We start from the raw sequence: 144,179 nt of genomic DNA, 5'->3' as shown, positions 1-144,179 counted from the left end.
AAGGGTCCTGAGGAAGATAAGGAAGAATAAAAGCAGCAGAGGGAAGATGTTTGTAGAAGGTAGGAGTCTGGAATGTCTATGATTTGTATGGCCAGTGAAAAAAGAACGCAAAGCTTATATTTTTTTTTAACTGTACACTCTTGAAGAAAACTAATTAATTTGTTAGAATCCAAATTATACATATTCAAGTTTTTGGATATAATATTAACTAAAATTATTATTGCTGTTGGTAAAAATAAGATCACGTATTAGGAAAAACACTTCAAGGTCTCTGATCTTTAAAGACTGTATTAATGAACTATATATTTATTATAGTTGTTTTATTTCACCTTGCCTGTATATGATGTGATCTAGCAACTCAGAGGGGTCTTTAAAAAAGATGTTTTTCTCTAAATTTATTAAACTGTTATTTGTGGCTCTAACTCACTATGTGAAATGGTCTAGATGTTGGAGGAAGGGCCTGGTGGGAGGTGCATGGATCATGGGGGCAGATTTCTCCCTTGCTGTTCTCATGATAGTGAGTTCTCACAAGATCTAGTTAAAAGTGCATGGAACCTCCCCCTTCACTCCCTTCCTCCTTTTCAAGCCATGTAAGACATACCTCCTTTCTCTTATCCTTTATCCATGATTGTAAGTTTCCTGAGGCCTCCCCAGCCATGCTTCTTGTTCAGCCTGTGGAACCATGAGCCAGTTAAACCTCTTTTCTTTATAAATTACCCAGTCTCAGGTGGTCCTTCACAGCAACAGAAGAATGCACTAATACACTGTGCTTAGCAAACAACATGAACTTCAAGAAAAGTTAAGTACAGATGACCTAAGATGCCTCATATGTTACTTTTTCACAATTGAAGCAGGGTATTTTTTTTTTTTTTTTTTTTTTTTTTTTTTTTTTGCATATATTTGTAGTGTCAGCTGAAGAATGATAGGGGTCATAAATTTGGAAAAGAGAGCTCTATTTCTCATACATGTTACAACCTGCAGGGTGGCCACTCTGGCAGGCTGGGAAGTGCACCCTCTGGTCAGAAACCAGAAACTGGCCCTTACAATCACAAGCCCACCCCTTTGGTGGTAGTCTCTGGGAGCATGCTTGGATAGTTTTAGCAGCACAGCATCGGCAATGAAAAGCAGATTGGGACCAGTGGGATTCCAAATTAGGGAGATATACAGGCCTTAGGTGAATCATCTCTAGTCTTCAGGGTATCATGATTCCAGTTTATTTGGAAGAAGTAAAACAAGAGATTAAGTAACATTAATAATTTGAACATTAGAAGAGAATTTGTGTGTCAGAATAGAAAATGGAACCGATTTTATTAGGTAGCTAAGTAAAAATGTTATGAAAATTTTAACCTGTTTCTGCTTTAAAGACTTTTTTTTTTTTTTTTTTTTTGTGACGGAGTCTCGCTCTATCGCCGGGGCTGGAGTGCAGTGGCCGGATCTCAGCTCACACTGCAAGCTCCCCCTCCTGGGTTCCCACCATTCTCCTGCCTCAGCCTCTGGAGTAGCTGGGACTACCGGCGGCCGCCACCTCGCCCGGCTAGATTTTTGTATTTTTTTAGTAGAGACAGGGTTTCACCGTGTTAGCCAGAATGGTCTCGATCTCCTGACCTCGTGATCCGCCCGTCTCGGCCTCCCAAAGTGCTGGGATTACAGGCTTGAGCCACCGCGCCCGGCCTTAAAGACTTATTGTAGCAAATAGTAAGAACTCAAAACCAAAGATTGGGCTGAAATCTAGTATCAGGTGTGTTACAATTTTCCTTTGAAAGAAAATTCTCTCTTCCTAGTAATCTTTCTCAACCGAGGAGAAATAATAATAAGATCAATTTATGTACAAAATAAGTTTTAGGCTTATTATATTAGGCCTCACTATTTGCATAATGTGCAGCAAGAATAGTCATTGGCCATGTAGGCTCTTTTTAAGTTAGTTTTGCTGGAAATTTGCCTGAAAATATGTTACTCTGGTCAAAACCTTGATAAAATACCAGCATCTCCAATTGTGACCTGTTTCAAAAGAAAACACATTCTTACTGAATGTATGCAAGTAACTATATTGCCATAAAATAAGAATACTCACAAATAATTTCCACGTTTTGGAGAACTCAGAGAGAAAGGTAAATTCTGTTCGCAAAAGTACACTTTACAATTAGAGTAGCAGCCTTCTAAATAGGATGTTGTACATTCACCTTGGAACTGCCATCCACAAACCAAGCAACTCTTTGTCAGTCAGGTGAGAGCTGTTTATCAGGCACTGTAGGAGCCAGCAGCTCCTCCCACAGTTCCAGAGTCAGACCTAGAGAAAAAGAGGCTCCCTGCTCATGAGTATCTCCTTTTGAATTCCCCAGGCAGTATGATCCTATATAACCATTACCATTTTAAGGTGGAACCCTCTGGACACTGCTATCCCCCTTACAGTGTTTCTCTGACATCATCCCAGACAGCATGGGTATTTCAGATGTCAGATCATTGTATGTCCTCCAGTAACAGGGATGGGTTCAGTTAATGTCCCATAGCAAGACAGTAAATGTCTCTCAAGCGGAAATTCTCTAGTTCAAAGTCCCGGTAGTTGCCTTTGGGGAGTACTCACAGGGTTTTGCCATAAGCCCTAGTAAACATTCCTCAAAGCACTATTCAGTGGAGAATTTTTCCCTACCAGCAGTTCAGCTTCTACTCTACGCCCTGTGAGCCTGGAAAATCTTACTGGTTCTCATTTAGCAAGTCTAATTAATATTGCTTGAAGGGCAGATTTATATATCTTCTCTTTTATAGTATCAGGTAAGTGAAACATCCTCCAGTCAAATACAATACCTATTTTCCTAAAACCTTTAGGTAAAGGAGTCATAACTACTTTATATAAAGCTTGTGTAAACATTCCAACTTCAATAATCCTATCACCCTTTACATTTTTATGTTCTGGTCCCAGGAAGCTTTTTCTTTTCCACCCCCAGACCATCTTATCCTCTCTGGTGAAAAAGGATTTGGCTTCCCAGGAGGGGGCTGAGCTGAGACTTTGGCCCTTTTGTGAATCTTTATCATCTTTATCTGGATTAACCTGCCTCAATATTGCCTCAGGCAATTTTTGGTCCGCTTTCTCATTGCAATCTTTGCCTTCTGATTTTTAAAAAAATAACAACTATCTGGGGTAAAGACAGAAAACTGGTTTGGAGTCCTTTAATGTTGGGAGACCAGCAGGGTCTCCCTTTTGTCCACCCAACCGTCAATGGTGTTACATTAAAAGCTTTGTTTTAACCTTATAAATTTCCATTTTATTTATGTCATTTTTTAATATCCCTCTAAAGATTTTCATTGTCCCAGGACAAGTCCCATGACTCTCCTCTTTCTTTTCCATTTTTGTGTTAATTACCCTAATGTTTTACTAGCATCTGTAAGACCTATGGGGGAAGCTGAGACAGCAAATTTGATAAGCCTTCCCAAACTGTTGTGCCATGTAGAAGGGGCCCCCTGGACCCAGGCATTTATCATCACCTGGTAACAGGCATATTTAATGGGCTAATATCCCAGTCATTATAAAGCCAGTCCCCCATGGTTTGTATATGAAGCCTTATCAGCTGCCTCATCTGGGGTGCTCCACTTGGCATTTATAAGGGAGTTGGTAGTCCCCCTTCTCAGGATAAATAGATATCACAGTGGCTTTTATCCAGTTCACCCACCTGGCTGTCCCCTCAGGATTAACCTCCTGTGTGTCTCAATTACGTATACCTGTCCACAATTGTTCGATAGTGAGCTGTGGGTTCTGCATCAACTCAAACATGTTTTTCCACTCTGCAGCATTTAAAACCAAAGACATTGCCCCCAAGTTAGCTACACTCACAGTCCATTTTCGTAAAGATTCCTTAGGAAGCCGGTGATAAACTGGTGATCTGTAACATAAAATGGGACAATTCCTTAACATTACACCCTTTGGTTTCAATACTGTTTTGCCCTTTTCCCACACTGACTACATTCTTGGTAACCACAGGTCTCAGAGGTACTTTCTATTGCCCTGGCATAATTTTCCCCTTTGTGGGTAGCTTTGAGGCTAGTGATCTGAGCTCAGGCAGATCCACATCTGAGCTTGGTCCAGTCTCAAGGCCCAACCCAGCACTCTTTTTACTTTCATTTTAGCTATTGTAGATAACAATAACCAAGGGATTAAATATTTTGCCTTTTCCTTATTAGTCCACATTTCCTTATGCATCCAGTGAACCAGCTCCCCAGGAGTTGGACCCATCTCTAAATTTTTCTGGTGCTCTTTACCTTTTGTAACTGAATGCAGCCCAGCTGCAGCTCCATACCATGGGTGACCACGCAGCCACCCAGTAATCAAAGGTTCCTAATTCCCCGCACTTTTATCCTTTCTCTTTCTAGCCATTTAATTTTATTTATGTTATTTTTCCCTTTATTTTGAGGCAACCTTTAAATAGCTTCTCAACTAGACAAAATTACTTTTCCTTCAGCAAAAACCACATCCTCATGTTTTTTTTTTTTAAATTAAACGTCACCAAAAACACATCTTACTTTCTTTAGACACTCTGTGTGTAGAACTGTTTCTCTTATATTTAGTAGTTTTAATTACACATAGTAATGATCAGTAACTCTTAGTAACTTTTATTTCCCATGAAAAAACAAGGATTTCTTCATTAAACATAAAATAACATTAAGTTTTTTGTTGTTGTTGTTTTTGTTTTGAGGTGGAGTCTTCCTCTGTCACCCAGGCTGGAGTGCAGTGGGGCGATCTAGGCTCATTGAAAGCTCTGCCTCTCAGGTTCACTCCATTCTCCTGCCTCAGCCTCCCAAGTAACTGTGACTGCAGGCACCCACCACCATGGCCGGCTAATTTTTTGTATTTTTAGTAGAGACGAGGTTTCACCATGTTAGCCAGGATGGTCTCGATCTCCTGACCTCGTGATCTACCCACCTCGATCTCCCAAAGTGCTGGGATTACAGGCGTGAGCCATCCACCGTGCCCAGCCGACTTAAAGATTTTAAATTACTAAAGAGAATTTAGAAACTATTGTATTCACCCAAAGATTACTAAAGTCACATGAACTAGAAAGCATTTGAGCTAGATTCTATTATGTAAAATATTTGATTTAAGCACTTACTTTTCTTTAAGCCAATTGATTAGAGTTTTTCTTCATGTAATTTGGTAGTGAAATATCACATATACATGACACAAACACACAGACATTCAGACACACAGGCAGGGCAGATATTATAGATTCATAATATTTTTCATTTGTCAGTTTTTAAATCATTTCTCTAACTTTAGAATATTAATCTCCTGGTTATCTGTTCCATGCCCCAAACAATTGTTAGCAAGGCAACTCAATTTGCATCTCCAAAGACATGCTCTTTGGTGAAACAAGGTAGAAAACGTACAACTCAGAGGCACAGAACTTGAATCTAAACAAAGACGAGGTATGTCATATAAATGTAAAGCCATTGTATTCCTCATAAAGTACTATACCAGACATACCAGACAAGAATTAGCATGATTATATACTTATTTACTCAATAAAATTTTAGCAGATGTGAGATGAAATCACTTTGCATAATCTGTAAAACCATATTAAATACGTACTGGTATGATAAACATTCTTGTACTCAGTTCAAGCTGCTATAACAGAATACCATAGACTGGGTGGCTTCAACAACAGAAATTAGTTACAGGGGATGGAAAGTCCAACATCAAAGGCACAGGAAGCCTAGGCACGGTGGCTCACGCCTGTAATCCCAGCACTTTGGGAGACTGAGGTGGAGGATCACTTGAGGCCAGGAGTTCAAGACCCACCTGGCCATCATGGCAAAACCCCATCTCTACCAGAAATAAGAAAATTAACTGGGTGTGGTGGCACACACCTGTAGCCCCAGCCACTCAAGAGGCTGAGGCACAAGAATTGCTCGAACCTGGGAGGCAGAGGTTGCAGTGAGCCAAGATCGCATCACTACTCTTCAACCTGGGCAACACAGTGAGACTCTCTCTCTCTCTTTTTTTCTCTCTCTCTCTCAAAATAAATAAATAAATAAATAAATAAATAAATAAATAAAGGCACATGCAGATCCAGTGTCTCGTTTTTGTTGAAATTCAAGCAAATCGTAATCTTCCCCAGTGTTCATCAGTTTTTCTTGTAATCGAATCAGGTGTTAATTAGCTTTAAACAATGCTTCAGAACCTAACGAAAGCCTTTTGAAGACTTTTTATCAAGGCAGAAAATTTGGTTTCTATGTTTTTAAGTTTGTAGACTTTCAGCAACAAAATTATATAATGATGAAAACATCCATTTTCAAAATGCTCTTTCCACAGCCTGTGTTTCTTTCAGGAAATAATTATTTTCTTTTTATTGATCAACTTGTTGTAAGATCTTAGTAGATTATTTCTCTTAATAAGATTGGGAAAGAGTTTGTACTGAGATTAAACAATTTGTCAGCTCTTCGTTTTCAGGTAGCTCACTTGTGGTTGCATTATTTGTAGTATTTCGATTCAATCGAAGTTCTTTTTAAGCCACTAGTTCATTTTTGAAGGCTTAGGTAAGTGGAATCTAGGGAAAAAAAATCCATAAGCTCACCTAAATGAGTCCAATGAACTCCTGTGTGTTCTAATAATACTGAAATGAAAGCTTTACTGTCAACCCTTTCTCCAACTTGAAGGCCCACCCTTCCCTTCCACAGAAGGTGACATGTGACTGCCCCGACTATGGACTCAATGTGAGAGCCAGTGTATGAGTAAATCTTAATGCTTTTCTTAGTTTTCAGATAAAAAACTTTAAAAATATTTCCAGAAATTTCTTCCTCCACCTTCAATAGATGTCTTGAACATCTCACTTTGATGACTGTTTGTGATCATATTCACCAAGTCCTGGTGATATTTTATAAACTTTCAAACTGCTGGGTCATCCAGACCTACTGATTCTGAGTAGCTGGGGCAATGATGAGAATTGCCAAACAAACTTCACAGGTGATTATTGTACACCACAAAGTCATAATATGCTTCAATTAGTGGTTCTCAAACAAAGTAGAGGAACATGCTTGCATCTGAATCAACTTGGGATGCTGGTTAAAAATATCCAGGCATGGAGTTCAATCCAAGACCAGCTAAAACTAAATCTCTAGAGATGAAACCTGGAATTTTGTATTTTAGAAGTGCTTTCTCAGGCAGGGCCAGGTTTAAAAACCACTGAAGTCTCTATCTTTGAAATGAGCTTTGTAATAAGACCTGACATTTTTCTTACTCCTTTCAAGATTTTATTGCTAGCAAGCTTTTAGAATTCTTTGAGGTTCTTGGTGTAAATCTGTGGCTCTCAAAATGTGGTTAATGGACTGGCAGCAACCTGAGAACTTTAGAAATACAAATTCTCAGACCCCACTCCAACCTACTTTGGAGGTAGGGCCCAGCAATCTGTATTTTAACACACCCTGACATAAGTTTCAGTTTGAGACAATTGGTTTGGGTCAAATCATGAAAATAATTGCCCTACTTTGGAGAGGGAAGTATAAAGAGAGAGTTTATAATAAATAATTTCATGTTTAAGGACTAAATTCCTCAATAGATGCAACATTGGCAATGAAAAAAGTCACCTTTTCTCTCTGTGTTTTCCTTTATGTTGTGTGCTGCAGAAATTGGCAAGAATAGCAACATTTTACATGTTTGCAGTAAGAGAGTCTGAGATCAAAATTGAGGAAATTTTTTAAGGTTAAATTCTCTCAAATACTTCCTCCAAAGACCTTGTGCCAGCTTGTGATTTCCAGGCAGATGTTTTCCATTATACTGCTACTGGGTCATGACAGAATCTCACAGTTTGCAGTTGCCATGACAACCTCACTTTTTTTTGTCTGCAGAGAATAATACACAGCTCAGAGGTATACGTTTTCTCTTAGTAATGGAAATGTTGATCCATCAAAGGAATTGATTAGGTTGACAACTGTACATTTGATAGATCAGCAGTAAATTTGAAGGATTACATTTATTATCCATGTTTTATCTGGTGGACAGTGGCTTATTTCCACTAAATTTTCTGGACAAATAAAGATCCAGTAGTAAGCATATCAGTCTTTAAAACTATAAAAAAACTAGGAAAAATGTTTTATTATTAGTATAAGTTGTATTTTTCAAGTACGAGGAAAATATTCTAGGGAAAAATAGTCGTAAATTTTAGTGACATGTATTTACTGTTTGATATTCATTTTGAGCCTATTTTCCTCTTGATCACTTACAAAGATGAAAGCAAATATTAATTTGCAAGGCAATAATAATTTAATAATATTGTAGACTTGCAAACGGCATACATGGCATCTAGTTGTAATTTCATTTGAGAACTTACCTAGGCTATCATTAGGTTTTACATACACAAATATGCTATAGCAAAACATTTTCAGAATTAAGGTCCTTTGAAAAATAAACTAATTACCATTTTTAAATTAAATCACAAGAATTTTTTTCCTCTGCAAGTATATATTTAGACATGATAATATTTCTGTCAGGTGAGCTGCGGAGTCTCCCACATGTAATCCCAGCACTTTGAGAAGACAAGGTGGAAGGATTGTTTGAGCCCAGAAGTTTGAGACCAGTCTGTGAAACATGTGAGACCCCACCTTTACCAAAAGTTTTTTAAAAATTAATGGGGCATGGTGGCATGCACCTGTTGTCCTAGCTACTTGGAAGGCTTAGGCAGGAGGATTGCTTGAGCTCAGGAGTTTGAGGCTACAGTGACCTATGATCCCACCACTGTACTCCAGCCTGGAAGACAGAGCAAGACCCTGTCTCTAAAAAAGGTGGGAGGGTCACCTGAGGCCAGGAGTGCGAGACCAGCCTGAGCAACATAGTGAGATCACATCTCTATTTAAAAAAATAAATTTTAAAAACAAAAATAAAATAAAATTTAGTAACTTTTTCTGCTTTGGTATTATTTTTGATTCCACATCATCTGGTAAATGTGATGGTGGGGTTTGTATGTTTTCTCACCTTCCACCCCTCTGAAATTATGGATCGAAACAAATTATGGATCAAAAACAAAAAAATTATTTCAAGTATTATTCATAACATACTGAAATGTTCTGGTTGATTTATGATCTATGGGAGAATAAAAATCTTTCAAACAGAGGTATTTTAAATTATGGTAACTACTTTCAGTGCTAGGCCCCATGAAGTCTGGGAGAAAGTACAATGTTCATCCAGTAAGCTATGAAACCTCGCTTCATTTCCTTTATGCAAACAGTGAGTAGGCAGGGGCTCTATTTTCTACTTGTCTTCACAATACTTAATTTTTTATGTTAGAATAATTTTGATTAATTATAATCATACACATGCATTTCAATAATAGGCATTTTTTTCATTTTAATCGATATTTTTATTTTTTGAATTGTGCTATTTGGCATAATGGTGAAAATTTGAATTTCTTTAAAACTGGAAAGTAATTTTTTTTTTACATTATTTCATTGGCAAGCCTCTGCGAATTACAGACCTGAAATTATTGCATTTGGGAATTTTCTTTTTGCCTCCTTTTGCTTTGCATTAGTGGTATGTGTACTTGTATTATTTTCCCATCATAGATTTTGTGCCTTCGGAAGCCCAATATTATTTTCTTGGTTTGTCATTGTATCCCTTCTAGTACCTTGTAAGTGTGTATTAATGCTTGTTATAACCAATTGAATAAAACCACTTTATCCCCTGTAAATTCAATTCAAACTATAGTACCACAATTTGTAAGTCTAATGCTTAAACCATAGCTTGCAGGTTTAAGCTATACATATTATATATATACACACATAAATATGATATATAATGTCCTTAGGATTTGAATTGAAGGGATGCTAATCTGGTACTATTTTATACATTTTTGAATTTCCAAATATTCTAAAATTAATATGGATGAGTTTTTATAATTTGAAAGAGAACAAATCTAAATTTAAAAAATAACTGGGTATGCTGGTGCATACCTGTAACCCCAGCACTTCGGGAGGCTGAGGTGGGAAGATCACTTGAGCCCAGGAGTTTGAGACCTGCCTGGGCAACAGAGTGAGACCACATGCCTATTAAAAAAAATTTTAAAATAACAAAAATAAAATGTAGTAGCTATTTTTCTGCTTTGATGTTATTTTCAATTCTATATCATCTGGCAAATATGATGGCAGTGTTTGTATGTTTTCTCACCCTCCACCCCCTCTGAAATTATGGATCACATTTTGAAAGGATTAAGTCTGCTTATTCAAGAGAGATTTTATATCCATACCCTGTCAGAGAGTCAGAGAGGAAGCCTAGAATTCCCCTCTTTCTTTATTCTGTTCTATCCCTTTACATCCACCTCCACTTATCTCAGCAGTATGTGTTAGGCTTTTAGGAAAAAGAGAATCATATTTCAGAATTGGAAGAGACAGAAAAGGTTATTAGATTACAGATTACAATTGCTAGTGCTCCTGGGGCCAGACAACACTACAATGCATGGACTTGCTGTGGCTTCTGATGTCTTAGAGAACACAATCCCTGTCTAAAGAGGATGGGCAGTGAAGACTCAGCTCCAGCTAACTGTTGCCAAGGGAGAATGTAGGCCAGATCTACCAGTGTTTAAAAGAGAATCCAGAAATGGGCTTTTATGTACACATTCTAATTTTTAAATGTTGACAATAGATGCACACAGAAAAGCACTGCCAGTCAAATAAAACATATCTGCAGGCCAAAATTAGCCAATGAGATGACAGTTTTGAAAAAATGGTTTGACCAAACTCTTATTTCACAGATGAGGGAACTAAAGTTCAAACTGACATAAAATCTTGCCTAAAATCATCCTGGATATCAAACGAACACTTCAGTGCTCTTCGATCTCAGATATTTGTGATTTGATGTAGATATTTCCCTAACAAGTCAGGAAGGAAGTTTGAAAGCACATCCTGTGTGAGGATGAAGTGACTGGGAGTTGTTTCACACCTTTAATCATGTAAAGAAAGCGTTTATGTTTGTGGATCAGGAAGTGACAAGGTTTTGTTTGAGTCTGTGGTAAGGTCTGACACCTGAGAGGCAGGTAGTGTAATAACATCTAAATTGTAATACAATATTCAGCTTTCAGGTAGGGTTTTGCTGATGGAAGAGAATTGGTATATTCTATATTACTTCTACCAGATTATTATCTGATTAATGCCTTAGAGACTACCCATAATTCAGAGAGAAAGAAAATTACATAAGCAAATTGCAAGAATAATCTCTTTCTTTTTGCTTCTATTATTACCTCGCATTTGACTTTCTGCATTTAAAGCACCCTTTTTCTAAAGACTCAAGAAACTTTTAATAGACCTTTGTTAGTATGAACCAGACCATTCTTATGAGAAGTAAACTTTCTATAGGCTTACTTCATTTTATTGTGTTTCATTTATATGACTTTTTTTTTTTTTTTTTTTTTTTTTTAACAAATTGAAGGTTTGTGGTAACGAACAGCATATGCTCACTTCGGGTTTCTGTGTCACATTTTGGTGTTTCTGGCAATATTTAGACTCTTTCATTATTACTATATCTGTTATGGTGATCTGTGGTCGTTGATCTATGAAGTTACTATTGTAATTGTTTTGGACGGCACAAACCATACCCATGGAAGACAGCAAAGTGAATCCAGAAATGTGTGTGTTTTTACTGCTCCACTGACTGGCCCTTCTCCCATTTCTCTTCCTCTCCTCAGCCTCCCTGTTCTCTGAGACACAATAATGGTGAAATGAGGCCACAATGACTTATAAGTATTCCAGTGAAAGGAAGAGTTGCACGTCTCTTACGTTAAATCAAAAGCTAGAAATGATGAAGCTTAGTGAGGACAGCAGTGTGGAAAGCCAAGATGCACCAAAAGCTAGGCCTCTTGTGCCAAACAGTTAGCCAAGTTGCGAATGCAAAGGAAAAGTTCTTGAAGGTAATTAAAAGTACTACTCCAGTGAACACATGAATAATAACAAAGTGAAACAGCTTTATTGCTGATACGGAGGAAGTTGTAGTGGTCTAGACTGAAGGCTGAGAGAGGTGAGGAAGCTGCAGAAGAAAAGTTGAAGCTAGCAGAAGTGGGTTCATGAGGTTTAAGGAAAGAAGCTGTCTCTATAACATAGGAATGCAAGGAGAAGCAGCAAGTGCTGGTGGAGGAGCTGCAGCAAGTTATCCAGAAGATCTGACTAAGACCACTGATAAAGGTGCCTACACTAAACAATAGATTTTCAATGTAGATGAAACAGCCTTCTGCTGGAAGAAGATGCCATCTAGGACTTTCATAGCCAGAGAGAAGTCAATGCCTGGCTTCAAAGCTTCAAAGGACAGGTTGACTCTCTTACTAGGAGTTAGTGTAGCTGGTGACTTTAAGATGAAATTAGTGCTCATTTGTCATTTTCCAAACCTAGGGCCCTTAATAATTATGCTAAATTTACTCTACCCGAACTCTATAGTTTGGGACAACAAAGCCTGAATGATAACACATCTGTTTACACATGTTTTACTGAATATTTTAAGTTCATATTGAGACCTACTGCTCAGAAAAAAAAGATCTCTTTCAAATATTGCTGCTCATTAACAATGCACATAGTCACTCAAGAGCTCTGATGGAGATGAACAAGATTAATGTTGTTTCATGACTGCTAACACAACATCCATTCTGCAGCTCATGAATCAAGAAGTAATTTTGACATTCAAGTGTTATTATTAAGGAAACACAGTTTGTAAGGCTACAGCTGCCATAAATAGTGATTCCTCTAATAGATCTGGGGTAAACAAATTGAAAGTCTTCTGGAAAAAATTTCACCATTCTATAGGCCATTAAGAACATTTGTGATTCATGGGAGGAAGTCAAAATATCAACATTAACAGGAGTCTGGAGGAAGGTGATTCCAAACTTTCAGAGGCGACTTTAGATCAACAGATGACTTTAAGGGGCTCAAGACTTCAGTAGAGGAAGTAACTGCAGATGTACTGAAACAGAAAAAGAACTAGATTTAGAGGTGGAGCCTAAAGTGTGACAAAATTGTTGCAATCTCAGATATAACTTGAACAGATGAGGAACTGCTTCTTATGGATGAGCAAACAAAGTGGTTTTCTCATATGGAGACTACTCCTGGTGCAGATGCTGTGAACACTGTTGAAATGACAACAAATGACTTAAAATTTTACAGAAGCTTAAGTTTGTAAAGCAGCGGCAGAGTTTGAGATGACTGACTCCAAATTTGAGAGAAGTTCCACTGTGGGCAATGCTATAAAATAGCATCACATTTGATAGCATTGCAGAGAAGAGAAGAGCTTATCAAGGTGGCAAACTTCATTGTTTTCTTATCATAAGAAATTGCCACAGCCACCAAAACCTTCCCCCACCACCACCCTCATCAGTCAGCAGTCACCAACACTGAAGCAAGACCTTCTACCAGTGAAAAGTTTAAGACTTGCTGAAGGCTTAGGTAATCATAAGCGTATTTTTTAGCAAGAAAGTATTTTCAATTAAGGTATGTACATTGATTTTTTAGACATAATGTTATTGCATATTTAGTAGACTACAGTGAGGTATAGATGTAGCTTTTATAGGCATTAAGAAACAAATTCATGTGATTTGCCTTATTGTGATATTTGCTTTGTAGCAGTAGTCTGGAACAGAACACACAATATCTCTGAAGTGTTTCTATATTTCCTCAGTGAATGTTTTGGCCACTGATGAGATTTTATATTCTGATGATCCAGCAGGCATTGCTCCTTATTTCAGAAACTGCACAATATTGGAAACAGAATCAACCAGGCAAAAGATGACTAAAATCTGCAGAGGGAAGTATGGCTGCTAAGATTAGAGAGGACCCAAAGCATAAAATACATCACAAGGCACACTTCAAGGGTGTAATAAAGATGACTCTCTACATAGGTGATTCTTAGCCCAGATCATCTAGGAAACGGAAAAAAATACCAGTGCTCAGTCAATGGCCAGAGATTTCTACTGAATTACCCTGGGAGGTGGGCACATAGACACCTTAGCCAGTTTATCTCCACATAGTGGTAATAACACATGATGAAAATAGGGTGGAAATAGTAAAGGTCCAGAAGTGGACTAAGTCCTCATCTAAATCCCTACACCAGGCCCTTTAATGCATTACAGGATATCCAGAATCAAGATCTCATGAAGAATAACCAGTGCATCTCAGTCCCGTATTGCCATGCTGACAACTGAAGAGGGAATCTAAAGCCTTAGCTAATTGCATTCTAAGTGCCAAAGATGGTTTAGTTCATAACCACCATTCAGGTGTCAATTTTCCTTGTTCTGTGGCAGGGCTGCCAGATAAAGTGGACTGTGTCTCTAAAACTAGAGATTCTTCAATTTTCTCAAAGCTCAGACGTATGAAGTAGAGGAGATAAGAGCATTAATGGAACCAGGCACCACTTGCTGGAGACATGCTGAGAAAGATGGTCAGAGTAGAGCCCAATGTAAGATCATTCCAGAGACAGCACCAGAATTTGTACATGGTGGGAATGGGAAGAGTCCTTCAAAAACTGTCTTAATGTTATAATTGCATAGCAAAAAACCCCACTATTTTTACCTAGACAAAGCTTTTTTTGCAATACAAGAAATTATGGAGGCATGAGAGGTTGATACAGATTATGGGATTAACCACATATCCGAGCCATCTATTTGTGATACCTTGTGATGGCTTCAGAATTGGCTTTCTGTAAATGCAATGTTTGAACCCAAAGGTCAGGAACAGAGAGAAAGGATGGATCCCCTAGTATGGTCACTGCCACAGGTCTTGAAGTAATGCCTTTGGGAAAAACAGCAGTTCTCTAACCAGAGGGCTATATTTCTTAGTGTTTACTTCTTTACATTTACCAACACAATCACCTCTCAAGGTGTTGGATTAGTATTGGTTTCAGAAAGTGCCACCTCATGGACTCAGAATCCTCATCCTCTACTTTTTCCTCATTGTCCACTTTGATAGCTAATTTTCTGACCTTGAAAGCATCAAAATTGTTATTATCCTTATCTACAGGACAGCTTGCCATGCACTTGCTCCTCTAAGGGAGACTAACTCCAGGGATTCCATGGTAATTTTCTGTCTTAATATTTAGAGTTGCCACTTATCACTCTAAAGTTAAAAGAAAATATGGATATATAGATTTATTTACATTTGAGTTCTGAGCAATTCCATAATTTGCATTTAATCCTCTGAGCACCTTCAGATAGAGGTTTATATACACGGTAGGGATAATTAACTTCAATAAATGTAGATGCTTTAATATTTAAACTCAAAAGAATATATCTAGTGAGGACAACACTTTAAATCAGTGTCTCCCAAACTGTTCTGCAGAACTAGGAACAAACAGTTGCCACATATACTCCTGTGTGTGTATTAACACGCACAGGCACACAGGATTTACTGGTTTGGGAAATGCTGTCATAAACAAATGTAGACTGGCTTATTTACTTTAAGACTGCAAAAGTTTGTGCCAATTAACATTAGGAGGATATATTTTAACACACTTTTCAAATGTATTCAACCAATCAATCCATTTTGAATGATCATGAGATGAGACTAATGTTTTTTAAAAAGAATTTCAGAAAATGCGTTCAAACATAACGAACTGGGAAGCCATGAACTTCTAAATCCCAGACACAGTTCTCATTCTAGCTCCATCACTTTCCCAGCTGCGTGACCATGGTCAAATTACTTGGTTTCTTGAGGAGAAACAGGATAAATAAAATCTGTCTCACAAAGTTGCTCAGAGATTAAAAGAGATGAATTATGTAAAGACTTGGAACACAGAGGTCCTCAAGATATTAATAAATCTGTATTCCCTCCCTCCCCTCACTTCCTAGTCTCGTCATGCACATGCATGTGTATTTATTACTCTAACCAGGTTTCCCATATGGATCTTGTTCTTATTTCACTTAATAATTTACTGTGAATATACATCTGTATTGACAAAGTCCATACGACTTAATAAACCAGCTAGTATACCATGGTATCAAACATAAGTTTCACCGGACAATCGCTTATTATTGTACATTTGAGTTCTTTTCAAATTTTCCTTTTTTAAACAGCTTTGTATGAACAGCTTGGAACAAATTACTTGTTTGCTTTAAGATTATTTTCTGGGAATGCATTCCCCAAAGTGAAATTACTAGGTCAAAGAAAAAAAAAAAACCATTATATGGCTTTTTGTCACAAATAGCTTTGCAGAAAATTTGAATCAATTTACAATGGAATTTAAAATATATGCCTACCTTTTTACCGTAACCTGTCACCAATGGATTCTTATAGCTCTTGCTCGTTTAATGGATGTGTAATAGTACCTTAACTTTTTCTTAAGGCAATTTTATTAATGCTGTGGATTTTTTAGTATGCTAGTTTAATATCTTATTTTTATATGTTCAACCTGTTTCTTTTACTCCTTTGGTATTTATTAACTAGAATCTGAATTTGATGACTACAGAATCTACAGACAACTTTATGTTTTAGGGCAAATGTTGTAACATATAATAACTGCTTCTTTAGGACAACTAGCAAGCTCTGTCATGTGACTGCCATCCTTCTCTGTCTCACCACTTCCCCTCACCCATCCCACTATCTGAGGTTGATAGAGCTTCATGGATCTTACTTTTATTTAGTACAAGAATGATACTACAGCATATTTGGTGCTTAAATCTCTATTATGGCTGGCCAAGAGTGTTTGTGATGTCAAAATTTCTTTTAAAATCCAGAAGAGTCATGATCCCCAAACTTACATCAATAACTCATAACTATGGGCATGCTGTTAAATGAAACTCTGACAATTTAAACATTAACATGGAGAGGGACTAGACTAAATTCTGTAAGATAATTCCAAAGGACTATCTAGTTCCACATATTGTCAAGCTCTGCCTATGGTATGTTTTTCCTATTTCCAAGGCAACTTCACTTCTACCTGACCTATTCTTTAGGAGCAATCCTGACTATAAACAACAGGTTCCATTTCATAGCTAAGTCACTGGTCTTACTCATTCAGTCTTGATCTGTAATTTCAGTATTGATTATTAGTCTATCTATCTGAAACCAGAGGACTAAGGGCCCCTATTGGCCCCTCTCAGGAATAGTTGACTGTTCCCCAAAACTGAAGCATATTAGTAGGGATGGTGTCGGTCTTTAACCTGTTGACTGACTATAGATACTGACTTCCTATCTGTCTTAAACCTTAGCAACTATGATGCTACCTTATTATTTACTAAAAGATGAAAAGCTAGGTGAATCATAATCCAAAATTTGAGGCTCTACCATTGTTTTCCAGAGGAAAAAACTGTATGTTATTTAAATGGCACACAGAAAAGCTCTCTCTTACCAAGGTGCACAAAATAAGGACTCTCTTATATGCATATGCATGTTTTAAATACTGCCTTCTTTAGGTTGGGGAAACATGCATGCTTTGTAAAGGAACAGGCATATTAAGGACTGTATACTGAAAGAAAAGAGGCAAGAGAAAGAACCATGATGATAATAACCAGCAATCATCTGTAGAAACACTTCACTAGATGTCACCCCACACTGAAGTCAAGATTAATGTTTTTCTGACAGAACGCACTAGCAGGAAGGTGCTGTCTGTTTCCTGCCAAAGACTCTTACTTCTCTCTGAGCTTAAATTGGTGGAATATATGTGTGCAGAAAATGATTCCAAGTCATAAAGCTAACTTTTGGCTTTAAGAAAAGGATTTTAATGTTCATGAAGTTTTGACATTTGAGCAATGATGTATTATGCTAATTATTAAGTAATTTTATATAGTGCATACTTATTATACAAAACTTTAAAAATGCAAATAGGCAAAAGAAAATTTTTAAACATTACCTTATCTCCAGAAATAAAATTTTCAACATTTCGATATATTATTCTAGAACTTTCTCTACACACACACACACAAACGTTACTTTATATGTACTCTTTCAATGTCAATAAATAGGTTTTTACTATGAATATACAATGCCATTTACATGGCACAATAGTGTTCTAGTATTTGTTAACCAGTTCCATACAATCATTGATCCTAGAAGCTTGAGATTCTACTGTGTTGAAAAAAGATGTGAGCCTCAATGCACTTTACTCATATGTTTTATATTTATGTGTATGGCATCATCAAGTCTTACTTCAACCATTTTAGCATTTTCCTTTGAAGTTATGCAAATCTTAAAAACAATCTGATAGTAAGCTGTCTATATACACGTACTTAATTTAAAAATCTCTTGTTCACTACTAAGATTTTAATTCTAGGGAAGAAAAATGTTTGCTTGGGGTGAGCATTCACTCTGAGGAAGTGAGATATGACCGAGGATCTTATCTGACTGTAGGTGGGATTGGTCAGTGGGGGGAATCTATGGACGGGTTTTGTGTGTAAAGTATTGTGTGTATGTCTTTTACTGGGAAAAGACTCATTCTTCATGGTTTTTCAAAGGGATTAGTGAAATATTTTTGAGAGCCAGATGTTTCTGTGTTAAATTCCTAATGGGGTTAGTTCAGACAAATTATCTAATTTCTCTGATCTCATTTTCCCAGCTGTAAATTTGAGGTCATAGTACCTATCTCGAAGTGCCATTGGAATTAAACGAGCTCATGCCTTTAAAGTTCTTGTTCATAAATGCACCAGGAGTTTATTTCTTATTCTATAAATGCATCTTTCCTTTTTTCAGAAATATAATTCAGGATTACTCCCATCAGTTGAGTGAAGGAGTAAATAATACATGATTAACTCTGGAAAATGCTTAAACATATTTTATTTAACTGCACAGCAATGAGTAAACAATACTGCTGCCGTTATTTCCATGTGGCTGTTATCAATATGCTTTTGATCTGTTTGTTATAAGCACTATACATCCTTATGATTTTTATCTCTCTCTGATATTTTTTCCCTCTGTCTTTTAATTCTTTCCTACTTGGCAACCTAATGAAATCATTAAGACCATCATGAAGTAGGTCTTATTGGGTTATAAATCATTTCCATTTCTATTGATATTTGCCATGCATTTGTGGAATCCATTGTTTGGGTTTTGAAAGAAAATAATGAGGTGATCGCTCTGACAGCTCACCCTCCACACTGTTCCCACGATTGCTTGAGTAACAATAGGAAAGTGGTTGCTTTTCTTTGACAAAGCTTTGTTTATTAGCTGGCCCGGTTCAGCCTCATAGCTTTGGTTGCAACTACTCAGAAACTGAAGGAATAAAGTAAGAAAACTTCCTCTCTCCCTTCTCTCTAGAACACGTACACATCTTTTTAACAGTTTCCCCAAGTGGATATTGTGTTTAAGGACTGCTTTATTGATCTTTTGTAGTACCTTTATAAGAAATAGTCTCTTTTGCAGGCATGCTATTAAATAGAAAACACACCACTGGTCTTGACTTAGCATAGAAATAAATGAATAAAGTGTGTGTGCTTGGGGAGGAGGTGTGTGCATGTACTTGATTTTATGTATATACAATTTAGTTCTTTGTTCCTCCAAATTTATCCACCATATAAAAATAATAAGGGAAAAAACTCAGCGAGGTGGGAATTTGTTAATCTCTATTTGCCAGCCTTGCTATTATACAATTTCCTTCCTTCCTTCCTTCCTTCCTTCCTTCCTTCCTTCCTTCCTTCCTTCCTTCCTTCCTTCCTTCCTTCCTTCCTTCTTTCCTACCTCTGCCACCCTCCCCCCTTCCTTTCTTTCCTTCTTTCTTCCTTTCACCCCGAGATTGGCTTCTTTGAATGTTTCCAGAAGAAGTTATTAGGTGGCAACTTTCATGTGAGCCTTCAGTGCTAAGCATTTCTTGAGCTTTTATCTTTGGCACTGTGCAAATTGTGGCACCCAAGTTGTTTTACTATTTTAAGCTTCACTTGCTCAAACTGCTTTGCTATTCACTATTGCTACAACATCAAGACCTAAAAATTTAAAAGAGAGGTCAACATAAGCACATTGTTCCTTTATTCAGTGGGGTTTATGGAGTGTTTAATATGCACCAGATACTACTTTTGTGATGAAATGCTCATTTCTATTATTAAAGTCTTCCTAGTAAGTGTATTTATTCTCACTTCTGGAAGAAGAAAATCTTTTCTCAGACTATAGTATTACATATTATATTTAATATATACTCTAAAATAAATTTTCTGCTCATTGCATCAGGCATGAAACAAACCATTACCACATGCTAACAATATTTCTATAGTGGAATTGATACCAAGGGCAGTAGGGGCAGAGGGAAAGGAGACCCTGAAGCTCAGTGTTTCTGAAAGAAATAGGAAAGGCTTCAGCATCCTATCTGAATTTCTACAGCTAAGTGGAATTTTGCCAAGTTTTTTCAGTGTAAAGGGCTAGAAGAAAGAAAATGTATGAACACATGGGAGTGAGAGAGCATCACGTAATTACAAAATAATAATGAGTTTAGAATTTCAGAAAACAAAGTTGTGGCAGGTGATAAGGCAGAGCAGGTATGCTGTTTTTGAGACATCCAGAGGGAAGTGCCTAGTTTGCCAATTTTTGAAAAGAAATCTGATTTCACAGAGGTAGATCCGACGACCCATCATAACCAACAGAGGAACCAGTCTGGGTGAAATCATGAGACTATTTCTTAAGAATGGAAAGTTATTTGACTTTCATGTGGGAAATTACACAAAAATATTGTGATTGATATTGTTTAAGGGGAATGCACGTTGTTGAGACCACTCAAACTCTATTTTTATGGAAATTAGTAGTCAGGAAAAACACACAAAAAAGGAGATAATCAATATGTATGCACAGAGATTTGGCTCCAGATAAACACCCATATGATAACATCAGGTCTACTCAGCACATTAGTGAAATTTGGCAAGATTAATGATTTTCTTAGCAATCTCCCCAGGAAATGAAGTTTGGCTGATGCAATGCCATCTTAGGAAAGGCCAAATCTGCATATTATTAACATTTGTGTTGGTGGGTTCCCAAAAATGGGTGTAGTTTGACCCAAAATGAGTGTTAGAATAAAAACCCCACTTGCTATAAGGGTGTGAAACCATCTGAGGGAAGCCAAAAATTAGACATTTCTTCAAGCACAAATGGCTGGTGTCAAAACTAGTTGCAACAGTGCTATGTTCAGCAGCTGCGCCTGCCCGGTAACTAGGGAGCTATCTGGCTATGAATGTTTGTTTCACACATCAGAATTTAAAGGAGAGGGAAGAACACACTGGGCAACACCTCATGAAAATAAGGTGGGGTTTTCTTCCTCTCTCCATAACTTGAGTCTGAAGCCTTAAAACGCGGGCAAACCATGATATAATCATGTTTTCATCTTTGGAAAAATACGTATTTTTCTATCCTACCAATGACATTTTAAAAAGGAACATGCCTATTTCATCATTGGCCATTCCTACTTCATAGCTATCTTAGGTTTCCCTTTTAAACCATCTTTCCTAGAGACCAAGATTGGCCCAAGGCCAATTTGTTTACTCTATGCCAAAAAGTTAGTATTTCTCATTTCTCGGGCCCAATTATCTAGAAAGCTTATAAAATGTCTACCTTGGAAAGACCAAGAAATGAAGATTTTAAAAATAAGGTTTCTCAGAGGAATTCTCAGAATGTTCAATCCAAGATTCTTTTCTGGTTGGAGAAGGGTGCACAGATAGGAATCATAAAAAAGAAAAGTGAGGAGTATTGTCTGCTTTGCAGCCCTAGGTGTACTTATTTTGTCAGTTCCCTCTTGGTGTGAACCTGGTGTATTAAAAGGAAGAGATCTAGAAGTGAGGATCTCCTACAGCCTCCTTACACAACATGACCACAGTTATTTGGGTAACTTTAAGGAAAGGTCTAGAAGTTAGGGGCAGACCAAGGTCTCCTTTTGTAGCTGCTTGAGCCAGATGAGTATGTCAAAAGCAAAGAGGACCAGCAGGTGAGTCTGGGATCCATATAAGGTGGAAGTTCAGGAGACTGGTAACCACTGAACACTTAGCCTATTTATACGCTCAGCTATCAGACGAGACATAGAATTGCTAACCTTCCTTTATGATTCCTGTTGTTGTCCCTCATTATTGAGTGTTGTCTATCTGTAGGTATTTTCAAGTGACCTGGGCTTAAGTTAGACTTTGTGGAAATATTGAATAATATTTATGTATCCTTTAACAGTTTGGAAATATCTCATATAGATAAATTTGCCATCCAGGTTCAAAGAAAAACCCAAGGCTTTTGCAAGGCAGGTAAAAACAACTTTGCTTCTGGGACAAAAATCAGCTAAAACTAAATCACACAGAAACCCTAACAAAGTATGAGAGGAAAAATTTACCTTGGCAAAATTTTTATTTTCACAGGTATAAATGCTAATCTATGCAATTGTGTACTTGGGCCTGTAGATAAATGCCCCACAACTCTGAAGGTCTGAAAGAGGAAACATAAGAGAGACCTCTTGAACATCTCTTTCTGGGGCCTAAACTGTGTTGCCAAAGAGGGAAAAAAAAATCTTACAGGAAAATTATAGCATTCGCATTTGATAAAATAGGGAAGAAGACAAAAAAAAAGTAACTGCCATATCACATCCATATTGCACGTGAAATATTTTAAAATACTTAATTCTTTTCAACATGCTAAAAGGGATATTATCTAAAAGAATTTAATACACATATATTGTATTTTATGTATATGAACTGCCTATGAAAATAGTATATCTTCTTATCAGCAGTTGCAGAAACTAAACTTAAATCATATGTTGAAAAGCTGTAAATAAAATTAAAATGTTTCAGAACCTTTCGTAATTGTAGGAATTACTACTACCAGATCTAATTCCTAAATTTATCAATGTATTTCTTATAATAGATTTTCATACATTCAGCAGTGTTTTCTCTTGTAAAAGACAGATTTGAGTTCAAACCTTGACTTTTTCTCATTAAAAATGGAGGTACTAGTAAAAAAAATGAAGATATTTTACAGTTTAAGTAAAATTCTATAAATACTGTAGGTAGATAGGTAGCTAACTTCCTAGTAGAAACTTGGTACGCAATACAAGGAACTTGCTGCTAGTACTAATCTTAGCATATAGTATGAAGGATTACGGCATTGAGAAATGAATACAATTTCATTACTGTCCTCAGCATAAAATATAGGGTAACAGGCTTAAAAATCTCATCTTCTTGATGGGAAAAGGAGAATATAATTTAACATATTAACAGCAATATTTATTATTATTAACTTTTACATCTGTTTCAGTTATAAAATAATTTCTCGTATTGTCTTAAGATCAAACTATTCTTCATATTGTCTCTTAAGATCATTTGCCTCTTGAACCAAACTCTCAGTTCCAGACGCAATCGAGTGTCTTGCAGTGGATGATGTGCCTCCTGAGAATAACCAGGAAGAAACAGTTTTGTTTTTTTTTAATTAAAAAATTGTTTTAGGTCTGAGGAAATTGAAGAGCTGTCAAGACAGCCAGGACTTGTGGAACCAGATCCTGGAGAAAAGAGGAGACTGAATTGAACTGCAACTGAGTTGAGCCCAACTTTCTATGCACCATTTCTCCCCTTGGGACATCTGTTGACTCTCAGCATAGGACAAGGATCTGGAAAGCCTGGCAGGAAGCAGTCCTTAATCCACAAACCGAGGTTGCCAGAAAGAGATTTTAAAACCACTGTGACTAAAATGTACCTTAAAATAGATGAAAAGATAAAGAATTTCAATAGAAAATTGCAATCTATAAAAGAAAAGCAAATAAAAATTCTAGAATTAAAAAAAATGCTAAGTTTGAAAACTCAATAAATGAGTTTGGTAACAGACTGGATCTAGCTAAACAGAGAATTAATAGGGTGGAAGAAAAGTTAGAAGAAAATATCCAAACTAAAGTAAAGGGAAAAAATGATGGAAGATATACATAAGCAGACAGTCAATACATGTGACATAGTGAAATGGTCTAACATATGTGAAACTGAAGTAACAAAAGTGGAAGACAGAAAATGAGAAGAGAGAGAATATTCAAAGACTAAGAACTTTCCAAAGCTGATGAAAGAAACCAAAGATTTGAGGAGCACTACAATCCCAAAAAAGATAAATAGCACAAATTAATAAATAAAAAATAAATCACAGTAAAACTGCTTAAAATGAAAAATAAGAATATTGAAAGAAAGGATACTGAATTTATCATTAGATGACCTGCACCTATAGAAATATCAAAGAAATTTCTTTAGGCAACAGGAAAATGATTTCATGCAATAACATAAAAATGAAAAAAGAACAATAAAAATTATAAATATGTATATACACTAAATTGATATATATACTGTTTAAAATAATAATAAATTCCTATGAAGTTTAAATGTATGCAGAATTAAAATTAAAATCCATGAGAATAGTAGAACAAAAAGCTTAGAAAGAGAGACATAATTCTCACATTTTTGGGAAGAAGATAAAAGTACTTATTTATATTAAACTTTAATAAATGTTAGCTGTAGAATAATCACTATTTAAGTGGTAAAAGAATGTGTAAAGGAGAAAATGAAACAATAAAAATGCTTGGGCCAGGCACAGTGGCTCATACCTGTAATTCCAGCAATTTGGGAGGCCAAGGTGGGAGGATCACTTGAGCCCAGGAGTTCAAGATCAGCCTGGACAACGTGATGAAACCCCATCTCCACAAAAAGTACAAAAATTACCTGGATGTGGTGGTGCATGCTAGTAGCTTCAGTTACTCAGGATGCTGAAGTGGGAGGATCATTTGAGCCTGGGGAGTGGAGGCTTCAGTGAGTTGGGATTGCAATACTGCACCCCAGGCTGGGTGACAGAAAACATTTTTTTAATGTTTTATTTTTTTTCCTGCCTCAGAAAAAAAAAAAAAAAAAAAAAAAAAAAAAAAAAAAAAAAAAAAAAAAAAGCAAAACAACAAATACAAAAAAAAAAAAAAAAAAAAGGAAACAAAAGATAACTTCCATCCCAGTCTAATTAAAATCCTAGCATATATTTTTATCTTTTTCAGGAAAACATCCACAATATACTCTGTTGTCAAGTTTGTGATGAAACAAATACTCTCAAAGATGGTTGCTGGTGGTCATACGAAAGCACAGAACCTCATAAATAAGGAATTGGTAAATTCCGACAAAATTGAACATGCATATATTCTTTAGCCTATTGTATCTCATTCTTTCAACAGTGGCAAAGAAAGGGAAAAATGAGATTTTTTCTCTTTCCCCTATGAATTATTAACTCAGAATAAACAAAAAATGAAGAAAGTTTCTCAGTTTGCTATTAAATGTACAAGGAATAATAAGATTTGGTTATCATTAATTTTCAGCTTCAAATACAATTATAGATATGTTATGATTATGAATACCTAACGTCATAAAGAGAAAATCAACCCAACCTTGTACTAACCCTACATACACAATCTAGGAATAAAGTCTGAAGGTAACCAAACATATAGATTTAAGTACCAGAGGAACATGTTAAATAACACATTGGGAAAGCAATCAGCAAAATTGAGACCATGGCAAACTCTAAGGAGTAAAGGCTATGGCTTCATCAACAAATAAATTACAGCAGGAGAGAAAGAGAGAGAGAAAGGGAGGTGGGTCAGGGCAACCTGTAGATTAAAAGAGACCATTTGCAGTGTGCAATGTATGAATGGACTTTCTTCGGATGCTGATTTCAACAAAAATCTAGAAAAAACTCATGAGACATTTGAAGAAATGTGAACACTGTATATTTTTTTACATGGAATAAAGGTATTTTTAGAAGTTTCCTTATCTTTTAGATAATTAAAAATTTTTTTTTTTAGATTCAGGGGTTACATTTTTAGGCTTATTATAAGGGTGTATTGCGTAATTCTGGAGTTTGGCTTCTATTGAACCCATTACCTGAATAGTGAAAATAGTGCCCTACCCAATAGGTATTTTTTCAACCCCTTGTCCCTGTCCCTTTCTCCCCACTTTTAGAGTTCCCTGTATTTATTGATTCCATGTTAGTGCCCATATGTACCCATTGTTTAGTTCCCACTTATAAGTGAGAACATGTGGTAGTTGATTTTCTGTTTCCACATTAATTCACTTTAATTCACTTAGGGTAATGGCCTCCAGCTGCATCCATGTTGCTGCAAAGGACATGATTTCATTCTTATTTATGGCTGCATAGTATTCCATGATGTGTATCTACTGCATTTTCTTTATCCAATTCATGGTTGATGGACATGTAGGTTAATTCCATGACTTTGCCATTGTGAATAGTGCTGCAATAAACACATGAGTATAGCTGTCTTTTTGATAGGACAATTTATTTTCCTTTGAGTATATAGCCTGTAGTGGGATTGCTGGGTCAAATTGCAGTTCAATTCCAATTCTTTGAGAAATCGATATACTATTTTCTCCAGGTGTTGAACTAATTTACATTCCCACCAACAATGTATAAGCATTCCCTTTTGTCTGCATCCTCAAGAACATTTATTAATTTTTTACTTTTTAATAATAGCCATTCTGACTGGTGTGAGATAGTATCTCACTGTGGTTTTATTGTGTATTTCTCTGATGATTAGTGATGAGCATTTTTTCATGTTGGCCCCTTGTATATCTTCTTTTAAGAAGTGTCTGTTCATGTCCTTTGCCCACTTTTTAATGAGGTTTTTTTTTCTTATTGATTTGTTCTTTATAGATTCTAGATATTAGTCTTTTGTCAGATGCAGTTTGCAAATATTTTCTCCCATTATGTAGGTTGTTTGTTTAATATGTTTTTTTTTTTTTTTTTTTTTTTTTTTTTTGCAACGCAGAAGCTCTTTATTTTAATTAAGTCTCAATTGTCAATTTTTGTTTTTGTTGCATTTGCTTCTAAGGGCTTAGTCATAAATTCTTTGCCAAAATTCTTGTCAAAATTCTGGGCATTTTCCAATGTTCAGAAGAGATTTACTTCTAGAATTTTTTTAATAGTCTGAGGCCTTAATTTAAGTCTTTAATCCATCTTGTTAATTTTTGTATATGGTGAGAGGTAGAGGTCCAGTTTCGTTCTTCTTATGGCTAGCCAGCTTTCCCAGCACAATTTATTGAGTAGGGTGTCCTTTCTCCATTGTTTCTTTTTGTCAACTTTGTTGAAGATCAGTTGATTGCAGATGTGCAGCTTTATTTCTGTGTTCTCTATTCTGTTCCATTGATCTGTGTGTCTTTTTTTGTACTAGTACCATGCTGATTTGGTTACTTCAGCCTTGTAGTATAGTTTAAAGTCAGGCAATGTAATACCTCTGATTTTGTTCTTTTTGCTTAGGATTGCTTTGGCTATTTGGGCTCTTTTCATGGCTCCATGTGAATTTTAGAATACTTTTTTGTCACTCTGTGAAAGATGACATTGGTAATTTGATACAAATTCTATTGAATCTGTAGATTGCTTTGGACAGAATAGCCATTTTAATGACATTGATTCTTCTAATCTATGAATATGGAGTGTTTTTCCAGTTGTTTGTGTTATCTATGATTTCTTTCATCAGTTGTTTTTTGTAGTTCTTTTAGATAATGAATATTTATGGGTAAAATAATATGAAGCCCATAGTGTGCTTTAATATAATGGGGTAAAAGTGGATAGAGTCTGAAGGAAACACTAACAATCATGGGTTGATTATTACTGCAACTTGGTGAAGGACACATGGAAATTATTGTATCTAGTCTTTCTAAATTTGTATTTGTTTAAAATTATCATTAATAAACAGTTAAAATGTAATGTCCTCTACCTTATAAAAATACATATTTCTGAGACAGAACCGTCATGATTTTTATTTTACGGGTGTGAGGTAAGAACCAGGAATTTGATTTTAGCTGGGGTCCCAAATGTTTCTCATGTACATTATAAAAAATATATGCTTTTATGACTCTCCAGCACTTAAATTATAACATTTATGTTATAAAATAATAATTGGCATATCAATTTCTCATAATATTAAGGTTTATTTTTATCTTCACAATTAGACAATTGACATTATGTTCCTATTTTCTCTATTATTTCACTAGTACCATTTCTTTGTCATCATAGATGTTCAAGTATTTATTTCTCTTGAAGAGAGTGTATGTTTCTTAGTCCAGAAGAGTTTTCCCTAAAATCCACAAAACAAAGGTGAGATGCTAATTTTTCCTAAAATACAAAAGACAAAAGCTAATGATGTATACCTCTCATAGATCAACTGCTGTTTTGCTTCAAACACTTAAAGAAAATATCACAAAACACACCATATTTATTTATTCGTTTGTAAGCTTAAGAGTTTATTATTATTATTATTATTATTATTATTATTATTATTGATAGAGTCTTGCCCTTTTGCCTGTTGCTCAGGCTGAAGTGTCTGCGCCACCATGCCTAAGTGTTATTTTTTTATTTTTTTTTTTTTTTAGTAGAAACAAGGTCTCTCTATCTTGCCCAGCCTGGTCTTGAATTCCTGGCCCCAAGGGATCCTTCTTCCTCTTCTTCCCAAAATTCTGGGATTATGGGTGTGAACCACTACAGCTGGCCAAGAGTTTATCCCTAATCCTCTGCTTTAAATAAATTTACAACTGCAAACTGGACTTTATTAGAAAATAATAAATAAATGAATAACGGTAATGATAAATACCTCAGAGCATCTGCTTTGGCAAGATCAGAACTTAAAATCTTGTTATATTTTGTTCCTTCAAATGAAGATAGGAAGAAAAACTAGTAGGATGAAAAGGTTTCAAAATATGCATGTAAGAGTAGTAAGAGAAGGACAGAAAAATCAATCCAGGCATTTCATTATTCACCATGAATTGCTTTTTTTCATTTTTAAATTTTTCTGAGACAGAGTCTCACTCAGTCATCCAGACTGGAGTGCAGTGGCGCAATCTTGGCGCACTGTAAACTCTGCCTCCTGGGTTCAATCGATTCTTCTGCCCCAGCCTCCCAAGTAGCTGGGAGTATAGGCGTTTGCCACCACACCAGGTGGATTTTTTTATTTTTAGTAGAGTTTGGGTTTCGCCATGTTGGCCAGGCTGGCCTCGAACTCATGACCTCAAGTGATCCACCCATCTTGGCCTTCCAAAGTGCTGGGATTACAGGTGTGAGCCACTGCGCCTGGCCTATGGATTGTTTAAAAAAGTCAATTTGGGGTCTGCTGTGTACCAGAGCTACACCATAAACCATCTGCTGCTTTCCCTCACTTTAGGAAAGAGAAAAGCTAAAAACCATTCTTCAGAATTTAATGAAACATAGAAATAGCTATAAACTAATCAAGAGCACTTTTAAAAATTATATGAGGATTCTTAGTTTTTAAGGCCATTTTGGTGATTGTGAAGGAGAAAATTCACCTGAGTAATTTTTAGTTGCCAAGTCCATCAGCACACCTGCTGCCATTTTGAATATTTGAATTTTATAGACATCTTTGGCCAAACCTCACACTGTATAACCATGGAAAGATGTTCGTTGTTCTTTTTGCTGTTTTGCAAATGAAACTCTTCTGGTTGCAATGTGCAGCTGGATACACCATTTATTTTCTTCTTGTATGGATAATATAAAACAAATAAGTTTAAATATTTCATTTACACACTAGCATTTTTTTTTTTTTTTTTTTTTTTTTTTTTTTTTTTGAGACGGAGTCTCGCTCTGTCGCCCAGGCTGGAGTGCAGTGGCCGGTTCTCAGCTCACTGCAAGCTCCGCCTCCCGGGTTCACGCCATTCTCCTGCCTCAGCCTCCCGAGTAGCTGGGACTACAGGCGCCCACCACCTCGCCCGGCTAGTTTTTTGTATTTTTAGTAGAGACGGGGTTTCACCATGTTAGCCAGGATGGTCTCGATCTCCTGACCTCGTGATCCGCCCGTCTCGGCCTCCCAAAGTGCTGGGATTACAGGCTTGAGCCACCGCGCCCGGCAGCATTCTTAATTATGTTGTCACTTGTTTTATTTCCAAAAATTTGTATTTAAATATGATTTTTATAAATTCTTAGAAGTAATGTATTTGACCTCATTTTTGTCTTTAATATAAATAAATTTAAATGGCTAAAATTTCTTGCTATTATCATCCCAAAAGTGTTATATAATTATCAATTTATTGAAAACGAAAGAGTGCCTACCCATAATACTGTCTGGGAAAAATAACTCTATGGGGTTATGGCTCAGATCGATTTGGAGATAATGAAATGACGAAGCAGCTTTCGTTTCTATCATTCACTCTGGGATGACTACAGAAGAACAGGATGTGTAGTCCTGTAGTACCCATCATAAAGATTTACACAAATTGTTCCTTTCTTCCAGAGTGCTGTTACTTTCCTCAGTGTTACATACTGTCATTAAATTCTCCACCCTCACTATTACAGCTTCCATTACCACCCACATGGCACTACGGCTTTATCCATGGGTGGCAGATGTTATCACCATATGTCATCCGATCAATTTTCCATTCAAGGGTAATGTAATGTTTGGGGGAAAGCCAACTCACACTTTAGTAAAGGCTGTCTCTGTACGTAAATGTAAGCATCCTTTCAACTTACTGGCTCTGATATCTAACCAAAAATCAGCAGGGATCTTAGAGGCTCATTGCATGTTTCCATGTTAGTTGGGCTCTCTCTCACTATCACCTGCCAAATTGTTTCCTATTAAGGAGTTTGGCATTATTTTGTTTTCCTCTACTTTTATTTATCTCAGAATATTCTGGACAGAGTATCATTAGATAGATGAATACCAAAGGAAAGTATCAGTCTTAGGTCTGGTGTATGAGGCTGTTTTTTTCTAAGATCTATAGCTCATCTCCTTGCCCCAGGAGCTGGCATTACTCAGAGAGTTTGAAATTCTTATTCAATATAATTCTAAGGGGCAGCCAAAGTAAAGACAATATCAATTTATCCGTACAGTTCTGATTTACTCACGTGCTCTCTCTTTCTCTTTCTGTCTCAATCCTCCTTGCTTTCTTCTTTTTTCTCCATTTTCTCCCAACTCCATTCTTAGTCTTGTTGTGGATTTGTATCTTTCCAATAGGTATTATTGAACATCTATTATTTGCCAGTCTGTACCTTATGCTCTGCATAGTTAAGTATTAAATAAAGTGTAATTCATGTATGCTTTCCAAATCTTGAAGATAAACCTTCAATTATTTTGAAAGCAGTCTAGTCTAATCACTGCATTTAAATGTTGGGCAATTAAAATGTGGAATGTTAGGGAGATGAGGAAGTAGAAACAATTACGTATTTTTATTGTTTATGAGATTGCCTACGTTTCAAGTACTCAAGCTGCCTGCAGTTTGGTGAAGAAACTTCTGTTTACATCAGTAAAATGTAAATTTGCATTTAAATTTTTAAAACTTGGGTTGTGTCCTTTTTCCATGTTTGTCTTACCAGTTTCAGATCTAAATCTCATGGTCAAACTCATTCAAAACCCCTTAATTCCAATGATCACTTGATTTCTCTGTCTTTAGAGGTTTTCCGGTCATTATGTATCTTTCTTGACATGTGATAACCAATCATTACTATGGCATTTCAGGTATAGAAAATCTACATTTTTATATAAAATCAGCCTATCCTTATAAAATTTGCATTAATACCTTTCCAGAAGACAAGTTGGCTGAGGGGATTTTTTTGGACAATTTGAAATAATGTATTTAGGAACCAGTCTAAAGTCAACCTTTTTCTGAGTTACAATTGGTATTCAAACATCATCACAATTTAAAGTGTAAATTGCTTATTCTTAGCTTATAACTTGATATCTAATGAAAATCATCTACTATTTTATTGTTCAGTCATGCTAACTTCTAAAGCTATCCATAGTTTATTCTTGTTTACTTACAAATGTAGTAAGATCAGAAAACTTAGATATTCTACTGTTCTCTGGGAGGACACTGGTGCCTGCAATGCCAGCTACTCTAGAGGCTGAGGTGGAAGGATTGATGATTCCCCGGGGTTCAAGTCCAGCCTAGGCAACAGGATGAGACCTTGTCTCTTAAAAAAATTGTAAAAGAGAAGAACAGTTTGTTAACATTGTTTAATTTTTGTAAAATTAACAGCCTTATTTGGAGTAGTTTTTAGGTTCCAGTTGTTGCTATAGTCCACGATCCTCCTCCTTGTTAAGCATTTTGTTGGCATGCGTCTCCAGGGCAGGAAGTATAACTGCTGCTTAATTTGGTTCTCTACACATTGACCAATTCAGCACGCTACTTCCGTAGCATGTATGTATATATTATACTTTATATAGAATATATATTTTATGCATGTTATTATTTAAAATAGAATTTTCATTCATTAGAATGGTAGCTCCATAAAGTCAGAGACTTGGTCTTGTATACTGCAGTACCTTAGTACTGAGAACAGCGTCTTCACATAAAAATGCTCAATAAACATCTTTGAATTCATACTTTGGAAGTGCATTGTTATTTTTATAAGCAACTAGTGAATAAATTCTTACTAATTTGCATCAGTACTTAAGTTATTTTATGAAATATCTTTGAGCATCTCTTACTGTCTGATTATCATGGTCTTTGCACATGGACATAGGCCATACTGGTGGTTTATTAGTCTCTCAACACCTCTGGGAATTTATAGCAGCATGCAAAATATTTTGGCCAGTTGTACCGAATTTTATCCTTGAGTTCCTACAAACATTTGGATGGTTGCCAACAAGATTTGTTGATCTACTTACTCCTCTGTATTGATTAGGTCAAGAGTAGTCTTAGTGCTCTTTATCATGTTTGGATTTGATACTTCTGAATCTCAATTTCAAAAACCAATTTAGGAATCAGTTAATGACTTCCTCAAAGAAGACTGGAATAAAAAATGATTTTTCTCTATTTTGTTTATATCCCTTGATATGTTATGAGACTGGAGATATTAAATAGTTCCACTGACCCTTCAGCTTATTTTTTTAACATATTTGAAGGTCTTAACTTTTATTGCTTTGGTCTCTTGCAAGAGCCTTCTTGATTCTGAGTTACATAATTTTTGATGCATCTGTACTATTACTCCTTAAGATCTTTTCAATTCTACTCACTTGGCAAATTTCTGACTTTCAAAAATACAGGTTTTATTAAGATAGTCTCTTTGGACAGTTAGGTATGAAAAATTTTTATTTAATCATTTGGTCTGTGCCAAGCCTCATCTATTTTCTAAGTGGTCATTATATTATCCCAAAACTTTACTTCTACAGTTCAATGGAAGAAACTTCACTTTATTAATACATAAGATATTGAAACCCCTTCCTATTACAACCTGCTCTAATTTTGGAGTTTCTTAAAAGTTGGCCATTATTTTACTCTTTAGGCTTATTTCTATTTTCAGCTTTTTAAGAATATTTTATTATTTAATTTAGGGTATTTTAACCTTTAGAAATTTTGTAATATTTCTCTTGTTATGAAAGATTTTTAAAGCCACTCAGACACACTCAGACGGTCTATTTCCTTTGCTTCAGGCAAGTGAGGCAACATGCAGCTGAGCTCCTGTGGCCATCGAGGGCCTGACTGTCACTGCTCCTTAGGAAAGCATCTCCCTCTGCCAATATCAGCCTGTGATATTCCCATCATGTCAGGCCTGTCAGATGAATGGTGCTCAGGTAGAGACCTGCAGCAGCAAGCAAAGCTCACTTTCTGCCTCTGCTCCTATTCCGTTTATCTGAATTGAAAAGATGGTCTGGTAATGAGTGTGTTTGCTAGAAGACCCTTGTTCTGGGTATATATAAAGCAGTGTACCTGTCTCCATTTCTTTATTTTCCATCCATTTTTCCATCCACCACAGTCATCCTCCCTTACCCCAAACACTTCACTGAAACTGTTCACTGTCAATTCATCAAGAACCAAATTGCAAATTTCATGGGTGACAACAATGCTTCTAAAATTTGAGTGTGCTTGCGGATCTTGTCACAATGCAGATTGTGATTCAGTTTACTGGGGTGGGGCCTGAGATTCTGCATTAGAACCAGCTCCCATGGGATGTCTAACCTGGAATCAGTGGACTGCACTTTGAATAGCAAGGCATTAGCCCTCACCATAGCCTTTGATAGTTCACCTTCCTGAAATTCTCTACTCCTTTGGGTTTTGCTACACCATTCTCTCCTGGCTCTCCTCCTCGCTAACTGTTCCTCCTAAGCATCTTTTCTTCATTCTACTTTCTGCTTGTTCTTTAAAGGTAAGTAAATTCCCTGAGTTTCATTCTCAACTTACTTCTCCTCTTCCTAGAGTGATGATTCTCAAGTTTTAGTGTACAAAGGAAGTCAGCTGAAAAATGTTATCAAAATGGAGCTCCCTAAGCTTCATTCCAAAGATTCTGGTTCAGTAGGTATGGGGTAGAGTCTCTTAGTCTGCATTTTTAATCCTGCTAAAGATGTTTTCCTTTTAAAAAAAAAAATATATATATATAAAAATATGGCATACATAACCTCATATTGTCTTCATTAAACACAGTGTATGCCATAACCTCATATTGTCTTAAACACAGTATTTATATACATTAATTAGTAAAAAGTTTGCTATAGTGAAGCCAACTAACATAGCCATCATTTCATATAGCTATACTTTCTTGTTGTTTTTGTAGAAAGAGCAGCTGACATCTACTTATTTTGCATGAAACCCACAATACAATTTTATTACCTGTAGTTCTCATATTGTACATTAGATCTCTAGACTTGTTCATCATATATACTTATTTATGTATGTGTGTGTGTGTATATATGTGTGTGTGTGTGTGTGTGTGTGTGTGTATATATATATATATATATATATATATATATATATATATACGCTTCTTTGTATCCCCTAACCCACATCTCCCCATACCCCCAGTCCCTGCCTCTGGTAATCACTGTTTTGTTCTCTATCTCTATATATTTGATTTTTTAAAATAAGGATTCTGCATATAAGTGAGACCAGGCAATATTTTTGTGTCTGGATTATATCGCATAGCATAATGTCCTCCAGGCTTATCCACATAGTGGCAAAAAGCAAGATCTATTTTTTAGGACTGAATAATATTCCATTGTATATTTATACCACATTTTTATCCCATTGCCCATCAATGAATGCTTAAGTTGTTTCGATATGTTGGCTATTGTGAATAATGCTGCAATGAACATGGTAATACAGACATTTTTACAAAGTTGTGATTCCACTTCCTTCTGAGTATATGCCCAGAAGAGAGATTGCTAGATCATATGGTAGTTCTATTTTTAATTTTTTTACAATCATCCATACTGTTTTTCATAATGTTGTAGCAGTTGACATTCCCACCAACAGTGTACAAGAGTACTCTTTTCTCTACACTCTCTCCAACATTTATCTGCAGACATTTTGATAACAGCCATCCTAATAAATATGAGGTGGTATTTCTTAGTAATTTTGATTTACATTGCCCTGAGGATTGGTGATGCTGAGCACATTTTCATAAACCTGTTGTCCATTTTTACATCTTCTTTGGAGAAATGTCTATTCGGGTCTTTTGTTCACTTTGTATTGGGTTTATTTTTCCACTGTTAAATTGTGTGAGTTCTTTATAAAATTTTTGTATTAAACGCTTAGGGGGCTCATTTATTTTCATTACTTTAACCAAACTCTAGATGCTGGGGGTTCCAAACTGAACCTGCACCCCAGCCTTATTTATGAGTTTAACTGGACTATTTAATATTTTAATCTGGATATCCAAAAAGTTCAAAATGTCCAAACTAATTTTGTTATTTTGTTCCCAAATCTCTCTCTCTCTCTCTTTTTTTTTTTTTTTTTTTTCTATCTGAGATAATGGCACCATCATCTAAACAGAAGAATTCTGGTTAGAATTTGTGCCCAGCAAACATTTGCCTACAAGTCTCTGTCTACAATCATATTTGACATAGAAATCACCTGGGAGAGCTTGTTAAAAATTCTGAGTCAGAAACTCCTCAAATGCTTATTCATCAAATCTGGAGGAGGCCCATGAACCTGCATTTTTTATAAGTCTTCCCCCAGTGATTCTGATGAAGAAGGCCCTGAACAACCACTTCTAAAAATGCTGTCTGTCCTAGGGATTCCTCCAGTTATTCCTAGCAATAGGAACACAAAGGCTTTGAAAGCATTTTTCGCAATAGAGGACTTGGGGGTCGGAGTAAGAGATAGTTTAATCTTCCGCATAATCTTTAGCAGAGCCTCCCAAAGCTACTCCAAATAACAGTGCAAACTAAGTAAAATCAGTGCATTTCTATCTAAAGTTAGTGTCAGGTTAAGTCACCAGCATTCCCCTCCTAACAATACTGACACCCCTAAGCCCTTCCTGTACAGTTATTCCTGGACTAATGATTTGCCATCATGCCAGTAACTCTTAAAGAATACTTGCTTGCCCTCCCCTCTTATTTTACTCCCTTTGGCCTTATTCCCATGAGGACACATTACTGATTTAAGAAATTGAAGAGCAAGGCTTATAAATATCTCAGGTAGACAGTACATACCTCTATAGTGGTGATATCTACTGTTTATGTCTTCCTAAGGAAATTTTTCAGACCACCTCCACTAGAGGAAGCTCAGTTGAGAGAATTTTTATCATAAAGATCCCTGGCTTGTATTGCAGTATTTTAATAATTAACCTGTTTGAAACTGCAGATAAATTTGCTTTATTCCTTTAAAAAATCCTAATTTGGTGTTTTCTTCAATTGTCCTTTAATGCATGCTATGCCTCTAGGTTCAGAAGTGAAATTATTTTTGTTCAAGCTTATTAGAATAAAATTGGAGTTCAACTGGTCACTTTGAGGCACGGCAACTAAGTGACTGATCTCTTTTTAATCTTTAACCAGTTCTATTATTCACAAATTGATGGCATTTAAAGAATCTGAAGTAATGCAAACCACATAACTTTGAAATATTTGAATATTCTAATGCTCAGAATGAAATATTTTTCATACTGATTAGGCCTCGAAACTGGGTTTGAAAGAAAACATTGTCAAACAGAGGTCGTAGTGCAAATCATACAAAACATAAAAGTAAAGGGTGTTGATTCATTTTAATTTTATCTCTTTGCAAACTGAATATGCATAATGTCATCTTGATGTCCAGTCTCCCTCCTTTATCTGCATATCAAAATGTATAATGAGGAGGTACATTTTTTTCACTGAGAAAAATCAGTGGGAACTGAAAAACAGGCAATTTACCTAGGTTTTACTATGAGCATTTTGCTTTGATTTCAGGTAGGTGAGGCATTGATTAACTCTATTTTTCTAAATCCAAAGCAAGACTTTTTACTTCAGCTGAGGTCATCTGCAGACATTTTCCATAGTTAGGAGCTATTTTTTGAAACATCTTGCATCTCTGCTCTTCTCTCCATATTTCTTTTCTCCACTCCCTTCCTCTCTCCCAGCTGCAGGGATTCGTCCTCTAAAAGAGTGGAGGTGGGAGGGAACAAGGAATGGAAGCAAAGCAGGGAGCATGAGCTAGAGAATGCCAGGATCTGGCTTTTGTTATTGGTTGGCTGCCGCCTGATGGATAGACGAGGGAGGAGTGTACTCTCTTCAGTGTGTTCTGACGGAGCCGAAGTACAGAAACCATATTTACAGGTAAGAGCAAAAAATAAAAAAAAAAGAAAAGAAAATTCTTTTTTTCTTTAAAAGAGAATGCTTCTCAGTTTTTACTGAAACAATTTTATAATGGGAAAATTATTCTGAGGACATTTTCCGAAAGTGTGCCCTTTTATTACTTGAGGAAGCTTTGCAATGAGCTTGCTGTTCTTTCTCTCTGCAAAGCCCTTAGCTGATTAAAAACAAAACAAAACAATCACCAGAAGCATGTCTTATCCTAAATAACTTTCTATGCAAGTGTCATTGAAGCAAAATTAATAGATAAAATGAATCATCATGTGTCTCTTTAAAAATGTTTAATTCAAGCTTATGTTACTAGGAATCGCAGGAAGGATGAGAAAACCTCGGTAAATTCCACAGGTCCTGAGAAAATGGAGCCTTCTGTGAATATACAATATAAAATTTCATGTGGTGACTTTTAATATTGACAATACAGTAAAAGGCTTAGGAAAACTATTTTTGCAGTTTATAGACTCTTTTAGCACTAATTTAGAATGAATGATTTGTGTGCATTTAAGCCCTTTTATTTAACTTACTCCTCTTAATAAATCTCATGTTGTTCAATAGTTGCATTATTTTATTCGGTAAACTTTAAGCTTACGTGATGATTAAACAATGATTTGTCTCTTTGTTAACTTACATGGAGCCATTTTTATTTTAAAGCACAGAAACCTAATTTTGAAGGATTAAACATTGCTGTAAAAAATAGCATCTTAACGGGCATGTTTCATCGGTAGTTTAATTTATCAATCAAACACAACTAGATAAGAATTCCATCAGAGCATTTATATTGTTGATAATATCTCTAGGCAATACTTTTTTAACAACTTTACTAGTTGCTTATATCTCCTAACATGGTCCTTTATATTCCCTTAGGGAAAATAGGGACAAGTTCTAAGTATGTAGAATAAATAACATACTTGTAGTAAAAACATACAAAAAAATTGAACTCCCAGTCACTTAATTCTATAGTTACTTTAATTCATAAATATAGGTCATTTAACTGTGGTAGAATCTCATTAAAATTGAGCTTTCAAAAATTATTACTGACTTGAGTACACTGGCAATCAATTAATACCTGTTGATTATAATAATAAAAGTCTTTCAATAAGGTAAATAATTTGTTCATACATATTTTAATACCTTTTTGAATGACTCAAAACTAATAGGAATGACTATATAATTTCTAAGTATTTTTTACTATTGTTTTTCTTGTTTATTGTTTTTCAGATTTTTTTATTTATTGCACTTTTTTTTGTTTGAGACAGATTTTGTCTTTGAATAAACAGACACAAATATAATAGTTCTTGTAAAATTAAAATAAGAGTGAGAAAATTGCTGAATATTAGGTATGAATTATCTAAATGAGTGGAAAATTACCTTAAATTTCCTAAATGTACTAAATATAGTTAATAACATGCTTATATGGATAAGTGTCATAATGAACCAAGTAAGTATTCTGGTACGGTTTATTTTGAACTATTTCTGGATTTCAAAAATTATTACATAATACTGAAATTTTGGCATGTTTCTAATTATTGATGGATCTTTCTGATTTTTTTTTAAGCAAAACAATGGTTGAAATTAATCCACCCCTCACCCCAAGACTGAAATGCAAGGTGATATATAAAACCAGATATTCATCTCCTAAAATGTTTTAAAGGAAATAAATCAATGCAGCTATATTTTTTAGAAATTATAAATTCTGAGTAAAGCTACCTCCAGGAATGAAGGGGAATTGATGAAAATTAGAGAGCAGAGTTCCACATGGTTTTAAATTATTCTGTTTCCTTGGAAACCAGCTGCTGCAGATGCATTTTGCTTTCTTTGGCTAAAAATATCACCCTTTTAATAATCACTAAGGGAGAGGACTGAATAAAACTAGAGTATATTGTTGCTGCTTTTTATAATTTCCTTAATGGTTCACATATTTTGGATGAAAAGTAGATAAACCCTTTCTCAATCAGCATTTCCTATCAGCCACTGGCAGACGTCTGCAAGTCTTAGAAAAATGAGACAACTGGGGTAGCTTTTACTGCAGAATCCACAGGAAGAGAGAGAGAGATAGAGAGAGAGAGAGAGAGAGAGAGAGAGAGAGAATGTGTGCTGGAGTGGAGACAAGAGAGAAAAAAAAAGCATGAAAGAAAACAGTTAAGAGGTTACTGTCCAAGTGAAGGATGAAACAAGGCAAATGAAAACCATGTCAGGCTTTCAGTGAGAAATGGGAAGGCATCACCATTTTTTTTCCTTTGGTACAAACATTTTTAAGATTTAAATGTAGGTTTTTAATGGAGCTCACTATATATAACCTTCTGTCTTTTTCACAACACTCTTTCCTTTTTCTCTTTATGTTTGCAGTGGTTTGCGATATACTGAATAATACAATAAAAAAGAAATATTTTTTAATGTATCAATCACTTTAATCATAAAAAGAAAAGCTTGATATATGTCCGGGCTGTGGATAGTGAGGAGCTTTCGATACACATTTTGACATTAGAATAAGAATTTTTTAAACTTAATGCCCAAACCATGTTTTTTTAATGCAGTTATTTCCTTACCTTTGTAATCTATTTAATATATATGTAAAAATTACACATTCCAACAATCTAAAAGCTATTTGAGTTAATGTTAAGGTAATTAATTTAAAATTTAATATAAATTACTGTACATGCACATATATCCTTTTTGCTTTATTTGAAACATTTTTGCTTCCTTTGAAAATAAACATTACTTTTGTGTAGTTTTTCTCTATAAAAAAATCACAATTATCATCATATTCTATCCTAGGCAGTTCCTTAATTTAAGACATTTTTGTTATAAAATTATGTGCTTCAAAGGCAGCGCTGTCATCCCATACACATTTTTTCAAATCTCTTAGCTATTTGTTAAGAGGAAAAATCGTCATAAAACTGTTCCAGCTTTCCTATTATTTTTATTATAATTCAGATGAGATTCCTAACTTTATTTTCTCTTTACAACTCATTTAAATATTTGCGGCATATCATACTTTATTTTCATAGTATTCACCTTAGTCCCATATTAGATTTCGTGTTAGCAGTATAGCAAATAAAGCACCACATGTTTAAACTATGTCTTAAAATATTTAATATATAGCCAACATATTATTTAAAGTTAAATTAATTTGTCATGTCAGTATGTTGTTTTTCAAAAAAAGCTAGGATGGTGGGAAGTATTTCGTTTTTATCAATTAACATGAACAAAGCACTTCAGTGACAGCACTTTCAGCATAAACACTGATGACATTAAAGAGCACGCTAACAACAAATCAGATAGACTTGTAAATGGATTATGTGACCTGTGCAGATAACCCCTATTTAAGGCACAACCAAAATTATCAATGCATGTCAAGATCCTGAAGAGAATGCATTTCGTAGGCTACAGATAATTTAAAAATACAGCTTGTTAGTCATTTCTGCTTACTGCTTCATACTTCTTTCTTTGCTAAAAGTAGCTTGCCAGAATTGTGGGTGGGTTTTCATGGCCTCTTAAAGTCTCACAAAATATACTAAAGAAAACAAAATGCTTAATTACTTCCCCTATAATATAAGTAGACAACTTTACATCTGTAATGGAAATATGCTAGTTTGGCAAATAACCTCTTATTGCTGGAAATGGAGGGGTGGGATTTACAAGAAATGGAACTAACATGAGAGTAAGAAAGCTTGGGTGAGATTTCATAATGTTCAAATTGTGCTATATACATAAGGTAATCCAGTCAAATTAAAAAATTACGTTAACATTTGTACTGTACTACATTGCAACTTAAAGGTATTATTAATCAAATGTTATTTTTGACTAATATATTTAATGCTTGATAGTTTAATACAGGACTTACATAGCTATTAAAAGGGGGTTGGTTCAAAACAGCATTATTGCTTTTTAATTACAATTTTGTATGAAGAAGCAAGGAATGGATTTATCAAGCTAATTGTCACATTTGGATATTTCACATATCTCAATGAATCCGTTGGGCAGATCATTTGATTTCTCTGTCAATTGCTTAGATTTCAGTTATTATAATGGTCTAAATTGTTTGAGCTGAAAACTGTTGAATGTGCTTGCTCTGAGAAAACACTCAATATAACTTTTAAGGTATTTAATTCAAGATTATGACAATCTAGATAAATATCAGTGCTATTTCTAAGAATCACATATAGCAAGGAAATCACTTTGATATGAGATCAACTTCATGATCAACTTCGTGATCTCATATCATGGCCTAAAAAGTAGATAAGCATGCATGTGACTTATTTCCAATAAGCTCTTATACTTTACTTAGATCAAGAGCTTAATATATTATTTTCCAGTACCACAAAGGATGGTGCACACAACACATTTCTCCATATCTCCTGACTTGTGCATATTCATAAAAATGACATTATTTTAAACAAAAATCGCCAACACCATCAAATGTAGTTTTCAAATTTTTATATGTGTAGATATTATTTTACTTTATTTTATTTCATTTTGTTTTATTTTATTTTATTTTATTTTATTTTATTTTATATTTTAGAGATGCAGCTTTGCTATGCTGCCAGGCTTGAGTGCAGCAGGCTATTCACAGGCAAGATTATAGTGTACTGTAGCCTCAAACTCCTGGGCTCCAATGATTATTCTGCTGCAGCCTCACAAGTGGCTGGGGGATTGCAGGCTTATGCCACTGTGCCTGGCAAAAATAATTTGTATGCAAATGTTTATGTCTTTAAACAATATGTACTATAAATTCCTTGGCAAATACTCATTTAGTTCATGTATTGCCTTTTCATAGGTTAGTCTTCCATTGCCCTAGAAACATGGGATGGCCATATAGAGAGAACTTCTTCTTGGATTCTTCATTTTACCTATGGCAAAATTAAGGCACAGAGAGGACAATGATCATTTTCAGTGGGAAACTGAGCATTTGCTTATGCAAAATTACAACAGTCAGACACTATGGGTTTGTATTAAATATTGGATGTAGTGCATTAAACACTGGATGAAAGAAAAGCAGAACTTAGAAAGGCTTTGCATGGAGGTGAAAAAGCGTGGTGTGGCCAGATGGACTCTGATGCATAACAACACAGGGATTTTAGAGCTGCACAGAATTCTCCACTTCAGACCTGTCCCTGGTATCCAGTGAGCCTAATGGCTTTGACCTACTATCACAGTCTCCTTGACTTTTTTAGTTTGCTGTCATGGTCAAAATTCATTTCAGCTTTGTTTTCTAGCAAGTGTGGATACAGTTAGTTGCTGTCATGTTGTGGATGTATCACACTATATTTAATAATGAAACAAATAGTTTCCTAATCAGGAGCCCTGAATGTATTTATAAAGATTTTCATTTGCTTTTCTCTCCTCAGGTTAGGCTAGCCATAAAAAATCAATATTTGTCATCAATCATTACCCAGGTAATACTGGTTGTGATGGTGTCAGCATTTTAAAGCAGAAAGATTCTGGAAAGGATTTCAAAAGCGATTAAAAAAAAGACATCTTTGTTCTGTCTAATCAAAATTCCCTTCTCATTGCTCGTGAAGCTCATACTTAAAATTTTAAATGATTTACCCCCTGTACATCCAAATCAATAAGGGCCCCAAGGGGCTGCTCTCATGCTGCCCACTGAAGTTACCTAGAGCTGAGTGTTAAATGGAAAACTGAGCTTGGGGATGCCATTACAATCTTCTATTTTCAGAGATCTTCCCTCAACATACAGGTAGGGCCAAGGAGAGAAGCCGTCCTGTGCTAGCTGCCAGAGCTTCTTGGTGTGTGGTCATTACAGCCACTTTGTGATCTCTCAGTACCCTTTTACTCACTATCTAAATTATAGTTCTTGATGGCAAGGAGTTTCCTTCATCTCTGCATCAACGCCTAATACAATGCCTGATACACAGTATGTGCCCCCAAATTGTTTTGCCGACTGAATAGTTAAGCAAATTGTCTTGTCAGATAGTCATCTAGCCTCCTCTTACATCCTCTCAATGGCAGACATTCCTTACATTCTAAGATAGTCTCTTCCTTCCATGTTCTTCTCTGTTAACGTTATTCAGTGTGACAATGTCCATGTCACCTAAATGTCATTAAGCCATGCAAGGTTTTGTCTTGCAGACTTTTTATTGTCCAAACGCTATCTGTGCTCTCCTACATTAACAGGGGATTTTATCTGCGTGTAGTTCCCATTTCATGCTTCCCTGCTCTGTTTCATTATAATACTGCTCGGTTTCTGATACACACACACAGATTATCATATACTAAATCAATGGGTTAATTGTAAATTAATATAATTAACTGTAATTGTTATATTAATATATAATACAAGTGTTAATTAATGTTTGTGTAAGAAAATATAGTAGTATATATTTAACCAATCTCTGAGTGCTCTCATACATCCACTCTTAGGCAATGAATCCCCATTCTCTTGAGTTAAATTTGTTCAACAACATTTGATTAAAGTTAAAATTGTTCAGCAATATTTTTATGCTGCTCTGGGTTCACTTTCTGCCATTTGTGTTCTGTACTGGTGAACAATTCTAAGCCATAATGCCTGGTAAGTGACAATGCTGAATAAACTACAAAGAAAACAAGTGTGCATGCTTGTATGCTGTGTGTCACTGGGGTTTACTATACCTGAAGGTAAAGGTAAGCAGATAATATGGGACTGGTAGAAGTCCTTTGATATAAATATCACCACAACTAGGTAAAAATGACCAAAAGAATAACGAATGAAATATCCTGATGAATTTAATCTGAAGGAAAAGGAATACTTACCAATGTACCATAAACGTGTTCATTTACATGTAGCTATACCGTGGTATACATATAACCCTTAAATGTGTGATTCAGCCATGCAAGCAGCATGCCTATTTCTGGAAATGCATCCTTTGAGCTAATGGGGTACTGTGACTTTGGCTTATCTCTCTGGTTCTTTAGGTAGTGCAGGATAATCATTGATGGGCTTCCTGATTGATTGATTTTGCAATCAAACAGACATACCCTCTTATTGCCTGTGGAAATTTGGACCAGTTACTTAAACTATGTGAGCCTTAGTTTTCTTATCTGTAAAATTTGGTTATCTACCTGCGTAGTATAGTGAAGATTGGCAGGTGTACATAGAGAACTTTTCAGTGCAGAATTTGTAGTATAGTAAGCCATTGTGTGCAATTTTTAGTTGTTGTTGCTAGTCATGCTTTTCTGTTTATAAGTCAAGAATGGAAGGAGCGAAATTATCCTTAGTATTTGTAATGACTTCCTAAGTATTATTGCTTGCTGGTGGGTGAAAAAAAAAATCTCTCTTGATTGGCTAGATTTTCTAGTTTTTCCATATTAACTACAATTAAATTGCTGGGCGTCAACTGGTAAAGTTAGTATTGTATGAGAAAGTATAATTGTGAAAACAAATCCTAGAATTATTAAAGAAGAGCAAAGGTAGGACCTTCAAAATATTAATATCAAGCATTTTCAAGATTGGGGCATAGTTCTCAGAAATGTAATTGAAGATTTCATAAAAATGTTCTATGGTTAAATAAATTTAGGGAAATCTGGATGATATTTAAATAATATCCGTTCCTGTTAAGTCTTTTCTATGCTAACGCACACTAAGACTTTTACTGAAGGGTATGTAATATTAAGAACTTGTAGGCCAGGTGCAGTGGTTCACGCCTGTAATCTCAGCACTTTGGGAGGCCGAGGCAGGCAGATCACATGAGGGTAAGAAGTTCGAGACCAGCCTGACCAACATGGTGAAATCTTGTCTCTACTAAAAATACAAATATTTATATACATTATCCAGGTGTGGTGGCAGGCACCTGTAATCCCAGTTACTCAGGAGGCTGAGAAAGGAGAATCACTTGAACCCAGGAGGCGGAGGTTACAATCAGCCAAGATCATGCCACTGTACTCCAGCCTGGGCAACAGAGCCAGACTCCATCTCAAAAAAAAAAAAAAAAAAAAAAAAAAAAAATTAGACCTGTAGGCCAAGCATGGTGGCTCACACCTGTAATCCCAGCACTTTGGGAGGCAAAGGCAGGTGGATCACTGAGGCCAAGAATTTGACACCAGCCTGGCCAATGTGGTGAAACCCGGTAGCTGCAAAAGATACAAAATTTAGTCAGGCGTGGTGGTGAGTGCCTTTAGTCCCAGCAACCTGGGAGGCCAAGGCGGGAGAATTGCTTGAACTTGTGAGGTGGAGGTTGCAGTGAGCCGAGGTCACCTCTCGGCACTCCAGCCTGGGTGACAGAGTGAGATCCTGTAAAAAAAAAGAAGAAAGAAAGAAAGAAAGAAAATAAAGAAAAAGAAAAAGGAGGAAAGAAAGAAAAGTTAAAAAAAAAAAGGACACTGTTAGACCTACTTCATCATAGACCCCTTCCCAACACAAAAGTCTCCTACTAAAGTCTTGCAGATTTTATTTTGTATATGCTTGCTTCACTAAGCATTTTAAAGACAGATGTGTATCTACTGCGTTATTAAAGAGCCTCTAACTCAAAGGCTGAAACGTGGTCTACATTTTATAACTTCCAAACTATAAACATAGCTCCAATGTTCCTAATACAAAAACACTTCCAAAATTATTCAATTACATATGTGTTCATTCTTTATCGGAGTAATATATTCAGTTTTTTTAAATTTTCGCTTTTTTTCTCTCCCCCATATTGTGTTCTTAAACTTCAAAAAAGCAGCACGTGTACATATGTTTCAAAATATTTGCTGTCCAAAGAAGTTTTACTTCCAAAAGCGTGATTCCATTTTGTTTAAACTTCTTCTCTACAAGGAAAATCTGGAAACTACTCCTTTTCGCTCATGTCTTGTCTTCTATTTACCTTACTTTTCTTCTTCAAAAGTACGTGGCTATTTATTGAACATTTCTTGAATCTTTAAATAAGATCCCATTCTTCAGTTTCTCACAAGAAATTTATTAAGAAATTGAGTGGGAAACCTATGCCAAGTTTTATATAGAAGGGGTGTAGCATGACTATAAAGAGCACAGTCTATGGAGTCAGGCAAGGTAAGTTTTAATTCCAGCTCAGTTACTTAATTGCCTTTGTCAATGTACGTAAGTTACTTCTATCCTAAGCTTCATGTTGCTTCATGATAAAAAGGGAAGCATAGTGCTTAATTCAGAATCATTGTTAAGGGCAAACAAGATAACATGTTCACAGAATTTAGTTTCTAGCACCAAAAACTCAGGAACATTATTATCATCTGTTTATCCAAAAGTGAAGCTATTTATTAACTAAAAATAAATAGAACATTATGGACAATATGAAAAATATCCCAAAGAATTCTCATTAAACCCTCTGAAGGCACCTAGCTATAAAGAGTGTTCATAACCTACTTTTTCTGCAAAGACAATTGAAAAATGCCAAAAATCACAAATGAAGTATGTGTTTTTTATAGCTATTATGAATGTTTATAAACAATATTTATGTGTATTTTGCCAGGAAAAGGAAAATTAAGTAACGTAGGCACACACATACACACACAGAAACTCATTAAGAATAAAAAGAAAGTATGTGGTAGAAAAAATGTAATTCTAAGTATTCAAAAACAAAACAAAACAAAACAATATCAAGCAGTGAGATATAGAAAGTTATGAAAGTCTGTGATGATAAAATTATGATTTCAAGTCCCCAAATGCCTGGATTTGAACTCTGGCTCTAAAACTACCTGTGTGACCTTGGCCTCATCACCTAACCCCTGTATCCTTCAGTTTTTAATCTCTAAATGGTATTATTAATAATAATGCCTATCTTATATGGCTATGAAGATTAAATGAGTTGATATATATTATACTAATTTTCTATTAACATGTAATAAATCCCCACAAACTTAACAACTTAAAACCATTTATTTATCAGCTTATATTACTGTAGGTTAGAAGTCCTGCACAGGCACTTTGGGAGGCCAAGGCGGGAGGTTTGCTTGAGCTCAGGAGTTTAAGATGAGCCTGGGCAACATAGTGAGACCCCATCTCTACTAAAAATCAAAACAATTAGTGAGGCGTGGTGGTACATGCCTGTAGGCCTAGCTACTTGGAGACTGAGGCAGGAGGATCACTACTTGAACCCATGAGGTTGAAGCTGCACTGAGTCATGGTCATGCCACTGCCACTGCACTCCAGCCTGGGTGAGAGAGTGAGACCGGTCTCAAAAAAAAAAAAAAGAGTCCTGCACGATATGGGTAGGGTATTTGTTCAGGGCCTCACAAGGCTACAGTAAAGGTGTCACTTGGCTGAACTCTTATCTGGTTACTCTGGGGAAAAATCTACTTCCAAGCTTATTCTGGTTTTTGGCAGAATTCTGCTCCTTGAGCTGATAGAAATGAGGTTTCTCTTTCCTGCTTGCTGTCAGCTGGCTGAAGGCTGCTCTCAGCTCCTGGAAGCTGCACACATGTGCTGTCATGTGACTCTTTCCTATTTCATGTCAGCCACAGAGAATCTCTCTCTCACTGAATCCCTCTCATCCATAGTATCTGACCTCTAGACCTTGTTTCCAAGGGCTCATGTGATTAAGTCAAGCCCACCTGCATCATCTCTCTATCTGGTTTGGGTCTTTAATTCATATGCAAAATCCTTTTTGCTACGTAACATAAACATAGCAACATAAACATAACACAATCGCAGGAGTGGTATCTTACAGTATTCACATGTCTAGGGTTATACAGGCACAGGGTGTATATATTACATGGAGGGAATCTTAAGGGCCACTTTAGAATCCTACCTAGTACATATATGAAGTGCTAGAGCAGTGCTTGGCACATAGTGAGCACTATATGTGTGTTAACTATAATTATTATCTTGAGTAGCTGACAAGTTTATAAACAGTTTTAAAAAATAGCAATGCCACAGTATTGGCAAGAGTGAAGTAATATCCCAATGCACCCTTAAAGAAATGTAAATTGGCAGAACCTTACTGGAAGAACAAAATTGGCAATGTGTATGAAAGACTCAGTATTTCCACTTCTAGGAATTCATCCTTAAAGGTATAATAAGAGATAGATATATACGTGTATATAAAATGTTGGCTAGGTGCAGTGGCTTGCACCTGTAATCCCCACACTTTGAGAGGCTGAGGCAGGAAGATCGCTTGAGCCCAGGAATTCAAAACCAGCCTGGACAACATAGTGAGATCCTCTGTCTATAAAAATAAGAAAAAAAATTTAAATAAAAAAGGAAATGCTAATTATACTGTGATTTATAATAACAAATACTGAAAAATAAACCAAACATGTCCCTTTAGGGGTTTGGTTAAATATCATGACCTAATTATTCAATGAAATACAATGCATTAGACCCAAAACCAAAAATCAAATAAAACGAAAGCACATGGATTTGGAAAATATTGAATAAGAAGGTTATATGCTCATGTTATTAGTGGAGAAACTACAGGTGTAAAACTGCATGTACTGAGTTAATCAATGCACACTTCCTCCAGTAGTGTGAGTAGACTCTTGGCAAGATATGGTCACTTGACAAGGGAGGGAATATACCCTGACAAACCCCCTGAGATTACTGTAGTTCAAACCAGACTGCTGGTGACTGCTTAGGGAGCACCAGCATCTTTCCTGGAGTGTGAGGTGGGCTTTGACAAGACAGGATTACTTGACAAGGGAGACAACGTGCTCTGACACCAACTGATCATGCCTACCCACCAAATCAGCCAGGGCATCCTCAACAGGAAGACTTTGCACCATCTTTCCTAGTACTCTGTGCTGCCTCTGTTCATTCCTACCTCAAAGTGGAAATGGTGTGGTGTGAGCCCTGAGTCCTGATTTATAGTTCTCCTTTATGCTAAACTGGCTAGATTACACACCCAGACAAGATTTTAGAGTATGATTTTTGTTTTTAGCTCTAATACAAGGCATCCTGGAATACAAAATATGTACCAGTGGGGTGGGGAGTATGGAAATTAGAACACCTACAATGCACATTTTGGCATTATGAAATAGCTACGTGGAGGCCATTATCCTAAGCAAACTAACACAAGAACAGAAAACCAAATACCACATGTTCTCACTTATATAGTGGGAGCTAAATACTGAATACATATGGACACAGAGATGGGAACAGTAGACACTGGGGAGGGCTCGAGGTGACAGAGTGCAGGAAAGTGGACTGGAAGGCTACCTAGTGGGTACTATGCTCATTACCTCGGTGATGGGACCATGCGTACACCAAGCACCCGTGACACACAATTTACACATGTAACAAACCTGCACATGTACTCCCTGAACCTAAAATAAAAATAGAAGAATAAAGTAAAATAAAATAAAATAAAATAAAATAAAATAAAATAAAATAGCTACTATTAGCCCCATTTGACAGATAAGAAAACTTAGACTGAGAGAAATTAAATAACTTGCTCAAGAGATCCTATTCGGGAAATGGTGAAACTGGGTTTTGAAGCAACTGGTGTTTCACCATGCCAGGGATTCCTGGTGGTTTCTGAGATTCTGCATATATTTTTAAAAATCTCCCCAGGACATGTAATGATTTGCCCAGTGTAAGTATTATTGTAGTACACAGTACTGCTTCCCTATATACAGGAAGGCAAATTAGTAGTAACAGTGCAGATTCTTTTCTTTTTTTCTGCGAAGACTTTTTTCCAGCTCTAGCCTCTCAGATCTCAAATTTACGAGATGTGCTTTTTTTTTTTTTTTTTTTTTTTGAGATGGAGCCTTGCTCTGTTGCCCAGGCTGGAGTGCAGTGGAATGATCTTGACTCACTGCAACCTCCACTTCCTGGGTCCATACGATTCTTGTGCTTCAGTCTCCCTAGTAGCTGGGACTATAGGCATGCCCCACTACACTGGGCCCATTTTTGTATTTTTTGTAGAGACCAGGTTTCACCATGTTGCCCAGGCTGGTCTCAAACTCATGACCTCAGATGATCTGCCTGCCTTGGCTCCCAAATGCTGGGATTACAGATATGAGCCACCATGCTCACTTACTTATGCCCCCAAAGCTCCACCCCGTAATACCACCACCTTGGGGGTTAAAATTTCAACATATGAATTTCATGGGACTCAACCATTCAGACCATAGCATTCTATTGAATAAATATAGCAGTTGTAACAATTCTTATCTTAGGAATACTAGTAAGAAAATTGTATTTTATATACATCTTAAAATGAATTATTGTATATAGAATCAGTAATAATGCAACAATTCCCATTAGAGCTATTTTATTTTATTTTTGAGACAGAGTCCCACTGTCACCCAGGCTATCCTGGCTCACTGCAGCCTCCGCCTTCCAGGTTCAAGCAAATTTTCTTATGTCTCAGCCTCCCAAGTAGCTGGTGTTACAAGCATGCACCACCACATTTGGCTAATTTTTGTATTTTAGTAGAAATGGGGTTGACCAGGCTCGTCTCAAACTCCTGGCCTCAAGTGATGTATCTGCCTCAGCCTCCCAAAGTCCTGGGATTACAGAAGATCTATTTTAAAAACCTAATAAGGTATCATCTTTTTGGACCAACACAGGGCTTGTGAGGGGACCTTGGAGTAGAATTGAGGAACTTCTGACCTCTAACATACACAACAAATACCATTTTTCAGTGCTAGAAAATATAAATCAAGTCATCTGTACTTCCCTCTGTTTGCTAACAGTTTCTTCCAGCCATGTACTGTCAGAAAGAGCATTCTCTATTATAGGGTGTTTTTAAAATATTGTTTATGATCACTTTTGTTTGACTATGTAGATGGGACAAACTCAATAAAGAATGTTCATAATAACTGTCTTTTCCCATAGTTTTCCTCCTTCCCACCTATTACTGCAGACATCTGAATGGGAGTAGCATCCTATTCTCTCTCACAATTTAGCTTTCCCTGTATGATCTTGCTTCTATTGCCATGGAATCATTACAACGTCGCAATTTTGGTAGTACAACCAGAGTGTACTACAGAATTAGATTGGTGAAAACAAACTAGAATAAAACAATTCCTTTCTCTCTCACTCAATCTCTCTCTCTCTCTCTCGTGTGCTCTCGTTCTTTCTCTCCCTCTTTCTGAGTCTCCTAAGCTTTGTTTAAAATTACTATACTGCCATTTTGAATATGTTAATTCAAACTGTGGTTATTCTATGTCTTAATCAGTTCTGGTTACCACGACAAAATATCAGAGACTGGGAGAATTATAAACAACAGAAATTTATTTCTTACAGTTCTGGAGGATGGAAGTCTAAGATCAAGGTGCTTATAGATACTGTGTCTATCAGAAACTAAGGTGGAAAATATTTTTTTCCACCTTAGTTTTGTGTTTACTTAGATATATAATTGTACAATTCAATCTTTCTCTAATGACTTTGTGCAAGTATCTTCAGAGCTTCCAGGGCATAGAAGTATAAATGTGACCAAATATATCACATTGACAGAAATTATTTACATTGATTTTATATTAGATAAAGAAATCAATTAAACACCTATATAGTGCAACAATTTCCACATAGTTTCCTATAACTGATAAACATAAGGTACAACATTTTGTTGATTTTAAAAAATCAACAATAACTTTCAGTCCTTCAGAACTTTCCTGCAATATTTCTAAAACTGTCAAACATCACTGCAAGATGAGCGTCTGTCTAACCGAATAAAGGTTATGTTAGGTCTACAAGTGAGTTTTTAAGGTGCAGGCTGCTTGGCTTTCAAACAGGGTCAACCCAGATCCAGAGTCCTGTAGTCCCTATTATAGCAGGTAGTGGCGATTTGACTTTCAAAAATATTGAATAAATAACTTTAGGGCGAATGGTAGATAAAATAGTTATTAATTCCGTGCCTCCACTCTTTCCATCAATAAATACATCCTTGAGAATGATCACCATCCACATATTGCCTTTACTCTATTGAATTAAAAGAAATATTTCTTTAGAGTGATAAAAGAAAGCTTACATTTGTGTTGTTATTTTGCCACAGTAGCACCACAAGTGGTACAAAGTATCTGGATGATTCTTATTTTAAATCTAGTAGGTAAGGTGCCTCCACCATCATCAAATGATTAACAAAGCTAGAAACCAGAGATGGTCCTATGTGAAATTAAGTAACCAAATTCTTTTAGGAAACACTCTGACCTTCCCCCCACTTTAACTGCTTTCTAAATTCTTATTCCCCAACTCCCTCCCCAAAGGAACTACTGACCTCTTCAGCCCTGTGACTTGTCAGGTTTTCTGATTGTACCTGCTTATTGGAGCCACTAAATCCTCCCTACTAGGCTTTTCCTTTTTCCCATCAAAGCTACCTTCTTTATTGTAGACCCTCTGTTTTCTGATGAAATAAAAAGCTGATGAGTTGTCCCTTTAAAATGTAAGCCAGATCTTGGCACTATACTACTTAAACCCTATCTTTTTAAGTACCTTTAGTGGCTTTCATCTCACTTAGAGAAATAGCCAAAGTCCTTGAAGGCTCTACACAGTCAAGTCCTGAAGACCTGTCTGATCTTATCACCCACTGTGTCTCTCCTGGGCTTTGGCACATACCACTCCTTTGTCCTAGACTGCTTTTCCCTAAGAAGTCCAAATTGTTGGTTCCCTCACCTCCTCCATGTTATTACCTCTTGGTGAAGTGACATTAGTTCACTGATCAACTAAAAATGAAATGTTCTTGCTCAGTCAACCCTATAGTCACCATATCACTTAATGGCTTATTTTTCTCAATAGTATTTATCTCCATATGATGTTTATATATTTAATTTATTTTTTCTTCTTATTATTTGTCTACTCCTTTCCCTGATAACACCCAGTAATTTTCTTCTTATTATTTGTCTACTCCTTTCGCTAATAACACCCAGTAATAAGCACCATTAGAGTAAAAAAAAAAAAAAAAAAAAGAACAAAACAAAACTTAATGTTGTTGATGTTGCTTCTTTTTCACTCCCCAGCATCTAAAATAGTCATTGGAACATAATAAAAGCTCAGTAGATGTTTACTGAATAATGAATGGCCCGTAAACAAATGACAGACAATTAGATCTCTTTTCTATAGAATAGCATAAATGACCAAAGGATGATACTCAACCAAAGGATCAAAGGATGATACTCAAATTCCCTAAAAAAAAAAAAAAAAAAAAAAAGAAAAAAGGAGTCATTGGTGTTCAGCATAGAGGCCGACAGAATATGAGGATATATGATAAGGTAGAGGCAAGTCTGTCAGAAGCCAAAGCCATCTATAAGCTGAGGATATGAGGAAGCAGAAGATAAAGAAATGGAGGAAGTTGGTCAACAGAAAGACATGGAATAAATATGCCCCAGAGAATTTTACCTACCAAAATCAAGGGTGAGCATGATGTCCACGAGTGGCACAAGGAGGGTGGTCAGTCTCTAGTTTGCTACTTTCTTAAAAAAATAAAAAAAGTCCCTTCAGTTAGACTTGATTCTTACTACCAGAAAGGTATAGATAGGACCACCATGCTGATAGTTGATGGCTTAAGATGTCACCTCTCCTTGGTATCATATATTGTGCAGGTGTCTTTTGTAAAACAAGTTTGTTCCCCAAACTGATGCATCTCTAGTCAAGAGCATTTCAGATAGTGTGTTAAGCTGATGAGGAAGAGATGTTTTGATTCCCTAGTCTGTTAACCCTTCCAAGTTATTTATCCAAACCAATCATGAGCTATCTTATAGAGCCAGTTCAAGTTGGAATTTAATTTACAATGCAGTCTAAATATTGCTCCTTTGACTTTGTTAACAAAATTAGTAAGAGAAAGAAAAATGCAGAATCTGAATATGAATGGGGCATTGGCCAGAGTTAGAGGAGATTAAATAAGAAAAGCCTAGAACAAAATGACCTGGACCCAAGTAACAGCTTCAGCCGTTGGCCTGAGCATGCTTTCTCTGGCTCTCCACAGGTCACACTTCTTGCTACCTATTGTCTCCTTGAATAAGAGGTCGTTTACTATTGTACTTATGCTATCATTTTCATTCAGGTGAAGTATTTCTTGGTATCCTTGTTGCAAATAACGGGACAAAAGAGAAGACTAAGATGAGTATGATTCTATTACATATGACCCAACTTAGTTATCGAGGTTGCCTACCAGTGTAGGAATCTTTGTTTGCAACCCATGGTCACCTTCACTGTTTCTCTATATAGCTATGAAGAAATTGCTACTCTCAGGTTTAGTGATTCATCTAAATTGACATAAATAAATTTTAAGAAATGTATCAGGCTACATATGACTGGCTTTCACTGACCATGTTAATATGGAGAGTGAAGAGATTTAAATTAATATTTTATTCAATAAAAGATTTAAGGACTCTGGTTTACCATGTATAAAATCTATTCAGCCAAACTCCTTGACATAGGACTCAAGTATTCCCTGTAGCTCTGCTAAATTGACTGGAGACATGATAAGGCATCTAAATTCTGCAGGTATCGCCATTCCTAGCAACCAATTTGATTTTTGATGGACAAAGAGCCCCAGGAAAGTAGATGCCTTTATACCCGAGAAAAAAGAAATCCCAAGCAAGATAAACGTACCCTAATCAGTATGCTCTGGATATGACAGCATGCAAGTGAGTGATCTATTTTGTTCTGAACTCTGGCTCTGTCAATGACAATACACAATTTACTAGAACAAATCAAATAAGTGTATTTGACTCCCATTTTGACATTTCAAAACAGTAAGCCATATCTCCTTATGCAGCAAATATATTCGTATTTTTAATTTTTTCTTTTTCTTATAAGACACTGTTGTCAGAATGAGAATGAAAATGATGACTTAGGGTAGAATTGTTTTCAATGCTTTCTAACATTATGAGAAGAAGAATTTCTGCATGGATGTGATAATGTGGTATGTGTGGTTCAAAAATGTACAGCCCCCCAAATGACTTTGAGACTTTGACTATCCAATCAGCAGCTCCATTGCTCCTGTTCCCGTTACAGGTACATGTGACAGCGCTGCAGCTATGAGTGGAATTTTAAAGGGGAAGTTTGAAGAAGTCAACGGCTCCTCACCCTGCTCTTCAGTGCAGGAATCAGATGATGAAGTTTTCAGCTGTGACAGTGCTGAGAGTGTTGATAGTGTCAATCGTTCACTTTTAATGATTTTACCAGTGAGTATCTAAAGCTCTATTTCAGTTGTGCTCTAAATTGTGTTGCATGGGCCATTCTTGGGGGCTTTAGCTTAATTCACTGGCCTGTATCTGCTCTTAAGTTCTTCATCATACCAAAGTATTTGATATAATTTTGGTTAATTAAACTTCAGCAGTGTACTTCTACTCATTTCTATGGAGTGAGTATATAGGAGGCAGAAATGAGTCCAATCGGAGGTAAGCAGACAGCAACTGAAAATAATTTAATGAGTGTCTTCAGCTTGCTGAAATAAATCTATCTTTTGAAATCTAATCAGTTAAGCCATTTTGAACTTCTATAGATTGGTCAATGAGTTGCAGAATCTTTACAGTGCTGAGTGTAATACATTTACCTCCTAGATGAGAAAATGATGTTTGTTTTTAAAAAGATTGCTTATGTGAAATCAAGGCCTTGAAAACCTTGAGATCCTATAGTTATTTGGACACAGGTAAAACTCAGACTCAAGGCCAGGTTCATGCTCTTGAGTAAGGGCAGCTTTCTTCATGTATATACTTCTCCCAAGCAGTTCATGTGAATAATACCGTCTAACTTAGTATGATGTGTTCTAACTTAAAATTCTACCCATTTTCAAATTGCAGTCTTTGTAACAGATGCACATATGAAGGTTGTGAAATAGGTGATCCTTTTCCAACAGCTCTGTGCTCATTCAACCTCAATTATTAAGGGAAAAGAATCTCAAAATTATATTTTAGAAGTTAACATGCACAGCAAAACTAAATGAAGTGAAAGCCCCTTACCTTCACCAACCCCTCATGAAATGATAGGTGTAAACTTCCTTTTGACATTATATTCCATGAGTAAAGGTAAAAATTATTCAGCATAAAAGAGTATCATTAAAGAGAGGCTGTTTTCACAATAGTTTTTTTCTAGCATTATTTTTCTGGGGTATTTGTATTTGGGGAGTTTAAACTCACCAAAACAGCCTTAAAGGGTGTAGCAAGCCAACATGGCACAAATGGCACATGTATACCTATGTAACAAACCTGCACGTTGTGCACAGGTACCTCAGAACTTAAAGTATAATTAAAAAAATTACACTGAAGTTCATCCAATGTAGTTCTGCGACCTGAGATCCTATTTTAATCCTCTTCCCTCTCCCCCAGGATTCAAAATTTTATTTGATGTTCATAATTCTCCATCATTGTTAGAATCATTTGGATTAAAAACGTTTATCTCTTGACTGCAGTAGAACCTATTTTGTTTGGAACTTTTAGAAAGTGTAAAAATCTGAAGAGGAGATAAAAACACTTGGGAGAAGGGAGAATACAGGTGCTGTTCTGAGGATATGATTCTCCAGTTACGTGGAAAAGTTATAGCCAGAGAGTACAATTTCAGAGGATAAGTTTTGTTTGGGATTTATCTAAAGCCTTTTCACACCTCCCTCCAACTGAGTGTAACCTTGTGGATGGCATTGACATTGCCTTTCCCACTGAGCCATTACCTATGATGCTTAGAAGAGTACTGAGCACTAGATGATGCTTGCAGTTTTTTTATTGAGTGAATGAATTATTTTCTGACACATCTTAAAAGCTGGAGAAAATGAGTCCACTGGATATTCTTACCCTTAGATGAGCAATAGTACATATATACATTCAAGACCCTTAGGAACACTCTATTCATATCCTTTCTGTGTACTTGGGAGAACTCTTCTTTTTCCAGTCCTAGAGCACTGCAGGAGCTACCTACTATTTCTCAATCTTTTTCTTTTCCTTTAGCCACTCCTAAAAATCGTCATCAGTTTAAAACCCTATATCTTTGAGATACTTCCTCATCTAGCAGTGCAGTGCAGTGTTTTCCACACCCCTGTGATTTTTTTTTTTAAATTGCCAACATACTTACAACATCCTAGGTGTCTATGACTTTCCTAAAGTTACAAATTGGCTCTCTCCTGGAAAAATCAATTGTAGGATTTCTCTATGCAAGACACTTATTGATTTCTATAGCTTGTGAGTTCACAGAGTACCTATAATGTACATTTAAACACCATCAGGCCTTACAATTATGGCTCAAGATGCTTTCCAGATGAAAGTGATGTTCTGGTGGTTTAGGGAGGTTTGAAAAATTATAGGTCAGGCAGTTGTTGTGAGCACCTGAACAGTTCCCTGGAAGGTTAACAGTATAGTGGAGAGTGATTTTATTTTTTAATAACTATTTTGATGTGTGGTTACAACTGCTCCACTTCACCACCATTACTCTAGTCTAGAAAGGAGAAAGCACATACATATCCACTGTGGTCAGAGGAGAATACTTAGGCTATTAAAGAAGGCAACTGCAACTTTTGATAAGTTTTTTTTTTCTCCCTGTGGTGCTGTTCATGTACTTTTCTTTGTGAATTTTCAGGGGTTTTGAGGGAAGCATTTGTCAATATTCCTCTGGAAGGGAATGGTGATATGCATCATTGAACAACTTGTAATTGAATGTGTAATCAGAACCATGACTTGAGATAAACAGTGAGGAGGAAGGCTAAAGAATAAATGGCAATATGACCTACAGAGGACTATCTATCACTATGGGTTACTCTTAGCCTGATCGTAAATACAAAACTTTATTAATTATTTTATAAAGTTGGGCAAATTGAAGAAGAAAACCCATGTTAGTGTTTTTAAGAGGATTTAGTGCTCTGTATATAACTGAGAAAAAAAACTAATAGTGAAGAGTCAAACCTCATTTTGAATTCAAAGACTATGAGAACTAGTAGGACCTTTGAGAGTGTCTAGGCTGACTCTCTTATTTTGCAGATGTGGAGATTAAGGTCCAGGGAGAGTAATTTGACAAGAATCAAAATGTGAGCTGGTGGCAGAGGACTTTAATGTAGATCCCTAGAGTCTGCCTCTCTACCAGACTACACAGCTCTCTGATGGTTCAGTTACAAGCCTGGCTACTAAGTAGAGGGACACAAATCATCAAGTGAAAGACATGGCTGTATCTTTTATGCCAGCATCTCTTATATAGAATGAATCTATCTTTTGGTAAATGTAATTATCTTCTCATTTCTTCTTGCCTTTTTGTGACTTTAGGACAGTGCTAGTGATGAGTTTATGAACAAATTCAATGAGCTAAATGAAATAGTGGGCAGATAATTCAATTTGAGCATGAAAGAACATTTGCTTCCCCTTTCTGTAAGTAAGTGACAGGGCAGATTGTTGAGACTTTCCTTGTATGTCATTGACATTGATGGAAATATCTTACAGCAAATATGTTGTTTTACATTTACATGAAGGAAATTGGTTTGTCTTGGTGACATAATGCTACTTGTGATAACGTGAAAATGTTACAGTGAAAAGTGGGTGAGATGAAGTATGCAGTGTGAATCCTTAACAGCAGCAACAAATCAAGGGTTAATTCATTTACTTTAAAGGTAAAACCTTTGTATATTCCACTTTTGCCAGATGGATCAATGTATATCCTGGACTCCCTGAAAAAAAGATAATATCTTTCTATCTCTTGAACTCCAGGACCTTGCATTACTTGTTCAATAATTCAAGAATTCAGAAACCCACTTACCCTGCATTTCAATTGGACTCACTTAGTCACAGCTTCTGACTGAATGGAGTAATTATATTCAACTTTACTGGCTAGGGACAGAGTTGTATTTTATATTTGCTTGTTTGTTTTAATTCCCAACAAACTTCATTTAAATTTGGCTTTAAACTCAAAAGCACAATTGGACCAAATTTCAAATAAAATTTTATTTATCTGTAACAATGAATCTAGAAAAACAACAGCCACTGTGGTTTTAACTCTCAAATATCTGTCATGAAAAGCTAAATATAAAGGTAGTCCTGGTGATGTTAATGGTACTATCACTGACATCATTTGAAGGATATGGCATTATTAGCATGAAATGCAAAATACATCATAGAAAACCTCCAAATTTCCCACATCTATTATTTACTCAGGATGTTCTTAGGTGGAATTGATATTGGAGCTACATTTCATGAAGAGCACAAGAATTAAAGTTGCTATTAAATATTAAAGATACCATCTTCACATTAGTGATCAAAACATTTTTATCTGACAGTGTAATTTATTTACAAATAAATCTTAGAGTGTTTGTATTTTATAAACCTCTTGTTAGAGAATCACGCCCTTACTTTGGGGCCATCTAGGAGTGGTCACAGGCAATAAATAAATGATTGCCCAACTGCAAAATCTCATGGCTTGAAAAATGCATCCAAACAAATTTAGGTGATTAAAATTCTACTAACCATCTTCAAAGTACCATCATCTTCTAGCTTTGGTTTGAATACCAGAGATGGACTTGCTTTATACTTGGTGTTTATGATGGTGATGATGAAATCAGTGCCTGAAGCAAATGTCCTTGTGTTTCTCAAAAGATTTTGAAATTCACTGTGCAGATCAGGCAGTCTGATGCTTTCTGACAGCTTGGGGGAAGAGTATTTGTGTGCAAGTGAATGCAGGAAAGAATTAAATATGGTCCTGCTTAAAAAAAAAAAAAAAAAAGAGAGAGAGAGAGATGGTGCGATTTCTAAATGGGCTGCAATAATATTTAATCCTTTCACTCTGGGAAGTGCGTGTTTGTATATAAAAAGAAATCCTTCTTTTTTGTTTGAGGAATTTGTAAATAAGCTGGGAATGTTTTAGGGCCACAGACTTATTGTACCATGTTTTACATGTTCGGCTCCAGTGATCTTGGAGGAACTGGAATAGTTAAAGTCTCAAAAATACTGAACTCCATTGAGAATTGGACTAAGGTCAAAAGCATAGTTTTTAAATGTAAGGAAGAAAGAGCAACCAGAATAAATACAACAAAACAAAAAAGGTAACTTACTTTTCAACCAAAAACCAGCACATAAAAACTTGGAAAACCATCTTTTTAATGATATTTAATTTTCAGGTAGAAAAGTATTTGCAGTGAGTGAAAATTACAGTGGACTCTTAGTTTGTTGCATTTGCCTTTATCTCACAAATATTATAATAAGGGAGTAGTAGTAAAGACTGGGTTATATAATTTACAGTTCTAGACATTTGAATAAAATTTTATGAAACTTGATTTATATAATGAACTCTTAAGTCTCTTTACAATCCTTAATGTACAACTGCAACAGTCTTAGCATCACCAAAAAAAAAAAAAAAAAAGGAAAGAAATCATCAAAAACTCAAGCTGAATTAAAACAATTTTCAAAAGAAGCATGAAAACTGGTGAAGACTGCTAAATAGAGTGCTAAAAGCACTAGATATTTCCATAGTGAGACCCACTGTGTGCTGGGTCCCATTAATTGTGTCATGTAGATATGCAAAATATATAAACTGTTACATATTTTTATGCCATTGGATTGTAATGTTGGTGGAAATATCATGTGAGATGGAAAATGCACATATTTTACTTACAAATCATATAAAGAATATATACATATGTATATATATGTGTGTGTGTATATATTATATATATAATATATATACACACATACACACACACGTATATATATTTTGAGATGGAGACTCACTCTGTCATTCAGGCTGGAGTGCAGTGACGCAATCTTGCAGTCTTGGCTCACTTGCAACCTCCACCTCCCGGGCTCAAGCAATTCTCCTGCCTCAGCCTTCTGAGTAGCTGGGATTACAGGCAAGTGCCACCACGCCCGACTAATTTTTGTATTTTTAATATAGATGGGGTTTCACCATGTTAGCCAGGCTGGTCTTGAACTCTTGACCTCAGGCAATCCTCCCACCTAGGCCTCCCAAAGTGCTAGGATTACAGGTATGAGCCACTGTGCCTGGCCGCTATTTGTATTTGATCTTGAAATTTGTTCTAATGCCTACAACTCCCACAGTTTTGAAAATGTATATACTTTAAATTTATCAGAGGCTAGGGTATTTAATTCCATCTTTGAGAACCTTGGTTTGGAGGAAATCATGGCAATTATATTATATGTAATTTTTCCAACATAGCCTGTCCTATTTTATGATTTCCTCCAAAGATGCTGTCCATTATCTTCTTGCTATGTCAGATCCGACTTTCTGCTGTTTGCTGTTTCTATGACAACCATCATTTTGGCTTGGAGAGATTAGTACATATTCCGGATATATATATACATTTATAGATATATATTTCAAGAACTCTTTACGTGCCAAAAGAATTGATGATTAGGCTTCCCATTATAGTGGTCATTAATCAGTTATAATGAAATGCTATGCTAAGATCATGGTTACATAAGACCGATGTCATACTTTTGGCTTGGATTTTTATAAATAGGCATAAAGCTAGAGAGGCTGCAAAAGGAAACCTAGAGAGTTAAGTTAACTAAGTAATTCATGAACATTAATAAGAAACGTTATATGTTTTTTAAATGCCCTTCAATGTCTGATAAACAAATGTTTATTTGGAAAATTAAAGAATGGAGTACAAAAAGGATAAACACAGCCTACATTATTATTTTCAACAGAGTAGCTCTTCTGTAGTAGCTTTGAAGTGAGAGTATGGAAATGGTTGAAATTTATAATTACAATTATTTTAAGCTCCTTGATGGCAGGGCCTTTGTCTTATATTTCCCCCACATTGCTTAATGGGAGTAATCAGAATAGCGAGTGTTATTGAGCATTTTATCACTTGGCAGGCATTGTGCTCAATGCTTTAAACAAATTATCTCATTTAATTCTCCTTACTTTAGTTCCTAAATATGTTTATTTTTGATTGGTGTGTTCATGACTTTTTACTAAAAAGGATTCAACTGATGAAATGTTTTCTTCATCTTAAGCATAACGTGAGTCAACTGAAATAGGCCAATTGTATAGCAATTATTAAGATTGTTAAATACAATTAGGGTCTGCTTCAACAGGTTCAGTTTTATTGAAAAATAAGTTTTCATATCAGATATTCATGAAGATTTCAATTTATGCATACAGTACTGCCAGTATGAACTAGGTAACTTCCCAAACTCCTCATATAGTTTCGTTAACCTTTACATTTATTACTAAATCAGAATTCAGCGTTCTCATTTATTAGTAAATTAGAACATTGAAATATTTAGAACTGATTTATTTAACAGTTCTTTGTTTCTTTAAAAAGCTGAAATGTAGGAAAAAGTTTTAGTTTTAAGGATGATTTTTGCAGTATTTTTCCTTATGGTGAAAAAGTATGCAGAACCTACATACTATGCAATTTGTTGAATAATCTTTGGAAAATCCACGTAATTAAGTATGATATAATCAACAAAAACAGCTGAATAAATGTATCTATTGACATAAAATATATTCACATTTGTAAAGAAGTTTGCAAAATTATATTAATTTCATCAAGTTTTATAAAATCTTAAATTCGTGGTATAATAAGATCCAGAAGGAAAAAGAAAAACATGCATTTTCTATAGATGGTGATATTCAACAAGTAGTAGAATTCTGGGTGATTTTAAAAATCTATATATTTTTTCACAATTTATTTGTATATACTTTATCCTAACTAGATCTATTTCGGTATTATAATAGTTTTCTAGAATTTTCCACCAATATGATTACTTCTGTTTATGACTTGTAGATTAATCTTAGAGCAAATCTCTAAAGGTGGAAATCATAGTTAAAAGGTTATTGTTTTTAATTGCCTTCCAGAAAACTTTACCAATTTATATGCTCACTTCTAATATGTGAGTGCATATTTCCTCAACACCTTACCAAACACTTTACCAAAACTGGTTAGGTATTTTCTCTCTCTTATGTCTATCTGAATCTCTCTCTCTCTCTCCCCCTACCCACCCTGGCTCTCTCTCTTTCTCTTCCTCTGTCTCTCTCTTTCTGTGTATGTATATATACATTCATATATGCACACATTATAGACCCCCCCACACACACACAGACTAATATGATTAGTGAAAACATATACCAATGTTTGCACTTGAATTTCTCTGAATATTAGGAAGCTAATTATTTATGTATTTAATCATTTGCCGTGTGTGTGTGTGTGTGTGTGTGTGAATTGCCTATCCAGGTTTTTTATTACGATGGTGATTTTTTTTTCATTGTTTTATAATATTAAGGATTAGTTATTTGGTGAATGCATACACAATATCTTTCCTATTTTGTCACTTTTCTTCTAAATCTATGTTTGCTAGTGAAACGTATTTATACTGTCAAATATATTATGAATTTAGCATTAGGAACTGTGTAGCCAAACTTCTACTGCCAAGATCAATTGTACACAAATAATTGCTTCTATGATTTTCATAAATTTCTATATGTATTTAAACCTTTAGTCCATTTGAAAATTTTATTGGCATATTGTGTGACATTTAGAGATAATTTTCCAGTTTTTCTAAAATGATATATTGAATAATATATTATTTGTTATTTATTTGTAATTCTGTTCTTATGCTAAATTATCATGTATAATGTGATCAGTGTTTGTGGTTTTCTTTTTATTACATGCTCTGGTTATTTTAAAAGCAGCATTAGTGTTTTCTTATGGCTTTGTAGTAAATTTTATTATCTCAGATGAGAGTTCTCAATTTTCTGTAACCCACCACTATTAACAGAAAACCAGTACACTACCATACTCTTAAAGTTTAACGTTATCTCACATGATTATTATTTAAATTTCAGAAGAATATTTTTAAGCTACTAAACAAATTTGTTACGCCGTTGGAATTCCATTAAATATGTAGATTAATTTAGGCAACACATTAGATATCTTTTTGTATTTAACTATTATTTTATACACAGCAGAATTTTACATTTTTCTTTTTGCAATGCATATTCCCTGCTAAGTTTTTAACAATCGTTGTGTCTACTATGAATGGGATTTTGTAATTATATGTTCTAAAAAGTTATTTTGGGTACTAGAAAGGGTATAGTGCCTTAAAAATGGAAGTGCCTCCACCATTTCACCTTTAATTTAGTCATAGGATATACTTTGTCCTAAATTAAGGAGATATTCTTCCATTAATGCTTTCTAATTAATAATGAATATAAAGTTGTATCAGATTCCTAATAGTACATAGCCAGGTAATCCTATTTTGACCTATTAATATGATAAACTGAAAAATATCCTTCCTAATGTAAAACTATAATTGTCTTTGACTCTATTTCATTCTAAATTAATTTCTTTAATTTCACATGAGTATCTAATTAATCTGGCAATGTATGTGCATTAAGAGACCTTTAAAATGTTCAAGATTATCTTAAAATACATTTTTAAATACATTTCAAATTCACATAAAAAAGAGATAATAAGATGAAAGTTATACAAGACAGCACTACCAATAACCCTCTTGTGTCTAATCCTTCATTTTAATGTTGAATGCTTTGAAGCATCATATAATTTAATCCTCACAAAACAACATTTGAGGTGAGTAGGGATGGTAGTCCTAGCAGAGTTTATTCTTATGGAACAGATAAGGAAACTGAGATGCAAAGGGGATAAGTAGCTTATCTAAGTCCACACAGCTTATAAATGCTGGCATTAAAAACTTAAAACCAGCTCAAACTCCAGTGCTGGCACTGTTAACCACTATAGTATGCTATGCTTTCTACAAGAAAATAAAAATATTTTTATCATTTCCATGCCATGTAACAAATAAAACTGTTTTTAAAATCTTTAATTTAAAAAATTCTGCATTAAATACAAGCAGTCCTTTAGTTCTTATCGAAAGTATTATTAATTAGAATAAAATGACGGTACCACTGGAAGTGATAGAGATTGAGATTCTGATCAAGTTTAACCACCTATGCTGATTACCATTAAAATTAGTTTTGTAAAATGCTGAAACTCTCATGTCTCTGCTTTTAGTACCTCACGTGACTAAAAATATATAAAGTCTTTATATATCTCAAGAGTTTATTAAAATTCAATTTATATGAGGGCTAATGGAGCACACCGCATGTCAAAGACTACACTGAAGACGTATTGCTGCGTATGAGCAGACTGAAAAGCATGTTTCAATCCTAAGGAATTTATACTCTGCTTGAGAACTTCAGACTAATAGATATGACATTTTTTAGCATGCAACCATGCTAAAAAATATAATTGTCAACCAGTACATTGTATGGATTGGAGAAAAATTAACTCTTATTTCCAGAAAACTTCAACCTGGAAAAAGTACATCATTAAATGGAAGCAAATTTTGTGGGATTGGAATTATAAGTTCATTCTTCAGACAAAATGTTTATTGACAAGATCTGATTCTCAGTTTTAGGGAGTCAAAACGAACAAACAAGCAAGCAAAAACTACTAACCAACTTTGGGTTTCCAGTGATTTCTGTCCTATAAAGGAAAACCCATTTATTTATGTCTATTTTCCACTTAATTGGAGAGTAATAAAAGATAAAGGTATTGCTTGAAGTGGAAGAAGAAAAAACTCAAAACATTAGGTTTCAGGATGTAGATAGATAAAGAAGTTGACTGGGCCTCCTGTGCCTTTTTTTTTTTTTTTTTTTTTTTGCAAATGGGTTAAACAATAAATTATTTGCTTACTTTATTTTTAAAAAATCTTCAGTTATTGAGGTAGGATAAAATAGAACAACACTGCTTTGCTTAGCATCTCATATTCTATAGCTGTAGATGAGCTTCAGATTCATTTTTGTTTCTTTGTAGTGAATTTTTGTTTTGATAACCTTCATCTGGCATTAATCTGCATTCTTCTTGCTGATTACCAGACATGAATTGAGGAATACAACTGTCTCCTCTATCTTAAAAGGCTGAGGGGAATTACTTTTCTAACTTCAGGAGAGTTTTTTATTTAAATCATTTATTCAAGATAAAAGAGAGAGAATTCATTCAGTATTGTGGCAACAAAGGCCTGTCAACATAACCACATTCATTTAATTTGTCTTACTGGTAATACATAACCACAAGCATTCCTTAATTTCATTTATTTTACTGGTAATACAAGGCATTTGTCCTAGTACTTCTTTAAAATAGTCCAAGTTAATGATCATGGTTATATTAGTCAAGACTTTTTATTGCAAATGATGAAAGCCCTATACTATCTAGCTTAGATAAAACAGAGATATGCTAGCTCATGTAATCGAGAGTCAGGAGTAGGTCACATTAGGCCAAAGTGGATTGGGGGTTCAAATGATAACCTCAATACCTATCCTGTCCACCATGACTTGGATCTCTCTTCACTCTGCAAAGGACTCATTTTCTCCTACTGTATATGGGATTGTGGGTTCCCCAGATGATCTATGGAAAATGCCTCTGTACTTACAGACATACACATTGCTCTCTTCTTGAAGACAAGAAGGCATGTCTTCCACCCCTAGCTCCAACAGTTTAGATCTCCAGGATTATTTTAATGTGTCAAGTATGTGTCCATTTGTGCTCAGATAGGTTCTCTGGCAAATTGCATTTCCCAACTTCCGTGCCTACTCCCTTCCAGATGGGTTCAGCAAATAAGATGCACTGGTGGGACAATGGAGGGCAGGGGTAAGGGATACACCAGAATATTCTCACCCACCCATTCATGCCTCAGGTGGTCTATCCAGTGGCTTCCACATCTTCTCATGATTCAGGCCTTGTTGCAATGGACCAACTTTTATATTCCTAGTTCCCATGCAACAACCTCCCCAGGGATTCAGCTCCCAGAAGGCAGCACCCATTCTTGATCTCTGGTGACTTACATCACCTCTTCCTTTGTGCCTCCAGCCTGAGGGGTGGTGGCACCTAACCACTGTTGCTAATATCTGAGTTTCTTTTCCCTTTTTTTATTTGAGGTCTCAGCTCCCTCAAAACCACTGTAACTACTTCCTTGTATGAAATTTCTTCACACAGGAATCATTAGACCACCTGGCACGGACTCTATTTTCTAAACTGGAGCCTGACTGACAACCCTAGCATGGGCCTCATACCCTTCACTGAATCAAACACTGTCACCAGTGGATGAGGTCCTTTGATTGACTGTCTCATTCATTTCTCCATTGTAGTGCTAACAAGAAAGGAGACATGGAATATGTTACTAGAAAACATAGGAGGAAGAAAAATGTGTTGGGCCACTAATAACAATGGACCCCATATTAGTAATTCACTTTGATCTCATAGTTCATAAATGTGAAAAAAAACTAAACTAAATATTTTTTTCAAAACAACACTGCAGCAGTGAAATTATTTGTAAGTGAATAGTGGAAATTACTCATAGCCAGTTGCTAATTAAATTTATAAATATTCTATCACATTCTGTTTCATTTTTTAATTTTCTGATTAATAAAAAGAACTAATATATTGAGGATATGTTGTAAATCCCATGATATAAAAATAAGTAAAATGTTTTACTTATTTTCACTATATAGTATAAAATCGGAGTTCATATGCCCATATGAGAAATGAAGAGACTGATGTTAAGTAATTTGTTAAAAGTCACAGAGGTTAGAAATTTCCAAAATATGGCAACCTCTGTTTTTTGGTACTCCAGAACCTAAGCATCTTTTATTACATCATCTTGCCACTAATATTTCTCTCTTGAACAGTGTTGAATCTGAAGTTCTCTAATTATATTTTTTAAAAAATCTTCATTTAGGGCTCCTCTGTATTCACCCTATGGTAAAATCACTTTATCATAAAGGCATCTATTGTGATATCTATTTACAAAGAGACTTCTGTAATAAAATTCCCTCATATGATATCCAGAATGGATATCATACATTTTTTTCCTTTATTTACACTTTATATTTGACATTGGCATTATGTGCTCCATGTTGTTACAAACAGACCAATTTGGGGTCAGACTAATTACATGGTTATATGCCCCTTCTGTCTGCCACAACATGCAATGCTTCTGGGGTGTAATGAAAGTACTTAAACATGTATAAATACTTATTAGGTGCTCAGCACTTTCTACAGGGGACTATTTGGGATACTCCTAACATCTTATTGTGGCAGAAAAGATATGGACATGTTATTGTTAGAAAGGCTGTGGTTTGTTCCACGCATTTTAAGAGAATGAAACTTGTCAGGGCAGCCCTAGCAACCATTCAAGAGCTTATTTGGGCATTCTTGTTCTCCAGGACAAAAATCGCATGGTTTCCATGCAGGAACATATCCGTGATAATACTTAAGGTAGGTGCCATAGACTGCTTGATTAACTAAAAGCTGAGCTAACAAATTCTGTAAATGTCTCCCTCTTTTATTCCTATCAGTGGATATCAGTTTTTCTTTTTTTAGGATCGATTTCTATTTTCTGCAGCTGAACATGAAAGCGCACTGACTAACATAGTCTGCAGTTAAGCTGTGTTCTCAGGACCATCTGTAAGAATTTATGCATTTCCTGGGAATCTGATCAATTCTACCAGCAATTCTGTTTTCTTTGTAAGATTAAGTAACCCTGAAATTAATTTTATATTTAAAAGTTGATGTTTGTTTGAAAAAATTGTGAGCCCCATGTCCAAAAGCCATTTTGTACTTTAAAATTGACTTCTCTGAATAATTCTGTTTTATGCACACATACAAAGAATTTTATGTTAAAAGCATGGATATTATCATATCACAGACTTTGTTTACTATTTCTGTCTTTCTTTCTTCTTTTTTATTTTTTGGCTTGACTTCTCCATCTTCTTCCCCTATGTCCTTCATTCACATCTCTTGCCCCTGTGGGTAACTCTTATTGACAACCTAGTTTATATTCTTTCATGTGTTTTTAAAATATTTGAATAATCATAAACATTTACATATTCTAAGAGGAATTTTTAGTCAAAAAATGGACCATATTTTCTATGAGGGTTTTCTGTCAAAAAAAACCAGATCATAGCTATACATTTTTCTTCATCTTGGTTTTCTCATTGGATAGCACCTTATGGAAATTCCCCAAGTTATTTGTCATAGCTGTATTATAGTAACTTTTATTTGTCTAATAATTTCATAATATTACAAGGTATGGACATATAACAGTTTAGTCTGTCTTTTCCCTATGGGTGCTCATTTGTTTCAGGTTAGTTTTTATGCTACTATGAACAAGGCTGTAATATATGTTCTTTAAAAAATATCCTTATAGACTTGTACTTTACCTTTTATGAGACAGACATTTATGGACTAACACTGACTTAATAGATATTAGCATATTGCTTTTTCCAAAAGGAAGTAAAATACATACTCCTATCAGCTTTGGATAAGATTATGCTTTTTCCCGTAAATACCAAGTAATAGGTATTTGTTTATCCATTCAGAGAGAGAAAGCCCCTCCCCTCATGATGTCTACATTAGTCATCAAGATGGATAATAAATAAATAGCTCTATAATGTCACAAATATGCTGTGAGGAAAAATAAAGTAGGGTTAAGGAATAGGAATGGGGATGGCTATTTGAAATAAACATGTTTGTAAAAGGCCTCTCCAAAGAGAATATTTTGGGGGCTCAGTGCAGTGAGAGAGTAGGCCATGCAATATCTGGGGTAGGCGGAGGCTTCCAGGAGAAATAACAACAAATGTAAGATGTCAGAAAAGAGCTTGACTTGACACTTGTGTGAAGACTGGATACGAAGTTATTGTCAGGTAGTGGAAGTGAAAGATATGGGGACTTGGTCTAAGGTGGTAGTCGTGGAGATGCTAAGAAGTGGTCAGATTCAGGATGCATCTTGAAGGCAGAGCTGAAAGAAAACGCTGATTGGCTGTGGGGTGTGAGAGAAAGAGATGAACATGAATTTATTGATAGGCTTTTTAAAATAAGCGTCACAGAGAGTTCCCATGCACCCTTTGCCCAGCTTCCCCCAGTGTTAACCTCTTACATAACGATAACACACTTGTCAAAGAAAGAAACCATCACTGGGTATCATGCTATTAAACAAGGTACAGACTCTTCAGATTTCACATTTTACCCATGAATATTCTTTTTTTGATACAGGATCCAATCAAGGATACCACACTGAATTCTGTCATCATTGTGTGATGATCTGTGACAGTGCTTGTCTTTCCTTGTTTTTTATTATCCTGATTTTCGAAGAGCATGAATAGACTTTTTTTAGAATGTTCCCCAATCTTAGTTTTCTCTGATGTTTTCTAATGATTAGATTTTGGGTAAGGGTTTTTTGGAAGAACACCAGAGAAGTAAAGTACTCTTCATATTGAATCATATCAGGGATATATAATATCAGCATGATGTATCACTGGTAATATTCACATTAGTCAGTTGGTTGAGATAGTGTCTGCCAGATTTATCCACTGTAGCGTTACTGTTTTTATTTCTCATGCTCTGTTTTTTTGAAACAACTAACCAAACCCAGTTCACACTCAAGGTCGATGGTGGTGATGAAGCTTTACTTCTTAAATGGGGATGATCTGTATATGTTCTTTGGAAACCTTTTGTAAGGAACGGTTTTTCTCTTCTCTTTCATTTACTTGTTTACTCAGCCATTTATTTAGATCCATATAGACTCATATATATTTATTTTTTCCTTGGTATTATAATATAATACTACCATTAATATTTGTTGCCTAAACTGTTTGAACTCTGACCATTTAGAGCTCTTTCAGGTTTCCTGTTGTATCCTTCTGACATGCCCTGGTCTATCTTACTTTTCTTCTTCCTTACTTTCTGGTGTTATACAATGTTTCAGGCTCATCTTGTATTTCCTCTTTCCTGATCCTAAAATCAGCCATTTTCACTAAGGAGCTAGGTTTTAATAGAGCACTTTAGTAAATGATGATGCCATTTCCTGTCATGAGGAAGCCCAGAGAGGGTAGAAGCCTGGAGTATGCGTCTTCTGTCCTTTGTTCCTTATTACCTATTATTGCTATTTTTTGGACATACTATGTTTAAGAAGCCTATTGGCCATTCAAGTGGAGTTGCAGAATAGAGTAAACAGTAGATATGAGTCTAAAGCTCAGAGAAGAGGTTCAGGTTAGAGATCTAAATTTTAGATTCATCAATAAGTGGTGCTACTTAAAGACATGGGATTGGGTTTGATTTCCTTGGACAGCATCAGAGAAATCTCAGAACTGAATCTGCTAAAGGATGTAGAGTTCAAAAAGAATGGAAGAAATCAGGCAAAGAGGTTGAGAAAGATCAACAAATGAGGTAGGAAATAAGCTAGGAGTGTTTGCTATCCTAGAAGCCAAGTGAAGAAATACGTCACGAAAGGGAAAGTGATTATCAGAGTCAAGTTCTGTTGAAAGATTGAGGAAGATAATGACTGAACACTTACCATTGGATTTGGCAATATTCAAGTTCACTGCTGACCTCGATAAGTGTCATTTCAGTAGAGCTGTGGAAATGAAGCCTAATTGAGAGGAATTCAATGTAGAATTGCAGCTGAGGAATGGAGAATGCACTCTTTAAAAAAGTTTTGTTAAAAAACAGAGCAAAGAATTAGGGTGATAGTGAGATGGGGAGCTGATGAAAAAGAAAATAATGATTTTAAGATGGGAGACATTATAACATATTTGCATATAAATGGGCATAATCTAGTAAAATGGAGAAAAATGATGATGTGGAAGAGAGAGAGTATGATTGAAGTCGTGAAAACCTAAGTTGGTGCGAGGAAATGGAATCTAAGTCTTAAGAGAAGGGGTTGGCCTTAGGGAGGAGAAGGATGTTTCTTCCTCATAACATGATTGAAGACAGACTACATGATCACAAATGCTAAGTGTATAGAGGATACAGTGATAGAAAAGGGAGGAAGTTGAACTGTGGCTCTTTCCATTTTCTTAGAAGTGAACTGGGAGTGAGGAGGTGGGAAGGAATGTGGGATGGCTGAAGAGGCAAAGGTGCCTCTTTGAGTGATGTCATAGAGCCATGGCATGAATTACCAAGGAAAGTGTGATAAGATTGCCAGACACTACGGGGGACCCACTTTTGTTTGTGGTCATATACCAAAAGGTATGTCAATAACACAGTATCTTACATTTTCTCTAGTTGCAGTCATCTGTTTAACTTCTAGGGGACAGGTTCATAGCAGGAGGAGAACTGAATTTAATCAGGTGGGTTTTTTTGTCACACTAGTTTGAAAAGAGAGAGAGAAAGGCCTTGGAGGTGAGTGTGTGTGCAAGGGAGAGAATACCATGATGAATAATGGACTCTAAATTCAGTAAGTGAGGAAGTATGGACATTTGTGGAATGAGTGAAAAATGTGTTCAGGTCAAGAAAAGTTTTTATTAGTGAATATATGATTTAAGTAATGTGGAGACCTATGTTATAAAGCTTCTGTAAGGCTTTATACCCTGTTGATTTTATTTACCTTTTCCAGTGGTAGAACTTGAAACATGCTTTTCAATCCCTTCTATGGTAATCTGTCTAGTCTAGTTTGTACCTCTTCTAGGGCCAGTCTTACCAATTTATAATTTTCTGGAAGATCATCTATTTCCTTAAGTTTTATAATTTTTACCTAAATTGTCACCTAGATTCTCTTATAATTCTAGCAGATTTCCAGAAATTGTAATACCTTTTCCTATGCCTTTAAATAGAGAATTATTACCTGAACAATTTTAGAAAATTGTTTGCACATTTTTGAACACGGGTGATTGAATGGAAGAATCCCATGGTGACCACCTCATCTATAAATAGTCTAAGATTAATTTGGTTATCTTGTCCACTTTACTGAAATAGAATGACTAAGTACTATTATTCTTTTGGAAACATTTTTTGTCATGTAATAATGTTTCTTATATTTCAACATATGTGAAAACAATGGAAATTCATTTTTGTTGTTTGGTAGATGAATCAATTATGGACTGCATATATTTTTGTTAGTTGTACTTCAACATGTAGGTGAAGGTACAAAATTGGAGTGGTATTGATATTTTAAAAAGAATTATAAATATAATTAACATGACTGTCAGTGAAGTTTCTTCTCTTAAAAAGATAGGGTCAGCCGCACGTGGTGGCTCATGCCTGTAATCCCAGCACTTTGGGAGGCCAAGGTGGGTGGATCACGAGGTCAGGAGATCGAGACCATCCTGGCTGACACGGTGAAACACCATGTCTACTAAAAATACAAAAAAATTAGCTGGGCGTGGTGGCACGCACCTGTAGTCCCAGCTACTTGAGAGGCTGAGGTAGGAGAATTGCTTGCACCCGGGAGGCAGAGGTTGCAGTGAGCCGAGATCGCACCACTGCACTCCAGCCTGGGTGACAGAGCAAGACTCTGTCTCAAAAAGAAAAAAGAAAATTAGGGTCAACTCTACATAGAAGATTGCTCTCTCCTGCTAGATTTCTTTGCCCCAGGCCATTTGCTCTGTCAGGAAGCTGTCCTTCAGAGTAAATGACACTTGTGCTGGTTACAGACATATTAATTATGCAATGCTGTATTCTGAGATGCAGTTGCAGATGCAATTAAACTATTTCACTGAACTTAGAAGTTTTATTATCACTTGAGAACATCAGACAATTACTCCACTTGTGTTCATACACCATCATTCCCTTTTGACGTATTTAGGCTGTGATGTGTGCCAAGCTTCCAGACATGCAGAAGTCATCAACTTAGACGTCTCAAATTCTGTGATTCTGACAGGAACAGATATATTCTCAAAACCCCAGCATTGGCAAAAGAGATTTTTTAAAGGCAGGAACAAGATGACAGCCTTTCAAACAAGTTCTATTTCTTTATAGCTTATCATTGAATCACCTATTAAAAATATTACAAGCTGATTTTATAGGTTAGTCAGTGCTATCATTGGGATGTGACCTTCAGTGATCTCAGTGCAGGCTGGCTTGGCTTCTGATTGAAACATGCCAACAACAGCTATGTGCCTCACTGACCTATTAAAGGTACCCTTGTAGATAAAATGTTGAAAACATGGAAGAGTGCCTTGACCATTGCCAAACAAGATGGCAGCTGGGATTTGCAGGACAATTTGCAGTGATTTCCATGGGCAACCAGGAAACTTAAGAGGCTGGAACAAGGAGGTTGTCTTTACTTTCCCCACCAGCATTGCAATATTGAAGGAATTTCCACAAGTTAAAAAACTGGTTCTAGGTGGCTTTCTCAATTAAGCCCCAAATATTAGAAAAGAGCAGATGTGATTCATAAGTGTTAGATGCACATTTCTAAATGATGATATGGGTTTATGTCTGTCTTATTTTTCATAAAACTTACAATCAGATATCTGACCCTGGGCTTCTTTAAATGAGCATAACAAAGTTGTTTGAAGACAAATGATGTTATATTTATATAAGTATACATTTATTAGTCTTCTGTAAGTTTTGAACTCCTCAAGCATTTTTCATAATACCAGGAATGATTATATTTATCCTTGAATCAGCCATAGAGGACATTTGTCGCTGCTAAGCCCAACCATAGGGTGAGGATCCCACTCACAGGTGGTATGAAAAGGCAGTGTTGAGGCTATCCAATGTGCTTGTGATCACCTCATAAAGACAGGATTCCAGGAAAAATGGCAGTTCCCGTTGATCTTCTGTGATGTGCCCAGGGATCCTGCAAGGGAAGAGTAGCTGCCCCTTAATCTTCCTGAGGTACATTACGTCCCTGGATGATTCCTCTACAAAGTTGTCTCAGGGTGAGCACTGTCGATCTTAGCACAACTTTTAAAATTCTGTCACATGTGTGCACACATACTTTTGTTTTAACACAGTCTTACACAGCTGGTGTCCCCAAGTCACATCCACTCAGCACAGGGGCTAAACTGGAATGGTTGCCTGCATCGACTACTGTGCATTGTATACAGAACAGGCATTGAGCACCAGATCCCCAATACTTGGACCTTTGCATTGAATATGTCATTCTTCCCCAACTCCTCCTCCTCTTCCTCCTCCTTCTTCTTAAACATTTTTTTTTTAGAGGCTGGTCTTGGATTTCTGGGCTCAAGTGATCCTCCCATCTCAGTCTCCAGGGTACCTGAGGCTACAAGGCTTGCACCCCCACACACAGTTTTCCTTTTTGGTAGACTTCCCCATAGTGGCTTCACTGGCCTCAGTTAGGGTCAGTTTTATGCGTAAGATTTATTTTTATATCCTTTACTTTCAAACAGGTTAGAGTTTGAATCCTTTTCTTCTATAGGCCAGGGTACCTTTGTCTCTGTCTAAATTATAGGTTAATTACAGATATGTGGCCGGGCATTGTGGCTCACGCCTGTAATCCCAGCACTTTGGGAGGCCGATACGGGCGGATCATGAGGTCGGAGTTTGAGACCAGCCTAGCCAACATGGTGAAACCCTGTCTCTACTAAAGATACATAAAAAAATTATCAGCCAGGCATGGTGGCGCATGCCTGTAATCCCAGCTACTTGGGAGGCTGAGGCAGGAGAATCTCTTAAACCGGGAGGCAGAGGTTGCTGTGAGCGAAGATCACGCCATTGCACTCTAGCCTGGGTGACAGGGCAAGACTCCGTCTCAAAAAAAAAAAAAAAAAAAAAAAAAGATACGTAAATTTAGATCACTAGATTTCTCAATATTTTTTCTTTCCTCAATAGAATATCTTAATGCCTAAAGAAAGACTTTATTTATTTGGCTGTCAAATACAATTATGTTTCTGAATTTCAACTTTAATAATGGGTAGTCAAAAAACGTAATTTTCTTCTTAGATTTAGTTACAGATCACTAATATAGTCAGTTTTCTTATTTGTAAAATAGGGAGCTTGAATGAAATAGCATCTTCATTTTCTTTTTATGGCAGCAGAAACTTTTATTTTACTTCTAGGATGAAATTTTAAATTGTATCTTAATAAGAAATTACATTTAATAGGGAAGTTATTTTCACTAACAAGAAAAGTTGACTTTATGAATGCTATTTATAGACATATTCAACTCAACATCTAGTTTAATTATTTTGTTTTAGTTGCAAATATCTTTTCTTTTCTTTTCCTCCTCCTCCTCCTCCTCCTCCTCCTCCTCCTCCTCCTCCTCTTCCTCTTCCTCTTCCTCTTCCTCTTCCTCTTCCTCTTCCTCTTCCTCTTCCTCTTCCTCTTCCTCTTCCTCTTCTTCTTCTTCTTCTTCTTCTTCTTCTTCTTCTTCTTCTTCTTCTTCTTCTTCTTCTTCTTCTTCTTCTTTTTATTGAGACAGGATCTTGCTCTGTCACCCAGGCTGGAGTTCAGTGGCACGATCTTCGCTCACTGCAACCTCTGCATCCTGGATTCAAGAAATTCTTGTGCTTCAATTGCCCAAGTAGCTGGAATTATAGACATGTGCCACCATGCCCAGTTAATTTTTATATTTTTAGTAGACGAAGTTTCACCATGTTGGCCAGGCTGGTCTCAAACCCCTGAGCTGAAATGATCTGCCCGCCTTGCCCTCCTAAAGTTCTGGGGTTATAGGCATGAGCCACTGTGCCTGGCCACAAATATTTTCTAACTTTTTAAAGTCTATATTCAGTGGACACAAAGAGAGGTCTGTTTGTGTGCTTGCTTGCTGCTTACTTGTTGGTTTTTAATTTCTTGAATTGTAATCTCAGGATATGCATCTTTAACAGAGAAAACAGGAAAAGTTCCATTCTTAAATGTTCCTCAAAATAAGTGCAAAGGATGATTCAAGTTATATCTTCAGTGGTCTTCAGTATGTCACCATTTGAATGTGTAATGTTCTCAATAGAATTTTAAGATATTTAAAATTATACCTAAAATTGTACAGCAAGGTGACTGTAGTTAATGATGCCATATTGCATTTTTGAAAAGCGTAAACAGAGAGGTTGCTGTATACTCTCACCACAAAAATGATAACTATATGAGGTAGTATAATTTATTAATTAGCTAGAATTAGCTATTCCATAATGCATGTATACTTCAAAACATGTTGTAAATGATCAAAACATGCAATGTTATGTGTCAATTTTTTAAAAATCTAAAAATCATTAAAAATGACAAAATTGAATTTTGATTACATTTTTCTGAGGTTTCTTAAGTTCATCTACCAAATCTGGGGTTACTCAGAACCAAACTGACTCAATAACCTCTATTAGCACTGTAATTCCAATCACAATTTGATATTTCTGTGCTATTGTTATATCACAGATAATCCAGTTTATTCCAGATCTTAATCTCAGCATATCTATGTAGATATTGATAAAGTTTAAAGGAAAAAAGTGAATCCTGGAGGCACAATTTGCCTGAGACAAATTTTTTTCTTAAAGATTGTGGTATTTTGTTTGTTCAAATTACAGCAGCATAAGTTGCTTGTGTAGGGTATTTGTTCATTCAAGTAATATATTTGTAGAATTTCTACACTAGCTATTGTCATTGGCTATGATCAGTGATAGCTCTGTTCTGCCTACTATGGAAACACAATAAATGAACAAGTTTCTCTACCTCATTTTTAAAGAAAATTTTTACATTTTTATATGGACTTGGTAAAATTACCTTAACATACAAGAGTAGAAAATTCATTAGTGGTTTGGAAAAAGTGATTATATACATTTAGTCTGGGTAAATAAAAAGTATATATCATTACTGCCCGGGTTTCATCTCTCTAAATTGTTGCACTAATCACTTCTAATTATGGCACTATAATTTTAAAGAACAACATTTTTGTTAATGTATGTCATTTTAAAGAGTATTTTATATATTTTCTTAAAGTCTAAGTTATCTTAAATCATGAATATATAACTATTTGAGTTAATTTTATAATTAAATAGTTTCCATTAAGCAAATCAAACAAATCAAGAACTATAACAAATACTCATTGTGATTTTTATTGACTCTCAAAAGCTACAACATTTTGGTTGATTTCCCTGGATTTTTCTGTGTTTTGAAGATATGAATCTCCTAAAGACTAGAAAGTTGCTTAAGTCTAGTGTAATGCTGCTTAATAGAATGGATATATCTTTAACTTATTGTCCCAAATAATATTTGTTGATTGAAACCAGACAAATAAATGAGTTAAACCATGTATGGATCATTAGAAATTTATGACATTGTTCTAAGAAGAATATTCTTTGTTTGCTAAATTATATACTATATGATTATTCAGTTCTATATTTAAAGCTACGCATAGTTTAAGATTTCTATTGATTTTCTCCTATGTAATCATGATGTTGGCACCTTTAGTAAGTTTACTCTTTGAAAACATAAACTTGCGTGACATGCTGAAATGTATTTTCTTTTTCAAGGAAAAAATGAGGAAATATCAACAGACTGAAAATATGTTTTCAGAGGCATAGAATCTTCAGGAAAATACTGGAGTTCCTGAGATCTCAAGGTTAGCAGTTTATACATTATTATTCTCATGCTTTTACAGATTTGGGATATAATCTGTGCATCTGTTTCAAGTTTCTAATGTGCAATTGGATAATTAGGAAAAATGATCTTACTTAAATCTGACTTAAAGTACATGTTTTAAACAAAGTCTCCTCAAGATTTAAAAAAATCCATTTATATCAGACATACAGTATTTAGTTTCATTAGGCACAATAACAAGTTGTCTTAATGGAGAACTACTGGTTATTACAATTTGCTGCTGCTTCTTCTTTTTTTTAATTTTTTGAGACAGAGTCTCACTGTGTTGCCCAGGCTGGAGTGCAGTGGCCCGATCTCAACTCACTGCAAGCTCTGCCTCCCGGGTTCACATTATACCATTCTCCTGCCTCAGCCTCCTGAGTAGCTGGGACTACAGGCGTCCACCAGTACGCCCAGCCAATTTTTTTTTTTGTAGTTTTAGTAGAGACAGGGTTTCACCATGCTAGCCAGGATGGTCTCAATCTCCTGACCTCGTGATCTGCCTGCCTCGGCCTCCCAAATATTATTTGCTTCTTTTTAAAGGGTAGCACTATTAGCATAAAAATATTTGACATTTCTCTAAATTTTTCTTTCTGATTGTTAAATATAAACCTATTTAGTGAATATTTCATTTCTTTTGTGTCTTTGCCTGCAATATGCACACATATACACACAGTCTAGAAGGATAGCTAATCAGCAATCTTTCTGAAATTCCTTGAATTCCATTCCTTGACTTTCTTTAACTACAGCCAAATAAATAATGTTATCACTGGAAAATGTGGCTTCGATAAAATGACAATTAATGTGAAGGAACAGGAGGATCCTGGGAATATTTTCTAAGTTGTTTAGGATGATATAACTGGAAAAGAAGAATAAACCTACCCATTATTAAGCAGCTTATTATAATAGCAAATTAATGTACAATATTCGTTTAGAAGTTATAAAGGTAGGTTAAAGTGGTTTAGTCCAATTAGATACCTTGAAAAAGTAGATGATTTTTGATGTGCTTATATTGTGGGACCCAGTATCAAATATTCATAATTTTAAATTAAAAAAATGTGATCTTTTATTTTACTTGTCTTGGTCAGGCACGTCTTCAGTATCTCTATCTACTTCTCATTCTTCCAAAGGTTTATTCATTTATTTAGGACTTACCATATGCAAAGCAATGAACTAAACACTTTGGTTCTTTCTAAATGAATAAGATATGGCCCCTGTTCTCAAAAATTTCCCAACCAATGTCTTACCCAGAAATTAGTTTTACTATTAACTCAAGCAATATATAATTTAAAAAAGACAAGCCAGATTTTATAAGGGCATGTAATTAATTCTAAAGCTAAATGGCAATTATTTGGAGACTATTTGTATTTTCACATTATAGCTTCTATTAGCTAGAATGCTGACAGCTTATACCAGTGCGAATTTTGCTCCATTACAACCCACACTCAATGGATTTTTTTAATTAAAGTAGCTCTTGAAGTACAACACAAGTAAGAAATACGAAATTCTAGGAAAGAAAATCTCCTGACACAACTGCAAATTTAATGTTATGGAATATAGTTGTGTAATCACCTATGAAAAGAGCAAAGGTGGCCTTGCCTCCATTTTTTTAAAATTTAAATACATTGGATTTCTTTACTAAGCTCACCAGAGAATTAAATCGTTTCCCCAATGACCTGGAAAGACTCGTAGGTTTGAAAGGGATTGAATTCTGTAAATCCGTAAGGGATCATTTGCAAATAGTAGCTAGGTGAGTACAGGGATTTGAAATGGGTGGGAGTGCAGACTCAGCTTGAAATGAAGTTGCACAGCACTGTACTTCTCAATAAAACCTTTTTAAAAGGGTAATGTCTTAAGAAGTTAATGCAAGTAAAGTAATTTAAAATAGTAAACTTCTTTTTTGAAAAACCAGTGAAGAGATCCATTGCCTCATTATGCCGTTAGAGAAGTAGCCAAATTGATTTATATAACAACCATCATCATTCAACAAATATTTGTCAAGTGCCTACTATGTGCATGGGGGTATACGGTGGATTGCTGGGGAATGACAGCAGTGAATAAAATAAACTATTCTTGCCTGAGTGGAAATTACATTCTAGTGGATGGAAATAGGTGATTAAAAAGCAAAATTAATTATGCGTTATGTTTGATGGTTATAAGTACCATGGAGAAAAAGGAAAAAAGAAAGGGAATATAGAGTATAAGCAGAGGTAGAATTTTTAAATAAATCTAATGCTTTGCACTACATAATTTACACAAAAGAGATAGATGCCACTTTTGTTCACATAGTGCCAACTAAAAACAAGGATGATGAAATACAACACCTGATGGAAAGTTTTCTAAATCATTATTAAGATATATGTTGTAAATGTATATAAAATAAGTTTCAATATCATCAGAAAGAAAAAATATTATTTTTTAGAAATGATGCTATACTTACTACAAATATATGAAATGAGATAATATTAAAGAACATAGGTCTATCTATGTGCATTTTTATTAGAAAATATATAGAGTTGGAAATTAAATCAATTTTGTGCAATCATTAACAAATGAACAAATGAGTGATCAGGGTTTTTTTTGTGGTAATCTGATTGGAATATTTTCATTCAATGTTTGGTTCTGAGAACAGGAGTCTGGAAATATTGAAGGCCCAAATACTCCTGCCTGTTTTCTTGGAATCCATCTATAGTTTAGAACTCATCATATAAAGTGGTGCTATCTTAAAAGTCATTCAGTCTTGACTTTACTGGTTGGAGTTGAGAGATTTAGCTGATTTTGTATGCTGAAAAAGTAGTTATTTTGTTTTTATTGAAGATAAGTCAATGTGAAGTAAATATCTGGCCATGCAAAAAACCAAACAAAATTTGTATTAAGAGATTTTAAAATCTATTAAGTAATGTGTTTTTTTTCAGTCTTCCAAAAGGCAGGCATTGTAAACAGTATATCATCTAAAGGACATGTGTCCAGTATTAGATTATTAAAAGAAACACAAAGTAAAGCTCATGATTGTATAGAGGCTCTCTCTCTCTCTCTCTATATATATAGAATGAATAATGAATAAGATATGGTCCCTGTTCTCTCTCTCTCTCTCTCTCTCTCTCTCTCTCTCTCTCTCTCTATATATATATATATATATAGAGAGAGAGAGAGAGAGAGAGAGAGAGAGAGAGAGAGAAAGTATGTGTGTGTATATATATATACACATACTTTTTTTTTTTTTCTTTGAGACAAGGACTCCGTCTGTTACCCAGGCTGGAGCATAGTAGCAGGATCTTGGCTCACTGCAACCTCAACCTCCTGGGCTCAAGTGATTGTTCTGAGCCTCCCAAGTAGCTGAGACTATAGGCATGCACTACCACACCGGGGTAATTTTTTAAAAAGCTTTTTTTAAGAGACAAGGTCTTACTCGTAACTCAGGCTGGAAGAGGCTCTTTCTTAATTAAATCAAAGTAGAGAGTAGAGAGTGTTTATTACATGCCGTACTGTGGAAAGAATTAATGGTCAGCTCTGTAAGGTTAACCACAAAGAGACAGCTTGTGTTGTCTGTTATGGGAAAGCCAAAAAAAAAAAAAAAAGGGAAAAAAAAGAAAAGACAACTAGAGATGCAGAGGGCTGGTTGAAGATTATGGGGGAAACAAAGACTTCTCATGCAGTATTTCTCTGTTAGGGATAGATTATTTCCAAACCAATATTGACCTTTGTTGTACTCATCTGGAAACTTCAATGGAAAGAACTAGAAACTCTGGTTGAGGATAACTGAAACTTGACTTTTCAAAAGCAAGTAGAAAACAGCATATGCTTTCTTTAAATTCCCTTGCTTTCATCCTCCTTTCATTTGCTTTACAAAATTGCTAACCCAGGAATCATTTGCAACTCTGTACCACAAATCCAGTTCCCTAGGAATTTTTCCAAATAATGATTTTTCCATTCTCTCACAAACCAACACCCACATGAATTTCACATTACCTGGTATGCCCATGCTCTAGGTGGCTCTTTCATCTCTGACCCTGTCTTCAAGTTCTCCAAGTAATTTCCTAGCATTCTTATTCTTCCATCATTCTGACAAATAATTTAATCCAGTGTTTTCCAACTTTAGCACTGTTGAGATTTGGATCCAGATAATTCTTTTTTTTTTTTTTTTTTTTTTTGAGACGGAGTCTTGCTCTGCTGCCCAGGCTGGAGTGCAGTGGCCGGCTCTCAGCTCACTGCAAGCTCCGCCTCCCGGGTTCACGCCATTCTCCTGTCTCAGCCTCCCGAGTAGCTGGGACTACAGGCGCCCGCCTCGTCGCCCGGCTAGTTTTTTGTATTTTTTAGTAGAGACGGGGTTTCACCGTATTAGCCAGGATGGTCTCGATCTCCTGACCTCATGATCCGCCCGTCTTGGCCTCCCAAAGTGCTGGGATTACAGGCTTGAGCCACCGCGCCCGGCCCAGATAATTCTTTATTGTGGGAGAGGAGAGAGCTGTCCTTTGCATTGTAGGGCGTTTAGCAGCATTTCTGGTACTAGATGCCATTGGCACTTCGTCTTTAGTTATGACAAACAAAAATGTCTTCAGGTATTGACCAATGTCCCCTCAGAGCAAAATTAGCCCAGATTGAGAAGTGTTGAGCCAGCCCTGACTTCTACAATCTCAGTAAACTTCCATCCACTCTGCTACGTCAACCACAAAACCTCCTGAGCACCTCCAGCATCTTATTCTCAATTAAAACAGCTCAACAAGGCCAGGCATGGTGGCTCATGCCTGTAATCCCAGCACTTTGGGAGGTGGAGGTGGGTGAATCACTTGAGTCCAGGAGTTTGAGACCAGCTGGGCAACATGGCAAAGCCCTATCTCTACAAAAAATACAAAAAATTAGCTGGGCATAGTGGTGCGTGTCTGTAGTCCCAGCGATTCAAGTGGCTGAGGCATGAGAATCACTTGAACCTGGGAGGTGGAGGTTGTGGTGAGCTGGGATCATGCCACTGCACTCCAGCTCTCTAGCCTGGATGACAGAGTGAGACCTTGTCTCAAAAAAAGAACAAACAAACAAACAAACAAACAAACAAAAAACAGCTTAACAGATACACTTTAAATATCAGTTTCCCTTGCTAAAGTAAAACTCACCTCTATTTGATCATCTGTATGTTTTTATTTTTCTTTTATTTGCTTATACTTGGACTTGTATCTAAAACATGTTTTATAAAATAATAAGACAATATAAAATAAGAAGAAATAAGGTATAAACAGGTGAAGTGAAAGGAAAGGAGTTTATTACATATGTAACCTGACTTCACCCCTAATCATTGGGGTGATCACATTGACATTGAGCTAGCCCCTCAGTAGCATTCACCGATGTAATCAGCGGAGTGAGGTTAGGTTACAAATGTAATAAACTATTTTCCTTTCACTTCTTTTGCTTAGAATAAAATTAGACTTTTAGTGCCTTTAATCTTTCCATGTTCTGCTAGCTGTGCTTGGAAGTTTGCTTGGAAACTAGCAGCTTTCCTCCCACAGCTCTCTAGCCACTCCCTTCTTAAACAGTACCTGCAACCATGAACCCGAGCTATAGTGAATCCTTTCTTGTACTCACATTCATGAGTGCTACAGGAGCAATTATACCACTCTGCAGATTTATGGTGTTCTAATCGGAGGTAGCCCCTCGATAGCATTAACTAATCCTTTCATTCTGACTGTGGTCGGCCACTATTTCAAAAGTTCATTACCCCACTCAAGCCACACAATCTCTCCCCTTCACTCTTAGTGCACCTGCTATTTTAACAAGAAAATTGAGGTCATTGTGTGGAAACTACTTGTGAATCTTTGCAATCCCCTCCAGCATCGAACCGACTAGGTCTATAAACACTTTTTCTTTCCTCTAATCTCTAAGAAGTCTCAGGAGTCCTTCCTGCTATTCAAGGCAAAGCCTATGTTTGATTTTACTTCCCATCACTGAGGCTGAGACCTTTTGCCATTAATTATTTCTTTTTTGTCCTTTATCTTCAACTTTTTCTTCCTTGCTGGCCCTTTTCCTTCAGCCATTCATGTTCTTTACACTCCTATCCAAAAAGGCAAATTGACAAACAAAAACAAACTACCTCTTTCTTCACCACCATCCAATTTCTGTCCTCTTCAACTCATTCAAGCTCTCCAAGCAGTAGTCTACATTCATTATCTCCAGTCTCTAAGATTCAGTCACTCCTCAGCACTGTGCGATCTGATTTCTAAACCCATTTTACAGAGCGTGCTCTCTCTAAAGGCACAGATGACCCACAGCCCTTATCTTGACTGAATCTCTCAGGGGTATTTGACACTGTTAACTACATTTTTCTTATTTCAATCCCTAGGCTGTGGTTACACCGTTCCCTCTTGGTTTCCCTCATATCTCATATCTTGTGGATCTTTTTGTTAAGGTCCCTCTCACTGACTCTTCTATCTCTATTCTTCCATCCAGAAAGTCATGAACCACAAACTCAAACCCCAATAGGTGTCTATAGGTAATATAAATGAGTGAAGTTGTCTAACTGAAAACAGTAAACACCATAGAGGTCAAACAACATGCCCACAAAAGTTCTTGATATTTTACTCCTACTCAGATGACAGTCCTCCCTGGAGATCCATCGTCAATCTACTGCTCTGTAGTTCTTCTTGCTCTTCCTAATCAAGCAAAGCTGTTATTATGACTTTGTTAATGACATAGAGGTCAATGCCTCCAATCGTCTTCTTCAACTAAGCTATAGAATTACAAGTTATGCTACATGTTGGGGTGTCAATGACTAACAAGGACACACACAAAAGCAAACATCAGAGCAGTAAAATAGAATAAAGAGAAAACCAGACACTATATACATGCAGTCAGAAAATACACTGTCAAAATAATCATAAGTCAATGAAGAAACCCTCCAAGGAAAGTCTATTAACAAACCCAGGTACACATAATTAGTGTCTGACAAAAGAGACAATTCAAATAGGGGGGAGGAGGGAAGGACTATGGCTTATTGAGTAGATGGTACTAGAACAATTCTTTAACTACTTGGGGAAAGATAAGGTGTGACCTGTGCATTACGCAATATTAAAGTAAATTTAAATAAAGATTTAAAATAATATTTTAAAATATTATTGAACATTGAATAAATTCAATAGCTTATAGGTATTTATGTGACTTTGACCTAGAAAAGTATTTAAGCAATGCAAGAAAGCCAAGTCATTTATTCGTTTTTAAACTTACAAACAGTAAAATTCACACTTCTTGGTGTACAGTTTTGTGAGTTTTGACAGTTATACAGAGTCATGTAACTTTCACAACAATTAAAGTACAGAACAGTTCCATTACTGTTCCCTGCACTTCCCCGTGTCAACTTATCCTTACCTTCATCCCTGGCAACTAATCTGCTCTAGGTCACTACAGTTTTGCCTTTTCTAGAATGTCTTATCAGTGGAACACAGATAATGTAATCTTTACCATCTGACCTCTTTCATAATGCATTGACATTCATTCATACTCTTGCATGTATCCATACATTTTTCCTTAGTATTGTTAAGTAGTATTTATTTGTGTGAATGTACCATGGTTTGTTTATTCATCCATCCACTTAAAGATGTTTAGGTTGTTTAGTTTTTGGTGGTCTGAATATACTATAAATATCCACATAGAAATTTGCGTGAGAACTGAAGTTTTTATTTATTGTGGACAAATACCCCAGAGGGATTGTGTATCACATGATAAGTGTATGTTTAGCTTTCTCAGACTGCAAAATTGTTTCCCAAAATGACAAATCATCCTAAATTTCTACCAGCAATGCGTGAGTATTCCTGTTGCTCCACGCCTTCACCAACACTTGGTATTATCAGTTTTTATTTACTTCTTTTAACTAATCTAATTATTACTCTGGTTTTAATTTGCATATTCTTAATGAATAATAACATTGAACATGTTTTCTTCTGCTTTTTCACCATCTGTTTGTTTTCTTTTATGAAGTGTTTGTTCATATATTTTGCCCAAGTTATACTAAGTTGTTTTCTATTTTTGAGTTTTGAGAGTTCTTTATAAATATTCTGCATAAAAATCCTGTAGGAAATACGTGATTTGCAAACATTTTCTCTGTCTGTGGCATGCTTTTTCGTTTTCATGACCACGTCCTTTTAGAGTTTTAAATTTGATGAAGTCATGATATCAGTTTTTTTCTCCTGTGGATTATGATTTTGATGTTACATGTTTCTTTTTCTTCTTCTTTTTCTTTTTGGAGACAGAGTCTTGCTGTGTCATCCAAGCTGGAGTGCAGTGGTGCGATCTCGGCTCACTGCAAACTCTGCCTCCTGGGTTGAGCGATTCTCCTGCCTCAGCCTCCCGAGAAGGTGGGACTACAGGCATGTGACACCACGCCTGGCTAATTTTTGTATTTTTAGTAGAGATGCGGTTTCACCACTCGGCCAGGCTGGTCTTGAACTCCTGATCTCAAGGGGCTCACCCACCTCGGCCTCCCAAAGTGCTGGGATTACAGGCATGAGCCACCACCCCCAGCCTGATGTTATATCTAAGAGGTCTTTGATTAAACCAAGTTCACAATGATTTTCAACTATGTTTTCTTCTAAATATATTATAATTTTATGTTTTGTATTTAATCATATGATTTATTTGGAGTTAAATTTGCATATTGTGAGAGATTGAAGTTCACTATTTTACTTACTTATGTACTTACAGACATCCAATTTTTTTGTTTGTTTGTTCGTTTTTATTATACTTTAAGTTCTAGGGTACATGTGCACAATGTGCAGGTTTGTTACATATGTATACTTGTGCCATGTTGGTGTGCTGCACCCATCAACTTGTCAGCACCCATCAACTCGTCATTTACATCAGGTATAACTCCCAATGCCATCCCTCCCCCTTCCCCACTCCCCATATTAGGCCCCAGTGTGTGATGTTCCCCTTCCCGAGTCCAAGTGATCTCATTGTTCACTTCCCACCTATCAGTGAGAACATGTGGTGTTTGGTTTTCTGTTCTTGCGATAGTTTGCTGAGACTGATGATTTCCAGCTGCATCCATGTCCCTACAAACGACATGAACTCATCCTTTTTTATGGCTGCATAGTATTCTATGGTATATATGTGCCACATTTTCTTAATCCAGTCTGTCACTGATGGACATTTGGGTTGATTCTAAGTCTTTGCTATTGTGAATAGTGCTGCAATAAACATACGTGTGCATGTGTCTTTATAGCAGCATGATTTATCATCCTTTGGGTATATACCCAGTAATGGGATGGCTGGGTCATATGGTATTTCTAGTTCTAGATCATTGAGAAATCACCATACTGTTTTCCACAATGGTTGAACCAGTTTACAATTCCACCAATAGTGTAAAAGTGTTCCTATTTCTCCACATCCTCTCGAGCAACTGTTGTTTCCTGACTTTTTAATGATTGCATCTAACTGGTGTGAGATGGTATCTCATTGTGGTTTTGATTTGCATTTCTCTGATGGCCAGAGATGATGAGCATTTTTTCATGTGCCTGTTGGCTGTATGGATGTCTTCTTTTGAGAAATGTCTGTTCATATTCTTTGCCCACTTTTTGATGGGGTTGTTTGGTTTTTTTCTTGTAAGTTTGATTGAGTTCTTTGTAGGTTCTGGATATTAGCCCTTTGTCAGATGAGTAGACTGCAAAAATTTTCTCCCATTCTGTAGGTTGCCTGTTCACTCTGATGGTAGTTTCTTTTGCTATGCAGAAGTTCTTTAGTTTAATTAGATCCCATTTGTCAATTTTGGCTTTTGTTGCCGTTGCTTTTGGTGTTTTAGACATGAAGTCCTTGCCCATGCCTATGTCCTGAATGGTATTACCTAGGTTTTCTTCTAGGATTTTTATGGTATTAGGTCTAACATTTAAGTCTCTAATCCATCTTGAATTAGTCTTCGTATAAGGGGTAAGGAAAGGATCCAGTTTCAGCTTTCTGTTTATGGCTAGCCAATTTTCCCAGCACTATTTATTAAATAGGGAATCCTTTCCCATTTCTTGTTTTTCTCAGGTTTGTCAAAGATCAGATGGCTGTAGATGTGTGGTATTATTTCTGAGGCCTCAGATCTGTTCCATTGGTCTATATATCTGTTTTGATACCAGTACCATGCTGTTTTGGTTACTGTAGCCTTGTAGTATAGTTTGAAGTCAGGTAGCATGATGCCTCCAGCTTTGTTCTTTTGACTTCTTAGGATTGTCTTGGCAATGCGGGCTCTTTTTTGGTTCCATATGAACTTTAAAGCAGTTTTTGCCAATTCTGTGAAGAAAGTCATTGGTAGCTTGATGGGAGTGGCAATGAATCTATAAATGACCTTGGGCAGTATGGCCATTTTCACGATATTGATTCTTCGTATCCATGAGCATGGTACGTTCTTCCATTTGTTTGTGTCCTTTTTTATTTCACTGAGCAGTGGGTTTGTAGTTTTCCTTGAAGAGATCCTTTACATCCCTTGTAAGTTGGATTCCTAGGTATTTTATTCTCTTTGAAGCAATTGTGAATGGAAGTTCATTCATGATTTGGCTCTCTGTTTGTCTGTTACTGTTGTATAAGAATGCTTGTGATTTTTGCACATTAATTTTGTATCCTGAGACTTTGCTGAAGTTGCTTATCAGCTTAAGGAGATTTTGGGCTGAGACAATGGGGTTTTCTAAATATACAATCATGTCATCTGCAAACAGGGACAATTTGACTTCTTCTTTTCCTAACTGGATACCCTTGATTTCTTTCTCTTGCCTGATTGCCCTAGCCAGAACTTCCAAGACTATGTTGAATAGGAGTGGTGAGAGAGGGCATCCCTGTCTTGTGCCAGTTTTCAAAGGGAATTTTTCCAGTTTTTGCTCATTCAGTATGATATTAGCTGTGGGTTTGTCATAAATAGCTCTTATTATTTTGAGATACATTCCATCAATACCGAATTTGTTGAGAGATTTTATAATGAGGGGCTGTTGAATTTTGTCAAAGGCCTTTTCTGCATCTATTGAGATAATCATGTGGTTTCTGGTTTCTGTCTTCTGTTTATATGCTGGATTACGTTTATTGATTTGCGTATGTTGAACCAGCCTTGCATCCCAGGGATGAAGCCCACTTGATCGTGGTGGATGAGCTTTTTGATGTGCTGCTGGATTCGGTTTGCCAGTATTTTATTGAGGATTTTTGCATCGATGTTCATCACGGATATTGGTCTAAAATTCTCTTTTTTTGTTGTGTCTCTGCCAGGCTTTGGTATCAGGATGATGTTGGCCTCATAAAATGAGTTAGGGAGGATTCCCTCTTTTTCTATTGATTGGAATAGTTTCAGAAGGAATGGCACCAGCTCCTCCTTGTACCTCTGGTAGAATTCAGCTGTGAATCCATCTGGTCCTGGACTTTTATTGGTTGGTATGCTATTAATTATTGCCTCAATTTCAGAGCCTGCTATTGGTCTATTCAGGGATTCAACTTCTTCCTGGTTTAGTCTTGGGAGAGTGTAAGTGTCCAGGAAATTATCCATTTCTTCTAGGTTTTCTAGTTTATTTGCGTAGAGGTGTTTATAGTCTTCTCTGATGGCAGTTTGTATTTCTGTGGGGTCGGTGGTGATATCCCCTTTATCATTTTTTATTGCATCTATTTGATTCCTCTCTCTTTTCTTCTTTATTAGTCTTGCTAGTGGTCTATCAATTTTGTTGATCTTTTCAAAAAACCAGCACCTGGATTCATTGATTTTTTGGAGGGTTTTTTGTGTCTCTATCTCCTTCGGTTCCACTCTGATCTTAGTTATTTCTTGCCTTCTGCTAGCTTTTGAATGTGTTTCCTCTTGCTTCTCTAGTTCTGTTAATTGTGATGTTAGGGTGTCAATTTTAGATCTTTCCTGCTTTCTCTTGTGGGCATTTAGTGCTATAAATTTCCCTCTACACACTGCTTTAAGTGTGTCCCAGAGATTCTGGTATGTTGTATCTTTGTTCTCATTGGTTTCAAAGAACATCTTTATTTCTGCCTTTATTTCGTTATGTACCCAGTAGTCATTCAGGAGCAGGTTGTTCAGTTTCCATGTAGTTGAGTGGTTTTGATTAATTTTCTTAGTCCTGAGTTCTAGTTTGATTGCACTGTGGTCTGAGAGACAGTTTGTTATAATTTCTGTTCTTGTACATTTGCTGAGGAGTGCTTCCTTCCAACTATGTGGTCAATTTTGGAATAAGTGTGATGCGGTGCTGAGAAGAATGTATATTCTGTTGATTTGGGGTGGAGAGTTCTGTAGATATCTATGAGGCCCGCTTGGTGCAGAGATGAGTTCAATTCCTGGATATCCTTGTTAACTTTCTGTCTTGTTGATCTGTCTAATGTTGACAGTTGGGTGGTGAAGTCTCCCATTATTATTGTATGGGAGTCTAAGTCTCTTTGTAAGTCTCTAAGGACTTGCTTTATGAATCTGAATGCTCCTGTATTGGGCGCATATATATTTAGGATCGTTAGCTCTTCCTATTGAATTGATCCCTTTACCATTATGTGATGGCCTTGTCTCTTTTGATCTTTAATGGTTTAAAGTCTGTTTTATCAGAGACTAGGATTGCAGCCCCTGCTTTTTTTTTTTTGTTCTCCATTTGCTTGGTAGATCTTCCTCCATCCCTTTATTTAGAGCCTATGTGTGTCTCTGCATGTGAGATGGGTCTCCTGAATACAGCAAACTGATGGGTCTTGACTCTTTATCCAATTTGCCAGTCTGTATCTTTTAATTAGACCATTTAGTCCATTTACACTAAGGTTAATATTGTTATGCGTGAACTTGATCCTGTCATCGTGATAATAGCTGGTTATTTTGCTCGTTAGTTGATGCAGTTTCTTCCTAGCATCGATGGTCTTTACATTTTGGCATGTTTTTGCAATGGCTCGTACTGGTTGTTCCTTTCCATGTTTAGTGCTTCCTTCAGGATCTCTATACGGCACGCCTGGTGGTGACAAAATCTCTCAGCATTTGCTTGTCTGTAAAGGATTTTATTTCTCCTTCACTGATGAAACTTAGTTTGACTGGATATGAAATTCTGGGTTGAAAATTCTTTTCTTTAAGAATGTTGAATATTGTCTCCCATGCTCTTCTGGCTTAGAGAGGTTCTGCTGAGAGATCTGCTGTTAGTCTGATGGGCTTCCCTTTGTGGGTAACCCGACGTTTCTCTCTGGCTGCTCTTAACATTTTTTCCTTCATTTCAACTTTGGTGAATCTGACAATTATGTGCCTTGAAGTTGCTCTTCTCAAGGAGTATGTTTGTAGCATTCTTTGTACTTCCTGCATTTGAATGTTGGCCTGCCTTACTAGGTTGGGGAAGTTCTCCTGGATGATATCCTGACGAGTGTTTTCCAACTTGGTTCCATTTTCCCCCTCTCTTTCAGGCACACCAATCAGATGTAGGTTTGGTCTTTTCACATAATCCCATATTTCTTGGAGGCTTTGTTCATTTCTTTTTCCTTTTTTTTCTCTAGACTTCTCTTCTTGCTTCATTTCATTCATTTGATCCTCAATCATTTATACTCTTTCTTCCAGTTGATCAAGTCGGTTACTGAAGCTTGTGCATTTGTCACGTGTTTCTCGTGTCATGGTTTTTATTTCTGTCAGTTCGTTTATGGCCTTCTCTGCATTGATTATTCTAGTTATCCATTCTTCCATTCTTTTTTCAAGATTTTTAGTTTCTTTGCGCTGGGTGCGTAGTTCCTCCTTTAGCTCTGAGAAGTTTGATCGACTGAAGCCTTCTCCTCTCAACTCGTCAAAGTCATTCTCTGTCCAGCTTTGATCCATTGCTGGCGATGAGCTGCGTTCCTTTGGAGGGGGAGATGCGCTCTGATTTTTTGAATTTCCAGCTTTTCTGCCCTGCTTTTTCCCCATGTTTGTGGTTTTATCTGCCTTTGGTCTTTGATGCTGGTGACGTACTGATGGGGTTTTGGTGTGGGTGTCCTTTCTGTTTGTTAGTTTTCCTTCTAACAGTCAGGACCCTCAGCTGTAGGTCTGTTGGAGATTGCTTGAGGTCCACTCCAGACCCTGTTTGTCTGGGTATCAGCATCAGAGGCTGCAGAAGATAGCATATTGCTGAACAGCGAGTGCTGCAGTCTGATTCTTCCTCTGGAAGCTTCGTCTTAGGGGTGTACCCCGCTATGTGAGGTGTGAGGTGTACGGTCTGCACCTGTCTTCTCCGTCACTCATGCTGGGAGCTGGAGGCTGGAGCTGTTCCTATTCAGCCATCTTGCTGATCTAATTGTTTAATCACTTTTTAATAAAAGACTGTTTTTTATCCACTAAATTGACTTTTCATTTTTGTCCGAAAATCAGTCACATTTGTGCGGGTATATTTCTGGTCTCTCTATTGTGTTCAATTGATGTATGTATTTATATGTTTTCTATTATCACACTGTCTTTATTACAGTAGCTTTACAGTAAGTCTTGAAATCAGATAGTGTGAGTCCTCTTCTTTTACAAAGTTGCTTTGGTATTCTTATTCCTTTGTATTACACTGTGAATTTTAGAGTCAGCTTGTTGATATCTACAAAAAACCCTGCTGAGATTTTGATTGGAAAATTCATTTATGCACATTAGAAAATCCTCCGAATTCTATTTTCAAAATAAAACACTTGAAAAAATATTCACTGCATATATGATACAAATGGCCAATATTAGTAAAATATGGAGTACTATTAGATATCATTAAAAATAAATATGAATCTCATTAGGGTAATTAGCAAAGGCTTGTGAGAGCTTTTCACAGAAAAGTCCTAATGACCTCTGAACTTAAAAATTAAAAGACTCAACATAGTTAGGAATCAAAAACTTTTGCTTTATAATGGTCATCTGAAAATATAAAGCTTTGGGAAACAATATAGGATATTGACAGAGCATCACTGTTAAGGCCTTATTGAACTTTGAGTATACCCCACTGTCCAATTATCTGTGAGGATTTAGGCAAACTGCTGAAACTTTACTGATGTTCAGGTACTTCATCAACAAAATAGACATAGAGTCTGGCACATTGTAAACACTCAATGTAGGCTGTCATAAATACATTCAACACTGATGAGGATGTGGAGAAATGGACCATATCATACTACAGAGATGGGCCAAGAATTTGGTTCAACTTTTCTAGGTGACTATTTGTCATTATGTATCATAAAATCTTAAAAGTCTACATACTCTCTGACTTAGGAATTCCAAATATAAAAAAAAAATTAAGGCAATAATTATGAACACAAAGCAATGTGTACAAAGATGTTTATTGGGATAATATTTAAAGTAATAAAATGGGAAACATTTGCATGTCCAAAAATGAGGAAGTTATTAAATAAATTATTAAATATCTATGCAAACTAAACCTTCTGAAGTATTAAATAAAGGTGTTTTCACGGCGTATTTTATTATTAGGGAGCTATCTGAAATATACATATAAGTGAAAAATAAGTTTATGAAAATAGTATTTAAAGTATGATGCTATTTGTACTTTTTGTTTGTTTGTTTGTTTCTAGACAGAGGCTCCCTCTGTTGCCCAGGCTGGAGTACAGTGGCATGATCTCAGCTCACTGCAAGCTCCGCATCCCAGGTTCATGCCATTCCCCTGCCTCAGCCTCCCGAGTAGCTGGGACTACAGGTGCCCACCACCATGTCCAGCTAATTTTTTGTATTTTCAGTAGAGATGGGGTTTCACCGTGTTAGCCAGGAAGGTCTCGATCTCCTGACCTCATGATCCATCCTCCTCGGCCTCCCAAAGTGCTGGGATTACAGGCGTGAGCCACTATGCCCAGCCACTATTTGTACCTAAATGTTGTATATGCATGTATGAAAGGATGATTATATATGTACACACATATAAATGTCACACACACGTGCATAAATTAAAAGTGGTATGTCTGGATGGTTGGATATAGATTATTATTGCCTTCTTGGTATTTTTCAGTAGGCTCCAAATTTCCTGAAAACATATCTAATTATTATTTTTAAAAATATGTATAGAATATGAAGGGATGGACAATTGTAAACAACATAAAGAGATAAATGGCCAACTACTTAAAATATGTTTATTTCATAGATGACAGCAGAGTTTGTGTAGCCTTATTATTTAAGGACATCCACAGATTAATGAGAAGATCAACAAGACCCCAGTAGAAAAATGGGCTAAAAGAAATGATAGGGCAATAGAAAGAGAGAGAGAGAGAGAGAGAGAGAGAGAGATATTAGAGAGAGAAAAAAAAAAGAGAGAGAGAAAGGAGAGGGAGAGGAGGAAGAGCTAATAAACTATTTATACTGAACAATATCAAAGAAATGGAAATAAAATGATATAATATTATGTCTATCAAATTAGCAAAGTTTTTTTTTTTACATATTTGTTTCCCCATCATATACTGTTAATAGAAATGTTAAGTCCTTTGCCTATCTTTTAATCAGGTTATTTGTTTCTTAGCTATTGAGTTTTTTGAGTTCCTTGTATATTTTGAATATTAACTCACTATCAGATGTTTTGATTGCAAATATTTTCTCCTAATTTACAGATTGTTTCCTCATCCTATTAATTGCTTCCTTTGCTGTGCAAAACTTGTTAGTTTGATATAATTCCCTTTGTCTACTTTTGCTTTTGTTGCTTTATCTTTTAGAATGAAATCCAAAAAATCATTGCCCAGACCAGTGTCATATAGTGTTTTCCTATGCTTTCTTCTAGTACAGTTACTGTTTCAGGTCTTAGGTTTAAGTCTTTAATCCATTTTGAGTTGACTTTTGTAACTAATATGAGATAAAAGGATAAAGGTTGTTTCATGTTTCTGCGTGTGGATATCCAGTTTTCTCAACACCCTTTATTGAAGAGACTGTCTATTCCCCATTGTGTGCTCTTGGCAGCTTTGTGAAATATTAATTGATCACAGATTTTTAAATTCATTTCTCGTTTCTCTATTTTATTCCATTGGTCATTTTTTTCCATTTTTATATTAGTATCATACTGTTTTTACTATTATTTCTTTGTAATATACTTTGAAGTCAGGTAGTGATGGCAGCAGCGGGTCATCTGTAGTGGCCGCTGCTATCATGCCAGCTGCAGCAGGGAGGTGCAGCTGGGCCTGCATGCTCCATGGGTCCTGCAGGCGCTGGGGACAAATGCGAACCCCATTCCTTCCAAGCTGGGGCAGGAGCTCCCCGGGTGCCACTGCAGCTACTGAAGCCATAGCTGTGGACCCAGCCATCCCAGTGCTCTTGGGGCGAGAGCAGGCGAGAGCCCTGCTCTCCTGGATACAGCTGCAGCCGCCCAAACCACGGGTGTGGGCCCAAACGTCCCTGCACTCTTGGGGGCCTGGGAAGGCCTCCCCGCCCTCACAGGCTCAGAAGTGCCTGCTCCCACTGCTTGGCTTCTCCCTGTTGTCTCTGCCCACTCCAATCTTGGAGCAAAGTCGGGGCCGAGCTCAGGTGCTGTCACAGCCAATCCAGGTGTGTACATGCTTGGGCGGAGTTGACACACCAGTCCTCTGCTGCCTCGGTTCTCTCCAGACTTTGAGCACTGACAAGCAGAGGAGGGAAACTGATGAGGTGTTGAAGGCAGCTTGATGCTGTCCTGCAGGTGCCCATTAACACCTACAGCACCATGACACCCCAAGGATCCTGTTAGCAGTAGTGTGATGTCTCCAGCTTTGTTTTGTTTTGTTTTTGTTGTTCAAGATTGTCTTGGATATTTGTTTTTTGGGTGTGTGTGGTTCCTTATGAATTTTGGAATTTTTTTTCCTATTTCTGTGAAAAGTGACAGCAGCAGGAGGTAGACACATCCCTGGGCAGAAGAGGGTGGATCTCCAGTGAAGCCCCACCTTTAGGCCAGGGAGGCCTGAAGGCTGGGGGACAGGCTGCCAGTCCCATGGACCAGAGTGCCTTTTTCGTGCTGCCCTATGGCCTCCCATGGACCAGTCGGCATGCACTTCCCCCACTCTGAGGCCCATAAAGCCGAGGTCTCAGCCAGAGCTGAGCAGATGACAGAATGACCTGCCTGTAGAGAGAAGCAACCCACTCCAGGGCCTACTATCTGCTGAGAGCTGAACACTAGATGCAATGACCTGTCTGGCAGAGAGGAGCTATCCACTCCAGGGCCTCTTCTGAGCTATTCTATCACTCAGTAAAACTCCTTTTTGCCCTGTTTATGTTCCACTTGTCCATGCATCACATTCTTCCTGGACACAGGACAACAACTTAGGACCCACAGAATGGCGGGTCTGGAAGATCTGTAACACAAACAGGGATAAAACACACCCCTTCTTCACCATGTTGCAGGCAAAGAGAAGCAGAGAAGAACTGCAGCCCTTCAGGAAGCCTAGACCTGGGAGCTCACAGAGCCAGGACTGTGACTCCCTCTTTGGGGCTCTGTGGTTCCTGGAATCTCCAAGCTTCTGAGCACCATCACATTCCCAGTACCAGTTGGGGAAGCTGCTGACAGTGTGCCTGGTCCAGCTATAGCTTTGCAGAGAGCTGGTGCCTATGCCGGCACCTGGAGCTGCTCCCCAATTGCAGCAGCCAGCGTCTGACTGCACAGTGGCTGGACCCCATGCTCGCTCACACACCCCTCACCGCTCCACCCCTGACTCATCCTTGGCAGACATGAGATCCAGGTTGGCAGCATGAGCCGAATGCAGGCTGCCAGGTTGAGTGGATGGAATGAGCTCAATGGGCTTAAACAAAAATCAGGCAAAGGCACTACTGGCCACAGAGGTTTCTGTCCAGAAAAGTGACACCCCAAGGATCCTGTTAACAGTAGTGTGATGTCTCCAGCTTTGTTTTCTTTTGTTGTTGTTGTTCAGGATTGTCTTGGCTATTTGGTTTTTGGGTGTGTGTGGTTCCTTATGAATTTTGGAATTTTTTTTCCTATTTCTGTGAAAAGTGACATTAGAATTTTTATTCCAATACAAGGGATTGCATTAAATCTGTAGATCTCTTTGGGCAGTATGGAAATTTTTAACAATATTTATTCTTCCAATCTATACTGTTCTAGAAAAGTTGAACATAAGGTATCTTCTCATTTACTTGTGTCTTCAATTTCTTTCCTCAATGTATTATAGTTTTCAGTGTACAGATCTTTTATCTCCTTGGTTAATTTATTCTTAACTGTTTTTGGCACTATTATAATTGCGATTGTTTTCTTGATTTGTTTTTTGAATAATCTATAAGAATGCTACTAATTTTTGCGTGTTGATCTTTTATCCTATAACTTTACTGTATTTGTGTACCAGGTTTAGTAGTTTTCTGGTGGCGGCTTTAGAGTTTTCTGTGTCATCAGCAAACAGCAACAATTTCACTACTTCCTTTCCTATTTGGATGCCTTTTATTTCTTGTCTTGCCTAACTGTTCTGGCAAAAACCATCATACTATTTGAATAAAGTGGCATGAGTGAAAATCCTTGTTTTGTTTCTGATCTTAGAGAACAACTTTGCAACTTTTTACCATTAAATATGATGTTAGCTGTGGGCTTTTTATATATGGCCTGTATGTTGTTGTGTACATTGTACATGTATTATGTATGGTGTACATTCCTTCCATACCTAATTCATTGAGTTTTTATCCTAAGTAGACATTTCTTAAGGAAGACAGAAAAATGGCCAACAAGCATATGAAAAAGTGTTCTACATTATTAGTCATCTCAAAAGTGCAAAAAAATGAATGCAAACTAAAATCACAATGAGATATTACCTCACACCAGTCAGAATGGCTAATATCAAAAAAATAAAAGATAACAAGTGTTGGCGAGGTTGTTAAGAAGACGTAACACTTTTACACTGTTAGTAATATAAATTAGTGCAGTGATTATGAAGAACTGTACGGAGGTTTCCCAAAACATTAAATCTTTTTTTGCCACTGTGCCGTGTTCACCCTCTCAGTTAGAAGTCGCCAGTCATCTAAATTAGAAACTACAAAATAACTGAGATTATTCCCTCTTACTTACCAGCCACTTACAGAAAATCACTACCAAATTCTACTGGTTTCTTTCCTCATGTTACCACTCATCCCCTCCTGGGAGCTGCGTCTTTACTGCCACCACATTAATTCTGTTATTCTTTGTCTCTCAGCTGGATATAGACATAGGCTACCATGAGTTTCCCTGGTAATATTTGCATATCTTCAAATCCATTCCCAATACAGCTGCCTAGAGGCTAATCCAAAACAAATATCTGATCATGAACTTCACTCACCCTCTTAAATTTCTTCAAAGATTTTCCATACCTTGATAAGATTGAAACTACTTTTTAAAAATTACCTGCCTTCCCCATTCTTCTTCAACATCAGTACTCCATCTCTGATTCTACATTTCATTAGTCCAGAACATTTCCTTTATAATCACCCTCTTGTCTTCGCACCATTTTGCTTTTACATAAATTGCTTGTACTGGTTGGAAAGTTCTTCTATTCATTCTCTTCCTCCTTTTTTTGTGTTACTAGCTCCTGTTTATACTTCAAGGCTTGGCTCTAGGGTCTCCTTCTCCAGACAGTCTTTTCTGAGCTCTTTCCATGTTTGGCACTGTCTGTTTACTGTTAATCACATAAATGACAATTTTATTGAAATTATCTATGTACATGCTATCCTCGCCTCTATACCAGTGAACTCCAAAGCAGAATGCATGTCACTGATGGAATGAGCCAGAAGATCTTTGGAGGTACATTTTAAGATATCATTATTTATCTTTATGTTGTATTATCATCTCTAACTTCTATGTTTATGCATAATGCAAGTTATATAATATGCTTCTTGATATGGTTTGGCTCTGTGTCCCCACCTAAATCTCATCTTAAAGTTCCCATAATTCCCATGTATTATGGGAGGGACCCAGGGGGAGATAATTGAATCATGGGGGTGGGTCTTTCCTGTGATCATCTCATGATAGTGAAGAAGTCTCACTAGATCTGATGGTTTTAAAAATGAGAGTTTTCCTGCACAAGTTCTCTGTTTGCCTACCACCACCCATGTAAGATGTGACTTGCCCCTCTTTGCCTTCCACCAATATTGTGAGGCTTCCCCAGCCATGTAAAACTGTAAGTCCATTGAACCTCTTTCTTTTGTAAATTGCCTAGTCCTCGGGTATGTCTTTATCAGCAGTGTGATTTAAAAGTGTAAAACTGATTATTATAGTAAATTGGTACCAGTAGAGTGCGGTACTGCTGAAAAGACACCCAAAAATATGGAAGGAACTTTGGAACTGGGTAACAGACAGACGTTGGAACAGTTTGGAAGGCTCAGAAGAAGACAGGAAAATGTGGGAAAGTTTGGAACTTCATGGAGACTTGTTGAATGGCTTTGACTAAAATGCTGATAATTATGTGGACAATGAAATCCAGGCTGAATTTGTTGGGAACTAGAGCAAAGGTGGCTCTTGTTATGTTTCAGCAAAGCAGCTGGCATCATTTTGCTCCTGCCCTAGAGATTTGTGGAACTTTGAACTTGAGAGAGATGATTTAGGGTATCTGGCAGAAGAAATTTCCAAGCAGCAAAGCATTCGAGAGGTAACATGGGTATTGTTAAAGGCATTCAGCTTTAAAAGGGAAGCAGAGTATAAAAGTTTGGAAAATTTGCAGACTGACAATGCGATAGAAAAGAAAATCCCATTTTCTGAGGAGAAATTCAAGCCAGCTGCAGAAATTTGCATAAGTAATGAGGAGACAAATGTTAATCACCAAGACAGTGGGAAAAATGTCTCCAAGGCATGTCAGAGACCTTCATGGCAGCCCTCCCATCACAGGCCCAGAAACCTAGGAGGAAAAAGTGGTTTCGTAGGCTGGTCCCAGGTCCCCGTGCTGTGTGCAGCCTAGAGACTTGGTGCCCTGTGTCCCAGCCACTCCAGCCATGCCTGAAAGGGGCCAACATAGAGCTTAGATCATGCCTTCAGAGGGTTCAAGCCACAAGCCATGGCAGCTTCCATATGGTGTTGAGCCTGCCGGTGCACAGAAGTCAAGAATTGAGGTTTGGGAACCTCTGCCTAGATTTCAGAGGATGTATGGAGATGCCTGGAGGTCCAGGCAGAAGTTTGCTGCAGTGGTGGAACTCTCATGGAGAACCTTTGCTAGGGCAGTGTTGCAGGGAAATGTGGGGTCAGCGCCCCCAGCAGAGTCCCTACTGGGGCACCACCTAGTGGAATTGTGAGAAGATGACTACCATCCTCCACACCCCAGAATGGTAGATCCACTGACATCTTGCACCATGCGCCTGGAAAAGCCACAGACACCCAACACCAGCCCATGAAAGTAGTCAGGAGAGAGGCCGTATCCTGCAAAGTCACAGGGACAGAGCTGCCCAAGATCATGGAAACTCACCTGTTTCATCACCGTGACCTGGATGTGAGACATGGAGTCAAAGGAGATCATTTTAGAACTTTAAAATTTGCCCCACTGGATTTCAGACTTGAATGGGCCCTGTAGCCCCTTTGTTTTGGCCAGTGTCTCCCATGTGGAATGGCTGTATTCACCCAATGCCTGTACTCACATTGTATCTAGGAAGTAACTAACGTGCTTTTGATTTTTACAGGCTCCAAGGCAGAAGGGACTTGCCTTGTCTCAAATGAGACTTTGGACTGTGGACTTTTGAGTTAATTCTGAAATGAGTTCCGACTTTGGGGGAACTGTTGGGAAGACATAATTGGTTTTGAAATGTCAGGACATGAGATTTGGGAGGGGCCAGGGGTGCAATGATATGGTTTGGCTGTGTCCCCACCCAAATCTCATATTGAATTCCCAAAGGGACCCTGTGGGAGGTAATTGCATCATGGCAGCAGGTCTTTCTTGTGCTGCTGTTATGATAGTGAATAAGTCTCATGAGATCTGGTGGTTTTAAAAACAGGAGTTTCCCTGCCCAAGCACTCATTCCCTCTTGCCACCACCAGGTAAGAAGTGCCTTTTGCCTTCTGCCTTGATTGTGAGGCCTTCCCAACCACGTGGAATTGTGTGTCCATTAAACCTATTTTTCTTCCCAGTCTCGGGTATGTCTTTACTGGCAGCATGAAAATGAACTAATTCATTTGTATACTAATACATGATGCTATGTATAAATACATATACACACATGCATAGGAGCGCATGCAGAAACTTTTTTTTCAACCTAGAGTGGATATGTGATTTAAAATTTAAAATGCTGGAAGGCATTGCTCTGAAGTGTTTCAAGGGCAAGAAATATGCCTTATTTATTCAGAACATATAGCACAGTGTTGGGCACACAGGGACTTTGTTGAATTTAACCAAAATTAAAATTTTAGCAAACTCCTATTCCTGTCTATAAAGGTATTTGTGAAGTGTTTAAGATTTGGATTAGGAGAGAAAATTTCTTGCCTACTAAACTTGATGTGTATGAGAGTTCTGAGAGAGAACTGAGAAAGAAATGGAAAGTAATAGAGAAGAAAATTAATGCAAGAAAACTTTCATGATTGCAAATGTTTTTAAAAATCATGAGGAATGCAGTTTTAACAGATGTATCTCTGTAGTTTGCCAAATGTAGCTAAAATGCAACATTGTCATAGACTAGAAGATCTATGAAGATTTATAAAAGGGAGTAGTTATTTTTAAAGCAAATGAAATTTTGAACGTAATGTATGTTGAACGTAAAGTATGTTTGGTAGCCTCAATTCTCCAAGCTCAGAACTACAAAAGTCCTTTTAAAATTTGCTTTATAAGGAGCTGCCCCAATTTATATAGTGTTTATATATGCCTTAAGATATCTGTCAATCGGTTTCAATTACTAATCTGATAAAAGGGGACAGAAGTCTAAACCAGAGAGAATTCCAATGAAATAAGTGTGATTATCATATAGCAAATGGCTCTCCCAATTTTAATAAAATTGTAACTCCAGTTATTTACAATTCCAGATGAAGAATGCAGAAAAAAATAGAAGGAAAAGTCATCTTTATGACTTGTGTAAGGATGAATGGATACACAAATGAATAAAATATTTATAAGCTATATGTATTTTAGTGTTGTTTTCAGGGTAGAGTTGAATGTATTATTTGCATACAATATGAGATAGTTGGAAAGGAATTTTTCCTCTAATTAGTTTTTTTTTTTTTAAAGTCTTCATGAATAGGATGAATTTAGGAGCCTCTCTAGAATTTTTTTCTTATAAAATATAATATTCCTATCTTTTCCTGCTGCTTCTTTATTTTAAGCACAGCTGATTCCAATTTAGTTGTTTCTTTAGATTTTTAACATCAAGCCAAAATAAATATCTAAAAATTTGTGTTACTCTTGGACAATTCTTTCCTACTCTAAGGCATACATTTCCTGAAACAAAATTATTTTTATATCACTCATGATTACCTTTAAAAATCAAAAGAAGTAAATGTATAGTATGAGATTTCTCATTAAGAAAAAAATAAAAACGAAGGTATGGGACTGTAATTTAGAACACTTAAAATAATTCCTTAAAATTCTTATTTTCCCTAAAATGATTTTTCAAGGCAGGATAATATGGTATATTTCAAATGTGAACATTTGAGAAATTTTCTTCAAAAGAGGTCTGATTTCCAATTGTCAACATTGTATAACTTTCTTTTACATCCAGTAGAGTTGGTAGATTCAACATTTCTGTTAAATAGAAATCAAAAGTATTGAAAAAATGCCTGCAGTTTTATGCCTCATTTTATGTGTAGGTGTTTCATTTTTTAATTCACTGAAGAAAAAAAAGATGGCATGAATAGCAGTTGTAAATACAAAAGTTCAATTAGAATAACAACTCATTTCCAAACTCACTTTCCTAATCGCCATCACCCCCCAAACTTGAATTGATAGAGGAGCTATTCTGCTTTGAAATCCAATCCTCCATTGACACTGTAGCAATGGGAATCCCTTACTTAGCCATCTTTACTGACAATCTCATAAGGTTAAAGGACATAACAAAGTGCTAAGAGAAGCCAAGCTGCTCCATGCTCACATTGTGTGCTCTGTGTTGAAACTTCCAGAGGTTTATTGATGCAGTGGGACTAGAAAAATGGGAGCAGAACCAATTTTCTCCATGGCCTTCACCCTTTCTCACAGACCACAAGATAACCACTGTTATCAAAAGGACACTAAGAATTTTTCTCTTCTGTTTTTTGTCAAGCTAAAATAATGATATTTCTTTTATTCTATGCAAGGATGCTTTGGTAGGTTCAATATAAACCTTAGCAGGATATTGCTTACATTTAAGACAAGTAGTGTATTTTCATATTTTTTCTCTGTTACTAATATGGGAATAGTAAGGGTATTAAAATAATCTTGTATGTAAGTTTGAAGGCTTTCTAGCAAGTTGATAAGTGGAAGAAAACTGTTTTTATAAATGGGGAAAATATAAGACAATGAATTTTACTGTTTTCAACATATCTGTTACAGAAGATTTGTATTGATAAACAATTAATACAACATATAATGAATCCTGTCTAGGAAACAATGAATTCTTCTCGTAACTGTAAATCTTGAAGCAAAAGTAAAGAAAGAAAATAAGGTTAAAAAAAAATAAGATGTATCCAGTGAAATTAATCATCTCATTAAAGGTTGTATTGCTTTCTCAAGCAAAGGAAATTCTGCACTTTAGAAAATCAAAACTAGGTGTATTCCATTAAGACAAGGGCTGAAAACTGACAACCTGAGAACTGAAGAAGTGTTTGTTTTGGGCCTCATAGTATTTACTAAAATTAAATTTGCTGAATTTCTACTGCTTCCCATTTTTTACTCTGTGCTGATGCACATTTTTTGGTATCTATTTGTTCCTGAAGTCATCTGAGTTTGTGACATCTGCTTTAGAAAGTTGTTATTGTATGAGTTTAAAAAAGTTGAAAAGTGTGTAGGACAGGTTCTTTTATATACTACTTGTGAACATGTAAATTCTTTACAATATTTTTGGAATATGTTTAGAAATATTTGTTAAAACATTAATTCCTTTGACTCTTCCATATGTCTGCAGCCATTCTACAGAAGGACTCATATGGGTGCATAAAGAATGTTCACTGACACATTGGTTGTGAGTAAAAAATTGAAAAAATTCTGAATATCTATCAGTAAGGTGTTGATTTAATAAATTATCATAAATTCTTATAATGAAATATTATATAGCTCTTTAATAAAAAATAAAGTGGCTCTGATATACACTGACATGGAAAAACATCAAGTAAATATTAAATGAAAAAAGGAAGTGGTGAAATATTTTCACATTTCTTTAAAAAACAATCCCATGATGTTAAAATAATATCTTAGTACATTAATAATATAGATCAAACTGATAATAGAAGTTGTCCTTGATTGGATGGGATTATAGTGGGTTTCTTATGTTCTAAACCTATATTTCTGTAACATTTAAATTATTAAAGCAAGTATATATAATACATAATAAAAAGTGTAAATGCAGATGTTTAAGTCACCAAAACTTTCTCTAAAAAATTATCAGATGAGAAACCACTTTTCTAGATTATACTTGAGACTTGGCTTGGCTATGATACTGTAAGAATAATGGTATATAATATAGTCCAAATTTAAACACTTGTTAGATTATGCTTACTAGCTTTTTGATGCTTTTTTGTTTTCTTATTTAAATAAAACGCATTTTTAGAGATATAGGTAAAATTGCTAAATATGACTCATTCTTAGGAAGAAGAAAAACACTTAAATATTTAGATACATATTTTTCATAAACATAAGAAGAGAAATATTTGGAGCTTCATGAAAAGTAATATGCTGGGGACTATTCTGAATACTTTAGCTGCTGCTGCTTCTTTTTTTTTTTTTAACCTACATTTTAAAACTCTGTAACAACCTGTTCTGGTAGGAGAAAAAGAACATATTCCTTCTGGTGCTGGGAAGAAAACCTTGTCATCTCAGCCTTAATCACAAGCTAGGCAGTGGGTTACAAAATAAGCCTGGCAAAATTCAGATGCCCTTTCCTTGTAGACCATTTGGTCTACAAATGGACAGATGATATACAAGATGGCCTTCCTGTCATCAAGGATAGAATCAAGAATGAGACAAGCTTACTTGCAGGGAAAGGAATTTGTGTGCTGGCCTTGGCAAATTTTATGTCTGACCTGATCACAGTGACAGGTTTATTACTATGATGAGAGAGAATAAAAACCTTGCTGGCCTAGAGAGGAACTTGAAAATGAGGAGGGGAACACAGCCTGGAAAATGAGATCATGGCTTGGACTATTGTCATAATTATCAATAGCAAACATATACTGAGAATCTGCTAGATGAAAGAAACTGAATTAAGTGTGGTGAGGCTGATGTTATAAAATCCACATGGGAAACTGACAGTATGATATATAGTTACACTGTTGATTTAATGCCATATTTAGTCATTCTAGAAACACCAGAATTAGTAGGATTTGAAAATTTCTGTTTCCCATGAAACAATGACTTCTCTTCTCAGAAAAATGTACACAAAAGTTTGCATGTAAAATAAGAGGTCACTCATGCATAGTTCCGTGGTTCTACTTTAAAATAATTTTCTTAACACTAGAGATATGAAGGACAGCCTGGTTTTGAACTCCAAGGTATATGCACATTTGTGTGCCAATAATATACTTCCAAACCATTATAACTAAATCTCAACCAAATATTGTCAACACAACTCTTCTAAGCCTTTTTCAATTTAAATATAGTAGCGTCTTACGTATTCCATTTGTTATTAGTTCTGCACGGGCAGCCTCAGAGTTTGAAAATGCAGATTCATTTGACCTCAAATTACTCTTGTTAACCTAGTTGTAAATATTAACCAGGCTTAAACAAGTTTCTTCCATGTGCATCTGATTATGGTTTTTATTTCTTTCCTAAGAGTCGATTTGACTAACGTTTCCCCAATGTTTCCATAAATTTCAGCTGAATATGGTTTTCACATGATTCTGCCTGTCAAGAAACGTGCTAGTACTCAATGACAACATAAAAACCACGCCTTATTTTTTAAAGTGTTGGTTTTGTCAGGTGCCAAGTAAATAACGATGCTCTCTAAGATTTTTATATTCTTCTAGGTGTTTATTGACCTTACCTTTATAAAATTACTTTGAGGATTTCTAGAGTGTGTAATGTTAAGCATGTGTCAAGTTATTCAACTCAATGCAATGAACAGAAATGTATGTAAGATATTTTTTGAATTCTGACTCTGCCATGGAGAGATACTTCTGGCAGAATCTGCTCATTCTTCCAAAAGTAATATTTAATCACAACTCACTATATGTAGTTTTTTTCATGTGTGCCAGTTATTGAATACATTAAATGTTATATTGCAGGATAGCAAGATTTTAAGTTGTGTTTTCAATTAAATAGATGAATAAAATAATATAGATTGACATTAATTAATACGTATTAAGATCTGCTGTAAGACCACATGCTGCACTAGCTATTCCATATTGTATCCTATGTATGGTATTCCCCAAAGGGAAATTGAAAACAGGATACATAAAACAAACACTCAAACAGGAAACTCTGCCTTCCCTTTCCTCCCTTTATCTCTCCAAAAGAACCATCCACAGCAGTCCAGATCTCTATTTTTTGCATCATTCTATTGTCTCTGCTGCCCAAGACAGAAGATAAGTCACCTTCTTTAAATGTCAGGAGAGAGGGATAGTGGTTAACAAAACCCAACTGTTACTGACACATTCAACTTCGTGCTGCTTTTTCATGTTTATGGCATAGGAAAAAGGAAGGGTGAAAGAAGCTACTTACTGAATGCCAGTGGGTTTATGAATCGTGACCTGGTGAATACTGAGCTTTACAGATTTGTTGGTAAAGACATTCAGAGAGTGAACCACAGGGGACCTAAAGGCCCTTAATTCCAGGAACCTCACCTTGAATTTTCCAGATGAAAAGATCCCTGCATCCTAGATATATAATGAAGGCTATGTATCTGATCTATCAAATCAATGTCATATTATAAGTAGCTCAAAGAAAAGGTTTTATTATCATCAATTAATATGTCAGTTTTATAAGTATAAATGGGAAAAATTATTATTACCTTTAAATTGATTTGTTAAGAATTATTAGCAATTATTCAGAGAGTAACACCTCCTGTCAGAGAGCTCACAATTTTTTAAAAAATTCATTTATGGTACGTCAAAGAAATATCATTATATTGTTCACTCCAAACTTTCTTTTCTGTAACCATGTCATTTTCAAGTTTTCATACTTTTCTCTTCCTTTTCCCTTTCTCCACACTACCATTTCTATTTTCTTCTCTTCGTATTGATCTTAGAGTTTCTTTACCTTACCTTAATTAAATTTATGACCTAGAATTACCACGTACCTTCCATTTTTCTTTTGGATTTGTTCAGTTCAGAAACATTTATTATCTACCATGTGCACAGGCACTGAGAATCTTAAATGAAGAAGAGATAGCCTTTGCTTGGTGAAACTCCTGAACTTTTTTTTCCCCTTCAGCTCCTGAGGACAGATGAGAAAAGTAAAACTGGAATGTTTGTGGATGAAGAAAGAGAACAGAGTTGGCCTGTATCTTTAGCGTTATTAACAAGGACCCACTGCTCCAGCAGTACCTTCAGCAGTTCACTGGTGGCTACAATTCCTTAAAGAGGCAAGATTATTCATCCCATAACGTAGGAATATCTGCATATAAAAATACCTCTGAGAGAAATCCAGTTAAGCTCTTCTTATGTGCAATTCCCAAGACACTTTGTATAATTTCTTTTATTATTTAATTATTATTATTACATACCACCCTGTCTCTAATTGTGCTGTTTTTCCCCCAAACCAGTAGGAAAGTGGGACAGGCCATTTTGAGACTCTAGGATTCTAATTGTCAGTGATACCTTCGTGACTTTCACTAGCTTTCTCCTTCTTTGAAGATTATATCTGCTTCCTCTCCTTTCCCATATACTTCATAAAGTAGCTAGGTACGTATTCTATACCATTTACCCAGTGTTCCCACTTCCATCCAGTCTCTCACAACTCATGGAGAAGAAAGGACATATCTCTTTCTTATTTCCATATGGACTGAGAGAACCATTGTGTGGAATTGCTTTTGAGATGAATTATTGACATTTTCAATGGCATCTTCCCTAGTATCTTGCCTTGACATTTCTCCCATTTTTTTCATAGTCATCTCCAGTAATAGAAATACATATTCTATTACCTTGCTTTCTGTTGAAGTGCCTTCTCTCCCTCTTAATTAAATAATGAAATGATTTATCTTTGCACTGAGTCTTGATATATTTTCTGGCATGTAGCAATACACTTGTGAATACTGTCTTAGAGATACACTTCTCACTTATGAAGGATCTTGCATTTTGCCATTGCTATGTACCTGTTTAAGTCAATTTTCAAGTAGTAAAAACTATGTTTAACATTTCTATCACTTCTTACTTAAGAATCACCACAAAACAGAGAGAGTTTTCTATTGTCCACATTTGGAAAAGAAATACTCCTAACGATAGCTCATGCTATAAGAAGCATGAGTTATTCTGGAACAGTGGATTGAAAAGGTACAATGTTATTTAAGCAACCAAGACAGGCTCAAAATTTTTGTTGAGCCTTATCGTTTTTCTTTAAAATTTATGCAACCCTTTGCGTTCAACTCCATAGTATGTTTATGTTTGTTGTAATACAAGATGATATTTTGATTACTTAAAGCATTTTCTGTAAGTATTTTTAGTAAAACTGACAGATCAATATGCACTGTTTTTACTCTGTGGGTTCATGTAAGTCCATTATGCCTCCTCTGATAGGGAAGCAGGAATAGATAAGAATTTGCTTTTTCCTTCACTCTACCCAACTAGTACACTGAATTTTCATGGCTAACCTACCTGATTTTCTTCCCAATCATATATACACCTACATTTCCCCTCATTCCAGAATGAACTGACTTTTTACCTGACAACATATAAAAGCTTCCTTTATTTTTTTTTCCAATATTTGATTATTTTCCCCTAATGGCTATGTATTTTAAACATTTTTGCATAGCTCCTGTAGATGTTTTTGATGAAGAACTTAAAGAGAGCAAAGGCTTTAGTCTGTTCCTTAATTTACAGTGTGTCTTGAACAGCTGATGTATAAAAAGATGCTTAATAAATGCATTTTGATGATGACTTTGTAATTCATTTTCCACTCCTCTCTTTATAGGATCTTTTTATTTAAATTAACATGAATTCATATTTGCACTCCAAGTGGCTGCCTGCTAGAGATACGGTTAACAATAAGCAAAAAGTCAGAAGTAAGAATAACAGTAATAATTGCTGGTATAAAAGTGGTATAAATTGTCAGAATTAATTTAATTCTGTGCCTGAGTTATTTTAATTTTCATATGAGACTGATTTTTTGCTAGGAGTGTTTGTTAGCAGCTATGCTGGAGCAAATTGTAAGAAACTAGAGGTGCTGGAAATCTGAATAAATCTACAGATGAAACCTACTCCTTGAACTTGAGAAAACATCAGAGTTGCTGTTAATGTACAAATAAACCCAAAGGATAAAACCCAAAGGATAAAATCACTAGTGATTGACCTGTAGTCCATCCCCAATAAAATGACACGAAATGACAAGACTCTCCAGCGCGAACCTCTAACCTATTACTATTCCTGGATAGCAGAGTGCATGTCTCACTGAGGCACGGTGTTGGCAGGCAACCAGTTTTCCCTCTCTTTTGCTCTAAAATGCATTGAATAGGCTGTTGAACTTGTTTATATTATTTGCTCCAGTGGCTTGCCTTGGCAAATTACTCCCTGTCTTTATTGTTAAATTCAGTGTACTGGTAGTGTTTTAATTTTGGTTTGCAGCCCAGTGTTTAGCATTTCCACTAGTGTAAACAATATTGGAGAAGTTGATATTCTTTCTGAGACAGAAGCTTATAAAGTTTCTCTTTTCCTCTATTTGGTAGCTTTTTACCCAATAACTTGCAAGTCTTTATTTTTGCGTTTAAAATTATCTTAATTCTATGAGAAACATAATTAATACCTGCAATCTTGTCTGTGCTCTACTGCTGGGCAAGGCAGTCTCCTCCTTATTTCCTTCAAGAGCTTAACTGTGAAGTCAGCTTCTCTTCACTATTCTCTTCACACTAAGCCCCGGAGACTCATGCAGACATTCCCGTGTCCCATAACACACCTCATTGATCTTTCCCATTTTATGGCACCAGTTCATTTTTTCCCCCAGGAATTCCTGCTGGCTTGTCCCTGTAAGATTCTGGTTACATTCTGAATTACCAATTTAGTCTAAATCTCTAAAGCCTGAACTCTGGATTCTAGTGACCTAGAGGGATAATTCACCTGCCTGGCCCTGTCTGGAAAGGACCATCCATCTTCTGTACCTGGTAGCTTGGTAGTCCTTCTGTATTTATCTCTAATATAGTTTCTGGATAATTTGTGCAATTTATGCATATAGAAATAACCTCACAGGAACATTTTGTATATATTTGTAAAAATCAAATATTTTTACATGGCAGGGTTTTCTCTGAAAAGTATGGCCTTCCAAAGAAAATTTTACATTATAACGTCTTGTATTGCTCCAACTGCTTGAGCTTGGAGTCAGTATTTTATATATCACCAAACAATCAACCTCTTTTATTTGAATATTTATCTGAAGAGTCAATTACTGTTTGTAGTTCAAATTCTAGCTCAATCCCCATCTAGAGTTTCTTCCCTTCTCTACCTGAATAGCTGCCATGTAATCACATCCTCTACACCAAATGTATTTTTTTTTCAGACAGGAAGGACTTCCAGATTCTTTTTTAATTGGATAATTCACATATTGGATATTATACAAATTTATAAAGGAAAGACCCTTTTGCTTTATTCTTTACCTGATCACTTTTCCTATGGCTTCTAGAATTCTGTCTCTCAGCAGCTCCTGAGCACTACAGAGGTTGTCCCATAGGACACGGATTGTCCTAAGGCCTCTCTCCCCTGTCTTCAGCTACTTCAAAATGACTTGAAGCTGGAGGTCTCTCTGCCACATAATGGGTGGTGCCTTCCTTCTAAGTTTTCTGCCCATTTATAGCACAGGTTCTTCTCTCTTCCCCTTAGAGCGCTGAGGCACAGTCAACCCAGGTGACACATATCATAGGATACAAAGGTGAATTAGATAATCTCTGCCTATAGAGAACACAAATCTAAATGCAATAATGCAATATCTCCTAAACTCTCATGTGGCCACTGTAGACCTCACATCCATGATCAGCTCATTCTACTCTTAGAACCTGGTGTCGTGATCTGAGCAGTTGTTTCCATCTCTTCTGTCATACACTTAATGAAGGCACAAGCCTTGATCACCCCAGTGCAGGGTGACTGCTCATACTTGCTAAGGTAATGGGGTATACAGCCAACAATTCCCTTCTATAGAGTTTATAGTTTTCTAATTATTTTTATCATGTCCTAAACGTAAGATCACATAGGTAGAGACCAAAATTGCCTTCTTATTAATGAGGAAACTAATCTTAGCGAGGTCTAGAAATTGAAACTCTGTTCACCACAGCACTGTCCATGCTGACAGTAACTAAATGTACTGTCACAACCTTTGAGGAATGATTAGAATTTTCAAAGATGGTTTTTCAAATTGCCCATTGCCTTCCAGAACTTTTGATACTTCATCTTAACTTTCCTAGCACATCTTAATATTCCTAGCATTTCTTTCTCTGGGAAACTAGTTTGCCTAATGCAGAATATCACTGATGGGATTGATCTGTGCTAGTAAATGGCATGGAGAAAGTCAAAAGCTTGAGAACCAGGCCTTTGAGAATTAGATGAAGCTTTCAAAAGAAAAATGCCCATACACAGTTTTTTGCATATTATTTCCTAGTATTTAGGAATCTCTTAAAACTCACTGTTTAGTGCATACCTTGTCAGCACTGGTGAAGATGTATGTCTGCACGTGTGTACGTATGAGTGTGAGTGTATATGTACATAACATATGATAAACAAAAGGGCTCCAACAATTCATAATATAATGTAAACTACTTTTTTAAGTTGTCAATATTTTGTGAACGCCTTCACTATATCAAGAAAATATCCAATGTCCTCATAATTTTAATAGCTGCATAATATTGTACCATATGGATGTATCAAAATGTATGATCAATTTCTTATTACTGAATAGTAAGGTTTTTCTATTTTCCCACTATTAATAGTGATGTGTAAAGTTAAATCTTTAAATACATATGTGATTATTCTCTCTGTATAAATTCCTAGAAATTAATTTTAAGATTTTTGATAAGAAATGCCAAATCAATGGAAGTTTATCTTGTATATTCTAATTGCAAGTTATCATAGTATTCTCTCTTAGTGATACAATTTTTACATTGGAATAGACACGATTATGTAGGAGTATTCACAGCTCTCAAGATCTCTGATGTTAAGTCTTTATGAAATATGAAGTAGCAAATCCCAATATTTTTTCTGAATTTACTGAGAATCTGTGGTTTAGTAAGTAGCAGTAGACTCTCATTCTCCTCTGAGATAGATCAACCAAGCAGCTGGCTTTTATTATCAGTCGAAATATGTCATGTGGCTGTGTCCTCTCCTGAGTAGGCTGAGGGTGACAGTTAGTTGGCTTCCTGGGATGGCTGAAATATCCGTTGACTCACACTTAATTTGAGGCCTTGGGATTTTTTTCTACTCTACTAGACCAGGTTGCTTCATCTGTCTTCCTTAACTATGCCAGACATCTATCTGGACTGCAGAGCTCTTCTCTAAGCTATTTGTGTATTTTTACATTGTTATTCTTTTATTAATGACATTTTTATATAATTTGTTTACTTTTTTAATTAATAAAAGAAAATGCTGGTAAACACGTGGCATGCAAGTTAAAAATACATTTAGCTAGTAAAGAGAAATATAAAAGTTAAACGTGTTTACCTACAATCTTATGAACATTTCAATGATACATTAATAAGATTTGTAACTGGATATATAGTTATTGCCACATTTTCAATATTATTTAGTTGTAGCTTTTAAAGTTCAAATACATTGTTTTCTATCTATTTTTTAAAATTTGACATGGGAGATGAGGAATAAGACATCTCAATCATCAAACTAAATTATTTTCTTTCTTCAAGATTATGTTAATGCTCTTCTAATAAGTGTAGAAGGTGGTTATAATACTAGGATTTAGCTGATTTTTTAATTTTTAATTTTCATGGGTACATACTAATAGTAGGTATGTTTATTTATGGGGTATATGTGATGTCTTGATACAGGCATACAATGCGTAATAATGGCATCATGTAAAATGGGGTATCCATCTCCTCAAAGGATTTAGCTTATTTTGAAGTTGCAATAAAATTAGTAGTTTCCAGTCATTCAATAAATATGATTGAGCTTCTACTATATGCAAAGCACTTTTCTAGGGCCTTGAACACATCAATAAAAAAAGAGATCAAGATATTTGCCCTCCAGTATCTTAACTTTCTAGTGAAGAGAGATAGACAAGGTTAATGAAATATTATACTATGTTTGTATATTTTATGTGTATATACACACAATGTTTGAATATAATATAATATATATTCTGTATACGTAAAATATATAAAATATACAGTATGTTAGAAAGTGATGTGGAATAAAATAAAACTGGAACTAAGTAAGTGGAATCTGAGGTACAGACTAGAGGGACAGAGTGGCTGGACAGATTAGCTTTACTAAGAGAGGAAAAGAATTGAAAGAAATTGAGTAGGTAGTCAAGGAGTCATCTGGAGAAATAGTGCTCCAGGAAAAGGGAAGAATTAGAGCAATGGCTGTCAGGCAGGAGCAAGCCTCCTTCTTGACAGCACAGCAATGAGGCCACAGGCAGCTAGAAATGGTGATTAAGGAGAGTGCTGTAGGTGATAAAGTCAGCGGACCTAAATGGTTCTTTTGGCTAATGAAAGACTAATTATTACTCTGATTGAAAGGGAGAACCATTGGAGGGTTTTGAGAAGAGGGTGACACGATCTGACTTAGATATTTAAAAGGATCTACCTGGCAGCTGTGTTAAAAATTGACTGTAAAAGAGAAAAAATATAGGAGATCTTCTCAGGAGGCTTGGACCAGAGTGAGAGAGTAGAGCAGAAGGAAGTGGTTTGATTCTGAATATATTTTGAAGGTAGATCCAACAGGATTTGCTGATAGCTTGTGAGGTGCTAGAAAAGGGTGGAAAATTAGAAGTTCACGTGAGAACATAATAAGTTTAAAATATCCTTGTACACTCAGGATACAAAGAAAGTAGTTGTCCTGGGACACGCAGTTCAGGAGAATAGTCTGGAGAGAATATATAAGCTTGAGTCATTGACTTGAAAATGATGTCTAAAATCATGAGAGACCATAAGATCACCAAGAAAGTTAACATAAATAGAGAAAGGAACCAAGAATTGAGACTTAACCCTCTACAATTTAACAAAAAGATCAGGAAGAAAAAGAGAACCAGCAAAAGAGAAAGAGAAGGACCAATCAGTGAAGTAGGAGGAAACCCAAAAGAATGGGTGGTATGGGCCACAAGTAAAGAGTGTGTGTCAGTAAGAATAAGGTGACTGGTTGTGTCAAGTGTTTCTGATGGATAATAAAAGGGGAACAGAGAATTGACCATTGCATTCAACACCATGGAAACCACTGGTGATGTTGACGAGCATAGTTTCAGTGAGCTGGTGGTAGTAAAGGCTAATTTATATGGTTTTATGAGAGAATGGGTGGAGGAGATTTAGAGTGTGTATAAACAATTAATCTCAGGAGTTTTGCTGCAAAGGAGAGCAAAAAAAGGGGGCAATCACTACAGGAGAAATGGTGTGAGAAGGTTGTTAATATTATAAGTGGGAAAAATAACAGCATGTGTAGGTTGAGAATAATCCAGTAGAGAGTGAAAAATTAATGATGCAGGAAAATAAAAGAATTGCTGGCCCAGTGTCCCTGAGCAGGAAAGTTAGGATGGGATTTAGCACAGAGGGGCAAGGAGCATATTAAATAAATTTGTAATATACATTGACCTTGACAGGGTCATTATGAGCAATTCAAAAAGTTCAAAATTCTGCTGGAGATGGAAAATATGTAGAGAGGTATCTGGGTTATTGTCACTTATTTCAATGTTATGAATTCTTAACAGGGTCATGGGGATGTAAACGTCTTATTTACTCTGTGTGCCTGGTGCCTAGGATGAGTCCTGGCCCATTAAATAGATATTTAATAAATATTTGCTAGCTGATTTGGTGATGGGAATGTCTTATTTTCTTCCCTTTTATTTGTGTTTCTTAAATTTAGAAAAATGAATATGTGTTACTTTTTAAATTAAAGAATAAACATTGCTGATCTTAAAGAGATAAATAGATCCAGTAAGATAAAATTAGTCATTTCAAGTAAAATGTAATATTTGAACAATAAATTACCTCATGTAATTTGCTGAACACTCTATAATGCAGAACCAAAATAAAAATGGATACTAGATTGCCTATTCTTTGTTATTATTTGTTTGCAGTACATAAAATTATTTATGTGCTATTAGCCCCACTTTATAGATAAGGAAACCAAGGCTCAGAAATGTTAAGTACCTTGCCTGAAATCATAACATGAAGTGGAAGACCTGTACTGCAGCTAGGTCTGTCTAACTCCATGCTCAATACCCTTCTTCACAAATATCTGTCTTCTGTTTGTTTGTTTTTGATTTTTTGTTTTGTTTTGTTTAAGACAGAGTCTCACTCTATCACCCAGGCTGGAGTGCAGTGGCGCCATCTCGGCTCGCTGCAACCTCTGTTCAATCGGGTTCAAGCGATCCCCCTGCCTTAGCCTCCGGAGTAGCTAGGATTATAGGCGCCCGCGATCACGCCCTGCTAACTTTTGTATTTTTAGTATAGATGGGGTTTCACCATATTGGCCAGGCTGGTCTTGAATTCCTGACCTCGTGATCCACCCGCCTCGGCCTCCCAAAGTGCTGGGATTACAGGCATGAGCCAGGAAGCCCAGCCTGTCTTCTGTAACGCTGGTACTCTACATACAAATGCTACCTAAAAGCTCAGTGCCGTATTTTCTTCGAGTCAGATTCATTCTAAACAATTTCTTCACCACATAAATTCAGAACAGTTTTCCGGGGGCTTTATTTTGACTTAAAGAGTGTTTTTAATTAGTAGTCTTTTAAGAAATATAGAGCACATTTAAATGAGTTCAGAGAATCTTCCTCAAATGCTGTAATGTTTAACCAGGTTTTCAAAATAATAGGTACATATCTTTATTACCTGGAAGAAAGGAGGGATTTAAAATATGAAAACCTATCTATAATTGGGGTCCTGGAAAATATTACAAATCAGAAAGTGAATTACTTACATTTTTTTCCAAAGGTGGATTTTCAACTTAGAGAGAAGTACAGCATTTAAGTCAGTTTCAGCTATGTTCTGATTTTCTTAAATTGAAGTACATTAGTAAACAAATATTTTCAAATTATATTAAATATATTAAGCAAAAAGTGAGTTTCCTTCATATCTTTCTCCAATTTACTCCCTTCTTAATTGATAACCACTGTCTATGTTTTTTGTGCCTGTCTTTAAGTCTTTTTCTGTGGACAGTAAAAAATGCTCTCTCTGTATTCTTTCTGCTTTGAAACATACTGATGAACCTCATTCATTTTTATATGTGTAGACCATCCCTTATTATGATGTCATTACTCATTTAACTATTTCCATAAGGAAGGACACTTGAAATTCTTTTCAAATTTTCGGTATCACAAAGAATGCTACAGTAAGCACCTGTGTAATTCTGGGGAATGTGTTTCTGGACATGGAATTATCAGTCAAAAGGTTTGTGCTTTGAAAAGCTTTCACAGACAATGCCAAATTACTGAACAAAAATACTATATCACCAATGTTGTAGACAAGAACCTGCTTCCCAGTCCCTTGCCAGTACTGAATATTGTCAGTGTTAGTATCTGCCAATCTGGTGTGCGTTTGTTTAATTGATATCTCTGGGTTTCAATTTGCGTTTCCTTGATTATTAGAGAGATTGAGCATCATTTCATACACATATTGACAGTTTGAATTTCTTTTTTTTATTAAGTACCTGCACAGAATTCAAAATGTGCCCAATTCCTCAATGATTTCTTCTTTAGGTTTTACTGAAATATTTCAGAGGGTACTCTAATTCCACTAAGGAAATAAGAGTATATTTGTAGTTATTTTCAAACTGGACAGACTTTCTTTTTGCAGGATATTTTTTCTTGACTACAAAAGTAACCATACTAATGGTAAGAAAAAGGATTCAGATATGCAGATAATTATAAATAAAAAAGTATTAAGAACACAATTAAGAAAAATCTGAAAACCACTCGCAATAATGATCTCAAGTTACCCACTGTTAAGGTTGGGGTACTTATACATCTATGCTTTACGTGGGTTTTTAGTACACCATTTTACAAAGGTGACAGAGATGATATGTGTTGTTTTCAAACCTAATTTATTTTGCTTTTATTGTGAAAATAATGCATGCTTGTAGTAAAGCATGCAAATACTAAAAAAGTGTGATGTGAAATGCAGAAGTCTCTGCTCCACCCTTCCACTATGAAAATTAATTTGTGGTTTGCTAGATTCCTTCCTCAAAAACTGTCTGCCATTTTGGTATTCAGAACCATTTAGAAGGACTACTTAAGAATAGTGAGGTGGAAATTCTCTCAAAATATTTGCTGGAAATAATCAGAATTTTGCATCTCCTAAAATACCATGTTAAAACTTAGGATTGGGGGTCTTAACATGATTGGATTCCCATTTCTGCCACTTACTAATAGTAGGATCTTAACTATTATTTCACCCCTCCTCAGCCTCCTCAATTGTAAAATGAGATTAGTAACACATACTTCTGCAAGATACTCTGAGGATTAAATGGCACTACTACTACCTGACACATGGGGAAGTATCCAGTAAATATGATTTGAATTTGAATTGTCCAAACTACTCTATAGAACTATATTTATCTTACAGCTAGTTTTATACAGGAAAAATATATTGACCTTATTTATTTATATACAATAGTCTGTGTTTTATCACAAAGATGACAAACAAGATTTCTTTTTAAGTGTCATATATAACATAAACACTACGCTAGGTCATATTTTCTTTTCAAACAAAAGGAGTCTAAATTGTATAGAAATCATTATGTCCTAAAAATCAAGAGAAACATAACCCTAAATGAGCAAGTACATAAAATCTACCAGGAACCAGTCTGTTCTTTTAAAGGGACATATTTAATTCTGGGTATCTCACTATTTCTGTGATGAATCTGTTGTGGACTCGATAGTCTTTAAATAGCAGATTTAGCCAGAATTGTGTCAGAAATTAATATGATCCATATTCATGGCATTTTCAGAACTACTCCTTTAGGAATTTCTATTCTAGTCTGGATAAAAAGAATTAACAATTAAAAATATCTTCCCCCTGCTTACCTTCCTTTTAACTTCTTTTTTTTAAAATTGTTTTTCTGAGGTAATGTATTTTTTCTTTTTTGTTTTTAACTAGTAAAGGTTATTATAGCTTACTTGAGGCAATCTGCTTTTGAATTCTTGAATGCTTTAAACCTGGCTACCTAATCTACTCTTAGCTATATTGAGATTGTCCTGAAAAGCTGTAAAGGAATAATTTTGAGCTGGAGATTCATATTGTGAAGATGATTTTATTTATAATCTGTGCTAATAGAGACTACAGTGTTAAGGAATCTATAACTCAGAACCCTGTGAAATATGGTAGGGGCCAGAATAGTTGTCATGTTTTCCAGTATGAAAATATAAATGCTTTTCCAAGATTCATAGCTGAAATTTAGACAGTTTGTTGGGAGAGTTGAAAATCAGGGTAGTAAATGTAAATTTAAATTTGAGACTAATTTGAAAGTTTATACCTGTAGTCTGTTAATACAAGTTAATCACAACGTGGTTACTAAATTAGGCAGATATTTGGTTTCTCCAGCATAGAAGACGCAGGGGTTCCATCCAGTTTTTTACTCTTTTGTACCTCTAAGTAACTTATCCAACCCTATTTAAGCCTAAATGTGGTAGCTCTCAATTACATATAACATTATTTTTCTCGATGAACTGTTTCATTTTTATCTATGTCATTTAAATCCTCACAAAATCACTGAAAGACATGTCTCTTCACTGGCACTCAAATTGGGAAGAATTGAAGGGGTGGAAAATATGATACAATGTAGCATGGCAAGGAGATAAAGACCATATTTTTTCTACCCATTAAAACAGGCGACAAGGCCACAGAGGCCCTGGAGTAAAATGAAGATTCATTGTATGGCAGCCTACAGGAGCTTTCAGTCTTGTTGTAGTCCATATGGTGCAGACAACGTGTCCTTTCACATTTGTATTGATGTCTAGAGATAATCATCAAAATGACCTTGAGAATGTGGAGATGAAAAAAAGATATCAGTTCAGTCCTTGATTTTTCTATACTCTGTCACACCTCACTAAGGAATTATAACATTTTAGAGTGGGAAGCATTTTTTAAATCTTTAGCAATTAAATTGCCGTTATACATATAGGACCTTGAATATTCTAAGGTCTGGCTAAATATCCCTTGCTTTAGCAAGGAATTTCAGATGTAGTGAAATGTTAAACATTCCTCTCAGAACCATGCTGATCATTGTTAATGATTTGAGGACAAAAACAAGGACATTAATAAAAAATCCATCACATTTTTAAATGGCAATGTCAATGCATGAACAAAAAGATTTTTAAAAGTAAAGAGAAAGATATGGGTGCCAAAGGAAAACAGGCAAAATGTTACTTTGATATTGTAGAATATTATCATAAATAAGACTCTATTTTAGAGAGCATTTCAATATATCAGTGAGCCTGTGGATAAATTATAATGTGGTTCTGTGGGAGAAAGAAAAATCAAGGGGAACAGAGTGGACAATTTATTTTGAATAGAGTGGGAATGGTATTAACAGCTCAATTAAGTGCCAACAGTTTAGAATTAGCTAAGAGTCATTGTCTTCCTGGGACAAATAAATTCTAGCTGTTCTAACTTGCTTTATGTTTCACATAAAGTGTGAACTAAAATATGCTTACGTTGTTCCTGTTGACAACAGAGCAAACCAAAAAAGGCTTCATTAGCTGAGTAGAAATAAAGATTCATTCATCCTTGTTTTCCAGAACACCATCAAGGCACACTATTCTTCAGTTTCTATATTTAGAGCAATGTAGGTATATTTTCACGGGATAAATGTGGCACAATCCATCCTGAATCTTGCCCATTCCTTGCTGTCCTACTTTCTCCCTCTGTCACTTGCACATGCTCACTGGCTAGTCCTTGGGAGGCTACCATCCCTCCTCAGGCAAGGAATGCTTTCAGAGTCAGTTGTTCTGTGCAAGAACAGCCACTTGGGAAGATGATGGATATAAGCTTTTTCTCAAACATGGTTTCCCTGCATTTTTAGTTTTGCCACATAACCTGCCCTTCTCCACCTCCCCTGCCAAAGAAGACTTATTTTTTTTTTTCCAATTCTGAAATCAGCCTCTTATATCTACTTTCTCTTACCTTTTTCTATCATCTGCCTCCAGAACTGGACAGCTTTTATGGTCCCTTCTTATGCTATCATTCTTTGATTCCAAATATTCCTGAGCTTTAGATTTAATTCCAAGGTTGTTCCCAAATGGAGTGTTGAAGTTCCTATTTCACACCTGTTAATTCAAACCAATACCCCCAGTCATTTCATCTCAACTCAGAGCCCTAGGCTTACATACTGTTATGTGTTCTCCCAACCCCAATATGAACTCTATAAAACAATGTTGAAACAGACATTGGAAAAGTTCCCACCAGGAGAAAATGAAGTTTCCTTCACACCTTATTTCCATGATGCCTTATTTATTTTTCACAAAATCATTTAGTCTCCCCCGATACCCAAGTGAATAGTGGGAACTCCTGCTGCCCTCTGTCTGCCACTGATCTTTCTCTGTTGTCCTTTGGTGCTAAATCACAAGTGGAGATGGAGAAATTTTAAAATAAAAACTCTCACATGTGTCTTATTGTATCCAGTAACAGCAGCAGTCAGTTTCAAAAGCCCCTGCAGATCTTGCTAATAGCTATTCCTGTCTAATTCTAGCTGTTCACTGCTAAAATAGAAAGCTGGGAGAGCAAAGTTGTATTCCCAGAGGAATTTAAAACTGTGGCACTTCATAACAAGTAAAAATAAATTATGTTTAATAAAGTGCTGATTTGCAAACTGTATGGCTATACTCTGAAACATTGGGTTACCACTCTGTTTCTTGTAGCAAAAAACAATATGCAAATTATTTAAAAAAATCTCAGAACTCCAAACACGTTTAGGCTGTGATGTCAACCTGTTTTCAAGTGAGCCAGATACGTAGAAGGAGAGCTTCAGAGAGCATTTTAAGAGTTGCAAAACAAATACATAAATTCAATAAATATGAAAAGTGTGAAAAAACATTCATATTTATTTTCACTGGGGAATCTAACCTATTATTATGGCACAATGATAAATCATGAAGACAGCTACATTCCTGGCTTAATAAAATTTTATGAAAAACTTTATCACCACAACATGGGGAACCCAGGCTGCTGAGTGTTCTGACACAAAATCTTGGATCACATTTCTCTCTCCACATCTTTCATTTATCAGCGTGTTGGTCAGTGTGGCTCAAGTGGAAATTTAATTAAAAGAGAAGAAAGCTATTAGTTTTTCTGCAAACATCTAAATAATGATCCTATGGAATTCTCAATTAATGTAAATGTGTTGTATACTAAAATAGTCTCAAGGCAGGATTCCACTTGCTGGTGCTCTTAAGCTGCCCACTTGAGACCCTGCAACTATCTCTTTCAGCAATCTGAACAGAAAACCAACCAACCATGCATTCCAGCACAAAGCTCATCCTCAGTCAATCAGTATAAGGTGAGATATACTTTGGGTTTTGCAACAGAAGTTAGGCGATTGTCAACTGCGGACACAATAGGATAATAGAAGCTAAAATTTATTGAGTTCACCATGAACCAGGTATCTGATCATCACTTTATAGTTACATCTCCTTTAACCCTCGGCAACCTAAAAGGGGCAAATTATCATTATCTTCTTAAACAGGCATCCTGAGACCCTCTATCACCTTCTCCTTCCCTGAAAATGTTAGATCTTGTCTCACTGTTTTTCTCTCTCTAATACCATACCTTCATAATTCTCTTTTTTTTTTTTTTTTTTTGAGATGTGTGCAATCTTGGCTCACTGCAACCTTCTCCTCCTGGGTTCTAGCAATTCCCCTGCCTCAGTCTCCTGAGTAGCTGGGACTACAGGTGTGTGCCACCATGCCTGACTAATTTTTGTAGTTTAGTAGAGACAGGGTTTCACCATGTTGGCCAGGCTGGTCTTGAACTCCTGACCTCAGGTGATCTGCCTGCCTCGGCCTCCCACAGTGTTGGGATTACAGGCATGAGTCACTGTGCCTGGCCATACCTTCATAATTATTTGTAATATCAGTGTTCATGTAGATGATTTTTCCAGTGGTAGTTTTGTGATTATGTTCTCCAACCCTGTTACGTTTCATTTTTTTCCTATATATGTACCATACACATTTTTATGACCAGTAACTGTAGTCTTCATTATCTCAGTCTCAAGCAGCCCACTGTCTAGCCCCTACCTCCTATCTTTCTAGCTGTCTTCTTCCAGCCATCAGAATCCTATAGCTCTTCAACCTCACTGGGACCTACTCTACATAGATCTCACCACCTTTCCAAGTCCATCCTTCTTTACTAAAATAACCTAAATTTCATCGTCCATCATTGTAATCACTTCCTTAAGTTTACTTTCAATTCTCTTTGCCCATCTCTCTTGCTTTATAGTATATGCGTGGTATGACCCCATATTCTATACCTATTTTCATATAGCCAAACATGGCTGGAGAAAGTGCACTACTGTGCTAAGGTATTTCCATTTAAATTCATAACCGCTAATTTCAGCTGAATATAGGTGGTAGCCACCAATTCTTATTTCCCAGATCCACTCATTTCCTCCCTATCCAGGAGATTTATTTCTTTTCTTACTGCAAAACTTCAGTTTCTCTCCACCCTCATCTTCATGATCTTGTTTCCCATTTCACTGATAAAATAAAAGCAGAATAGAACTTCCATAAGCTTTCCCACAAAATTTCTACCTTCCATTTGTCATTATGGATGTTTGTGTTTCTATCCAAAGCCAGCTACTCAACTGGTGCAGTAGGTCCCATTTCTTTTTATTTTATTTTATTTTATTTTATTTTATTTTATTTTATTTTATTTTATTTTATTATACTTTAAGTTCTAGGGTACATGTGCATAACGTGCAGGTTTGTTACATATGTATACTTATGCCATGTTGGTGTGCTGCACCCATCAACTCCTCAGCACCCATCAATTCATCATTTATATCATGTATAACTCCCCAGTGCAATCCCTCCCTCCTCCCCCCTCCCCATGATAGGCCCCAGTGTGTGATGTTCCCCTTCCCGAGTCCAAGTGATCTCATTGTTCAGTTCCCACCTATGAGTGAGAACATGCGGTGTTTGGTTTTCTCTTCTTGTGATAGTTTGCTAAGAATGATGGTTTCCAGCTGCATCCATGTCCCTACAAAGGACGCAAACTCATCCTTTTTTATGGCTGCATAGTATTCCATGGTGTATATGTGCCACATTTTCTTAATCCAGTCTGTCACAGATGGACATTTGGGTTGATTCCAAGTCTTTGCTATTGTGAATAGTGCCGCAATAAACATACGTGTGCATGTGTCTTTGTAGTAGACTAATTTATAATCCTTTGGGTATATACCCAGTAGTGGGATGGCTGGGTCATATGGTACATCTAGTTCTAGATCCTTGAGGAATTGCCATACTGTTTTCCATAATGGTTGAACTAGTTTACAATCCCACCAACAGTGTAAAAGTGTTCCTATTTCTCCACATCCTCTCCAACAACTGTTGTTTCCTGACTTCTTAATGATTGCCATTCTAACTGGTGTGAGATGGTATCTCATTGTGGTTTTGATTTGCATTTCTCTGATGGCGAGTGATGATGAGCATTTTTTCATGTGTCTGTTGGCTGTATGAATGTCTTCTTTTGAGAAATGTCTGTTCATATCCTTTGCCCACTTTTGGATGGGGTTGTTTGTTTTTTTCTTGTATATTTGTTTGAGTTCTTTGTAGATTCTGGATATTAGCCCTTTGTCAGATGAGTAGGTTGCAAAAATTTTCTCCCATTCTGTAGGTTGCCTGTTCACTCTGATAGTAGTTTCTTTTGCTGTGCAAAAGCTCTTTAGTTTAATGAGATCCCATTTGTCAATTTTGGCTTTTGCTGCCGTTGCTTTTGGTGTTTTAGACATGAAGTCCTTGCCCATGCCTATGTCCTGAATGGTACTACCTAGATTTTCTTCTAGGGTTTTTATGGTATTAGGTCTAACATTTAAGTCTCTAATCCATCTTGAATTAATCTTCGTATAAGGGGTAAGGAAAGGATCCAGTTTCAGCTTTCTACTTATGGCTAGCCAATTTTCCCAGCACCATTTATTAAATAGGGAATCCTTTCCCCATTTCTTGTTTCTCTCAGGTTTGTCAAAGATCAGATGGTTGTAGATGTGTGGTATTATTTCTGAGGACTCTGTTCTGTTCCATTGGTCTATATCTCTGTTTTGGTACCAGTACCATGCTGTTTTGGTTACTGTAGCCTTGTAGTATAGTTTGAAGTCAGGTAGCGTGACGCCTCTAGCTTTGTCCTTTTGACTTAGGATTGTCTTGGCAATGCGGGCTCTTTTTTGGTTCCATATGAACTTTAAAGCAGTTTTTTCCAATTCTGTGAAGAAACTCATTGGTAGCTTGATGGGGATGGCATTGAATCTATAAATAACCTTGGGCAGTATGGCCATTTTCACGATATTGATTCTTCCTATCCATGAGCATGGTATGTTCTTCCATTTGTTTGTGTCCTCTTTGATTTCACTGAGCAGTGGTTTGTAGTTCTCCTTGAAGAGGTCCTTGACATCCCTTGTAAGTTGGATTCCTAGGTATTTTATTCTCTTTGAAGCAGTTGTGAATGGAAGTTCATTCCTGATTTGGCTCTCTGTTTGTCTGTTACTGTTGTATAAGAATGCTTGTGATTTTTGCACATTAATTTTGTATCCTGAGACTTTGCTGAAGTTGCTTATCAGCTTAAGGAGATTTTGGGCTGAGACAATGGGGTTTTCTAAATATACAATCATGTCATCTGCAAACAGGGACAATTTGACTTCTTCATTTCCTAACTGGATACCCTTGATTTCTTTCTCTTGCCTGATTGCCCTAGCCAGAACTTCCAAGACTATGTTGAATAGGAGTGGTGAGAGAGGGCATCCCTGTCTTGTGCCAGTTTTCAAAGGGAATTTTTCCAGTTTTTGCCCATTCAGAATGATATTAGCTGTGGGTTTGTCATAAATAGCTCTTATTATTTTGAGGTACGTTCCATCAATACCGAATTTATTGAGCGTTTTTAGCATGAAGGGCTGTTGAATTTTGTCAAAAGCCTTTTCTGCATCTGTTGAGATAATCATGTGGTTCTTGTCTTTGGTTCTGTTTATATGCTGGATTACGTTTATTGATTTGCGAATGTTGAACCAGCCTTGCATCCCAGGGATGAAGCCCACTTGATCATGGTGGATAAGCTTTTTGATGTGCTGCTGAATCCGGTTTGCCAGTATTTTATTGAGAATTTTTGCATCGATGTTCATCAGGGATATTGGTCTAAAATTCTCTTTTTTTGTTGTGTCTCTGCCAGGCTTTGGTATCAGGATGATGTTGGCCTCATAAAATGAGTTAGGGAGGATTCCCTCTTTTTCTATTGATTGGAATAGTTTCAGAAGGAATGGTACCAGCTCCTCCTTGTACCTCTGGTAGAATTCAGCTGTGAATCCATCTGGTCCTGGACTTTTTTTGGTGGGTAGGCTATTAATTGTTGCCTCAATTTCATAGCCTGCTATTGGTCTATTCAGGGATTCAACTTCTTCCTGGTTTAGTCTTGGGAGAGTGTAAGTGTCCAGGAAATTATCCATTTCTTCTAGATTTTCTAGTTGATTTGCGTAAAGGCGTTTATAGTATTCTCTGATGGTTGTTTGTATTTCTGTGGGGTCGGTGGTGATATCCCCTTTATCATTTTTTATTGCTTCTATTTGATTCCTCTCTCTTTTCTTCTTTATTAGTCTTGCTAGCGGTCTGTCAATTTTGTTGATCTTTTCAAAAAACCAACTCCTGGATTCATTGATTTTTTGGAGGGTTTTTTGTGTCTCTATCTCCTTCAGTTCTGCTCTGATCTTAGTTATTTCTTGCCTTCTGCTAGCTTTTGAATGTGTTTGCTCTTGCCTCTCTAGTTCTTTTAATTGTGATGTTAGAGTGTCAATTTTAGATCTTTCCTGCTTTCTCTTGTGGGCATTTAGTGCTATAAATTTCCCTCTACACACTGCTTTAAATGTGTCCCAGAGATTCTGGTATGTTGTATCTTTGTTCTCATTGGTTTCAAAGAACATCTTTATTTCTGCTTTCATTTCGTTATGTACCCAGTAGTCATTCAGGAGCAGGTTGTTCAGTTTCCATGTAGTTGAGCAGTTTTGATTGAGTTTCTTAGTCCTGAGTTCTAGTTTGATTGCACTGTGGTCTGAGAGATAGTTTGTTATAATTTCTGTTCTTTTACATTTGCTGAGGAGTGCTTTACTTCCAATTATGTGGTCAATTTTGGAATAAGTGCGATGTGGTGCTGAGAAGAATGTATATTCTGTTGATTTGGGGTGGAGAGTTCTATAGATGTCTATTAGGTCCGCTTGGTGCAGAGATGAGTTCAATTCCTGGATATCCTTGTTAACTTTCTGTCTCGTTGATCTGTCTAATGTTGACAGTGGAGTGTTGAAGTCTCCCATTATTATTGTATGGGAGTCTAAGTCTCTTTGTAAGTCTCTAAGGACTTGCTTTATGAATCTGGGTGCTCCTGTATTGGGTGCATATATATTTAGGAGGGTTAGCTCTTCCTGTTGAATTGATCCCTTTACCATTATGTAATGGCCTTCTTTGTCTCTTTTGATCTTTGATGGTTTAAAGTCTGTTTTATCAGAGACTAGGATTGCAATCCCTGCTTTTTTTTGTTCTCCATTTGCTTGGTAGATCTTCCTCCATCCCTTTATTTTGAGCCTATGTATGTCTCTGCATGTGAGATGGGTCTCCTGAATACAGCAGACTGATGGGTCTTGACTCTTTATCCAGTTTGCCAGTCTGTGTCTTTTAATTGGAGCATTTAGTCCATTTACATTTAAGGTTAATATTGTTATGTGTGAACTTGATCCTGTCATTATGATATTAACTGGTTATTTTGCTCGTTAGTTGATGCAGTTTCTTCCTAGCCTCGATGGTCTTTACATTTTGGCATGTTTTTGCAATGGCTGGTACCGGTTGTTCCTTTCCATGTTTAGGGCTTCCTTCAGGGTCTCTTGTAAGGCAGGCCTGGTGGTGACAAAATCTCTAAGCATTTGCTTATCTATAAAGGATTTTATTTCTCCTTCACTGATGAAACTTAGTTTGGGTGGATATGAAATTCTGGGTTTAAAATTCTTTTCTTTAAGAATGTTGAATATTGGCCCCCGCTCTCTTCTGGCTTGTAGCATTTCTGCCGAGAGATCTGCTGTTAGTCTGATGGGCTTCCCTTTGTGGGTAACCCGACCTTTCTCTCTGGCTGCCCTTAAGAATTTTTCCTTCATTTCAACTTTGGTGAATCTGGCAATTTTGTGTCTTGGAGTTGCTCTTCTGGAGGAGTATCTTTGTGGCGTTCTCTGTATTTCCCGAATTTGAATGTTGGCCTGCCTTACTAGGTTAGGGAAGTTCTCCTGGATGATATCCTGAAGAGTGTTTTCCAACTTGGTTCCATTTTCCCCCTCACTTTCAGGCACCCCAATCAGACGTAGATTTGGTCTTTTTACATAATCCCATACTTCTTGCAGGCTTTGTTCATTTCTTTTTCTTCTTTTTTCTTTTGGTTTCTCTTCTCGCTTCATTTCATTCATTTGATCCTCAATCGCTGATACTCTTTCTTCCAGTTGATCGAGTCGGTTACTGAAGCTTGTGCATTTGTCACGTATTTCTCGTGTCATGGTTTTCATCTCTGTCATTTCGTTTATGATCTTCTCTGCATTAATTAGTCTAGCTGTCAATTCTTCCACTCTTTTTCCAAGATTTTTAGTTTCTTTGCGCTGGGTACATAATTCCTCCTTTAGCTCTGAGAATTTTGATGGACTGAAGCCTTCTTCTCTCATCTCGTCAAAGTCATTCTCTGACCAGCTTTGATCCGTTGCTGGCGATGGGCTGCGCTCCTTTGCAGGGGGAGATGCGCTCTTATTTTTTGAATTTCCAGCTTTTCTGCCCTGCTTCTTCCCCATCTTTGTGGTTTTATCTGTCTCTGGTCTTTGATGATGGTGACGTACTGATGGGGTTTTGGTATAGGTGTCCTTCCTGTTTGATGGTTTTCCTTCTGACAGTTAGAAGGACTGTCTGTTGGTCTGTTGGAGATTGCTTGAGGTCCACTCCAGACCCTGTTTTCCTGGGTATCAGCAGCAGAGGTTGCCGAAGATAGAATATTGCTGAACAGCGAGTGTACCTGTCTGATTCTTCCTTTGGAAGTTTCTTCTCAGGGGTGTACTCCACCCTGTGAGGTGTGGGGTGTCAGACTGCCCCTAGTGGGGGATGTCTCCCAGCTAGGCTACTCAGGGGTCAGGGACCCACCTGAGCAGGCAGTCTGTCCATTCTCAGATCTCAACCTCCGCGTTGGGAGATCCACGGCTCTCCCCAAAGCTGTCAGACAGAGTCGTTCGCGTCTGCACCGGCCCCCGCTGCTTCCCCTGTTGGTCTTCAGCTGTGCGCTGTCCCCAGAGGTGGAGACTACAGAAACAGGCAGGCTTCCTTGAGCTGCTGTGAGCTCCACCCAGTTCGAGCTTCCCAGCGGCTTTGTTTACCTACTTAAGCCTCAGCAATGGCGGGTGCCCCTTCCCCAGCCTCGCTGCTGCCTTGCGGATAGATCGCCGCAGACTGCTGTGTTAGCAGTGAGGGAGGCTCCGTGGGCGTGGGACCCTCCCGGCCAGGTGTGGGATATATTCTCCTGGTGTGCCTGTCTGCTTAAAGCGCAGTATTGGGGTGGGAGTTCCCCGATTTTCCAGGTGTTGTGTGTCTCAGTTCCCCTGGCTAGGAAAAGGGATTCCCTTCCCCCTTGGCTTCCAGGTGAGGCGATGCCTCGCCCTGCTTCAGCTCTCGCTGGTCAGGCTGCAGCAGCTGACCAGCGCTGATTGTCCGGCACTCCCTAGTGAGATGACCCCAGTACCTCAGTTGAAAATGCAGAAATCACCGGTCTTCTGTGTCGCTCGCGCTGGGAGTTGGAGACTGGAGCTGTTCCTATTCGGCCATCTTGCTCCGCCCCGCCAGGTCCCATTTCTTGTTGGCTACCCAAAGACACTGCTCCCAGCGGATGCCTCACTGTCCTACATCATCATCTCCTTCTACTATATCATTTCTATCAGTATATAAATATACTGGCTTTTAAAAAACTTTACAAATGAACAGTTTCTTTTCTCCCATGTCACCTTCCATCTACTGCCCCATTTCTTCCCCATCTGCTTAGCAAAACTCCTTCAAAGAGCTATTTATCCTCTGATCAGGCATTGTCTTTACAACTTCATTGAAACTGTGAAGATCACAGTGCCTTTCGCATTTCTAAGTCTAATTGTAAATTTTCAGCCATCCACTTACTTGGCCTATCAGTAGTTGGAGAGAGCTGATCACTCCATCATCCCTCATGCATGCTACACAACCCCCCTACTCCTCATTTTTTTAAGACGCTCTTTGCTGCCAGGAAACCACACTCCTGTTTTTTCTCCTATCACATTGTCTGCCTCTTAGATTCCTGTGCTGGTTCTTCCTCATTTCCTCCATCACTAAACATTGGAGTACACAGGACCTAGTCCTTAGACTGCCTCTTTTTCCTGCCTAGGCTTTAAATATTATCTGTTCACTGGAAAATTTTTATCTTTAGCTTGAAATCCTTCCATGAACTTCAACTTTTATATATAGCGATAGATAGATGGAACTACCTATTTGACATCTCCACTTGAATATGTAATAGACATCTCAAAGTTAAGCTGAACTAACCTGAACTCTTGTTCTTACCCATCATTCTGAAAACCTTTGCAGACTTTCCCAGGACAAACTGCTAACATCATTATTGTAACTGCACAGGTGAGGATCCTTGGACTCAAGATTGTGTCCTCTCTTTTTCCTCACCCAACATTTAGCAAATTCTTTTGGCTTTACTCCAAAAGGTATTGAGAATAAATCATTTTTCACTACAGTGTGATCCAAGCCACCATCATCTATTATCTGGATCTTTGGAATAGCCTCCTAATGAGGCCCCTGATTCCACCTTGCTGTCCTTTCAAACAGTCAGAGTCATCTTAAACCTTGTGCAGATCATTTATTCCTCTGCTCAGGACTTTCCACTGACTCTTTATTTCACTCAGAGTAAAAGTCAAAGTTCTTACAATGGACTGCAAGTTATAACACTGTCTGCTGATTTTCTCACTTCCCCGATCACATCACCTACATCTGACTTCACCTCCTCACCCCTCACTTGCTCACTCGTCTCCAACACTCTGGCATCCTTATTAGTCACTGAACATCTTAGATCCTTTGCATTTGCTATTTCTTCTTTCTGGAATTCTCTGTACCCCAGATATTCTCTTGGCTCACCTCCTCACCTCCTTCAGGTCTTAGTTCAAATATTGCTCCTCAATGCACCCTTCCCTAATCAGAAAAAAATTGCTTACCACCCCCTGAAACACAAGACTCTACATCCTACTCCAATGCACTTACCACTATCTGATATACTGTAATTTTAGTTAGTTTCTTTTTGCCTACATGTTTGCTTTGTCCCCTTTTTCTTCCACTTCCACCAGAATGAAAGCTCCTTGAGGGAAAGATTTTTTGTGTGTGCCTAGAATAGTACCTGTAATACAGATAGCATGTGCTCAATAGATACTTTTCCATGAATGAATTGAGTTTTCATTTTACAGATGAGGAAACTGGCTTCAAAAGTACAAAGCCCAAAACCATAGAGCAAGTAAGCTGTGCCACTAAGAATGGAATGCGAGCAATATGACTCTTGTGGCATATTTTTGACCCTTTTCTCCTAGAGGGCTCTAAATGGCTTGCCAAGTCATTCAACCTCTTCTTTTGGGCCTGTTTGCCAGATATTAGAGTAGGAGCTGGGTAGTCAATGACTCACCTACCATACTTTGCCTACTCATTGATAGTGAAACTGAGATGGTTACACAGGCAAGAAGGACCACTTTCAGTACAATTGGGCAAATAAAATGGAAACAATGACAAAAGGCTCTTATCCCAGTTTTGTGAATTCAGAGGCTGAATCTTAATATGTGAGTAGGCATTAGTCAGATAAAGAGAAGAGGAGCTATTTTAGATAATAGCAATAGCATGTGCAATGTCGTGGAGGCATAATGTTGCATTTTATGTTCAGTTTCTATTATTGGGGAATAAAAAGCAACATAGGATATGATCAAAGATAAGACTGAGACAGGAAGTGGAGTCCAGATGGTGGAGGGACTTGGTGCCATGCCTAGTATCTTCACAGTGTGTCCCTCAGGAGTTTAGCAGGGGAGTTCCTTGGTTTAGATTTGTGTTTTAGATTGTCTACCTGGTAGCAATGTGAAAAGGGGGACCAGTGACTAGACCAGTGCCATGGTCTCTTTAGGAGAAGACAGCAGTAGCAGGGATGCTGCTGAAGGTGCAGAACTGAGAAACATTTGGAAGAAAAGTCAGTGATTATCAGTGACTAAATAAGTCAAATTAGTGGTAGGAAAGGAAAGTATTGAGGGTAATTCCAGGTTTCTTGGATTCAGCAACTGGGATAGCGCTATTGGACTAAGGCATGAGATGCAAGAGGAAAGGGATGTTTGATGGCATTGACTATAGGTTCACTGTTTGACACACTGACTTTGTGATTTCTGAGGCAAATCCAAGTGGTGAAACAAGTTTGAAGGTCTAAAGAGATCTCAAGACTAGAGACGTAGATATGGAGGTCATCTACAAAAAAAAAAAAAAAAAAAAAAAAAAATCAAACCCTGAGAATGGATTAGATAGCCAAGGCAAACAGAAAGGGAGCAGGAAGTAGTGGGTCAAGAACTCTGGGGACCTCCAAGTGGGAATGGTTGCAGGAGAGAAGGTTGGATGAAGAGGGACCTGCACGGCAACCAAGAATCAAAAGTCAGAGAGGTGGAAGAAAACTAGGAGAATTTAACATGAGTGACAAAAATAGAACATTTCCAAATGTCTGAGAAAAATAAGAAAAATAATATCTGTACTGAAAAGATCAGTTTTAAAAGATCGGTGGGAGCAGATTCATTGAATCTGAATGAGAGATGAGAAATTAGAATAATTCTCAAAAATATTGGACATAAAATGAGGGTGGAAGAATATCAATAGAGCAATGCAAGAAGAGCTTCTCTTGTTTTGGCTTTTGAATAAAATGAGAGGGTGTGATCTGAACTGATAGTTAGCCTGAACACACTGAAATTACCCAATAGTTGTTTACAGCTGGTACCAGCTCTAATTGACTAACTTATCTATTTGGATTGGTTAGAAACCAGAGTCATTGCTAAATATTTTTAATATTCTCCTCAGTGTGATTATAGGCTGAGGGGAAGTCGAAAAGGAAAGGTGGCAAAAGTGGCCATCTTATATAGCAAGGGTCAGCAAACTATGGCCTGTGGTACAAATCTGCCTCACTACTTGTTTGTATATGGCCTTCAAAGAGTGGTTTTACATTTTTAAGTGATTGAAAAAAAGAAAGAAAAGAACACTTCATGACACATGAAAATGTTATTAAATTCAAATTTTAATGTCTACATACAAAGTTTTATTGGAACACAGTCACATTCATTTGTTTACATACATTTATATATTTGTTTATCTGCAGCTGCTTTCACATTAAAACAACAGAGTTGAGTAGTTGTGACAGCAACCATATGTTTTGCAAAAGCCTAAAATATTTACTGTGTGGCTTTTTACAGAATAAACTTGTTGACCCCTGGTTTATAGTATCATATCAGTGAAGAAAGAGGGAGAAGGAATTAGAGAGAGGGAGAAAATAGGATCAAGGGCACGTAAGGAAAGATTGGCCTTGAAAAGAATAAAAGGATACTTCGTCTTGTAAAACTGGGGGAAAGGATGATAGGACTGTGCAAATATAGACCAGTTTGTTGATGCTGGAGGAGAAAGAGGAGGAATCTCCCCCACAACCATATATACCCCACACTCTAAGTTAAATGTGTTGGCTGCCACTGATCATGACATTTTAGAGGACAAAAACTGTGTCGTATTCATCTCTGCCTCCCCCACAGCTTTCAGCACAGCGCCTTCCTTTCAGCCATTCTCACTAAATATTTAATTGAATCCCAGGTGAAACTCTATTATAAGCACATTCCTAGAAACCTCTGCCCTTAGGGGCTTGAATTTAATTCTCTTACTATGTAGCCTGCATTTATTAAAGTTTGATGTTATGTTTAGAGGTGTGAAGAAAATGGAATCCGGTTTCTTAGTTAATTTTCACTTTGCTAAATGGAGTCAATATTGTTAGAGAGAGTTAATATTCTTATTAATATTGGCCATTTTCCCCTTTTTCAACCTGAATAGTTCCATAAATTACTAAGGGAATTTTGAGAATAAATATTATACAAAGATAAGGTATTCATGCAGATTTTAAAAAGCCACCAGCAATGTAAAATGAGGACCACTGGGAGAGTTGAAAAATTAAGGGGGGGGGGGGGGGGAAACTATTGTACAGTAGAGAACATGGCAACATTTGGTTATTTTATTTGGCCAGCATGGTGGATTTTAAAAGTCTGAATATTAATGTCCTTGGGTATACTCTACTCATTCACTGCCATTGTCACAGTTGCTGGTGTCTTATACCTGCTCATACAAATATACTGCCAGCCTGGATCTTAAAATAATTTAAATGTATAATTGCTGATGAAGGGTTATCTGAAAGCACAAGAGCAGTCCACATGACCTGCTTGGGGTTTACCTTTTATCATGGAATGTATATTTTCAAAGGTTTTACATAAGTTAGTGAGCAATTTTCTCTGCCTTTAGGGAGGACCATATCTGTATCATTTAAATTGCTATTTACATTTAAAAACCATTTGTAGAAAAAAAATCCATCATTCCATTATTAAACAAGGGGAAAATATTCAGGTTAAGATAATAAAAGAGTTTGTAAGACACACACACACACACACACACACACACACACATTTACATGAATATACACATTTACTCTGATTAGTCAAATCACCAGATCCCTCGTTTCCTATGTAGCCATGACAATTACAAATTAAAAAAAATTAAACAGCATACATGTGAAAGTGTCAATGATTTTACCTACTACTCAATTGATTGCGAATGGGAAAATTAATTTTGCCAGCACTCAGTTATCTAATGTTCTTTAGTTCCCCACAATCAATCTTTGCATCTCTAAAGGGAGCTGTGCAAGTGGTGACCTATAATGACATTCATCTTGCCATGATTATTCTCATTATTAATCTTCTAACAGGCATAGGTTGCTGAAAGGGATACTCTAATGTGACTGATGACAGTGGTATAGTACCCAACTAACCAAATCTACAAACTCATCTAAATAATCTATGGTACAGCATAGACTAGAGTGCAGCATAGGCTTCAATAACGTGATGTGTCAGAGACTACTGAGAGAGAGAGAGAGGGAGAGAGAGAGAGAGAGAGAGAGAAATGTGCAAAGAAGAAAAAAGCAAATTACTTTGCCTGTTAATCATATAAAAATTGGAATATAGGAGTTTTTATTTCTTCTGACTGTTTTCATTATATTCAAAATTTTGGTTATCTGGTACTTTGCTACTTTTATTAATAAATCTCTCTGGTACTAGAAAAAAAGCCTGGTCCGTGAAGGTGAAACATACAAATAATACAGTCTGTCAACTATTGATCTCTACTGATGAAAGTGTCCCCTCTAAGATCACTTGTTCTGCATGGTATAATACTCCTCATAGATAAAGGCTAAGTGAAATAAGATATGGTCTTTAGTTGAACAAGCTTTTTACTATCTTAATTTTTAGCTTTCTAACTGGTAAACCTTTAAATACACTAGACCAAGATAAATGCTGGGAAATTGACATTTTTAAAAAAATGAACAAAAAATAATTTATTAATAGACTTTATGCAAGGAGTCCCAGAGTCATTCACAAGTAAATAAAAGAAAAGGGATGTGTGATGAAACTAATAGTGGTACTAATGAGGAAAATCAGGCTCTATTGTCACCATTTAGTTTTGACACGTTAGAATGTAAAATAATACAATTAAAACAAGAGATCTGTAAAAACAAATATTAAATGTATTATGCACTTTAAGTATCTTCCTATTCTATTTGTCCCATATTATGAAATCACTCTGAATGCAATTTTTTTTTTTTTTTTTTGAGATGGAGTCTCGCTCTGTCACCCAGGCTGGAGTGCAGTGGCACGATCTTGGCTCACTGCAAGCTCTGCCTCCCGGGTTCACGCGATTCTCCTGCCTCAGCGTCCCAAGTAGCTGGGACTATAGGCACCCACCACCACTCCCTGCTAATTTTTTGTATTTTTAGTAGAGACAGGGTTTCACCGTGTTAGCCAGGATGGCCTCGATCTCCTGACCTCCTGATCCACCCTCCTCGGCCTCCCAAAGTGCTAGGATTACAGGCATGAGGTTATATTTTTCTTAAACTAACAGATTATTTTATACTCCTCCTTATCCAAAGACAAAGATTACGATTAGGTTCTATTGCTTTCCTTAGGAAATGTTCTTAGTATTTTACCCAGAAATTTTCCCCTAGTTATATAGTGGAAATGTTTATTGAATGGGAATATCAATGTAAATAGTATAGATATAGCCATCCCTAGAAGCAGAAGAAATTGCTCAGTGACTTCTGTAAAGCCCTTTTGAAAATTACCCATGTCACTAGCCTGTGGAGGAAGAGAACTGAGTAGTTACTACCTTTTGCTAGTAATCACCTCAACCACAACTTTTATAACTCTCACGAACAATCCTTATTCATCCATCTTTTTTCCTGCATCCTCTTCTGTCATGATACTCTATAGCTAAGCCAAGTTTTACACTACCTTTTCTCTCCACTCGTAAGCTATCTGGTTCCCACTGAATGAGTCTCTCTATTCCCTACAGCCATCCTATCTACTCTGATAGTGTCCACCTAAACCACAGGAAGCATAACTGCAGTTTTATAGCATTAGCTATCAAATGGAGTTTGAGTTGTTCAAATCATTCTGTTTTAGGTAGGAAGCAAAGCAATTCAGCAATCAGGTGTACTATCTAAAAGCAAAGCTCAAAATATCTATGTATAATTTTGTTAACTGCTCAATCAGATATGAAGTGCAGATCCTTATGGTAAACCAGACTTTCTCCGTTTATGTACTTGGCTTGCAGATCTGATCTTTTAGTGGTATATCTTTAATCGCTTTAAACTGTTTGTTTCGCTAGTGTTCATGATGTGATTTGGCTCACTGGAGCTTACATTTGAGAAGCAAAAAATACTATTACTTTTATATTTAGTGATAGCTGTCCACTTCTGCATAGTGGATTTAGGGTCAGAAGACATGCCTTTAAATACTACCTGTCTTACATACAAAAGGATATACTTTAATTCCTTATATTAGTTAGTAAGGACTACTACTTGTCAAAATCTACCTTTGAATAAAATTTAAATTTTTCTGCAGTTAAATAATAAAAAGTCAGAATACTTGAGTTGAAAAGAGCATTAGTCTAAACTAGGAAAGTAGCCACTCGAAATCTTTATGCCTTACATTTGTCATCAGTAAAACTGGATAAAGTTACAAGTAAGTGGTCCATCTACCTTTCATGTCTACCTAAACATGAAAGCAAATGTTTACAACTTCTTAGGAGAAAATCTGAGACCATCCAAGGTTGAATATATTCAAGTTAGGACACACAACCCCCCTAAAAGACCGTAGGAAATTGAGCTCAAAACGCGAGAATGGTTGATTTTTTTTTCTCTCTTCTTCAAGAGTAATTTCGTACTTTTTCAATTCAGTAATTATTCTTCTATTTGTTCTGGTTTCTTGATATTCTACAAAAAGTCATTTCAATGTTGGCAATTTATTCACTGAATCCAAAATGGACTGTTCATTTGGATTGTATTCTCTCTACAACTATTACATTTACTCTCTCTTCAGAGAATTTAATGCCAATGTTTACCAAATTGCTGCAACACAGTCCACACCGTAATTTCTTTTGTCTTAGGAAATTATCCACTGCAAGCTTAAATTTTAATATTTGCTACCCACAGTATGTTCTTTCTCTTAAATGGAAAGGATAGACAGTTGTGATAGACAAAAAAAACAGGAATTTCTATTTTGTAAACCCTTTTTCTTTCTGGTCTGTTTGTTGTAGGTTTAACTGGGATGGGCAGGAAGGGATTCTCATTATTAATCAATGTCTCAATAAGTATTTCTTACGTTAAATACTAATAAAGTCCAGTGAAATTAATTCTGAATGAATATACATGAAAAGCCCTTTTATATGTAATATTGATTAACACATGAACATTTTATTCTAACTTCATTTTTTATTTAACTCATGCCATGAGTTGACAGAAAGCTTTTGTTGACAGAAGTAGTAGTATATATTTGCTGATATGTTGATTCAAAATGTAAAAATGTTTACAAAGGGCCGTTGGCAAAGCCTGAACATCCCCTGATGTACAAGTATCCCTATTTTAAAAGAAATCCACCTGTGACTCCAAAGAGACCATGTTAGATAACTGTGTGCAAAATCACAGAACTGGTCTTGGACAGACGTGGAGGTAGGTTGAAGCACATCTCCTCTGCATTTGAAAGAAAAAGAGGGAAAGGAGAAAAGTCATTGACAATGGGGATGATAATGATGACTGGTTCTTGAGAGAAGAGCCCAAGAAGTTTTATCAGTAGGATAAATTTTTAACAAGGCTGAAAATGTGTTACCAGCTGTGGAACAGCTGCAACTGGGGAAAAAATGCAAGACATTTTGTCTGATCCAATTCTCATAACCCTGTTGTTGGGGGAGTAAAAGTATATGCAGTATCTCCAGATTTTCCTCTGGTTCATTTAGACAAGCTTGAAAAACATAAACTGGAAGTAAGTGTTAAACAATAATTCTGTCCTCTGAGCAATTTGAATCTTACCAGCACATTCTAAAGATAGCTGTCTCAAAGCTCGTGTCCACTTTATGTCTATATTCTAAAAGCACTTTCACAAACACTTGTTCAATAGTGTTGAGCGTTTCTCATGGTAAGGTTTGTGGTGGACTCTAAAGATACAGATACAAATAAGACAAGGCCTTTGTTTTTGAGATTGCAGTTTATTAATATCTTTCAAGAAATGCAAACACATTAATCAGGCACACTATAAAATTTATAGAGAGTACTAAAGAGATATGAAAGAGAGAGAAAGGGACAAGTTTTTTCACTCCATGTTAAAGGATATGGGAAGAGGCTCCAAAGAGGGGACTCTTTAGAGCTGAGCTTTCAAGAGGGTGGGAGAGTTAACTCGATGAAGGAAAGAAGAGAGTGTGAGAAGTCAGAGGATGATATTCACATTACTGCTATGCTATAGACTGAAAATGTGGTTCTATACCAGAGCCTCCCATTTGCAGCCAAAGATTTATTGGGCAATACAAATTAAAAGCTACCTCTCAAATTGTTGCCTGGGAAACACTACGTGATGACTGGTTCTCTTTTAGTACACAATTGTGAAAGCAAAGTAAATATGGCCTGAGAAAGACTCCGTACTTCTATATTTGATCCTGGTGGAGGAGTGGATGGACTGTAACCTAGCCTAATAGTCAGACAAAATTGAAAACCGAACTTAGGAGTGTGCACCTGTCATGATAACTGAGTCTTGGGCAACCCAGTGGTCATACTTCAACCACTCATAGATTGCTAAGTGTTCAAACTGTGTTCAAATAAGGTAAACGTCAACCTGTAACCAACCCAGCTGTTTCTGTACCTCATTTCCCTTTTTTTAATCTATAATTCTTCTCCCACCACGTGGCTGCGCTGGAGTCTCTGTGAATCTACTGTGATTCTGGGGGCTGTCCAATTCGTGAATTGTTAATTGTTCACTTATACTCCTTTAAATTTAATTTGGCTGAAGTTTTCCTTTTATCACAATTAATAACCACAACAGAATTCAATGACAATATGCTTAGGTTCAGAAAACTTCAGCACCAGGTCTCTCTGGGATAGCAAGAAAGCACGAGTTCAGCTGCTGGACTTTTGTCTTCCAGGCACCCTCTGAGTATAACAGAGACATAGTATAAAGACACTAATATTTTTCCAATTAGACGCATGTGCCACAGGCCTTCTCTGATGTTGCTGCTGTTAAATTTCACATGAAACTGCATAATGCCCAGCTACAAATTTTTGTAGCTTCTGAAGATCTTCCTCCAACTTAAACAAGTACCACATCCCTGTAGTGCCCTTGTAATTTTTCGTGAAAGTAAAATCTCCCCCACTTCCCCAGACAAGTAAACTAATTCATCATCATGTAGGGTTTGGCAGCTGGCTCTGTAGTGTCACTCCCTGACACCTAAATGTGCCCCCTCTAATCACCCCTTTTGATCTCTCGCCACCTAGGGAAGGAATGGAAACAGTTATGTGAACCCCCTTGCAGTACCTGGGAAGCAAATTTAGAAGAGCAGCATAGTGTGTGATTTCTTAAAGAAAATTTTCAAAGAAATCTGTTCATCAATCAAAGCAATCAAGTCTTTAAGGATCCTAGTATGGCATCAAGTTTCAAATTCAGCCTAAGGGTGGAGAGTGGTAGCAAAGATCAATTTCCTTGATATCTAAAAGCTTAAACATAACAGCAGTTGCAATTATTTAAACGGTATTCCTTTAAAAAAATGCTTTTCTTCTTATTAAAATAATGTTTTTTATAACTAATTCCATTACAATAACAATTCTAATATTAAATTTGGCATTATATTAATAACAGAAAGATGGAGAATATAGAAAAAACCAAAGCAGAAAATTAAATGGACCTATTATGTAATTCTAAGAGATTTTATAATTTTGATTATATTTTTTCTATTATTTTATGTTCATGTATATTTAAAACACTGAGATCACAGTGTGCATATTGTTTTATACTAGCTCACAATCTCTTAATTTTTTTATATTTCTCCCTAGTCTTCTTCTATAGCTATTAGTTGTCATCATATTTGTTTGTATTTCTGGCCAATTTGTTCACAGATTATTATTTTGTAAACATTCTTATTGTTTCTACAAAATCATAATGACTGATTTTAATCACTATCTGATATCCTACTATATTAGTAAGTGTGTATATATCCTACTATATATATAAATATCTATTAAATATATTTGGGTGATTTAAAGCTTTAATTATTATAAATGTGGTTTCTTAAAATTTTTTTGTATGTAAAAGTTGCATTCTTCTTGTTGCTACCTGGTTCCACAGTGGCCATAGAATATAGTAAATTGGAGTGATGTAGCCATAGGCTTCCTAGGGCAAATAAATATTGTCTAAATATGATGTAACAAATATATAGAGACAACTTTCAAGCACCTCACTGTGAGTGACTGGGAAACAGTAGCAGTATAACGCCCAATTTTGTCTCAGCTATCATAATTGAATGTTCCATAGATAATCATCAGTAATTAAAAAGGCAAAGATCCAAATCATGCTATGGCCTACAAAGAGTAGCAGTTGCTGTAGTATCCATGGTTGTCAGCTAAAGTTATCAGGGGGCATAATATTCCAATAAAATGTGTTTACACTCCTCTCTGTTCTTAATACCACATAGTCAGCTAGTCATATAAGAAATTCTTAGAATATATAAGTAGAGTTTATTAAGACTGTTATCAAAATAACTTGTTGTTACTAGTTTTTTTTACAAGGCTAAGTGCTTTTCTTGAATGAAATGTTGATGTTCTAAACTAATAAAGGTGTGAAAAGAATATCTGTCCTTTAGCAAGACCACGAGAATTAAATACCACTACCTTCTAATATGAACGAACACATGTGTACTATAACAACATGTGTATATAACAGTCATACCCCAGTGTAAGAAGGCTGTATAATTTCCTTCCTTCCAAAAATAAAAAACAGAGCCAAATATGTTTGGATCATGGTTTCATGTAATAGTGCTCTTTGATAAAAATAGACATGAATAATGAATACTAAATAGGAAGCTGACTATATGAACAAGAAAGAAAATGCATGCCTCATATCAAAGAAGCCAGTCACTAGCATTAATAGCAAGCCATGGAATTAAGCTCATTAAAACATTTGCCTAAAGGAGAAATCTAATTTATTTCTTGTATTTATTCATGTTGTATGATTAATAGAAAGCATGGAGGTGGATTTCCTGATCAGGAGCATGATTTCAATCTGCACAGAATACTTTCATATAGTTTTCTTACATGAGTATTACAATTGATGGTATTCAAGATTTGAAGTTTTATTGTAAACAAAGTAACCACTCTTTGTTCTTTCTTAACCTTTAATTAGGCCACTGAGGGAAATTCTGTGCTTTTAAAAGTTAACTGTGACAGACAGAATTGTGTATCTGGGTTCATAGACAGAATCTATGAATCTCCTTTCTTCCAAACCCTCTGTCAAATTCATTCTTTTAACACTCTCCTTAGTTATTTAATAAAGCTCAGTCATAATCAAACCAGTCAAATACCTTGTATGACTACAGACAGACTCTAAGATGCATTTCAAACATCCCGGCATTACAAATGCACAGTCCTGTAATCCCAGCACTTTGGGAGGCCGAGGTGGGTGGATCACAAGGTCAGGAGATCGAGACCATCCTGGCTAACACGGTGAAACCCCATCTCTACTAAAAAATACCAAAAAAAAAAAAAAAAAAAAAAAAAAAAAAAAAAAAAACTAGCCGGGCGAGGTGGCGGCGCCTGTAGTCCCAGCTACTCGGTAGGCTGAGGCAGGAGAATGGCGTGAACCCAGGAGGTAGAGCTTGCAGTGAGCTGAGATCTGGCCAGTGCACTCCAGCTTGGGTGACAGAGCGAGACTCCGTCTCAAAAAAAAAAAAAAAAAAACAAAAAACAAACAAACAAAAAAAAACAAATGCACAGTCCTATCGAGATAAAAAAAAAATCTTAGCATTTTCAGAGTGATTTTTAGTTTCCTTCACACATACATTAGTCATGCCTCAATATCTGTGTACATTCTAGCCCTTCTGCCTAGAATACCCTTATATTCCATAAAAGAACTCCTACTCATTCCTGAAGATTTATTTCCCATGTCACCTCTGCTGCAAAGCCCACCATGACTACCTTAGATAAGATGTCACAGTAGAGCCATGTCACAGTAGAGCCATACTGGGTTAAAACCACACTACCTGGGGCCGGGCGCGGTGGCTCAACCCTGTAATCCCAGCGCTTTGGGAGGCCGAGACGGGCGGATCACGAGGTCAGGAGATCGAGACCATCCCGGCTAACACTGTGAAACCTCGTCTCTACTAAAAAATACAAAAAACTAGCCGGGCGAGGTGGCGGGCGCCTGTAGTCCCAGGTACTCGGGAGGCTGAGGCAGGAGAATGGCGGTAAACCCGGGAGGCGGAGCTTGCAGTGAGCTGAGATCCGGCCACTGCACTCCAGCCCGGGGTGACAGAGCGAGACTCCGTCTCAAAAAGAAAAAAAAAAACACACTACCTGGGTTGGATTACAGTCTCTATCACGTGATGCCTCAATGGTTTCATCTGTAAATTAGAGACAGTAAAAGTAGCTACCTCATAGGCTTGTTGTGACAGTTATATGAGTTAATTAATACATGCAGAGCCCTTTGGATTTTGTAAATTCTTGATAACTATTAGCTGTTTTTAGATAGTATTGTGCACACCACCACATCCAACTAATTAAAAAAAAATTTTTTTTAAGACAGGGGCTCACTGCGTTGCCCAGGCTGTATATTCTTATATATTCTTCAATTATAGAACTTGTTTCATTATGCTGTAACATCTCTTTTTATCTGCTCCTGCCTCTAGATGAAGAGTCACTTAGCTTGCAGACTGCCATCTCCCTAACATATCAGAACAATGAACTTGGTTCCAAGACTATAGAACTCAGTGACTGTAAAATGGATAAATGTATGAATTAATGCATAAATCAATAGATGAACCCAGATGAATAATATGCCAAAGTTGTTTCTGTATGTCTCTGTGATACAAATAAAAGTATGCTCATTCTATTAGCCAAGTATTTGTGGATTTGTGTTGGTGAAATAAAATACAGAAAACTATTTTTCTTATGTCTTGACCCCAAAAGCAGTGTCATAACCCTTTTGCTTATGGTGCAACCAATAATAGGACTGACGGTTTTTCCATCAGTCCTATTTTTTTTTAAACCTGCTCCGTTCATATTTGACTTTAGCATATGCTATTTTACTCCATGTTTTATTTTGTCACACTTTAGACATCTAATTCAGCATAAGAAGAAATCATTACAGTCAACATTTATGGTCACTAAGAAATAAACATATCTTTCGTATTCTCTGAGAGAAGGTTCGCTTCATTTATTCTTTTCTCTCGATAAATACTGTTTTCTAATGCTTTTGGAATGATAGAGACTTAAGGGTGGGGAAAAATCTGGATACTTTCTTCTCTGTGTCACTTTGTATAAAGACTTCTTTACAGCCATGTTCAAATGATTTATG

The 144,179-nt window shown here is 36.5% G+C and overlaps 1 long non-coding RNA gene across 1 annotated transcript; it reads left to right on the top strand.

The window, feature by feature from the left end:
- Positions 1-55,294: 55,294 nt before the first annotated feature.
- On the top strand, positions 55,295-143,673 carry LOC115893295. The gene is made up of 3 exons (XR_004053295.1): positions 55,295-55,429; positions 78,399-78,487; positions 143,512-143,673. It is a non-coding gene; the product is annotated as an uncharacterized LOC115893295 (long non-coding RNA).
- Positions 143,674-144,179: the final 506 nt, after the last annotated feature.

Source organism: Rhinopithecus roxellana, chromosome 14, assembly GCF_007565055.1.
Source record: "Rhinopithecus roxellana isolate Shanxi Qingling chromosome 14, ASM756505v1, whole genome shotgun sequence".
NCBI lineage: Eukaryota > Metazoa > Chordata > Mammalia > Primates > Cercopithecidae > Rhinopithecus > Rhinopithecus roxellana.
The sequence above is the reverse complement of the archived record's forward strand: the minus strand, read 5'-3'. Positions and strand labels throughout refer to the sequence as shown.